The sequence below is a fragment of the Macrotis lagotis genome, chromosome 7 (assembly GCF_037893015.1).
Source record: "Macrotis lagotis isolate mMagLag1 chromosome 7, bilby.v1.9.chrom.fasta, whole genome shotgun sequence".
Taxonomy (NCBI): Eukaryota; Metazoa; Chordata; class Mammalia; order Peramelemorphia; family Peramelidae; genus Macrotis; species Macrotis lagotis.
The window spans coordinates 217,386,792-217,530,970 of record NC_133664.1 but is presented as its reverse complement, the minus strand read 5'-3'; the positions used below and the strand labels follow the sequence as shown (position 1 = coordinate 217,530,970).

Sequence of the window (144,179 nt, the reverse complement as noted above, 5' to 3'; positions counted from 1 at the left end):
GCAGAGGGGGGCGCTTATGGTCATTCACAGACCAGGAGGGAGGACAGAGCCTCACACACTGAGACCCTTGTGGGAGTGTCCCAAAAGCTCAAGAAACACCCCAAATCAGGCCCAGGCTGGGAAAATGAGCAAGCAGAGAAACAAAAAGAAGACTATTGAGAAATATTTTGCAAATGAGCCCAAGAAGGACCAAAATACTCAGTCTGAAGATGAGGAAGCACAAGCTCCTGCATCTAAAGACTCCAAGAAAAAACAGAAATTGGGCTCAGGCTATGACAGAGCTCAAAAAAGGCTTTGAAAATCAAATGAGGGAGTTGGAAGAAAAACTGGGAAAAGAAAGGAGAGAGATGCAGGAAAAACATGAAAATGAAGTCAGCAGCTTAGTCAAGGAAATCCAAAAAATGCTGAAGAAAATAGCATGCTAAAAACCAGCTTAGGTCAAATGGATAAAACAGTTCAAAAAGTTATTGAAGAGAAGAATGCTTTAAAAAGCAAAATTGGCCAGATGGAAAAAGAGATAAGAAAACTCTCTGAGGAGAACAAATCCTTCAGACAAAGAATAGAATTCAGGGAGATTGATGAATTTAACAGAAATCAGGAATCAATACTTCAAAACAAAAAAAATGAAAAATTAGAAGAAAATGTGAAATATCTCATTGAAAAAACAACTGATATGGAAAACAGACTTAGGAAAGATAATTTAAAAATTATTGAAATACCTGAAAGTCATGATCAGGAAAAGAGCTTTGACATCATTTTCAAAGAATTACTACAGGAAAATTGCCCTGATATTCTAGAAGCAGAGGGCAAAATAGAAATGGAGAGAATCCACCGATCCCCCAGAGAAAGAGATCCCAAAAAACCAACCCCTAGGAATATTATAGCCAAGTTCCAGAACTCCCAAATCAAAGAGAAAATATTACAAGCAGCCAGAAGGACACAGTTCAAATATCGTGGAGCTGCAGTCAGGATCACACAGGACTTAGCAGCAGCTACATTGGAAGCTCGTAGGGCTTGGAATACAATATACTGGAAGGCAAGAGAGCTTAGAATGCAGCCAAGAATGAACTACCCAGCAAGGATGAATGTCCTCTTCCAGAGAAAAAGATGGATTTTCAATGAACCAGGGGAATTTCAAATGTTCCTTTTGGAATGGCCAGAGCTGAACAGAAGGCTTGATCTTCAGATACAGGACTCAGGTGAAGCATGGAGATTGGAGGAGAGGGGGGAAATATGAGGGACTTAATGAGGATGAACTGCATGTATCCCTGCATAGAAAAATGACACTGATAATACTCATATGAACCTTCTCAGTTAATAGAGCAGGTAGAGAGAGCTTTTATAGTTGAAGCACAGGAGAAAGCTGAATTCGAAGATAAAATATGGTGTAAAAATGGAGTCAATAGAAAAAAAGGGAAATGGAATGGGAGAAAGAAAAAGGAGAGGGGGAATAGTCCAAGATATTTCACATAAGATTTTTTTTTATTACAATGAGCTATTGCAATGATATGGAAGGGGGGAGGCAAGGGGGAATGAGGGAAACTTTGCTCTCATCAGAGATGGCTAGGAGAGGAAACAGCAAATATACTCAAATGGGGTATAGACATCTGGAGTAAGAAGGAGGGGGGAGCAGGGGAAGGGGTGGGGATGTGAATAAAGGAGGAGAGGATGGACCATGGGGGGAGAGTGGTCAGATATAGCACATTTTCTTTCTTACTTCTTGCAAGGGGCTGGGAATGGAAGGCCTGCCCAGGACCACAGGGCTGGGTGGATTCTGGGCCTAAGGGGTGGTATGGGGGCTCAGGGCTTCTTGGCCCCAGGACCAGGGATCTGTCTGCTGTGCCACTCAGCGACCCTACAGCAGAGTCAGAGTGAAAGGAGAGAGAAAATATAAGACATGGTAGTGGAGAAATAAGAAAGGAGGGAGTTGCGATCAGCAATGGCAAAGGTGGAAAAATATGGAAATAACTTTTGTGATGGACTTATCATAAAGAATGAGATCCACCCATGACAGAGTTGTTGGTGTTGGAACAAAGACTCAAGCACATTTTTTGTTATTATTATTTGGGGGAGGGTGCAGGGCAAGTGGGGCTGGATGACCTGCCTGGGGCCACATAGCGGGGTGATCTTTGGGTGTCTGGGGCCGGCTTTGGACCCAGGTGCTCCTGGATCAAGGGCCAATGCTCTGTCTGCCACCCAGCCACCCCTACTATTATTACTATTTTATTTTATTTTGGGTCTTTTCTTTCTTTCTTTCTTTTTTGGTTTTTGCAGGGCAGTGGGGATTGGGTGGCTTGCATGTCACACGGCTGGGTGATTGTTGGGTTCACGAGGCTGGATATGGACTCGGGTGCTCATGGCTCCAGGGCTGGTGCTTTGTCACTTGCGCCTCCTGGCCATACCTACAATTATTACTATTATTATTTTTTTTATTTTAATTTTTTCTCTCCCGTTTACTTTTTTCACCCAAACAAGTCTATCTATATTCATGGGGGAGGAGGGGTATTTTGTTTACTTGTAAACAAGAATATTTTATTAATGTAAAAAAACATTTGTACAAAATGAGAATAAAAAATAAATTTAAAAAAAAAAGGAGTATGTAGCTGTTCTTAATTCAAGACACCTGGCCTAAAAGAACTACATGCTTAGATTCTGAAAGAAATGGAAGATATGATTGATGAGGTAGTCAGTGATATTAAAAAAAACAGGAAAAGAGAGAAGTAAATTGTAAAAACTTGGAGGAACAAGGCAGAAAATTACTGTTCTCCCAAATACCCCCATTAAATAAATTAATGCTTCAAAGTAAATTTTAGAGTGGTAGAAATAATTAAAAGTTGAGGTAAATGTTTAGGTCCAGTCTAAATGAACTTGAAGGAAGATCTGAAGGATCTTGAAGGAAAGATCTGAACTCCTGAGGTAGTGTTCTGGCCTGACTGAATGCAGATGTGAATATTGCTGAGTCAGTCAATGGCAGCCCCTGGGGGCAGCACATGGCATTGCCTTACCTTCAGGAGTTTTCTTCCCATAAATAATGTAGGGGTTGGGCAACTGATCAAAAAAAGATTATGGAGACCCTCCACCGGTGTGGACTTGGTGACCAGGTTCACAGAGCAAATGGGTCCCAGGCTATGGTTGTAAGCAAGGAATACGCATATGCCTTGTGGTTACTCCCAGGAAGGTAAAGTTCTTGGTTTTTATTCCAGGACAGAGCAGCAAGCTGATCCTTACAATCATCTGAGGGAAAGTAAGATGAATTATTATTATTATCGGTATGTATTAGTAGCTATGCAGAGTCCCTGATCACAGTTTAGGGATTTAGAAGGGTACCTGAGGTCACTTAGACTGGGGCATGAGCTGAAAGAGCATAGATCATTGGAAGAACCAAGAGATCAAAGGCTCCCAGGTAGAGTTCACAACAGCAGGAAACCCTGTAGCCTGAGATATTATCCCCCATACCGCAGGAGAAGGGTTCAACTTTAAATAGAAAATTAACACTTTTAAAAAGAATGAGTAAAAAACTGAGAAAGAATTCAACTACTAAAAAGCTATTATGGTGATAGAGAAGATTAGAGTTTAAATTCAGAAAAGGACAAAACAACTTCAAAATAAAATCTTCAAAGAAAAATGTAAAATTGTCACAAGCCCAAAAAGAGTTACTGAAGAGTTTAAAAGGGATTTTAAAAATAAAAAAAAGCAAGATTGAGGAAAATTTGGAAAAAGAAATTATGAAAAGAAAGTCAATCAACTAGGAAAAGTGATTCAAAAACTTTCTAAAGAAAATAATTCTTTTTTTTAGGGGTTTGTTGTTTTGGGGTTTTTTTTTTTGCAAGGTAATGGGGTTAAGTGGTTTGCCCAAGGCCATGCAGCTAGGTAATTATTAAGTGTCTGAGGTCTGATTTGAACTCAGGTATGCCTGACTCCAGGGCTGGTGCTCTATCCAATGTACCACCTAGCTGCCCCGAAAATAATTCTTAAAAATAAAATTTAGGGGAAAGGGAAGCTAATGACTTTATAAGACATCACTAAGTAATTAAAAACAATGAAAATATTGAAAAACTAGAAGAGAATGTGAAACATCTCGTTAGAAAAACAGCCGATCTAGAGAACTGACTGAGGAGAGATGATATAAAAATTGTTAGATTACTTGAAAGTTATGATAAAAAAAAAAAGTCTAGAACTTCAAGAAATGATTGAGGGGGCAGCTAGATTGTGCAGTGGATAAGAGCACTGGCTCTGGAGACAGGAGGACCTGAATTCAAATTTGGTTTCAGAAACTTTATACTTACTAGTGTGATCTTAGGCAAACTACTTAGCCCCAATGCATGTGCGCACCCACACACACATGCAGAAAAAGACACAAAATCATTAAGAAGAAATGCCCTGGAGTTCTAGAAGCAGGCAGTTAAATAGAAATTGAAAATAATCTACTGACCATTACCTGAAAGAGAACCAAAATGAAAACTCACAAAAACATTATAGCTAAGTTTCTTTTTTTTAAGAAAGATTTTATTTTGAGTTTTACAATTTTTTCCTCTAATCTTGCTTGCCTCCCCCCACCCCCCACAGAAGGCAGTCTGTTAGTCTTTACACATTGTTTTCATGGATCTAAGTTGAATGTGATGAGGGAGAAATCACATCCTTAAGGAAGAAAAATAAAGTATAAGAGATAGCAAAATTATATAATAAGATAACAGTTTATTTTTCTAAGTTAAAGATAATAGTCTTTGGTCTTTGTTCAAACTCCACAATTCTTTCTCTGGATACAGTTGGTATTCTCTGTTGCATATAGTCCAAAATTGTCCCTGATTGTTGCACTGATAGAATGAGCAAGTCCATCAAGGTTGATCATCACCCCCATGCTGCTGTTAGACTGTACAATGTTTTTCTGATTCTGCTCATCTTGCTCAAGCATCAGTTGATGCAAATCCTTCCATACTTCCCTGAATCCACATCCTTCCTGGTTTCTAATAGAACAATAATATTCCATGACATCCATATACCATTTACTTAATTTGCCATTCTTTGCCACCACAAACAGGGCTGCTATGAATATTTTTGTACAAGTGATGTTTTTACCTGTTTTTCATAATCTCTTCAGGGTATAGACCCAGTAGTGGTATTGCTGGATCAAAGGGTATGCACATTTTTTGTTGCCCTTTGGGTACAATTCCAAGCTACTCTCCAGAAAGGTTGAATGAGTACACAGCTCTACCAACAATGTGTCCCAAATTTCCCACATCCCTTCCAACACTGATAATTGTCCTTTCTGTTCATATTGGCCAGTGTGAGAGGTGTGAGGTGGTATCTCAGAAATGCTTTAATTTGCATTTCTCTAATAAGTAATTATTTAGAGCAATTTTTCATATAACCTTGAATCGCTTTGATTTCCTCATCTGTAAATTGCCTTTGCATATCCTTTGACCACTTGTCAATTGGGGAATGGCTTGTTTTCTTTCTAAAATTTCACTCAGTTCTCTGTATATTTTAGTGATGAGTCCCTTGTCAGAAATACTAGATGTCAAAATGGTTTCCCAATTTACTACATTTCTTTTGATCTTGGTTACAGTGCAAAAGTCTGTGCAAAAGCTTTTAAGTATAATGTAATCAAAATTATCTAGTTTGTTTTTAATGTTCTCCATCTCTTCTTTGGTCATAAACTGCTTCCCTTTCCATAGATCTGACAGGTAAATCTTGATCTTCTAGTTTGCTTATAGTATTGGTTTTTTTATGTCTAGATCCTGTATACATTTTGATCTTATCTTGGTATAGGGTATGAGGTATTGGTCCAATCCAAGTTTCTTCCATACTAACTTCCAATTTTCCCAACAGTTTATATTGAAGAGAGAGTTTTTATCTGAATGACTGGAATCTTTGGGTTTATCAAACAGCAGATTACTATAATCATTTCCTGCTATTGCACCTAGTCTATTCCACTGATCCACCACTCTACTTCTTAGCCAATACCAGACAGTTTTGATGACTAATGCTTTATAATATAATTTTAGATCTGGTAGGGCTAAACTACCTTATTTTTGCACTTTTTTCATTGAATCCCTGAAAATTATTGACTTTTTATTTCTCCATATGAATTTACTTACAAATTTTTCTAACTCATTAAAGTAATTTTTTGGAATTTTGATTGGTAGGGCACTAAACAGGTAGTTTAGTTTTGGTAGAATTGTCATTTTTATTATATTAGCTTGATCTATCCATGAGAAAATGATGTTTGCCCTGTTATTTAAATTTGATTTTATTTGTGTGAGAAGTGTTTTATAATTGTTTTCAAAAGGTTTTTGAGTCTGCTTTGGCAGTAAGACTCCCAAGTATTTTATATTGTCTGAGATTACTTTGAATGGGATTTCTCTTTCTAGCTCTTTCTGCTGTACCTTGCTAGTCATATATAGAAATGTTGAGGATTTATGAGGGTTTACTTTATATCCTGTGACTTTACTAAATTTGCTAATAAATTCTAGTAGTTTTTCAGATGATTTTTGGGATTTTCTAGGTATCAGAGTTTTGTCTCTTTCTTCCCAATTCTAATTCCTTCAATTTCTTTTTTTTCCTCTAATTGCTGAAGCTAACATTTCTTATACAATATTGAATAGTAGTGGTGAAAATGGGCATCCTTGTTACACCCCTGATCTTATTGGGAATGCCTCTAGCCTCTCCCCATTGAATATAATGCTTGTTGATAGTTTCAGCTAGATACCACTTATTATTCTAAGGAACCATCCATTTATTCCTACACTCTCTATTGTTTTTAGTAGAAATGGGTGCTGCATTTTGTCAAAAGATTTTTCACCATCTATTGATATAATCATATAATTTCTGATAAGTTTGTTATTGATATAATTAATTATATTAACAGTTTTCCTAATATTGAACCAATTCTGCATTCCTGGGATAAACCCTACTTGGTCATAGTGTATTACCCTAGTGATAACTTGTAATCATTTTGCTAAGATTTAATTTAAGATTTTTACATCTGTATTCATCAGGAAGATAGGCCTATAATTTTCTTTTTCTGTTTTAACTCTTCTTGGTTTAGGTATCAGCACCATATTGGTGTCATAGAAAGAGTTAGGCAGAGTTCTGTCTTCACCTATTTTTCCAAAGAGTTTATATAGAATTGGAACTAATTGTTCCTTAAATTTTTGATAGAATTCACTTGTGAATTCATCTGGCCCTGGAGACTTTTTCTTAGGGAGCTCAATAATGGCTTGTTGAATTTCTTTTTTCTGAGATAGGGTTGTTTAGGTATTTAATCTCCTCTTCATTTAACCTGGGCAACTTATATTTTTTGTAAATATTCATCCATTTTATTTAGATTGTAAAATTTATTGGTATAGAGTTGGGCAAAATAATTCTGAATTATTACTTTAATTTCCTCTTCATTACTGGTGAGTTCACCTTTTTTCATTTATGATACCAGCAATTCGATTTTCTTCTTTCTTTTTTTAAATAAAATTGACCAGTAGTTTATCAATTTTATTTTTTTCATAAAACCAACCTTAGTTTTGTTTATTAATTCAATAATTTTGTTGCTTTTGATTTTATTAATTTCTCCTTTAATTTTTAGAATTTCTAATTTGGTATTTAATTGGGAGTTTTTAATTTGTACTTTCTTTAATTTTTAGGTTTCATATTTAGTTCATTGATTTCCTCTTTCTCTAATTTATTCATGTGCATTTAAAGATATATAATATATCCCCTGACAACTGCCTTGAGCAAATCCTATCAGTTTTGGTATGTTGTTTCATTATTGTTATTATCTAGGATAAAATAATTGATTCTTTCTATAATTTGTTGTTTGATCCACTCATTTTTTAAAATGAGGTTATTTAGTTTCCAATTAGTTTTGGGTCTATATCTTCCTGGCCCAATATATCACATGGTTTTTATTGCATTATGATCTGAGAAAGATATAGTCACTATTTCTGCCTTTCTGCAATTTTTTTTTCCCTAGCACATGGTCAATTTTTGCTGTAAGTGCCATGTACTACAGGGAAAAAAAAGTATATTCCTTTCCATCCCATTCAATTTCCTCCATAAGTCTATCATATCTAGGTTTTTCTAACAATCTATTTACCTCCTTAACTTCCTTCTTGTTTATTTTATGATTAGATTTATCTAAATCTGAGAGTAGGTGGTTGAGGTCTCCCACTAGTAGAGTTTTGCTATATCTTCTTGTAACTCTTTCAACTTCTCCTCTAAGAATTTGTATGCTATACCACTGGGTACATACATATTTACTATTGAAATTACTTTATTGTCTATGGTACCTTTTAGGAAGATATAGTTTCTTTCCTTACTTTTAATGCTATCTATTTTTGCATCTGCTTTGTCTGAGATAAGGATTGCTACCTCTGCTTTTTTCACTTCAGCTGAAGCAAAATATATTTTGCTCTAGCCTTTTACCTTTATTCTATATGTATCTCTCTGCTTCAACTGAGTTTCTTGTAAGCAGCATATTATAGGATTCTAGTTTTTAATCCACTCTGCTATTTGCTTACATTTTAAGGGAGAACTCATCCCATTCACATTCAAAATTATAATTACTAACTCTTTCTTGCTCTCCATGCTGTCTTCCCTCTGTCTTCATTTTTTCCCTTTTTTCATTTTATCCATATCCCCCAGTATTGTGTTTCTGAATACCGCCCCCTTTAATATGCTTACCCTCCTATATCAACCCCAGTCCCCTTTCTTTCCCCTTTCCCTTTTCTTCTTCTTCCTTCCCTTCCTTCTGTTAGTTCTTAGTTTCTTAGTTCTTAATTAGTTAGTTTTCTCCTCCTCCCCATTCCCCCCTTCCCTTTTCCCCTTTTAATACTTGAAAGGTAATATAAGCTTCTTAACTTAACTGAGTGTTTGTGTAAATTAACTTTAAGCCAAGTCTGATGAGAGGAAGATTCAGGTGCTTCTCACCTCCTAAAGCTGTTTCAAAGCTCCCAGGTCAAGAAGAATACACTATAAGCAATTACAAAGAAACAATGTAAATATTATAGATGAAAGATGATATTTAAAAGAGCATGGTTTGCAACCAAGAAATCAGTGTATAATTCTGTAAGTAAAAATGGATATTTAATGAACAGGCACTCTTGAAGAACAGACTAGACCTGAATAAATAATTTAACTTACAAAACTAGAAGAAACATAACAAGGTAAACATGAAGAATTAATTATAAGGTCAAATTGTTTCCTTCTTTTGGAGAGGGGGCAGTTTGCAAGACCATGGGGTTAAGTACCTTGCCCTAGGTCATACAGCCAGGTAATTATTAAGTGTCTAAATCCCAATTTGAACTCAGGTCCTGTGCCATCTAACTGTTCTAGCGGTTTAATTCTTACATGGGAAATATTACCTGTAACTATTTTTTTAGGGTTTTTTTTTGCAAGGCAAATAGGGTTAAGTGGTTTGCCCAAGGCCACACAGCTAGGTAATTATTAAGTGTCTGAGACCGCATTTGAACCCAGGTACTCCTGATTCCAGGGCCAGTGCTTTATCCACTGCGCCACCTAGCCGCCCCTACCTGTAACTTTTAAAAAATTACTTTTATTGAAGTATTATTTAATTTTCCCAATTACATGCAAAGGTAGGTTTCAACGTTCATCCATTTGCAAGTTTATGAGTTTCACATTTTTCTACTACCCTCCCTTCCTGCAAACCTCCCCATGGCAACAAACAAACTGGCAAAAGTTGTACCTGTACAATCATGTTTAACATAATTCCATATTAGTCATCCTGTGAAAGAGTAATTAGAATTAAGGGGGGAAACAATAAAAAGAAAGGAAAAATATAATAGAAAATTTTAAAAAGTGAGCATAGTGTGCTTTGCACTGGATGTGGTAGGCATTTTTCTTCAGTGGTTCTCTCAGAACTATCCTTGATCAGTGAACTGCTGTGGGGAGCTGTATTCCTCATAGTTGATCATTTTACAATATTGTAGTCAATGTGTACAATGTTCTCTTGGTTCTATTCACTCATGAAAGTCTTTCCATGCTTCTCTAAAGTCTGGCCATGCATGATTTCTTACAGAGCAATAATACTTCTTAAAATTCAAATAGTATAACTTGTTCAGCCATTCCTCAATTGATGGGCATCCTCTCAGTTTCCAATTCTTTACCATTACAAAAGGAGCTGCTGTAAATATTTTTTGAACATGTAAGACTTTCTGTTTTTATGATCTCTTTTGGGATCTCTTTGGTATTGCAGGATCAAAGGGTCAAATTACAGTTTTGTTGTCTTTTGGGCAGAGATCCAAATTATATTCCAGGATGGCTGGATTAGTTCATAACTCCACCAACAATACCATTACTGTTCCAATTTTCTCACATCCTCTCCAACATGGATCATTTTCCTTTTTTGTCATCTTAGCCAAGCTGATAAAACCCCAGAGTTCATTTTAATTTTCATTTCTCTTATCAATAATGATTTGGAATAGTTTTTCATATGACTATAAATGGCTTTTGTTTCTTCATCTGAAAAATTGCCTGCTCATATCCTTTGACCTTTTATCAATTGGGGAATGACTTATAATCTTATAAATTTAATTCAATTTTCTATATGCTTTAGAAATGAATTCTTTATTAGAAACATTAACTGTGAAGATTGTTTCCCAGATTTCTGTATTTCTTCTAATCTTGGCTGCATTGGTTTTATTTGTGCAAAACCTTTTTAATTTAATAAAGTCAAAATCATCCATATTGCAATTTATAATGTTCTCTATTTCTTGTTTCGTTGCATAGATCTAACAGATAGAGTATTTCTTGTTCCCTTAACTAGTTTATAGTATCACCCTTTATGTCTAAATCCTGTACCTTATTTTAACCTTATTTTGACATAGGGTGTAAAATATGAGTCTAAGTCTAGTTTTTGCCATACTATTTTTCAATTTTCTCAGTTTTAGTTGAATAGTGAGAAACTAGTGTCTTTGAGGTTATCAAAGTGTAGATTACTATAGTCATTTACTACTATTTCTTTTGTACCTAATTTAATCTATTTACTTTATTTCTTAACCACAACCAGACAGTTTTGATGACTACCATATTATAATACAGTTTTAGATCTGGTACAACTAGGCCACCTTCCTTTGCATTTTTTTTTATCAATTTCCTTAATATTGTTGACATTTTGTTACTATTTTTCTAGTTCTGTAAAATAGATTTTTTTTGGTAGTTTTCATTGGTATGATACTGAATAGGTAACTTAATTGGGGTTAGAATTGTCATTTTATTATATTAGCTCAGTTTACCCATGAATAATTGAATTTTTTCCAATTGTTTAGATCTGACTTTATTTGTGTGAAGAGTGTTTTGTAATTTTGATTATATAGTTTGTGGTTTTTGTCTTGGCAGATAGACTCCCAAGTATTTTATACTGTCTATAGTTACTTTAAATTGAATTTCTATTTCTTACTCTTAGGCTTTAATGGTCATATTTAGAAATACTGATGATTTATGTGGGCTTATTTTATATTCTGCTAATTGCTAAAGTTATTGTTTCAAGGAGTTTTTAGTTGATTTTCTAGGGTTCTTTAAATATACCATCAAAGAGTGAAAGCTTTGTTTCCTCATTGCCTATTCTAGTTCCTTCAATTTCATTTTCTTTTCTGAATGCTAAAGCTAACATTTCTGATACAATACATAGTGGTGATAATGGGCATCCTTGTTTCACCCATGATCTTATTGGAAATGCTCCTAATTCTTGCTGATGGTTTTAGATAGATTCTTCTTACTATTTTAAAGAAAATCCATTTATTTCAATATTCTCTAGTGTTTTTAATAGCAATATTTTATCCAAAGCTTTTTCAGCATCTATTAAGATATTCATAATTTTTGTTAATTCTGTCATTGATACCATTGATTATGGTGATTGCTTTCCTAATATTGAACCATCCCTGATTATCTGGTATAAATCTTACCTGATCGTGGACATTATCATAATAATAACTTGCTATAATCTCTTTACTAAAATTTTTGAATCAATATTCATTAGGGAGATTGGTCTATAATTTTCTTTCTTTCTTTTCTTTTTTCTTTTTTTTATTGGTTTGGTTTTTGCAAGGCAATGGGGTTAAATGACTTGCCCAAGGTCACACAGGTAATTATTAAGTATCTGAGATCAGATTTGAATTCAGTTCCTGCTGACCAGGGCTGGTGCTCCATCTAGCTGTCCCTTATAATTTTCTTTGACTTTTAACTCTTCCTAGATTAGTTATCAGCATCATGTTGATGGCATAGAAGGAATTTGACAAAACTCCTTCTTCTATTTTTAAAAATAGTTGATATAGAATTGTTATTAATTGTTCTGTACAGTTAATTGTTCCTTTACACCTGTAAATCCATCTGACCCTGGAGTTTTTTTTTTTTAGGCAATTTATTGATGGTTTCTTCAATTTCTTTTTCTGAAATGGGTTTAAGTATTTCATTTCCTCTTCTGTTAATCCGGGTTGCTTCTATTTTTGTAAATATTCATTCATTCACTTAGATTGTCAAATTTGTTGGCATATAGTTGGGTAAAATAGCTACAAATTATAACTTTGGTGGTGAGTTCACCCTTTTCCTTTTTGATGCTGGTAATTTGGTTTTCTTTTCTTTTTTTTTAAATCAGATCCACTAAAGGTTCATTTATTTTATTGCTTTTTCCCCCATGAAACCAACTCTTTTCCATAAAACCAATTCAATGATTTTCTTACTTTCAATTTTATAAATGTCTACTTTGATTTTTCAGAATGTCTAATTTGGTATTTAATTGGGAATTTTTAATTTGTTCTTTTTCTAACTTTTTTAGTTGCATGCCCAATTCACTGATTTCCTCTTTTGCTATTTTTATTCATAGAAATATTTAGAGATATAAACTTTCCCTGAAAACTGCTTTGGCTGCATCCCATAATTCTTGGTATGATGTCTTATTGTCATTGTCTTGGATGAAACGGTTGGTTATTTCTACAATTTGTTTCATCCACTCATTCTTCAAAATTAGGTTATTTGGTTTCCAATTAATTTTCAGTTTATCTTTTCATGGTCCTTTATTACATGTAATCATGATTTGAAAAGGGTGCATTAATATTTCTGCCTTTCTGCATTTGATTGTGAGGTTCTGAAGCCCTAGTATATGATCAGTTTTTATGTAAGTACCATGTACTGCAGGGAAAAAGGTATATTCCTTTCTATTTACATTCAGTTTTCTCCAGAGGTCTATCATAGTTAAGTTTTCTAAAATTCTATTTACCTTCCTTCTTGTTTATTTTGTGCTTAGATTTATAAAATTCTGAGAGGGAACTTGATGACTCCAATTATTATTGTTTTTCTGTCTATGTCTCCCTGTAATTCATTTAACTTCTCTAATAATTTGGATGCTATACCACTTGGTGCATATAAGCTTAATAATAATATTATTTCATTGCCTATGGTACCTTTAAAGAAGGTGTAGTTTCCTTCCTTATACCTTTTAATGAGATCTATTTTTGATTTTGCTTTGTCTGAGATCAGGTTTGCTACCCCTACTTTTTTTTTTTAACTTAAGTTGAAGCATAATGTAGTCTGTTTCAGTCTGCTGTTACCCTGTGTGCATATCTCTGCTTCAAATATGTTTCTTGCAAACAACATATTGTAGGATTCTGTTTTTTAATTAACTCTCAATTCACTTCCATTTTATGAGAGAGTTCATTTCATTCACATTTATAGTTATAATTACAAAATCTGTATTTGCCTCCATGCTATCTTTCCCCAATTATATTTTTCTCTTTCCTTCTCCCTTATCTCCCTTCACCAATGTTTTGCTTCTGTCTGTTACTTCCCAATCAGACTTTTTTTCTATCAGCCCTTTACATTTCCTTCTCTCTTTCCCTTTTAACTTTTCTTTTTAATTTTAACTTTACTTTTATGTTCATCCTCCTCTTTATCAATCCCTTCTTTCCTTTTTTTCTCTTCCCCCTCCACTAGGATAGGATAATTTTAGGATAGTTTTAGGATTTAGGATAGTTTTAGTATGTATGTTATTCCCTCTTTGAACCAAATCTGTTGACAGTAAGATTTATTCAGTGCTCACACCCTCCCTTTTTTCCTATGTGGTGTTATATATCCTCTAATACCTCACTTTTTCCTAGTATAATCCTCCTTTTCATGTCTTGATTGTTTTAATCCTGTTATATACCCATAACCCCCCCCCCCATCCAAAATATACTCCTTTTATCGTCTGAATAGAAGTAAAATTTTCAAGGATTGATTGACTGATTTATGAGCAATATTACCTCATAGTCACTTCATATCCACAGCCTCTGTCCGAGTACACTCCCTTCATCTGTCTCATTGGAAATACACTTCTCAAGAGCCATAAATATCAAACTATATTCAATTTATAAAACCCCCTCTTTCCAAGTATCCTCTATAGAAATACAATCCTCATGAGTTAAGGTATCAAGTAAATCAAAATCACTTCTTGTTTTACTTTTACTCTCCCCTCTAATAAACTCTCTATAATTGTACCTAATATATCAAGTAAAACAAAATCATTTTATGATTCATTATACTACTAGCTAAAATATCAAAGCAAGATCATTTCATAGGCTATTTATGTCCACATCCTTTAAATATACTCTCTTCCCTCTGCTCAAATGGAAATATAACCCTCATAAGAAAATCACTTCATGATCCATTTATACTCACAATCTCTAAGTACAATTTCTCCAACTATTATTCAACTCTAATGAGCTAAAGTTTTGTGTAAAGCACATCACTTTCATATTCAATCTAAGTAGGTTCAATCTCTCTAACTATTCTAAAAGAAATAAAAATTTCAAGAGTTACAAGTAACTAGTTTAATGTTATTGACTATTTTTTTTACTCTTTCTGTTTACTTTTTTATGCATCTCTTGAGTTTTGAATTTGAAGAACAAATTTTCTGTTCAGTTTTGGTCTTTTTATCAGAAAATTTTGAAATTACTTTATTTCATTAAAAGTCCATCTTTCCCCCTAAACGAACTGTTAAATTGTGCAGACTAGTTGATTCTTAGTTGTGATCCAAGTTCCTTTTTCCTCTGTAATGTCATATTCAAGGTCCTCCAATCCTTCAAAGTTGAAGCTGATAAATCCTGTGTAATTTAGATTATGGTTCTTTCATATTTAAATTGTTTCTTTCTGTCTGCTTGTAATAGTTTCTCCTTGAGCTGAGAATTCTGGAATTTGACTAAAGTATTACTTGAGTTTTTATTCTGGGCTTTCTTTCTGGAGATGATCAATGGATTCTTTCAAGGATTGTTTGGTCTTGTTCTAGTACAGTGGGGTAATTTTTTTTTTTGGTGGAATCTGCAGCTTTAAGATATGTGTAGAGGTTCCATTTAAAGTTGTTTGGGGAAAAATTCCAGGAGCTTCCTAGCTTCAAGCCACCATCTCAGCTCTGCTCTGGAAGTCATCATAAGCTGTGAGTCTTAAGAATTTTAGTATTACTAGGGTAGTTCAAAAGAGCAAACAGAGATAGAAGACTTGGGACTGAATTGAATATGATGGGATCATCCTAAGAAAATAATATTGTGTAAGGAGAAGTAAAATAGAGCAAATTACCTCATACAAAAGAGATGTGAATGGAAGAATTACCACAGTGGAGGAGGGCAGTTATTAAAGCAGATTTATTCTCATCAGAACTAGGTTAAAAAGGAAAAATATTTACATTTAATAGGGTATAAATTTCTCGGTATTAACTTACAGAGAAATAGAAAGGCAAGGGAATAAGATAAGAGAAGGACTTTTAGAAGGCTGTATAGAATAGGGAGGTAGTGGTCAGAAGTAATTAAGATTTCCCAGGAGAGACAGGCAGAGACAAAGAGAAAAAGAGGGGGAGGACAATGAGAAAAAAAATGTGATAGAGGGAAATATACAATTAGTAATTATAATTTTGAATGTGAATATGATGAATTCACTCATAAATCAGAAATGGATAGCAGAATGAATAAAAAATCAGAACCCAAAAATATGTTGCTTGCAAGAAACACATTTTAAAATGAGAGACTGCAGTAAAATTTATTATGCTTCAGATAATATAAAAAAATCAGGGGGAGCAATGATGTTCTTAAAGAAAGTTAAAGCTAAAATAGCTTTAATTATAAGCGATAAGCAAGGTAACTACATCATGTTAAAAGGTATCATGGATAGTGAAGTAATATCAATACTGAAAATGTGTACCAAATGCTTTAGCAGCATTTGAAGTTTTAAAGAAAAGGGTAAATGAATTATCAGGTGGAAATAGAAAGCATATTATAATAATGGAAGATTTTAACTTTCTCCTCTCAGAAATAGATAAGACTAACCAAAAAATTAATAAGAAAGAAATCAAAGAGATTAATAGAATCTTAATTTAGACATTTGGAGATTACTGAATGAAAATAGAAAGGAATATATCTTTTTTCTCAGTGGTATATAGCACCTTGACAAATTGACCATATGCTAAAAACTCTATGAATACTAGAAAGCAGAAATATCATAGCTATCTTTTTCATATAATAATGAAATAAAAATTATATTATTAAAGGTCCATGCAAAAAACTAAATATAATCTTAAAGAAAGAATGGGTTAGGGGGCGACTAGGTGGTGCAGTGGATAAAGCACCAGGCCTGGAGTCAGGAGTACCTGGGTTCAAATCCTGTCTCAGACACTTAATTACCTGTGTGGCCTTGGGCAAGCCACTTAACCCCATTTGCCTTGCAAAAAAATGGGTTAAAGAATAGGTCATATAAATAATAAATAATTTTATTAAAGATAATGATAATAATGAGACAGCATATCAAAACTTGGGAGATACAGCAAAAGATGTAATCAGAGTAAAATTTATATTTCTAAATGCTTACATCAATAAAACTGAGAAAGAGCAGATCAATAAATTGGTAGGAAATTTTAAAAAAACTAAAAAAAAGACCAAATTAAAAATCTCTAATTAAATACCAAATTTGAAATCATAAAAATTCAAGGTAAAGTTAATAAAATTGAATATAAGAAAATTATTGAATTAATAAATAAAACTAGTAGTTGGTTTTATAAAAAACTGATAAAAATAGATAAAACATGGCTTAATATGATTTTTAAAAAGAGATAAGAAAACCAAATCACTAATGTCAAAAATGGAATGAAAGATGAAATTAAAGGAATAATTAGGAATTAATTTGTCCAATTATATGTTAATCAAATATATAATTTAAATGAAATGGAAGAATATTTACAAATATGAAAATTGCCTAGATTAACTGAAGAAAAATAGAATAAATACACCTATTTTAGAAAAAAGAAAATGAATAGGCTATAAATTAGCTTCCTAATGGGAAAAAAAATCAGTATCAGGTAGATCTATAAGTGAATTCTACCAAACATTTAAAAATCAACTAATTACAATAAAAGGAGTACTACTCAAATCAGCATTTGCAGTGCTGATACCTAAATCAGGAAGACCAAAAGCAGAGAAAAAATTATAAGTCATTTTACTAATGAATATTGATACAAAAATCTCAAAGAAAATGTTAGCAAGGAAAGTACAACTATATTACAAAGAATATACAAATTCTTGTAATTTTTGTATAATATACAAATCTCATATAAATGAGATTTATTTTTTAATTTAAATTTATTTTTATTAAAGATATTATTTTGGGGCGGCTAGGTGGCGTAGTGGATAAAGCACCGGCCTTGGAGTCAGGAGTACCTGGGTTCAAATCCAGTCTCAGACACTTAATAATTACTTAGCTGTGTGGCCTTGGGCAAGCCACTTAACCCCATTTGCCTTGCAAAAAAAAAAAACCCTAAAACAAAAAGATATTATTTGAGTTTTACAATTTTCCCCCATCTTGCATCCCTCCCCCGCACAGAAAGCACTCTGTCAGTCTTTACTTTGTTTCCATGTTGTACCTTGATCCAAATTGGGTGTGATGAGACAGAAATCATATCCTTAAAGAGAAGACAAGTCTAAGAGGTAACAAGATTAGACAATAAGCTATCTGGGTTTTTTTTCCTAAATTAAAGGGAATAGTCCTTGCACTTTGTTCAAATTCCACAGCTCCTTATCTGGATACAGATGGCACTCTCCTTTGCAGACAGCCCAAAACTGATCCCGATTGTTGCATTGATGGAATGAGCAAGTCCTTCAAGGTTGGACATCACTCCCATGTTGCTGTTAGGGTGCACAGTGTTTTTCTGGTTCTGCTCATCTCACTCAGCATCAGTTCATGCAAATCCCTCCAGGTTTCCCTGAAATCCTGTCCCTCCTGGTTTCTAATAGAACAATAGTGTTCCATGGCATACATATATCACAGTTTGCTAAGCCATTCCCCAATTGAAGGACATTTACTGGATTTCCAATTCTTTGCCAACACAAACAGGGCTGCTATAAATACTTTTGTACAAGTAATGTTTTTACCCTTTTTCCTCATCTCTTCAGGGTATAGACCCAGTAGTGGTATTGCTGGGTCAAAGGGTATGCACATTTTTGTTGCCCTTTTGGCATAGTTCCAAATAGCTCTCCAGAAGGGTTGGATGAGTTCACAGCTGCACCAACAGTGTAATAGTGTCCCAGATTTCCCACATCCCATCCAACAATGATCATTATCCTTCCTGGTCATACTGGCCAATCTGAGAGGTGTGAGGTGGTACCTCAGAGAAGCTTTAATTTGCATTTCTCTAATAATTAATGATTTAGAGCATTGTTTCATATGGCTATAGATTACTTTGATCTCCTCATCTGTAAATTGCCTTTGCATATCCTTTGACCATTTGTCAATTGGGGAATGGCTTTTTGTTTTAAAAATATGACTCAGTTCTCTGTATATTTTAGAAATGAGTCCTTTGTTAGAATCATTAGTTGTCAAGATTGTTTCCCAATTTACTACATTTCATTTGATCTTGGTTACATTGGTTTTATCTGTGCAAAAGCTTTTTTAATTTAGTGTAATTGAAATCATCTAATTGGTTTTTGGTGATGTTCTCCAACTCTTCCTTAGTCATAAACTGTTCCCCTTTCCATAGATCTGACAGGTAGACTAGTCCTTGATCTTCTAATTTGCTTATAGTATTGTTTCTTTCCAAGACATAGGTCTTGGAAACATTTGGATCTTATCTTGGTAAAGGGTGTGAGGTGTTGGTCTAATCTAAGTTTCTTCCATACTAACTTCCAATTTTCCCAGCAATTTTTATCAAAGAGGGAGTTTTTATCCCAATGGCCAGACTCTTTGGGTTTATCAAACAGCAGATTACTATAATCATCTCCTGCTTTTACACCTAGTCTATTCCACTGGTCCACCACTCTATTTCTTAGCCAATACCAAACAGTTTTGATGACTGATGCTTTATAATATAATTTTAGATCAGGTAGGGCTGAGCCACCTTCTTTTGCACTTTTTTTTCATTAAGTTCCTGGCAATTCTTGACTTTTTATTTCTCCATAGGAATTTACTTACAATTTTTTTCTAACTTTTAAAGTAATTTTTTGGAATTTTGATTGGTAGGGCACTAAACAGATAGTTTAGTTTTATTATATTAGCTCTAGCTATCCATGAGAAGTTGATATTTGCCCAGTTATTTGAATCTAATTTAATTTGTGTGAGAAGTGTTTTATAATTGTTTTCAAAAAGATTCTGAGTCTATCTTGGCAAATAGACTCCCAAATATTTTATATTGTCTGAGGTTACTTTGAATGGGATTTCTCTTTCTAGCTCTTCCTGCTGTTTCTTGCTAGACATATATGGAAAAGTTGAGGATTTATGAGGGTTTATTTTATGACCTGCAACTTTGTTAAAATTGCTAATTGTTTCCAGTAGCTTTTTAGATGATTTCTTGGGATTCTCTAGGTAGACCATCATGTCATCTGCAAAGAGTGAGAGTTTTGTCTCTTCCTTCCCAATTCTAATTCCTTCAATTTCTTTTTCTTCTCTAATTGGTTATGCTAACATTTCTAATAGGATACTGAATAGTAGTGGTGATAATAGGCATTCTTGTTTCACCCCTGATCTTTTTGGGAATGCCTCTAGACTCTCCCCATTGAATATAATGCTTGTTGATGATTTCAGATAGATACTGCTAATTATTTTAAGGAACAGTCCATTTATTCCTATACTCTCTAGTGTTTTTAATAGGAATGGATGCTGTATTTTGTGAAAAGCTTTTTCAGTGTCTATTAATATCATCATATGATTTCTGATAGGTTTGTTATTGGTATAATTGAGTTTACTAACAGTTTTCCTAATATTGAACCAACCCTGCATTCCTGGAATAAATTCTACTTGATCATAATGTATTATCCTAGTGATGACTTGTTGCAATCATTTTTGCTAAGATTTTATGTAGGATTTTTGCATCTATATTAATCAGGGAAATAGGTCTATAATTTTCTTTCTCTGTTTTAATTTTTCCTGGTTTAGGTAACAGTACCATATTAGTTTCATAGAAAAGGTTAGGCAGAGTTCCATCTTCCCCTATTTTTCCAAAGAGTTTATATAGGATTGGAACCAATTGTTCCTTAAATGTTTGGTAGAATTCACTTGTGAATCCATCAGGCCCTGGAGATTTTTTTTAGGGAGTTCAGTAATGGCTTGTTGAATTTCTTTGTCTGAGATAAGGCTGTTTAGGTATTTAATCTCTTCTTCATTTAACCTGGGCAACTTATATTTTTGCAAATATTCATCCATTTCACTTAGATTATCAAATTTATTGCCATAGAGTTGGGCAAAATAATTTCAAATTATTATTTTAATTTCACCTCATTGGTGATGAGTTCACCTTTTTCATTTACGATACTAGCAATTTGGTTTTCTTCTTTCTTTTTTTTAATGAAATTGACCCGAGGTTTATCAATTTTATTGTTTTTTTTTCATAATACCAACTTTTGGATTTATTTATTAATTCAATAGTTTTTTTTACTTTCAATTTTATTAATTTCTCCTTTAATTTTTAGAATTTCTAATTTGGTATTTAATTGAGGATTTTTGATTTGTTGTTTCTCTAATTTTTTTAGTTGCATGTTTAGTTCATGGATTTCCTCTTTCTCCAATTTATTCATATAAGCATTTAGAGCTATAATATATCCCCTGAGAGTCACTTTGAATGAATCCCATAGGTTTTGGTATGTTGCTTCATTATTATCATTATCTAGGATAAAATGGTTAATTCTTTCTGTAATTTGTTTTTTGGTCCACTCATTTTTTAAAATGAGGATATTCAGTTTCCAATTTATTCTGGGTCTATTATCTCCTTGGCCCAGTATTGCATATGACTTTTATTGCATTGTAATCTGAGAAAGATGTATTCACTATTTCTGCCTTTCTGCAGTTGATCATTAGGTTTTTATGTCCTAGTACATGGTCAGTTTTTGTATAAGTTCCATGTACTGCAGAGAATAAGGTATATTCCTTTCTATCCCCATTTAGTTTCCTCCATAAGTCTACCATATCTAATTTTTCTAACAATCTATTTACCTCCCTAATTTCTTTCTTGTTTGTTTTATGATTCAATTTATCTAGATCTGAAAGCCGGAGGTTGAGATCCAGTAGAGTTTTGCTGTCTATGTCTTCCTGTAGTTCTTTCAGCTTCTCCTCTAAGAATTTGGGTGCTGTCCCACTGGGTGCATATATATATTCAATATTGAAATGACTTTATTGTCTATGGCACCTTTTAGGAGGATAAAGTTTCCTTCCTTATCTCTTTTATCGCTATCTATTTTTGCTGCTGCTTTGTCTGAGATAAGGATTGCTACCCCTACTTTTTTTACTTCAGCTGAAGCAAAATACATTTTGCTCCAACCTTTTACCTTTACTCTATATGTATCTTTCTGCTTCAAATGAGTTTCTTGTAAGCAGCATATTGTAGGATTCTGGTTTTTAATCCACTCTGCTATTTGCTTACGTTTTAAGGGAGAGTTCATCCCATTTACATTCAAGGTTATGATTACTAATTCTTTATTGCCCTCCATGCTATCTTCCCTCAGTTTGTATTTTTCCCCCTTCCCCCCCTTTTATCCATATTCCTCAGTCTTTTGTTTCTGAAAACCACCCCCTTCAGTGTGTTTGCCCTCCTATATCACACCCTCCCCTTTCTTTCCCTTTTCCCTTTTTTCCCTTTTCCCTTCCCTTCCTTTTGTTATTTCCCCTTATTTCCCCCATTCCCCTTCCCTTTCTCTGTCCCCCCTCCCCCTTTCCCCTTTTAATACTTGAAAGGTTAGATGTTTTATAAGTTAACTGAGTATGTGTGGGTTGACTTTAAGTCAAGTCTGATGAGAAGAAGATTCAGGTGTTTCTCCTCTGCTCCCTTCTTCCCCACTTTTACCATAGGTTTTTTGTACCTCTTAGTGTAATGAGATTTACCCCATTCATTCCCCTCCCTCCTCCTGTCTCTTTGCTGTCTCACTTTTTAGGGAGGTAGTGTTTCTTTTTTAGATCATTCTATCTAATTCATAGAAATTTCTGAGTGTCTGTCCCTTCTAGCTCTGTATATTCTATCAAATAGAGTCAAAATTCCTGAGAGTTATTAGAGTCTTTCTCCCAAGTGGGGTTAAAGCCAGTTACATCCTATTAGATAGCAGTCTCATGGATAGGTCATGAATGTCCATCATTTCTGGCTAGGTGTATTCTCTCTGTTAGAGTTACATTTCTCAAAGTTATGAGAATCTTTTTTTTTTTACCCCACATGCTGGGATATAGCCAGTTTCAACTTACTGGATTGCATTTGTTTTCTTTTACTGTGCCCCCCCCCTTTTTTTACCTTTTCATGTCTCTTGAACCTCCTGTTTGATGTCCAAATTTTCTGTTTAGCTCTGGGCTTTTCATCAGAAATTTTTGGAATTCTTCCATTTTGTTAAATGTCCATCTTTTTCCCTGGAAGAGAAGACTCAGCTTTGCAGGAAAGTAGATTCTTGGCTGCATTCCAAGCTCCCATGCTCTTTGAAATATCTTGTTCCAGGACATTCCATCCCTTAAGTTGATGCAGCCAGGTCCTGTGTGATCCTTACTGTGGCTCCTTGATATTTAAATTGTTTCTTTCTGGCTGCTTGCAGGATTTTCTCTTTTATCTGATAGTTCTGGAGTTTGGCCACAACATTCCTTGGTGTTTTCACAATAGGATCTTTTTCTGGTGGGGATCGATGTACTCTTTCAATAACTACTTTGCCCTCTGATTCCATGATATCAGCGCAGTTTTCCACCACTAAATCCTGTAATATTAAGTCCAGGCTTTTTTTTCTCTTCAATGTTTTCAGGAAGTCCTATAATTTTCAGGTTGCCCCTCCTCGATCTATTCTCAAAGTCAGTCATTTTGTTGATGAGGTATTTTACATTTGCTTCTATTTTTTCTATTTTTTTGATTTTGTTTAACTTATTCTTGCTGTCTCCTGGAGTCATTAGTTTCTGTAGACTCCATTATTTTGGGGGGGAGGAGTTTTCTTCATTAACCTTTTGCAATTCCTTTTCCAATTTGTCAATTCTACTTTTGAAAGAGCTTTCCATTTGACTAATCGAGGTTTTGAGAGAATTAATTTCTTTATGCATTTGCTAACTTGAGGATCTGAGAGAATTATTCTCATTTTGTAATTGTCCAATTGATGATCTGAGAGATTTATTCTCCTTTTGTGTTCGTCAAATTGTACTTTCTAAGCTTTTGTTTTCTTGTTGCAAGGTATTAATTGTCTCTCCCAAATTTTTAAGCTCCTTCCTTATTTCTTCAAGGAAGTCTTTCTGTGCTGGAGACCAGATTGTATTCTCCTCAGAGGTTCCAGGTCTCTCTGAATTGGGGTCTTTCCCTTCCAGGAATTTTTCTATGGATCCACCTTTTTGCTGACCCTTCTTCATTATGCTAAGACCTTGAGTTGGGGGGGCGGAGCCTGGTTCACCTGGGCTTGGGATCGCTAAAGGCTTTACTGAGTGCAGTTTCTCTGGCTGGCCAGTAGGAGGTGCTGGTTGTCCTCTCTGGAGTGTCTGTGACCTTGGTTGAGAGGCCTTCTCCCTTTGCCGGAAGGGAGGAGTTGGAACTATTGAATTCTTTTGCCTTCAATCAATGGTGGGCTTTACCCTGGCCTGAGGTCATTCCTCAGCTGGGCTGGTTCTTCTGCTCAGACACCTGGGCCTGAGGCAGAAGTAGTTTACCTTTATTTGGGGAGAGGCCTCTGTGCAATGGAGGCATGCACTCAGAGTTTCTCAGACCCGAGGAGCCCAGGGATGGTGTACGCAGCTCTCCTGCATCAGAACTCTCCCCACAGCCTGGTCCCCAAGCTCCGGGGGGACAGCACCAACACCAGTGTCTCTGCTCCCCCATGGACCCAAGCCCTTGTCCTCCAGCCCCACAGCTGATCCAGCAGGTCCAGCTCTCTGGCCCTCAGACTCCCAGTTCCAATTCAGCTGTTAATCTGGCTGATCTGGGGCTGATCCTCCCTGTGAGCCCAGGCTCACCCATCTGAATTCAGCCAAAGCTGCTGCGGGAGACAAACCCTGAGATAGATGTTCTTTCTCCTGGCTTTTCTTTCTGGGTTTTGTGGGTCAGATTTCTTTTAAGAGGTTTGTTTCATGTGATAGATGGGGAGGAGATCAGGAGACTTTAGAACTATGCCTTTCTTCTCTCCACCATCTTGGCCCTATAAATGAGATTTATACCAGGAATGCAGGACTGACTCAATATAAGGAAAATAATTAACATAACTGATTATGATAATTACAAATTAACAAAAATCACGTGATTTTATCAGTAGATGCAAAACAAGCTTTTTTACAAAATACTACTAAATTACTACTAAATTAAATTAAATACTACAAAATTACTACTAAAAACACTTGAAACATAGGTATGAATTAATTTTTCCTTAAATGATACATTTACCTAAAACCATTAGCAAGTAATATCTATAATGGGCATAAGTTAGAAGCTTTCCTGAAAAGATCAGGAGTGAAATATGGAAGTTCATTATCACCAATACTATTTAATATTGTATTAGATATTCTAGTAATACCAATAACAGAAGAAAAAGAAATTGAAGAAATCAAAATAGGCAATGAGCTATCTCTTATTTCAGAAAATATGATGGCATACTTGGAAATCCTAGCAATTCAATTAAAAACTGGTTAATTTTACCATGGTAGCAGAATATAAAGTATGCCCACATAAATAATTAGCCATATTCTCAATATCACCCTCAAAATCCTGCAAGAAGAGATAATAAATTGCAGATCAAAACTCACTATTTTCAATTTTTAAAAGTAGCCTTATTTACTATGCTTCTTTCTATCTATTGTCTTCTCTACATTTTGATTTGATTCTTCTCCCACAACATAACTAACACAGATCTATGTTTAGCATGATTATAAATGTAGGGCTTATGTTGGATTGTTTTCTGTAGGGGGGAGGGGGGGAGGGAAGAGAAGTAGGGAGAAAAATGTAAAACTCAAATCTTATGGAAAAGTGATTGTTGAAAACCACCATTTCATGGAGTTGAAAAGAAAATGAATAAATATAACTAGTTAATATGCAAAAAAGAAAAAAGAAGAAATAATAACAGATACTTCATTTAAAATATCAATAAAGAACATAAAATATCTGGAAGTATATCTTCCAGGAACTATATGAACATAATTATTATATATATGTATACATATTTTTAGGTCAAGTCAGATTTAAATATTTGGGAAAATATTGCAAACAGGGGGCCAAACTTATGTGTTTGTCTTTTAAAATTTTGATTTCCAAATTCTCCCTTTCCCTCCCTTTCCTCCTCATTGAGAAAGCACAAAAAATTATATATGCTATACATGTGCAAATATGCAAGACATATTAGTCATGTTTAAAATAAAATATTAACCCTCCCCCCTCAAAACCCCAAGAAAAATAGGATAAAAAATACTTTTGTTTTACATGATTGTGCATGTGTAATAAAATCAGATTGCTTCTGTTTTGGGGAGGGAAGATGGTAGAGAAAGAGGGAGAAATTTTTATAAAAATGAATGTTGAAAACTATGTCTATATGCAATTAGAAAAGAATAAAATACTATTAAGGTTAAAAAATGATTTGATCAGCATTAAACTATTCCTTCTTTGAAGCTGGATAGATTTTTTTTTACTACAAGTCCTTTTTAATTGTATTTGGTCATTGTATTGCTTTTAATAGTTATCATTCATGGTAAATTATTTCTTATAATATTGATATTACTGTATTCTCCTGGTTCTGCTCACTTCACTTTGTAGATGGTTTTAGCTGCTAATCATTTTAAGGAAAAATTCATTTATTCACCTTCTCTGTAGTGTTTTTTGGGTTTTTCAGTTTTTTTTTTTGCAAGGCAAACTGGGTTAAGTGGCTTGCCCAAGGCCACACAGCTAGGTAATTATTAAGTGTCTGAGACCGGATTTGAACCCAGGTACTCCTGACTCCAGGGCCGGTGCTTTATCCACTATGCTGCCTAGCTGCCCCTTCTGTAGTGTTTTTAAAAGGATTGGTACTTTATTTTATCAAAAACTTTTTCAGCATCTACTGAGATAATCATGATTTCTTTTAGTTTTATTATTAATGTGGACAATGATACTAATTGCATTCCCAATATTGAACCATTCCTGCATTCCTGGCATAAATTTCACCTGGTCATAGAGTATAATTTGATGATAAGTTGCTGTTATTCCTTTGCTAATATTTTATTCAAATTTTAAAAATTGATATTCATTAGAGAAATTGGTCTGTCATTTTCTTTCTTGGTTTGGCTCTTCCTAGTTTAGGTATCAGCAGTATATTTGTGTCAGAAAAGGAATTTTGTAGGTCTCCTTAGCCTTTTTTTTTCCCAAATAGTTTATATATTTTCTTTAAGTGTAACATGAAATGTTTGACAGAATTCACTTATAAATCCTTCTGGCCTGGAGATTCTTTATCTTAGGGACTCCATCAATGGACTATTCAATTTTTCTGAAGTGGGGCTATTTTTTTTCAAGAATAAAGTAGTTTATTATTCATAGACATAAAAGCATTTCTCTCTTGTTCTCAAATACATGGACACAAAAATGGTAATTCTGTCATAGAGTGAGATGTATACCATTCAGGAGAATTATGGACCAAAAGAACATTGTTATTAAGGAAGTTTTCTAACCTTGAATGCTTGGATTAGAGGAACTTGCTAAAATGATTATCATTAGAGAAACCTTGAATTTTTTTGCATAAATGTGGTTGACTAATCCAGTATTGATTTCATAGAATCTTCTTGCTACATAGATGAATTGGTCAATCAATTGTCAGACATGGTGTTATTTCTTTCAGTTAGTACCTGACTAACCTAATAAAAAATTATAGACTTATCCTTACAGCATTTAAGCTCCACCTATATTAACATTAATCTTCCCACCCTCCCACCAGTGTTCATCAAGAGTCTGACAATAAAAATGGCCAAGTGTTCTATGATGTCAGGAAATATGACATAATCAAATCTTTTTTTGTTTTTTAACACTATCACAATAGTCTTATCATAAAAGTAAATATAATTAACACCCCCAAGGACAAATCTCATAAACAGTTTTTAAAAATATATACTTCAATCTATATTCAGACACCATCAGCTTTGTCTTTGGGATGGATAGTATTCTTTATCTTAAGTCCTTCAGAGTTCTCTTGGGTCACAGCATTGCTGAGAAAAAGTAAATCTTATCATCCTACGACACTGCTGTTACTCTGTATATAGAACATTTCTAGTTGCATCTGCTCATGTAAGATTTTTACTGAGGACATCCTGTTCATCGTTTCTTATAACAGAATAACATTTCATCTTAATCACATGTCACAATATGTTCAGTCATTCCCCATCAATAGGGATCCCCTCAATCTCCAGTTCCCTGACATCAGAAAAGAGTTGCTATAAATATTCTTATACATATATGTCCTTTTCCTTCCTGTTTTCATCTCTTCTGGAATATAGACCTAGTAGTGGCACCACTTATTCAGAATTGCTCTATAGAATTGTTGAATCACTTCACAACTCCTCCAGCAGTGCATTAATGTCTCATTCTCCCTACATTCCTTCCAACTTTTGTCATTTTCTCCCTCTGCCCTATTAGCCAATCCAGTAGGTATAAATTTTTGCATAGGCAAAATTTTTCCAACCCACATTTCCCCTATCAATAGTGAGTTGTCATTTTTTAAAATGATTTAGATAGCATTGAAAACCTTATCTGAAAAACTTTCATATCCTTTTATCATACATCAATTGGGATAAAGTTCCTATTTTAAAATTTTGACTCAGTTCTCTATGTTTGAGAAATGGAGTCTTTGTCAGAGAAATGTGTTTCAGTATTCCCCCCCCACACAGTTATCACTGCTAACTATAGTTCCCTCCATCCTATTCCCCTTCCCTCCTCAAAAGTGTTTTGCATCTCTATCCCCTCCCACAGTCTTCCCTCCCTTCTATCACCCTATCCCTCTTTCTCCCTCCCCGCTCTTCTCTCCTTCTTTCCTCTAGAATAAGATAGATTTCTACACCCTATGAGTGTGTATGTTATTTTCTCTCTGAGTCAAATCTAGTGAGAGCAGGGTTCACTCACTCCACCTTAACACCTGGCTAGCTCTTCCACTCCACTCCAAAAGCTTTATCTTGCCTCTTTTATGTAAAATAACTTACCCTTTCTACCTCCTCCTTTCACTTTCTCCCAGTACATTCCTCTCTCACATCTTATCTCCATCTTTTTAATATATATTCAGACCTCCAGTTGCATTCCACATATCAGGGATCCCTGAGACACTGAAAGAACTGTCCTGAATTGAGGTTATAAACACGAGTTCAAAAAATGCTTAGATGATTTTCTAGGTATGTCATTCTTCAAACAGGGGTATTCCCAATATACTCTCCTTGATAGCTAATCATGCAGAGGCTTGGGAGCATGCTTCCATAAAGGTGTAACAGAGAGGCCTTTTCCTGTACAGTTCAGCACTTGCTTCCCTCATTTCATGGAAATATTTGTATATTTCTTTTCTTAGTAAATGTTTTCTATTTATATTCTATTCTTAGTAAATACTCTTTATCTTATTTTAATTTTTTTTATTTTAAGGCAATGGGGGTTAAGTGACTTGCCCAAGGTCACAGAGCTAGGTACTTATTGTCTGAGGTCAAATTTGAACTCAGGTCCTCCTGATTCCAAGGCTGATGCTCTATCCACTGTGCCACCTAGCTGCCCCTAAATACTCATTTTTAAAAGCTAACTGATATAAATCTGGTTCATTTATATTGATGAGGGATTAAATAATTAAACTGTTATGGGGGGAGTTATGAGCAATATTATTAGAAAGATACCTCTAATTGCATCTACCCCTAGAAACCTGAGGGGTTATGTAAATAAGTGAGGATCAGACCTTCGAGGTCAAGTATTGGGAAAGTGAGCTCAGAAAATGTTCTATACCCTTTTTCAAAAGCAGTAACTAGCAATTCTGGTATCCTGGAACGCTTGCCATAAAACAAGCCCCATGATAAACAGCACACAATTACACACATGTGAACACATACATACACGATTCATATAAATTGTAGTGTTGGAAAGGAGGGGAACATTGGATTTCAAGGTACAAAATCCTATAGAGGAGAACTTTCTTTTGTTTTTGTTTTTAGGCAATGGGGTTAAGTGACTTGCCCAAGGTCACACAACTAGGCAATTTTTAAGTGTCTGAGGTCAGATTTGAACTCAGGTACTCCTGACTCCAGGGCCAGTGCTCTGTTCACTGTGCCACCTAGCTGCCCCTAGAGGAGAACTTTTAAGGATGCTGTCACACTTGGGAGAGATGCTAGGAAGCCACATATATGTGAAGGAACATGGTAGAACCATTCCAATTGCAAAAAGGAATACAAGTGGACCTCCCTGTGTTTCCTGTCGGTCCCATGTGAGTGGGTTCCGTCTTGCACGAAACATCAGTACCAGAGAGCCTTGTGCAGGAAGTCGCTACACCTGTGTCTTTATTGGGGCGAGTTGGGGGGGGGGGTTCCTAGCCGGAGGAGTGTCTAGCCTGCTTTATTAAAGAAACAGTTAACAAACAGGAAAAAAAAAGGAATACAAGTGATGTCAGATTTCAGCCTCTTTGGACAAAGTTTTGGTCATCTTACTCAAATTACAGCTCTGCTATCTTCAAGGAGTTTACTCATGAAATAATAAACAATTTAGTGACTCATCATCCAAAATTTAATAAATGTTTAAGTGAAATGAGGTTAAAACATAATCACTGATACTATATATATATATATATATATATTAATAAAGGGAACCATATGAGCAAAAATAAAAAAAAGAAAGAATGAGCTGGCCATGTGGGAAGAATGATGAAAAAAATTAGGCTTGAGTAGAGGATGCATGATAGTAAGAAATAGTAATTTAGGTTGGACTGGTGGAGAGAAGTCAGATTATTATAGACAGGTGGTCACCAACTGTTTCATGTTCCCAAAGTATCTTAATAAGATGGTTGTTTGAAAATGAGAACTTTTCCTTAAGGAAACAATATCACAAATTGTACCCAAGTTCCTAGTCTAGTTCTAGTCCATGTTTCTATTTTCATAAGTTATAAGAGATATACTCATAACTATACCCACTATCTCTAATTTGGTAAGTATAGTATCTTTGGTAAATGTCTTTTCAATAGCTTTTGTGAAAAGAGGACACGAAGGGCAGCAAAACGTGATGAAAGGAAAACACTTTTTTCAAAGTATCAGACAATATTCTCATAACCATGTTTTGCTAGATTTTTATCTCAACAATAGCTTTTGTTCTTGGCTGAAGGGGTCATACTGTTGCAAAGAAATTATTCAGAATAAGAAAACTACAAGTATCATTATAAGACTACTAGTCACTGAGTAGCAAAGCTGGTTATTTAGTAAATTTGTTTTTAACAATTCTGAATGCTTTCTCTTAACATTTTAATAATATAAAAGAGGAGGGGAGAAAGTTCCTTCACTTGGTGATCTTAGCTGCTCCCATAGTTTTAATTACCATTTAATTATCACCTCTATGCTGATAATTCTCAAATCTACCTATCTTGCTCCAAACTCTCTGCTGAGCTCCTCCCATCTCCAACAACCTCAGAAATCTCAAACTGGATGTCCAGTAGCCATCTAAAAATAATCAGAAAACTTTCCCTAATCCCTCTTAATTTCAGTGTCTTCCTTCTGTTAACCATTTCCAATTTATCCTAATGGTTGCTTTATATATATTTGTTTGCATATTGGTCCCCCTTTAGATTGAGGGATTATCTTTTGCCTCTTTTTGCATCTCCAAGTGCTTTAGCACAGGACCTGGAATATAGTAGACACTTAATGTTTACTCGACTCGATTGATCAAGTTGCAAGGATGGCGGTAGAGGAAGGCCCTTGGAAGTGGCATTGGAGAACTTCAACTCCTCTACCTTGACCACTGAATCAGGGAGAGGGAACTGGCAAAGGGTGAAAATGGACCAGTGCTGGGAAGGAAAGCTAGGGAATCTTCATAGAACCAGAAGATAGCTGGAATACAAAAGGAAAAAATTTAAGATAATGGAGCAGACATTCCAGAAAGTACAGTGGAAGAGGTGAATAGTTTTAGAGTAAGACATTAAAGGGATTGAGGCTGAGGGGAATGAGAATATAATATCATATAGTGAAGGCTGGGGAATTGAGTTTAAATGATAGGGATTCAGAATAACTGGGAAGGATGGTTTGTTAATCATTGGGGAATGAGTTCAGGTAGATTACTAACATCCTTAGGAATTTAGTTTCTTTAGGGTCTTTAGCATCTCAGCTGAGTTGGCCAGTAGTGGTTGGGGAAATAAAGGAATTTTTGATGACCAAAGAATGATGTTTCTCCTAGTTGGTTTCTCTGTATTCCTAATTTCTCTTCTCCAATCCACTCCACAATAACTACCACATTGATATTACTAAAGCACAGAGTCAGGTGTAAGAAGATGGAAAGGTAGGAAGAACCTTGAAAGCCAAATACCATTTTTTATATTTGATCTTGGAGGTAATGAGGAACTACTGGGAGGCTATTACATAGGGAATGACATGGTTGGACATATGTTAGTAAAAATCACTTTAGTAGCTGGAGCAAGGGTTGGAATGAGGAAAGACTTGCAAGCAGGCAGACCCTCCAGGCAGACAATTGCCTATGTGCTTACAGTAGACCGGAAACAGTGTCAGAGGAGAGATGGGAGGCCTTGGTCACAGCTTGGATATGAAGGGGGTGGGGGGTAGCGCTGAACCTGGGAGGACTCCTGGGTTGCTGGGTGGAAGAACTGGGAAGATGGCATTCTCTTCCACAATAATAAGGCACAGAAACTAGTATATATCCAATAAGACAGCTGAACATGTGAGAAATCGGCAGTTTGAGGGAGGAAAAGGAGATTTGAGAATTATCACAGAGAGATGGTAATTGTGTCCTGTATTTACTTATCTGTGAGAATGCTAGCGATGAAAACATGTTTGAAGCATTTGAGGAATTAACTTGCCAACTTTTATTTTTAGGGTTTTTTTTTTTTTGCAAGGCAGTGGGTTTAAGAGGCTTGCCCAAGGCCACACAGCTAGGTCATTATTTAGTGTCTGAGGTCGGATTTGAACTCAGGTACTCCTGACTCCAGGGCCGGTGCTCTATCCACTGAGACCCCCCCCTTCCAATTTTTGTTGCTTAAGAACTCATAATCCTTTATTGAGGAATGCAACTTATGCATTTATATCAATTCCCCACATATCTTGATATCAGTTCTTTATAAAAGAGTTGCTTCAAAGGTTTTCCCCCCGGGTAATAATTTTTACAAATTCAAGAGCATCTATTAACCGATAAGCATTTATTAAAGACTTACACACATCGGTCACTTGACAGACCCCAGCATCCATTTCTTACCACCTACGGTGGAAACATTGTATATGTACCGTTACAAACTCAGTGCATTCAAGTCACACTTGAACCTAGTCCTCTTCTCACTGTGCTCATTTCCACCGCAGCGTCTGCTACAGAGATTAAAGCAAATAAAAGGTGGGCAGCGGAGTGAGAAGAGCCCTCATGCGGGCTTGGCACGAGTTTTTGGGAGGGGAAAAAGCTCTAAGTATTTCGGGTTTGGAGACGGGGAGGGCCTCCTCTGTGGAGCCGGCAGCAGCCTGTGCAAAGGCACGGAAGCGTCGGGGGCGCCGTGCCAGCACTGTGCCCCGAGACCAGGAAGCCCGCTTGCCACACCGCGGGCAACCCGCCCCGTTTCCGAGCTGCCAGCAGCTGTGCACGTGCCGGGCTGCGGGGCCGGGGCCAGCCGGGGCCGGGGCCAGCCGGGGCCAGCCGGGGCCAGCCCGGGCCGCAGTCATCGCGCGCGTCAGCAGCAGCGCCGCGTCCCCAGCGGTAGGAAGCGCCCCCCCCAGCCCCGGCCGCTCCCAGAAGCCTTTGCTCGGCTCCTCTTCCGCTCTCCGGGAGTGACGCGAGCACGTCGGGCCCCGCGCTCCGCTCAGTCGGGGTGGCAGCGCCGCCCCGCGGTCTCCTCGGGCGCCGGAGACCCGCCCGGAGGGGAAGAGAGGCCGCGAGCCCACGCGGGGCGGGAGCGAGGTCCGGCGGCCAGCGCGTGCCGACATGTGGTAGTGGCGGCGCGGAGGCGCGGGAGGGGGCCGAGGAGCGCGGCGCCGGGGAGACGCGGCGGCCCGACCCGCCGTCCCCGCGGGGCTGGAGGCAGCACGGCGGAGCAGCCCGTGTTGGGGAGCTCGGACGGCGCGTGAGCGAGGCCCGCGTGGAGGAGGCCCCGCCGCCGCGGGAGCCCGGCCCCGCCTGCAGCCCGAGGTGAAGGTCGGGCTGGCGCGGCGGGGGGAGGGGAGGCGCGGGGAGGGCCGCGAGGGGCGGCGGCGAGGACCCGGCCCGCGCGCGGCCTCCGGGCGCCTCGGCGCGCCTCCGCTCGCGGGGACAAAAGTTGGACCTTCCCCCGCGGGAAGCTGGGGGCCCGGCACCCCAGCCCCACTTCCCTGGCGTGGCCTACCGGCCTCCCCGGGCTTGCAGCGATCGGAGCGGGGGCCGCCGAGCCAGACCCCCCGAAAGCCGATCCTGAGCCTGCCCGTGCCACACCAAGGCCGCATTTCCAGTTTTCTGGGGAAACCGAACTTGTGGGTGAGGAACTTTGCAGCATCAGCGCGCACCCCGACCCAACCCTCCAAGCTGCCCAGCTTCTTTATTGCCGTGATAACAAAAGGTCCGGATTGCTGAACTTAGGTGGGATCTCCAAACTAGAAGCCTTGAGGGTTTTTTTGGGAAAGAAAAAAAGAATCTCTCTCCCCTTGTTTCTTCCCCCATCTTAAATTTTCTTTAAAATAACCTTTAAACTCAGTTTTCGGAGTTGGATTAATCGCTGAACATATTTATAATGAATATTTTGTTTTTTAATACTCTTATCTTGCATCTAAATAGTATAGATTATTTTTCAAGGATATGACCAAGCCACTACCACCATGATTTTCGCTATGGAGTTGGGTTAGAGAAAAATTTTAAAATATGAGAGTCATTTATTAAAGCCAACAATAATACAAACGAAAAAAGTAAGAAGGGCAAGGTGAAAGTGATCTCTTTCGGAGGTTGTAAACAACCCAAAGATCAGTTACGAATTTCCGGTAATAAGTTTTCTACATGGGGAAAAAAAAACCCGAAAATTTTGAACTCATTTCTGGCCTGTAATTTAATTATTCCTTCGCATGAGTGAGAGTTAATTCCTAAAACCTAGGAATAAAGGTTTTTAAGATGGAAATTCCTTTTGTGAACTTTAAAGTGCTGCTTGTAGTTCTTAGTATTCGAAATTTTTTAATTTCAAAAAAGTTGTATATGCATACTGCTGTATAGTAATACAATTGTTAATAATTTAATATTGGAAGCAAAATAATATCTTAATGATTTCTGATTCTTCATAATTTTGTAAAAACTTTTTAATGCAGTCATTTTGCTATCTTTGAATTTTCCTTCCAATAGCATCAGTAATTTGTTATCATCTTCCATTGGAATATTTTAGATTTTTTCAAATAGTTTCTCTATTTTTACAATGGAATTTGCAGGTTTGACATTTTACATTTGAAAAAAAAATTGATTTGGTTGGTAAGGAAAGAGGGTGATTTATTGATTAAATAAGATGTGAGTCCTGTAACAAGTTTTTTCTTAGGGTTACCTCTTATTGGCTACAGTGAAAGCTAGAGAACCATCATGTAGGTCTCATTTCAGTTAAACTTTGCAAATATTTTAATGCTGGTAATGACTATTCATTTCAGAGAGTGACTTTTTGTGATCATCTCAGTGAATTTAAATGTGGAAAATAGTTCTAAGATTTAAACCTGGATAATGTGTTGGTAGGCTATGAATAGAATTTATCAAAATCACTGAATTCCACCCCTGGAAGGGAAATCAGTGCCCATCTAGTCCAATCTACATATAAAAGGAATCCCCATGGGAAAATCTGAGAAATGATCATCCATTCTCTGCTTTGAAGTGGTATAATGAGGGAGAACCCATTCATCACCTTTCCAGGTAGCTCCTTCCAGTTTTATATAGTTCTGTTAGAAAGTTTTGTGGAGTCTTTTGTAAAGTCTAAATTTAACTTTTCATGACTTCCACCCATTTCTCTCAAGTTCTGACCTGTGGGACCAAAAAGGGAAAAATCCTTTTCTACACCACAACTCTTCAGATGCTTCAAAGAAGTTCTCATGTTACTTACAAAGTATCCTTTTCGACTTTATGCTGCAGACCATAAGCTCGTTAGGATAAATATTTTTCGTACCATTTCTCTTATTTACTCTTCTCTCTTTTCTCCTAAGATACTGTGTTGTTACTATATTCTGAATAGAGTAAATCAGTACTAAGTGATTTCATGATCCTTGATCATGACTAAAATCTAATAACCCCCAAGAATTCAAAACTCCATTGAAAGAATTTAAAAACAAATGTCAACTTCAATTCTTTACTAAATGTCCAAAAGAGAATTAGGTTCAGTGGTATCTGTTCAATTTTCTAAAGCTCTACATTCTTCACCATAATTTGGAGAGATTAATACAAATAACCTGAAAGTGAAAAGTTGGTTGTAAAGTAGAACTGAAATGGGAAAGTATTCATGAGGAAACTTTGTATTTCACCTCTGTACTCAAATAGATTCAGTTCTATAGTAAGCAGGATCAAATTGTATCTTTTTGTGGTTTTGGGTAATGAGGTAAAGGGATATAAAGTTGGAATGTATGTGGGCCTAAGGACATGGCAGGTAAAATCTACTGGCAAAACTTTTATGTGCTATTTTGTGGATCACCATTTTTTAACTCAGCCTAATCCCTTTGCCCTTCGTTTGTTTTTATTCTGTTCCAAAACATGGTCTCCTATACATAAATAATATTCATAAAGAATAAGAAAAAAGTGGGCTCAATATGAAGAGGCATAAACCTAGTTTTTCTACTCTTTATTATCTGAATAACACACTCTTAATATTTAGGATACCTGGGTTTGAATGCCCTCCTCATACTCCCTGTATAAACACAAGCAGATCATTTAAATCTCTCAGTCTTAGCTTTTTCATATTAACTATCTGCTTCATAGGCTTTTTTTTAGGTTTGTTTGTTTGTTTGTTTGTTTGTTTGTTTTGGAAGGCAAATAGGGTTAAAGTGGCTTGCCCAAAGCCACACAGCTAGGTAATTAAGTGTCTGAGACTGGATTTGAACTCAGGTACTCCTGACTACAGGGCCGGTGCTCTATCCACTGCGCCACCTAGCCACCCCTACTTCATGGGCTTTAAAACTGAAACTGTTAACTGAATTATTACTGATTAATGTAATTGAATATTTGATTTCATCATCAAAATCCTAATTTGTAGAGGGACTACCCACATTGATGAAATTTTGTCTTCTCCTAAAAGTACAGAAGTATTTATTAAATTACCTATCTTACATATTAATATCCCAATCTTAAGAAAATACAGAGTAATTATCTTGTGGACAGAAACTTACCTTCTTGACCTTGACCTAGATCAAGAAGAGAAATTGTAGATTATAAAATCTGGCACCTAAAATTACCATGTATTTACAGGTATTACACATCATAGCTCTTGAATAGAATGTCAGTTTCTTGACAAAAGGGACTTTTATTTTTGTGTTTATGGCTTAAGTATTTTCACATAGTAGATACTTAATGGATGTACTGGTATTCAAACATGAGTACAAGAATTTGACTTAGAAGATTTGGATTTATGAGTTAGGTTACTTTGGTTTGACTCCCTGAGGTTACTTTCAGTTTTGAAGTTCAGTCAAAGTTTGAGGGAGATGAGGTTTAGGCAGTGAGTTTCCCAACAATGGAATGAGTCAGTATGTCTCTTATTATACCTACTTTGTGCCAGGGGGAAAACAAAAATTAAAGTGAATAAATATAAATATCTATAAAGTAGCTAAATAATAAGGTAGTTCAAGAAAGATGGCACTATCATTTGAAGGATGTGGAAATTCTACTCATGGGGTGAGAAAAGACTAGTTTAACTGGATCTCTGGGTAGAAGTAGGAAAAATGTCCAGTGAGCTTGACAAGAGAGCTTGGGTTAGTTTGTGTGGGGTTTTAAAAACTAAATGCAGAAGTTTGTGTTTTATCTTAGAGATAATAGTAAACTCCTGGAGATTTGAGTAGGGGAATCATGGATCAGATCTAATGTTAATGCAAAATTATCTTTGCAGTAGTGTGGGAGTGAGAAACTTGCCATCAGAAGACCAATTAGAAGGCTGTTGTAATAATCTAGGTAACAAGTGATGAGGGCTTGATTTGAGCTAAGCTCTATAGTTGTAAAGAAAGGGTTGTATGCAAGAGATATAGATAGAACTCTGACAATTTGGCACCTCTGGAGTGAGCAGATTAAAGAATCCAGGATAATGTTAGGAAATTGGAAGGATAGTGGTGTCTTTGAAATATGAAAGTTAGTGAGCTGCTAGAATTAGTTAGGCGGCAAGCAGGTTTATGATTAATTTGACAAAAGATATCTAAGTATTTTTTGCCTTGGGAAGGAACTTGGACTAAGTGATCCTTGGTTCTGTGTTAATATTGATGGATAATCACAAAAGCTTACTAAATGCTTGGGGGTTAAATGTAAAATTAAAATTGTAGTTTTTTTATGTGCCTATTTCTTTTGCTATGAATCTATATTGATTTGTTTGGTTAATGAAATTTAAAAGGAAAAATAAGCTATGCACAATTCAGTTTTCTTTTTTAATAAAATGATATCATACAGATTTTTAAATTTTTCATGTGGTTACATTTTTCTTGATTTTGGGGAGAACTCTGATTCTTTCTTACACTTCACATTCACAGTAAAATATGTTCTAGTTAGGGGATCATCAGCAACCTTAAGAGGCAGTACTTCAAATAAGAGTTACCAATAATGTGACATTAATATTGACTAATATCTTCATTGTTAAGTATTTTAATTCTCTGATTTCTTCAACCCTTTTTAAGTCTGTCTTTCAGTGGCACTCATGCACTTCTCTCAGCTGCAGCTGCTCTACAGATGGATAGCTTTCTTCCCCATCAATCCTCCTGAAAAAGTTATCAGTCCTCCCTTAAAGTCTCCTTATCCAGATCTATGATATTGGTTCTTATCCTTTCTTTTTGAATCCCCTTTCCTTATCCTTCCTGAATTCACCATTTGTTTTGATTATGCCTGATCCCTTTCTAGATTTACGATCTCTTTTATTCTCCCCTTTCTTCTTTCTATTTCTTCTTGTCCTATGTACTTGAATGTCTTTCTACTTCAAGCACTTTGTTATGTGTATTTGTATATTTAACCCTCCTCTGATGAAATTAAGGTTCAAATGAGAAGCCCTCTTAACTATCCTTATTTATATTTGCATCTCTAATTATCTAAGTTCCCCCACTCCATTCCTCTCCTTTTCACCTCTATTGTTTCCTTTTCCCACCTTCCTTTTCTTTTTAAGATTAACAAAATACAACAAAAATAACTCCTAAACCTCCATTTTGTTTGACTCCTATATGACCTCTTTTGACTTTAGGTTCTTATAGGATAATAGTTTCACCCCCATTTTAGAAGTTTTAACTCAGTTTCACTCTTTTTAATAGGATTATTAGGAAGTCTTCAGTTTCAAAGTCTATTTTTTTTTCCTCTGGTAGGATTATATTTAGTTTGGGGAAATTATTCTTGGTTGTAAGCCAACAAGTAAAGATCTTTTGTGTTTTGGAATATCACATTTCATGCTCCCTGAATTAGCTGTTAAATCTTGTATGATTCTGACTTGTTCCTTGGAGAGACTTGAGGAAGGGTGATCAACCAGCAGGCTACCTTAATCAGTCCAGAAGTAAGGTGAAGGACTGTATAGGGTCATGGCAAGTCTGAAGATAGAAGAGGGCATTGAGTGTTTAGGAGAGATGTTACGACAGAAACAACAATCTGAGCAACTGATTGGATGTCAGGGGATGAGAGAGAGGGTGAGTGTGAGGAGTTGAGCACAACCCCAGGTTTCCTCACAAGGATGACTAGGAGGATTGTGGTAATTCCAACATAGGGGAAGTTTTTGGGGAAAAGATGAGTTGTTTTCATTAGTAGTTTGCTGATCTTTCTCTTTCTCTCCTGAACCCATAACTGTAAAAAACAAACAAAACAAAAACACATTTGCCATCATCAACCTGAAGTTGAAACCCTTTCCTCAGGTTTGAAGTCACAATTTAGGAGACATGCCAGCTCCTTCTTGCTGAAACCAGGTTTCCTGCTTATCTCCATCCACACTGCCAGACTAGTCTAATGTTTTCTTTCTATAGAAAGTTAAGCTACCGAATTTCCTAATTCCCTGCTCCTTTTTTGTGTACAAAATTATGGACTTTCATCCCTCAAGAAAATGCAGCTTTCCAATTACATATGATCATAGAGCTAAGAGAAACCTGCAAAGTTATCATTTCATTTTATGAAATATGTTTCATGTGATAACTCCCCTCTTCCCCCCAATATTATTTTCTCTTCCTCCCCCCCCCCCAATAATCCGTTCTTGAATAGGACTTGGCAATTGTTTGAAAATGGTTAAGAAGAAGAGTTAAAGATCTTAAAGTTTAAAACGTAATGACATTACCCACTATTTAGTTGTTTATAATAACTTTAACAAATAGTGCACTCATTATATAAGAGCTGTACTGCATGCTGAAGAACAGGGAAAAAAAAGAATAAATTGGATATATTCCTGGTTCTTTGTGGAGCTCAAAATTTAATTTTTTGTCCAAATACAGAATAAAATGATAGGAAATCTTAGCATCATAGATCTAAGTCTTTTTTTTTTGGAACCAATGCCTATTTATTTTTTTTAATTTAAATTTATTTTTATTAAAGATATTATTTGAGTTTTACATTTCCCCCTCAATCTTGCTTCCCTCCCCCTCCCCCCCCCCAGAAAGCACTCTGTCAGTCTTTATTTTGTTTCCATGTTGTACCTTGATCCAAATTGGGTGTGATGAGACAGAAATCATATCCCTAAAGAGAAGAGAAATCTAAGAGATAACAAGATCAGACAATAAGCTATCTGTTTTTTTTCTAAATTAAAGGGAATAGTCCTTGCACTTTGTTCAAACTCCACAGCTCCTTATCTGGATACAGATGGTACTCTCCTTTGCAGACAGCCTAAAATTGTTCCCCATTGTTGCACTGATGGAATGAGCAAGTCCTTCAAGGTTGAACATCACTCCCATGTTGCTGTTAGGGTGTACTGTGTTTTTCTGGTTCTGCTCATCTCACTCAGCATCAGTTCATGCAAATCCCTCCAGGTTTCCCTGAAATCCTGTCCCTCCTAGTTTCTAATAGAACAATAGTGTTCCATGACATACATATACCACAGTTTGCTAAGCCATTCCCCAATTAAAGACATTTACTTGATTTCCAATTCTTTGCCACCACAAACAGGGCTGCTATAAATACTTTTGTACAAGTAATGTTTTTACCCTTTTCCCTCATCTCTTCAGGGTATAGACCCAGTAGTGGTATTGCTGGGTCAAAGGGTATGCACATTTTTGTTGCCCTTTTGGCATAGTTCCAAATAGCTCTCCAGAAGGGTTGGATGAGTTCACAGCTGCACCAACAGTGTAATAGTGTCCCAGATTTCCCACATCCCATCCAACAATGATCATTATCCTTCCTGGTCATACTGGCCAATCTGAGAGGTGTGAGGTGGTACCTCAGAGAAGCTTTAATTTGCATTTCTCTAATAATTAATGATTTAGAGCATTGTTTCATATGGCTATAGATTACTTTGATCTCCTCATCTGTAAATTTCCTTTGCATATCCTTTGACCATTTGTCAATTGGGGAATGGCTTTTTGTTTTAAAAATATGACTCAGTTCTCTGTATATTTTAGAAATGAGTCCTTTGTCAGAATCATTAGTTGTCAAGATTGTTTGCCAATTTACTACATTTCATTTGATCTTGGTTACATTGGTTTTATCTGTGCAAAAGCTTTTTAATTTAATGTAATCGAAATCATCTAACTGGTTTTTGGTGATGTTTTCCAACTCTTCCTTAGTCATAAACTGTTCCCCTTTCCATAGATCTGACAGGTAGACTAGTCCTTGATCTTCTAATTTGCTTATAGTATTGTTTCTTTCCAAGACATAGGTCTTGGAAACATTTGGATCTTATCTTGGTAAAGGGTGTGAGGTGTTGGTCTAATCTAAGTTCCTTCCATACTAACTTCCAATTTTCCCAGCAATTTTTGTCAAAGAGGGAGTTTTTATCCCAATGGCCAGACTCTTTGGGTTTATCAAACAGCAGATTACTATAATCATCTCCTGCTTTTACACCTAGTCTATTCCACTGGTCCACCACTCTATTTCTTAGCCAATACCAAACAGTTTTGATGACTGATGCTTTATAATATAATTTTAGATCAGGTAGGGCTGAGCCACCTTCTTTTGCACTTTTTTTTCATTAAGTTCCTGGGAATTCTTGACTTTTTATTTCTCCATAGGAATTTACTTACAATTTTTTCTAACTTTTAAAGTAATTTTTTGGAATTTTGATTGGTAGGGCACTAAACAGATAGTTTAGTTTTGCTAGAATTGTCATTTTTATTATATTAGCTCTAGCTATCCATGAGCAGTTGATATTTGCCCAGTTATTTGAATCTAATTTAATTTGTGTGAGAAGTGTTTTATAATTGTTTTCAAAAAGATTCTGAGTCTATCTTGGCAAATAGACTCCCAAATGTTTTATATTGTCTGAGGTTACTTTGAATGGGATTTCTCTTTCTAGCTCTTCCTGCTGTTTCTTGCTAGACATATATGGAAAAGTTGAGGATTTAGGAGGGTTTATTTTATAACCTGCAACTTTGTTAAAATTGCTAATTGTTTCCAGTAGTTTTTTAGATGATTTCTTGGGATTCTCTAGGTAGACCATCATGTCATCTGCAAAGAGTGAGAGTTTTATCTCTTCCTTCCCAATTCTAATTCCTTCAATTTATTTTTCTTCTCTAATTGGTTATGCTAACATTTCTAATAGGATACTGAATAGTAGTGGTGATAATAGGCATTCTTGTTTCACCCCTGATCTTTTTGGGAATGCCTGTAGCCTCTCCCCATTGAATATAATGCTTGTTGATGGTTTCAGATAGATACTGCTAATTATGTTAAGGAACAGTCCATTTATTCCTACACTCTCTAGTGTTTTTAATAGCAATGGATGCTGTATTTTGTGAAAAGCTTTTTCAGCATTTGTTGATATCATCATATGATTTCTGATAGGTTTGTTGTTGATATAATTGAGTTTACTAACAGTTTTCCTAATATTGAACCAACCCTGAATTCCTGGAATAAATTCTACTTGATCATAATGTATTATCCTAGTGATGACTTGTTGTAATCGTTTTGCTAAGATTTTATTTAGGATTTTTGCATCTATATTAATCAGGGAAATAGGTCTATAATTTTCTTTCTCTGTTTTAACTTTTCCTGGTTTAGGTAACAGTACCATATTAGTTTCATAGAAAGAGTTAGACAGAGTTCCATCTTTCCCTATTTTCCCAAAGAGTTTATATAGGATTGGAACCAATTGTTCCTTAAATGTTTGGTAGAATTCACTTGTGAATCCATCAGGCCCTGGAGATTTTTTTTTAGGGAGTTCAGTAATGGCTTGGTGAATTTCTTTTTCTGAGATAGGGTTGTTTAGGTATTTAATCTCTTCATTTAACCTGGGCAACTTATATTTTTGTAAGTATTCATCCATTTCACTTAGATTATCAAATTTATTGACATAGAATTGGGCAAAATAATTTGTAATTATTACTTTAATTTCCTCCTCATTGGTGGTGAGTTCACCTTTTGTATTTATGATACCAGCAATTTGGTTTTCTTCTTTCTTTTTTTTTAATGAAATTGACCAGAGGTTTATCAATTTTATTGTTTTTTTCATAATACCAACTTTTGGTTTTATTTATTAATTCAATAATTTTTTCTTTCAATTTTATTAATTTCTTCTTTAATTTTTAGAATTTCTAATTTGGTACTTAATTGGGAATTTTTGATTTGTTCTTTCTCTAATTTCCTCTTTCTCCAATTTATTCATATAAGCATTTAGAGCTATAATATATCCCCTGAGAGTTGCTTTGATTGAATCCCATAGGTTTTGGCGTGTTGTTTCATTATTATCATTATCTAGGATAAAATGGTTAATTCTTTCTGTAATTTGTTTTTTGGTCCACTCATTTTTTAAAATGAGGTTATTCAGTTTCCAATTTGTTGTGGGTCTGTATCTCCTTGGCCCAGTATTGCATATGACTTATTGCATTGTAATCTGAGAAAGATGTATTCACTATTTCTGCCTTTCTGCACTTGATCATTAGGTTTTTATGTCCTAGTACATGGTCAATATTTGCATAAGTTCCATGTACTGCAGAGAAAAAGGTATATTCCTTTCTATCCCCATTCAGTTTCCTCCATAAGTCTACCATATCTAATTTTTCTAACAATCTATTTACCTCCCTAATTTCTTTCTTGTTTGTTTTATGATTCGATTTATCTAGATCTGTTAGTGGGAGGTTGAAGTCTCCCACTAGTAGAGTTTTGCTATCTATGTCTTCCTGTAATTCTTTCATCTTCTCCTCTAAGAATTTGGGTGCTGTCCCACTGGGTGCATACATATTCAATATTGAAATGACTTTATTGTCTATGATAACTTTTAGGAGGATATAGTTTCCTTCCTTTTCTCTTTTAATGCTATCTATTTTTGCTGCTGCTTTGTCTGAGATAAGGATTGCTACCCCTGCTTTTTTTACTTCAGTTGAAGCAAAATATATTTTGCTCCATCCTTTTTCCTTTACTCTATATGTATCTCTCTGCTTCAAATGAGTTTCTTGTAAGCAGCGTATTGTAGGATTCTGGTTTTTAATCCACCCTGCTATTTGCTTATGTTTTAAGGGAGAGTTCATCCCATTCACATTTAAGGTTATGATTACTAATTCTTTATTGCCCTCCATGCTATCTTCCCATCTGTTTGTATTTTTCCCCCTTTCCCCCCCTTTTATCCATATTCCTCAGTCTTTTGTTTCTGAAAACCACCCCCTTCAGTGTGTTTGCCCTCCTATATCACACCCTTCCCTTCCTTTTCCCTTTCCCCTTTTCCCTTCCCTTCCTTTTGTTATTTCCTCTTATTTCCCCCACTCCCCTTCCCTTTCTCTGTCCCCCCTCCCCCTTTCCCCTTTTAATATTTGAAAGTTTAGATGTTTTATAAGTTAACTGAGTATGTGTAGGTTGAATTTAAGCCAAGTCTGATGAGAAGAAGATTCAGGTGTTTCTCCTCTGCTCCCTTCTTCCCCACTATTACCATAGGTTTTTTGTACCTCTTAGTAATGAGATTTACCCCATTCAGTCTCCTCTTTCCTCCTGTCTCTTTCCTGTGCCCCTATTTAGGGCGGTAGTGTTTTTTTTTAGATCCTTCTATCTAAGTCATAGAAAATTCTGAGTGTCTCCCTTCTAGTTCTGTATATTCTATCGAATAGAGTCAAAATTCCTGAGAGTTATTAGAGTCTTTCTCCCAAGTGGGGTGAAAGCCAGTTACATCACATTAGATAGTAGTCTCATGGATAGGTCATGAATGTCCATCATTTCTGGCTAGGTGTATTCTCTCTGTTAGATTTACATTTCTCAAGGTTTATGAGAATCTTTTTTTTTTTACCCCCCCCCCCCCATGCTGGGATATAGCCAGTTTCAATTTACTGGATTGTATTCCCCCCCACCCCTTTTTTTTGTACCTTTTCACGTGTCTCTTGAACCTCTTGTTTGATGTCCATATTTTCTGTTTAGCTCTGGTCTTTTCATCAGAAATTTTTGGAATTCTTCCATTTTGTTAAATGTCCATCTTTTTCCCTGGAAGAGAAGGCTCAGCTTTGCAGGAAAGTAGATTCTTGGCTGCATTCCAAGCTCCCTGTGCTCTTCGAAATATCTCATTCCAGGCCCTTCGATCCCTTAAAGTTGATGCAGCCAGGTCCTGCGTGATCCTTACTGTGGCTCCTTGATATTTAAATTGTTTCTTTCTGCCTGCTTGCAGGATTTTCTCTTTTATGTGATAGTTCTGCAGTTGGGCCACAACATTCCTTGGTGTTTTCATTTTAGGATCTTTTTCTGGTGGGGATTCAATAACTACTTTGCCCTCCGATTCCATGATATCAGGGCAGTTTTCCATCACTAGATCCTGTAATATTACATCCAGGCCTTTTTTCTCTTCAATGTTTTCAGGAAGTCCTATAATTTTCAGGTTGCCCCTCCTCGATATATTCTTGAAGTCAGTGGTTTTGTTGATGAGGTATTTTACATTTGCTTCTATTTTTTTCTATTTTTTGATTTTGTTTAGCTGTCTCGTGGAGTCATTAGTTTCTGTGGACTCCATTCTTTTTTGGGGGGAGGAGTTTTCTTCATTAACCTTTTGCAACTCCCTTTTCCAATTGGTCAGTTCTCCTTTTGAAAGAGCTTTCCATTTGACCATTTGAGGTTTTGAGAGAATTAATTTCTTATTGCATTGCTCGTTTGAGCATCTGAGAGAATTATTCTCATTTTGTAATTGTCCAATTGATGATCTGAGAGATTTATTCTCCTTTTGTGTTTGTCCAATTGTGCTTTCTAAGGTTTTGTTTTCTTGTTGCAAGGTATTAATTGTCTCTCCCAAATTTTTAAGCTCCTTCCTTATTTCTTCAAGGAAGTCTTTCTGTGCTGGAGGCCAGATTGTATTCTCCTTAGAGGTTCCAGGTCTCTCTGAGTTGGGGTCTTTCCCTTCCAGGAATTTTTCTATGGATCCACCTTTTTGCTGACTCTTCTTCATTATGCTAAGACCTTGAGTTGGGGGGGGCGGGCTGGTTCACCTGGGCTTGGGATCACTAAAGGCTTTACTGAGTGCAGTTTCTCTGGCTGGCGAGTAGCAGGTGCTGGTTGTCCTCTCTGGAGTGTCTGTGACCTTGGTTGAGAGGCCTTCTCCCTTTGCTGGAAGGGAGGAGTTGGAACTATTGAATTCTTTTGCCTTCAATCAGTGGTGGGCTTTACCCTGGCCTGAGGTCATTCCTCAGCTGGGCTGGTTCTTCTGCTCAGACACCTGGGCCTGAGGCAGAAGTAGTTTACCTTTGTTTGGGGAGAGGCCTCTGTGCAATGGAGGCCTGCACTCAGAGTTTCTCAGACCGGAAGAGCCCAGGGATGGTGTCTGCAGCTCTCCTGCACCAGAACTCTTCCCCCAGCCTGGTCCCCAAGCTCCAGGGGGACAGCACCAACACCAGTGCCTCTACTCCCTATTTGACTCAAGCCCTTTTCGTCTAGCCCCACCTCTGATCCAGCAGGTCTGGCTCTCTGGCCCTCAGACTCCTGGTTCCAATTCAGCTGTTAATCTGACTGATCCAGGGCTGATCCTCCCTCTGAGCCAAGACTCACCTGCCTGAATTCGGCTAAAGCTGCTGCGGGAAACAAATCCTGAGGTAGATGTTCTTCCTCCTGGCTTTTCTTTCTGGGTTTTGTGGGTCGGATTTCTTTTAAGACGTTTGTTTTATATGATAGATGGGATAAGATCAGGAGACTTTAGAACTGTGCCTGTCTTCTCTCTGCCATCTTGGCTGGAAGTCCATAGATCTAACTCTTGAAAGCACCTCAAAATTCTACCCTCTCATTTTACAGATAGGTAACCTTTGACCCTATAAAGTTAATTTTTTTGGTTACACATATTTGAATTTAATATCTCTGACTTGAAAGCTAGCATCCGTCATTTTATCACCTTGATTACTTCGTTATTTTCTCCATTGAAATGAATGGAAATCAAGTTTTGCTTTTTTTTTAAAATAGAAATAACTTTTATTACAAATGAGAGCAGACTTATGGTAAATTACTGCCATATATAGCACTTCAAAAGATTGTAAACAAGTTACTATATTCAATAAATAGGAGTATCCACTGATAAAAGAATATATAAAGTGAATAAGGATTTTTAAAAAGTAAGAAAAACACAAAAACCCACTTTAAATTTGAAAGGCTTAATCAAATACAGTAAGGAATGCAGAAGTCTACAGACTTTTTAATTTATACTTATTTTTTAAGGTTCCATTTTTGTTTCCTTTCAAAAAAATTATGAAGAATCATTTGTCTTTTACAGCTTCAAACTTTACACTGAAATATTTGACTGATCCACACCACTGCCACATTTAAATTTATTCCTCAAAATAAACATGTAGTTAAACCAGAATTTTGAAAAATTCCAAAATACTAAATTATTACTAAGTGAAACTTTCCATTATGTAAAATTCATGCAAAGCTAGTTTTTCAAAAACATCAATAACTTTTCTTATTTAATTAAATAATTGTAAGCAAAAAACAATTTTTTATTAATTTATTAACACTGGGCTTTCCTCAAAGTTTTGTTTGACTACTCAAAACTATAATAATTATATCATTATATATCAGTTGATAAAGTAGAAATTCTAAATAAATGAAAGTTTTTTTTTTTAAGGGTTCTTGTAAGGAAGAGAAAATCAAAAAGTTGGGGAAAACCAGGAGAACTTTAAAAATCCAAGTCCTCAATAGTCACATTTCAATTCTTCAATATTGTCTTTGGTACAGAAATTGTCAGATCTATATCAATTATAAAATGGAGGTGATTTTTTTTTTGTATTCTCCATCTTTGCTAATTACTTATCCATCACATTCTTGATCTTAGTAAGAATGGTGTTTGTTGCTACCTCTTCCACTGTGTAGGTCTTCCTGTATAAGAATCCTATTGTGTGCTTGGACATGTGGTGGTTTGTATGCTCTCTTAGGGTTCCTTCTGCTTTTCAGTTCCATTCCATTTGCCCTTTCTATAGCCTCTTTTGAGACACCTATTCACAATCCTTGGGATTATTCAATTTGTTGAACATATCACAATGACACCATTTAAAGGACCTACACAGAAGCTGAGACTTAACATTCCTAACATGTTTCAAACATGTTTTGGGATTAAGATTAGCTCCATTGTCTCTATGTCTTTGTCTATTAAACATTGGATAGTGACTATGGCTCTTAGATGATATTCTTTTGCATATGACCTATTTTGTGATTTTTCTCCTATGAGAATGACTTCAGGGTTTTTGATCTTGATTGAAAGAAAGATTTGGAATATTTTGACCCCTTTGGTAAACTATGAGATCCTGATCTTTTCATGTATTTTATTTGAGTTAAGACTCTCTGCTAGAAATTTTAACTTAGACTGACACTGTTCTCTTTGAAATTGTTTTCTTCAACCTTAGTCATAGTGACTAGAATTTTCCCACTGGGGCTTTATGAGAGACAAGGCTGGACGAGGTCAGGGTTGGCATAATAGCTAATACATTTTTGCTACTGCTGGCTTCCAGGCTTAGGCAAAATGGCAACTATATCATATAAGGATTTTAATGTTATGGGGTGTGAAATTTTTTAGTTTTCCATTATTTTACATAATGGGAAGTTTCCATTTTTTTATTTTTTAATCTGATACATGATTTTTCTTTTCTATTAGTCTTCCCACACTTTGTTCACTTTGCAATATACTTGAAATTTGAAAATTTTGTTTACAGTTTAGTAAAGTCTTTAAGCAAATGTTTGTCTATGAAGGAGAGATAATGGTATAATTGAAGAAATATTTCCTAGTACCTGTGGACTAAAAAAATTTTCATTTTCAGAATATAGTTTTTCTTATAGTTCTTAACAAATTAATAATTTGAAGAAAGGTGCAGAGCTTCAAAGGCTACTTTATGCCTAAGGGTTTTCCATTTTAATGGCTTAAAAGATAATTATGTTAACTTTGAGGATAGTCTGAAGCATATTTCCACTTCCGGAGTTATTATATGAAGTTAATTTTATTGCAGGGTATGAATGAGTTTAAAAAATTGCTAATTTTCAGTTACTCAGAGTCAAGATGTTGAATTCTTTGTATAGTCAAGAATGATGTTTGGTAAATGAGGCACTCTTTGTTTTGTTCTGGAACTTGATGGAAAAACTGGAAGAGTTGAATGTGAGAACATTCCTAGAAATCACTGGTATTGGTCAGTTATTGAGAGAGACTGTGCAGCAAATACCCAAATTAGTCATTAAAAATAGCATGCAGACCATTGGCCTTGGGGGTGGGGACTAGAAGGGAGTGCGATGGGGCTGGGCTGGGGCCCGAGGAGGTCCCCAACTCGGCCTCAGTAGGGGATGTGTCGCGGACCTGCTGCTGGGGGCCTCCAGGTCCCCCGCCCCTTCCCCGTCTCCGGGGGCCTGGGGGTGACTCCACGCCAACCCCCTCCTCAGGCTTCCCGCCCCCCTGGCCCATCCCTTTGGCCTGGCCTTCTCGCTTTTTCTGGACCCCGTGGCTGGGGACCCTGTGGGTCATCATCCTGGTGGCTGGGGCATTCTTTTGGCTGTTCTCTCTACTTTTGGCCTCTGTGGTCCTGGTTCATCTTGGTCCATGTGACTTATCAGTCAGACACCCGGCTCCAATATGGCCTCCTCATCTTTGGTGCTGCCATTTCTGCCCTGCTTCAGAAGGTTTTCAGATTTGCCTACTATAAGCTACTTAAGAAAGCAGATGAGGGGTTAGCATCACTGAGTGAGGATGGAAGATCTCCCATCTCCAATCTCCATCGGACTAATGGCCTATGTTTCTGGTCTATCTTTCGGCATCATCAGCGGAGTCTTTTCTGTTATCAACATCCTGGCTGATGTACTTGGTCCAGGTGTGGTTGGTATTCATGGAGATCTACCCTATTACTTCTTAACCTCATCATTTTTGACAGTAGCCATCATATCACTTCATACCTTTTGGGGGAATTGTGTTTTTTGATGCTTGTGAGAGGAGAAGATACTGGGCCTTGGGCTTGGTTATTTGTAGTCACACCTATTGACATCAGGATTGACATTTCTGAATCCCTGGTATGAAGCCAGCCTGTTGCCCATCTATGCAGTTACTCTTTCCTTGGGGATCTGGGCATTCATTACAGCTGGAGGCTCCCTCCAAAGTGTCCAGCGCAGCCTCTCGTGTAAGGACTGACCACTTGGACTGATCGCCTGCCTGACTACCACCTGCCTGCTCACTAGCCAAGACTGAGCCCTGCCCCCCCCCACCTTAGTGTCCCTGCTACTCTTCTCTGTATTATCCATCTACATCCCCTTTCCCATCCATAGGGGCTTCACTCTGTCCAATCTTGACCTTTGCTCTTTAGGCCACAGTGGTTGGTGCCAGGGGACAGCCGGTTAGAGGGTTTTGAAACTCCATCTGTCCCTGCCCTTTGAGGACTCCCCTGTTGCCCTGGGTCCTTCCACTTCCCCACCCTCTCCAAGACTCACATCCCTTCCCCTCTGCAGGCAGACAGCAGGAGGACAGTCAAGTGATAGTGTATTTTGCCCTGTGCATCCCACCTGAGGACTGAGGGGACCTGGGGGGAACCCTGAGGGCCAGGGGTTCTTTGTCTCCTGTATTACTCTCCATCACCAACTATGGAAAGATGCTAAGGGAGGTGGCATAGTTAGTCATTGCACAGGAGATAAAATTGGTGTATAGAGGTTACTGAAGTTTGCAGGGATCTGAGCAGGTCCCTGTCATCTATCCCCTCTGCCCACTTCCCTCTCTCTCTCGCCCTACCCCCCAATTGGATATCTTTTTTTCAGGTCTGAGGGAAGTAATTTTCAATTTGACAAAGACTTCAAACTGCCTTTTGGAGGGGAGGGAAGTTTGGAGCTGCTTCCTTCAAAATTTCTGTTTTCCCAGTTCTTCCTCTGTCTACCATTTTTTCCATTTTCTCCCACTGGCCAGAGATCCTAAGGAATAGACTGAGGAGTGTGTTAGGGAGATAGTAATCTCTACTCCTCAATTCATTTCCCCTCCCCTCTCTCTTTTTCTCTGTTCCCAGCAACTGGGATGACTGGAACTTAATAATTTTTATTCTACAGTGAGAGAGCTGAGGGGACTGAGGAACACTATGGGGTCATGGTGCCACTTAGGGTTATGGCCTGTAAGGATTTGTGGAGGGCAGCAGGAATTTTTTTCTAGTTTTTAATGGTGAGGGAAGGGTAATGGGGGAGGGAGAAAAGAGGGAATGACTTTTCTATAAAATGTATTATTTTCTGCTGGGGGTGGAATCCCCAGTAAGTGTGATTTTTTGACTAATGAAAGAATTTCATAACTGTGAAAAAAATAGCATGCAAATAAATGCAATAGAACAACTTTCTGGGTTTAGCAATTATTAAAGATATGGTCACTTTGTTAAATTTGTTGAAGTAACTGAATATCATTTTACTTATTAATTACCAAATAAAGTAAAATCAGTACAAAAAATGAAGTAAACTATATTCCCAACATGACTTAGAATATATACTGAATCAAATCATCCTTATGTTTTTGTAAATATCTTTTACTTTTCATTTCAGTTTACATTTACTTACTTTGGCTTGAGGATTTTCTCCATATCACTTGTATCTCTCTTCTCTTAACTTGACTTTTGCTTTTGTTATTTAACCTGGGTTATCATGGACTTTGAGCTAGCTGTTTTCAGCCTGGGTTGAGATTTTGATGTTGTCTTTATTGCAGATAAGTAAATCTCCACCCTTAATCCCTGTTGTTAACTAGAACCATTCACTGATTAATAGAATCTTGGGACAGTAGATTTTAAAAGGGAAATAGCAAATTGCAAGTAATTTAGTAATTTATCTGAATGAGCTGGTAGTGTGTGTTTATAAATTTTTACTTGGAATTTGTGATTATAGGATATAACTTTATAGGATTCCATTTTTCAAAAAAGGAAAACAGTTGTTTATATAGCTTCTTTGATTCCTAATCTTTTTGGTATTTCAAAACACATTAATAATTCTTTTAGATAGCCAGTGGAAAAATAAAAAAAAGTGAAACTGGGACTAGTTAATTTTGCTGTTAGTTAGAAACCCTTTATGATTTTTTAAAAGCTCTTGGCTATAGGGAAATTTTTGTTTTCCACTTATTGTGATTGAGAATTTTGATGGGGCAATTTTGTGACTGGAGAAAAAAGAATTTTTAGTCACTGATTCTTTTGTTTGTTTGTTTTTTCCCCCCACCAATTGAACAAAGAATTTCTGTTGTGATGTGCCAGAATAATTGCAAAGGAGACAGAGGGCATTAAAAATTACAGTTTTTAGGTCATCAATAAACTTTGACTATTGGTATTCTAAATTTGAACTTCATTTTCAGTGAGCAGTGAGTGGACAAATAAATGGTAAAGGAATTGAAAATATCTAGCTTGACATTCTTGCAATTAGTAAAAGAAGTAAAAAGTTACTTCCAAAGTATGGGTCATGGGTAAATTTACTTTAAGAAAGCATTGTCAGAGTAGTTTTTCTGGTATGTTCAATGGCAACAAAAAACATTTCTTGGAATATTTGTTCATATATTTCAGTAGTGATGGTTTAGAAATGATATTATAGCAGTATTTGCAAAAAGGCTACCTCATTGATCTGTGGCCTATGGATGCTGAAGCAGAAACCAAATTGAAACAATGCATGCTCTTAACTTGATTATTTTAATGCAAAGGTGGAAAAATGTCTAGGATGGGAATATGGGAAAGAATGCTTCAGGAGAAGGGAATTAGGGATACCAAAGTCTCAATTCCCTATGTCATAATCACTTTCTTGGTGAAAAGAATTGGTGGATGCTATTATTTGGTGAGTACTAAATAACATCTTAAGAAATAAAACATATATTAACAGACAGAAAAAGACTTCTTTATTTGAGAGTTAGCCCTGGTTTAGTTGTGGTCAATCAGACTTGTGAGAGCTTAGATTAGAATTCTTTTTTTTAAAGTTATTTATTTTGAATGTTTCAATTTTTCCCCTAATCTCATTCCCTCCACCCCCCCAATAGAATTCTTTTAAAACAAGAAAAATAATGAAATGGTTATGACATACAAATTGAAACATGTAAACTTTGCTCATTTAAGCAAGCTATTGAAATTTAAAATGAAAAATAGATCTCAAAAAATAACATTGATACTGACCAAGATTTATCCAGCTGTTAATTTACTCAGTATAAATAAGTTTAATAATAACAATAGCAGCACTTATACAGCTCCTGCTTAGGCACCTAGTTATAAGAATAATAAATGAAAACTTTTGCTCCCTAGGGACTTAATGAAGCAGACAAGGATCTGTAGAAGTACATATAGAAAATATATGAAGAAAATAAATACAATCACTTAACTACAAAGTAGTTTGAGAAGAAGGGCAGTAACATATTAATAGCTAGCATTTATATAGTGTCTTATATATACCAGGCACTATGATAAGCACTTTACTTGTTAGGAGATTCACAACAACCCTGGGAGGTAGGTGTTATTATTATTCCCATTTTAATCTAGAGGAAACAGGCAAACAGTGTGCTTGCTGCAGGTTAACAGCTAGAAAGTATCTGAAGTTGATTTTTGAATGCAGATCTTGCCTACTCTACTACTTGACTTCCTGGGAAAAAACCCCAAAAAGTGCAGTGGTCAGCAAATATCTGTTATACTAGACAAGCAGAGAGAGATGATGGTTCCAGACCTCATCTAGATTAGATTTGATTAGATTATATTAAAACTAGATTAGAATATAAACTTATTTGTAAAGTCCTGAGTGGACAATTAATGAAAAATATTGTCTTTTAAGGGTAATCTAGTTAAGAAATGGGTTGGCAAAATTAAGCAAAGATTTTCATTCCAAGGACATTCTAGAATAAATAAAACAAATGAAAAAACTAATAAAAATCATTATAACAAATTGTATCCTCTATTAAGGAGACTGGAATCTCCACCTCTGGGGGTGTGCTTGAGGTACCTCCTGAAGACGTGCAAATGGTACTAAAGAGATCAAATAAAAGGAAAGTATCTCATTTGAAGCAGGTGTTTGTGTGTGTGTGTGTGTGTGTGTGTGTATGGAGAGAGAGAGAGATTGATCCTAGGGTTCATTCATTTATGAGTGTGTTGAAGCTGTCTGATGAAGGTGGCAACTAGATGGCGCAGTGGATAGAGCCTTGGAATAAGGAGGATGAGAATTCGAATCCAGCTCTGACACTTATTAGCTATGTGACCTTAGGCAAGTTACTTAAATCTGATTGCCCCACACCCCAGGCCATCCTGATTCATATCTGGCCACTGGACCCAGATGACCTTGGAGGAGAAAGTGAGGCTAGTAACTTGGCACAGCCCCCCCCCCCAATTCATTTCATGTGCTTGCCATGGCATCACCTCCTGTTGTGGTCTTCTTTGAAAATGAAGGACAAAACATTATCTGAAGAAGGGGAAGATGCCAAAACTATAGAAAAACCTTACACCTTATGAATACCAAAAAGGTAACCAAAAGAATTTCAAATACTTCCTGACCTGTATGTTTACTCTTCCATCTATACAAAAGCTTTTAAGTCATCTCTTTAAGGGATAAAGGACATCATCAAAAGTATTAGTAGATTCCTTAGAAGATATGAAAGTAGAAATAATCATCTAACAAATCTCTGATAATACATTATTAGATAAATTATAAAGTAAGGAAATATGTTCTTACCTCATGTTGGAGAATTTGACACAAAGTTGAGGTTGAAGAAGGAATTTCTTTGGGTTGGTGAGATCCTCCATCTAATTTTGTGTGTTTGGATGACATTGTGCTAATGACTTCAAGGTCTAGAAAATTGCAGCACCTTCTATAAGAGATCTATAATAGCTGAAAGAAATTTGACCTGATCATCCAGATAGGAATGACCAATGGTTCAAGTATTTTTTTCCAGATTTTAACATGCTTTTGGATAAATATCTTCTAGTACTTAAATGTCTGAGTCAGATTGTATACATGGATGAGATGGGCTAAAAAATTGAACAGGAGAGTTGAAAGGGAGAGGAGGATTTCCTAAATTGTCTTTGGGAAATTGCACAGCTTATTAACTGATGCCAAAATTTCTATAAAACTAAGGCTTGTATGTTTTATATTAACATTGTACTACTGTTGCTATTGTGGCAGTTAGGCCACAACTGCTTCCTCCTTTCTAGGTCAATAGGCTGTTCCTATTAAACTGAATAATGAATCCCATGAAGTTACATTTGAATTTTCTCTTTTTGATATTAAAATTATATATGTAAAATGTGGTCATTGATTGGCTTGTGGTTCTATCTCTGTAGAGATAAAAAACAATGAAAATCTTAAAAATAAGTGGATTTTTTCTTTTAATGATGTAATATAATCATGAAAGTTAAAAATAATTTTTTTATTCAAATATATTAAAAAAAGATTTTTTACTTTGTTTATTCTCAAAATGCTCATATTCCGAGAGGATACAATCATCAATCATTTCTAGTTCTTTAGTGGTCAAATAAGAAAACATGGGTGACCTGACTCGTTTTTAAGTTATTTTAGCCTAACTTTTGAGAAATATTGCAAGGACAATAATATCATGTTTTTAAAGCATTACTAATTTTTGCTAGTACCACAGTTCATTCAATAATACTTGGTTCACTGTGTGAAAATATAAATCTTCAAATTGCGTTTGCTTTTTGTACCTATCAGCTTATATATGAAAAATGAAAGGATTGTTCAGTCTATAATTCTAAAAAAAAATTTATATGACAATAATGACATTTTCACATATCATCAGCATAGTGCTTAACTTTAGATACAATATTCAGTAATATTTTTAAATTTTGTTTTCTTTGATCACAGAAGTGATTGATGGTCATATTCTCTGAGTAAGGGTTTAAGTCTAGGTTGAGTTTTTACTTTCTTGAAAATGTTAAATTTTGGAAACCATTCTTTCCAGAATAAGCCTATTTAATCCAAATGAAAAAAATTTAGTGTCCCTACCTAACTGAATTATTTTCTTCAAAGTATCAGAACATTTAGATGCTTGACCCTCTTTTGCACTCACCTTTGGTAATTTTAGCATTGAAATAGCATTTAGCATGAAATTGAACTTAATTTTTAAAGCATTTGAACTAACCAAGACTTGCAGTCATTTTTCTCTAATAGCCACTTTTTCCCACTGTCTTAACTACTATAAATTAATTAATTTTGTCGGAATGACTGCTCTAAAAGGAACATATTCTTAGATTTCAGTGTTCTTCCAGAAGCTCCATTTCTATCATTGTAATGCTATTCTTATTTGTAATTATTTGCAAAGATAAAAAGCTGATATAATTTTGTCTTTTTCATTTATTTCATGCATTTTTATAATATTCTGTTTTTAAATGTAACCTAGTATATTTTATAATTTGTACTAAATTGTGTTTTGCATTATTTGAACTCACATCAATCATGATCAAGTTAAATAGAAAGATTTTTTTCCCCTCATTTTTTCTTCCTCATTCATAAAAGAAAGGCAGTCAGTCATACTGATTTATGTCTGGCCCCTGGATACCGAGAGTTCTAGAAGGGAAAGTGAGGCTGGTGACTTAGCATAGCCCTCCTCACTCAAATCCACTCATATGCTTATCATGACTTCACCTCCCCTGATGTCAAGGTCTTTGAGAGCAAAGGACAAACATCATCATCCCTGACCCTTGACACATCTTTCTCCTTATTCCCAATGCAACCTAATTGACTTCAGCTTCTCTGATATAGCTTTTTTCATCTGGGAGCATAAGAGGTCCCAGATATGTGTAATAGATGCTTCTCAGACTAGATGGGTGCCCTAGACCACACATTGCTGTATTCCAGATGGAGAGGAGGGAGGCCGTGGCCAGAGAAGCTAAGTGCCATCATATCTTTATTGCATATCCTTGCTGTATTAGGACAAAATAAACCTCCTCTTTTATTAAATGTTCATTGACTTGGGATGGCTAGGTGGCACCCTGGAATCAGAAGCACCTAAGTTCAAATCTGGCCTCAGACACTTAATAATTACCTAGCTGTGTGGGCCTTGGGCAAGCCACTTAACTCCATTGCCTTAGGAAAACTTAAAAAAAAACCCTAAAAAAAAAGTTCATTGATTTGCCAGGGCCTCATTTTACACCCATATCTAAACCTAAACAGTGTCTAACCAGCTGCCAATGATATCTAAATTATCCATCTCCTTTCATCTCATTATTGGGTATATTCATTTTATGGAAGTCAAAGACTGAAACAAAGGCCCAGTATGTAAAATATTTTTAAAAAGAGCTCTGTGTGATTATAAAAAACTGGAATTAAATAAGTAGATTTGAGAATAACTGAAAAAAATATCCACTATGCCACCTAGCCGCCCCTCTGGTTGTATTTTCTAAGGATTTGTTTTCTTGTTGCAAGGTATTAATGTTCTCTTGGGTTTCTTTTGCCAAATTTTCCAATTGATTTTTAAACTCCTTCCTTAATTCTTCAAGGGAGTCTTTCTGTACTGGAGACTAGATCATATTCTCATCAAAGGTTTTAGGTCTCTCTGTGTTAGGGTCTTTTCCTTCCAAGAATTTTTCTATGGATCCACCTTTCTGCTGACCCTTCTTCATTTTGCTAAGACCTTCAGTTGGAGAGAGGCTGGTTCACAGGGGTTTGGTGTTGAGATTGCTAGAGGCTTTACTCACTGAGTGCAATTTCTCTGTCTGGCCAGTAGGAGGTGTTGGTTGCTTTCTCTGGAGTGTCTGTGACCTTGATTGAGGCCTTCTCCCTTAGCTTGAAGGGAGGGGTTGGAGCTATTGAATTCTTTTGCCTTCAGTCAATGGTGGGCTTTACTCTAGCCTGAGTTCATTCCTCTCCCTACTATCAGCTGGGCTAGTTCTTCTGCTCACACACCTGTGCCTGAGGCAGAAGTAGTCTGCAATTGTTTGTTTCCAGGAAGGGGCCTCAGCTGCAATGGGAGGCATGGACTCTGAATTCTTCAGATCTGAGGAGCCCAGGGATGGTGTGTCCACAGCTCTCCTGCACCAGAACTCTCCCCCCAGCCCTGTCAGCAAGCTCCAGAGGGTCAGCATGCCTCTGCTCCCTAGTTGACTCAAGCCCCCATGGTCTAGCCCCACCACTGATCCAGCAGGTCCAACTCTTGGGCCCTCAGACTCCCTGACTCCAATTTAGCTGCTAATCTGCCCTCTGCGCCCATACTCACCCAAAGCTGCAGAAGACAAATCCTGAGGTAGATGTTCTTTCTCCTGGCTTTTCTTTCTGGGTTTTGTGGGTCGGATTTCTGTTAAGAGGTTTGTTTCATATGATAGATGGGGAAAGATCAGGAGACTTTAGAACTGCCTGTCTTCTCTCTGCCATCTTGTCCAGAAATCCTGTAATGATCTTCTAAAGGACCTTCCACCATTTGAATGACTAGACAGTTCTTCTGTCATAGGGAAGATAAAAGGAAAATGGGGAAATGGCGGGGAGGGAGAACCAAAAGGTGGAATCTAGTCTTTCCCTCCTTTCTTTATAAGAACCAAGCCTTCACTCTTTTATAATACAGGTATCAAAGACATGGCCTCATATGCTGCGTGTTGCCCACAACACTTTCAAGGTGTTTTTTTTCCTTGTTAAATAGTTGTTTATTGGAAAGTTGTTTATTGGAAAAAGAGGGGTCACTAGATTCACCAGAGAGCATCAGTACCACACAAGTTACAAGTGATGGGAAAGGTCAGCAGAAAGCTCCGGGATCTCACCCTCTTCTTGGACCATTAAGGGATGGTGCCTGGAGTGTTAGGGTGTACCCAGGTCAGAAAATGTTGATTTAGTAGGCATGGTTAGAGACAAAGAGTGACTCACTGGCTTCAGCTCATGACTTTCTACTTGGAATATGCTTTCGTTGAGCAGTTTGGCTGTTAGCCATGGCTCCTTTGATGTATTCCTGTTGGGCAGTCTGGACATTTTTCTTTTTTCCAGCACAGGTTTTGAGAGCAGAGACCTGTAGGGCTCAGCCATAAGAAAAGGGAAAAAGGGGGAAAAGTAAGGCCAGGTAGATTGCAAGTGTATTTTAAAAGCATATGCAATAATTTTGCGTAAATGATAAAAATAAAAATGAATCCTACCAATGATGATGTCTTCGAAGAAGACCATGACATTGAGAAGATGGCACAGTAGATAGAGCACTGGTCTTAGAGTCAGGAGGATGTGAGTTCAAATCTAGCTTCAGACACTTGACATTTAGCTGTGTGATCCTGGGCAAGTTACTTAACCCTGATTGCCTCACATCCAGGGCCATCTCTAGTCATCTTGATTCGTTTCTACCACTGGACCCAGATGGCTTCAAGGGAGAGAGTGAGGCTGGTAGTACAGCACCTCCCTCACTCAAATCTAGTTCATATGCTTGTCACAATATCATTTTCCCAATGTCATGGTCTTCTTTGAGAGTGAAGGACAAACAATAAATATATTCTACTAATGATATCTAGGAAATAAATGTGTTTTAAACCAGAGACCCTATTATATTTTGACCAAAAATATTGTCTAAAATATTAACAGACTACAGCAGCATATGAAGATGATTAAAAACTCAGTTGATTAAATATTAGGAAAACTATAAATAAGACAATATTAATAACATCCAAAAATATCAAGATTATTTCAATTGATGAAGAGAAAGCTACTGACAATTTCTGTGGAAAAACACTGATCAAGTAAAGAGAACTGAGTAGTAGGAAATTTACAGAGTAGTAAAAAATATATAGCTCTTTCCACAATTTAAAAAAAAGGGTACCAAACTGAGAAGTGGACATGAAATCTAAGAAAAATTCCCATTGGGTCATTGGTTCAAGCTCAAGTTTCAGAGGAAAGTGACCAGGACAGGAATTGTGATTGATTGGTTGTCTGCTTTTTTAATTTAACTTAATATTTTAAGTTGTGTTTTATGTTCTGAACTGTCTTAGCCACCATTTGACATATGTATATAAAACTGTGCTATGTATACTTATTTTTATTCTTTGTCTAGAGGTGGATAGTATCTTCTTCCATAGATCCTTTGTAGTTCAACTGAGTAATTGTAATCAAAGTAACTCAATCATTCACAGTTATTTTTTTTTTAGTTTTTTGTATTAAGTGTCTGAGGCTGGATTTGAACTCGGGTCCTCCTGATGCCAGGGCCGGTGCTCTATCCACTGTGCCACCTAGCTGTCCCACAGTTATTCTTTGAACAGTATTACTGTTAATGTTTACAGTGTTTTATTGCTTATGATCAATTTACTTTTCATTATTTCATGCAAGTCTCCCCATGTTTTTCTAAAATCAACCAACTTAATGTTTCTATTTCAGTCATATACCAGAACTCAGTATCCATTTCCCAATTGATCCTCAGTTTCCAATTTTTGCCATTGCAAAGAGAGCTGAGATACATACATACATACATACATACATGAATCAACATATAGCTTCTTTTCCTTTTTTCTTGTTCATCTTGAGAAATAGACCTAATAGTGGTATTGCTGGATCAAAACTCTTTGAGCATAATTCCAGATTTTCTCCAAAATAGATAAGTTCATGGTTCCACCTGGTTTTTTCCCATTCTCTCCAATTTTTGTCATTTTCTCCTATCATTTTAGCCAAGCTCTTAATATATATATATATATTATATATATATATATATATATAATATATATATATATATATATTAGCTTTTGCAAGGCAAATGGTTAAGTGACTTGCCCAAGGCCACATAGCTAGGTAATTATTAAGTGTCTGAGACTGGATTTGAATCCAGGTACTCCTGACTCCAGGGCTGGTGCTTTATCCACTGCACCACCTAGCCGCCCCAAGCTCTTAATTATTTTCCATCGTAGCCTCTCTAAAAAGACTTGACTTTATTACCTCATTGCCCAGTCTGATTCCCTCTTTTTCTTTTTTATTGCTCCTGCTAGTATTTCTAGCATAATATTGAATAATATTGACAATAATGGACATCATTATTTCACTCTTGATCTTATTGTGAAGGTTTCTAGTTTATTCTCATGATAAATAATGTTTATTTTAGATAGATACTTTTAAAGGAAAAATCCATTTATACCTAGGCTTTAAAGTGTTTTTTTAAAAATAGGAATGACTTTATATTTTGTAAGAAACTTATTTAAAATCCTTCTCTAGATGAATTTCTAGGTCTGTAAAATGATATTTTGGTAGTTTGATTAGTATGACACTGAATAAGTAACTTAATTTAAATAGAATCGTCATTTTTATTATATCAGCCCAGTCTACCCATGAATGATTGACATTTTTCTGGTTGTTATATCTGACTTTATTTGTATGAAAATGTTTTGTAATTGTGATCATTTTATTTCTGGGTTTGTCTTGGAAGGTAGATTCCCAAGTATTTTATATTACCTATAGTTGCTTTAAATGGAATTTCTCTTTCTGTCTCTTCCTGATGGACTTTGTTGGTAATATATAGGAATGCTGATGAATTATGTGTTTATTTCATCTTTTCTTACTTTGCTAAAGTTAATTGTTGCCAGTTGTTTTTGAGTGGAATATTTCCTCTTAACAGTTAATATTCCTAGTGAAGTCCTCTCAGGATTAAGCATCATTAAAACAAAGACAGAGGGAGAGAGACCTTGCATTCCAAGCCAGGCACCATATCTTTAGGGAGGAAACAGTGGACTATTTCTAGAGACCTTACTTTTTTTTTTTGTTAATCTCACCTATTTGATGATAAAACTATCTTTACTGGGAGAACAGTAGACTGTTCTCAAGGGAGAACCTTGCATTCCAAAGGAGCTCATAAACTTCCTCATGTTAGTGATAAGTGCTAAAATAAGAAGATAGCAACTTTTCTTAGAAGACCTTGCCTACTCAGACATTAATTCCTTTAGATAGACAACAAAGGGTCATTAGAAATCTTCGTCTGATAGCCTCACCATCTGGATGGTGAGGTAGTGGTCTATGAAAACATTTTATTCTTCTCTTTGTTACCTGGTAGATTTCTTCCTGTAAAGATTGTAACTCTGAAAATCTTAACCAATCAGGTTGGAAGGGAAGGGGCTAGGGAAGGGGCAATCGAATTAGGCCATATAATCTTGCTTGACTGTTAATTTGGGGCAGCTCCTTGATCTTCACTACCTTTGTGAGACTTGGAGTGTGCCCTTTTCTTGAGAAAAGCCAAAATAAACTTTTTTTTTTTGCTCAGACAGTTCTCGAAATATTTTTTAAGTGGATTTTTATCCCACACATTTTAAAGTGGATTTTCTATGTTTTTTTTAAATTATATCACCATATCATTTACAAAGAGTGAAAATTTTATTTCTTCATTGCTTGTTCAAATTCCTTCAATTTTTTTCTTCTTTTATTGCTAAAGCTAACATTTGAATAATAGTAGTGATAATGGGCATTCTTATTTCACTCTTGATCTTATTGGAAATTCTTCTAGTTTATTCCCATTAAATATAATACTTGCTGTTGCTTTTATAGCAATACTGTTTACCATTTTAAGGAAAACTACATTTATTCCTATATTGTTCTCTCTTTTTTTAAATAGGATTGGGTGTTTATTTTGTGAAAGGCTTTTTCAATTGTTATTAAGATAATCTTATGTGATTTCTGTTAATTTTTTTTTGTTGATTTGGTTAATTATGTTGATTGTTTACTATTTTTGCCTTCCCTGGTATAAATCCTACCAGATATATTATATATTATCCTATGATAACTTGCTATATTATACTTTGTAAAAATTCTATTTAAAATTTTTGCATTAACATTCATTAAGGAGATTGGTCTTATACTTTTTCTGTTTTGGCTTTTCTTGATTTAGGTATCAACACCATGTTGGTGTCATAATTCTGAGAAATATAATTCTCAAGAGCCATAAAGCACCATTAAAATCATCATCAATTTATACCCATACCCTCTGTTCAAGTATATTCCTGCCAACTGTCCCAATAGAAATAGAAGCCTCATGAGCTAAAGTGTCATCATATTATGATCAATTTGTACCCACACCATCTAAGTATGATCCTTTCAAATGTCTCAAGAGAAATAAAATTCTCAAAGAATTATAAGGATTGTGTTACCATATAGGGATGTAGACACTTTTGTCTTATTGACTGAATTGTATGCATTTACTGATCCTTGTATTTGAAGAGCAAATTTTCTGTTCAGTTCTGTTCTTTTTATCAGGTATGTTTGAAAGTCCATCTTTTTCCCTGAACGAATATTTTGAATTTTTCAGAGTATGTTGATTTCTTGGTTGTAAACCATGCCCCTTTGCCCTCTGGAATATACCCTCTTATCCTTCAGTGTTGAAGCTGATAAGTCCTGTTTAATCCTGACTGTGACTCCCTGGTATTTAAATTGCTTCTTTTTGACTGCTTGCAGTATTTTCCTCTTTAGCTGAGAATTCTGAAATTTGGCTAAAAATTGGGTTCTTTTCCTGGGAGGTGATTGAATTCTTTCCAGGAATATTTTATCTTTTCTAAGATATTAGGGCAGTTTTCATTGATAATGTCCTGGTAGATATTATCTGGGCCCTTTTTGTGATTGGAGCTTTCAGATAGACCAATAATTCATAAATTATCTCTTCTGGATCTATTTTCCAAGTTGGTCATTTTTCCTAAGAGGAAATTTTACTTTTTCTTGTATTTTTTCGGCCTTTTGATGTTGTTTGATGAAATCTTGGTGTTTCATAGAATCATTAGTTTCTATTTGACCAATTCTAATTTTAGAGTTTTATTTTCTCCAATTACCTTTTGTGTTTCCCTTTTTCAGATAATTTTATTTTCTGTTGAGTCATTTTCCTTTTTCACTTGGCCACTTTTACTTTTTGATGAGTCCTTTCCTTTTTCAGTTCAATCTTTCTTTTTTATGGGCACAGAATTCATTTTTAATATGATTTTTTGTTCTCTTTACTTATTTTTTATTTATTTGCTTACACATTACTAAAATATTCTTGTTGTAAGAATAAATATAATCCCCCAATAAAATATAAAGTCTCATGAGAAGTAAAGTGAAAGGAAGGGGAAAAAATGTGCTTCATTGTGTGTTCTGATACCATCAGCTCTGTCTCTGGGGTGGATCGCATTCTTTATCATAAGTCTGTCAGAGAAGTTACTTGCATATTTTTCCACAGTTGCTGTTGCTGATCGTAATTCTCTCCATCCATTCTACCATTTATTATATTTTCTCTCTCCTTTCACTCTGTCCCTTTTCAAAAGTGTGCTGTGGGACAGCTGAGTGGCTCAATAGACAGAGGACTGGCCCTGGGGTCAGGAGTCCCCAAGCTATACCCACCCCAGAGACCTAGCAACCACTTTAGCCCCCATGGTCTGGGACAGGTTACTCGATCCCATCACCTTACAAAAGATAAAAATGAAAATTTGTCATATCTGACTATCCTCTCCCATAATCAGCATTGCCCTCTCCCTCCGTCCCCTTTCTCTCCTTTTTCTTCTAGATTTCTGTACCCTATTATGTATACTGTTTCCTCTCTGAGCCATTTACGAAGAGAATGAAGGCTCACTCATTCCCCCTCACTTTCCCCCGTTCCATACCATTGCAAAAGCTTTTTCTTTACTCTTTTACATGAAATATCTTATCCTAATCTCTCCTTTCTGTTTTTCCCACTACATTTCCCTTTCACCCATTGACTCCATTTTTACAGTATATTATATTTTCAAATTTCATTCTCTCCAGTGCCTTATTTACATATGCTTGTTCTAATTGCTCTAATAAATGAGAAGATTCATATGAGTATTGTCTGTATTATCTTCCCAATGCAAAAATACATGCAGTTCTTTATCATTATGTCCTTCATAATTTACCCTTCTTGTTCATCCTCTCTATGCTTCACCTGAGTCCTATACTTGAAGATCAGACTTTTTGTTCAGCTCTAGCTGTTTGAATAGGAACATTTGAAATTCCTGTTTCATTGAAAGTCCATCTTTTCTCCTGGAAGAGGATGTTCAGTTTTGCTGGGTAGTTGATTCTCAGTTGCATTCCAAGATCTTTTGCCTTCCAGAATATTATATCCAAGCCCTATGAGCCCTTATGTGGATGCTAAGTTCTGTGTGATACTGACTGTAGCTCCATGATATTTGAATTGTGTCCTTCTGGCTGCTTGTAATATTTTCTCCTTGGCTTTATTTTTTTGGATCTCTTTCAGGAGGAGATTGGTAGATTCTCTCAATTTCAACTTTACCCCCTGCTTCTAAGATATCAGAGCAGTTTTCCTGTAGAAATTCTTTAAAAATGAAGTCAAGGCTATTTTCCTGATCATGACTTTCAGGTAGCCCAATAATTTTAAAATTGTGTCTTCTGGACCTGTTTCCAGATCAGTTGTTTTTTTCAATGAGATATTTCATATTTTCTTCTAGTTTTTCATTCTTTTGGTGTTGGAATATTGTGTATTGATTCCTAGCAAAGACATCAGCTTCCTTTATCTCCATTCTACATTTGAAGAACTTGTTTTCCTCAGAGAGCTTTCTTATCTCCTTTTCTGTCTGGTCAGTTCTACTTTTTAAAGTACTCTCCTCAATAACTTTTTGAATTGTTTTATCCATCTGACCTAAACTGGTTTTTAACCTGTTGTTTTCTTCAGCATTCTTTTGGATCTTCGTGACTAAAACTGTTGACTTGGTTTTCACATTTTTCCTGCATCTCTCTCATTTCTCTTCCCAATTTCCCTGTACCTCTTTTACTTGATTTTCAAAATCTTTTTTTGAGCTCTATCAGAGCCTGATCCCAGGCAGAAGCTTGAACTTTTTATCGTCTGAGTGTCTGTTTTGGTCCTGCATGGAACTAAGTAATTGTCTATGGTCAGTTTCTTTCCCCCCCCCTTTTTTACTCATTTCCCCAGCCTGTGCCTGGTTTTGGGGTGCTTCCTGAGCTTCTGAGTATTATTGGGACACTCCCACAGTTATCTCAGTTCCTTCAAGTTCTTATGGGAGGCTCTGACTGCTCCCCTGCCTGTGCTCTGATCTGTGGTTGACCACAAGCTCACACCTCTGCCCCAGGGCTGTGATGAGGGTACCTGCTCTATGACAGTAGGGGGCTTTAGACTGCAACCAGGGTCTGAGTGTGGACAAAGCCCCAGTGCCCTGTCCCAGGGACAGAGGAGAGACCTTGACAGTCTCTCCCCACTCCCTTACCCTCCTGGGCTGAGTGCTCTGGAAGCAGTTGCCAGGTTGGGTGGTGCCTCTGTGCCTGCTTCCATTTCCTGGGATCTGGGCTGGGCTGAGGTCTAGCTATGCTGAGGAGGGCCACGCTGGCCTGGGCTTTGGGCCTTGCTCTGTCTGGCAGAGGTTTCTCAGCTGATCTTTCAAGTTGTGCTTGGTGCTCCCTGGGTTGGCAGGTCAGGAAACTGCTTCTGCTGCCAGGCGCCCTGGGGCTGTTCCTGGAAGTGTTATTTTTAATTTTAAAGGTAGGGTTTTCCTTTTTCTTTTTGCCCTATTTTACTTTTAAAAATATCTTTTTCTTCAGGCAGTTTTTCATAATTCTCTATGACTAATTTTTTCTCATTTTTTCATCTTCCTTTTTTCTTTGGTCTTTAAAATCCTTTTGGAATTCCTATAAGTGGTCTTTTTGGATTTGAGAAGCTTCACATGTAGGTATTTTGTTGTTGCATTCCATTTTTGAAATGGGGTTTTCATCCTCCCTTTCAGCATAGTAGCTTTCTGTGGTTAGTTATCTTTTTATTTTTGTTTTTTGTCATATTGATAACTGAGCTCTACTCCTGGGACACAGGGGTTATAAGTATTTTTTGTGTGCTGGGGACCAGAGGTCTAGTCCCTTGACTTACTGCTCTGGCATCTCAGGTGCTTGGAATTTATCCTCTGATAGGTTAGCCTAATACTGCATTAGCATTCTGGAGCTCAGACTTAGCCTTCAGAGAGCTGAGGTTGAGACCTTCAGTGCTGATCTGCTGTTATCACTAGCCTGCTTTAGCTGGGACCTGAATTGCATTTGTGACAAAGAGCCTTCCACTAGCCTCCCAGTTCTCCTCCCTACACTGGGCTACACTCCTCTTTTACTCACATGCAACAGACCTTTTCTGAAGTTCATGACATCTTGAGTTGAAAATTTGTTTCACTCTGTTTTTTTGGTGAGTTCTGTCATTTTGGGGTCTGTTTAGAGACTTCATTTTAAGTTGTTTTGGAAAAAAGCTCCAGAAACTTCCTAGCGTCACACCACTATGTTTTTGGCAGGTAGTATTTTACTTAGGATTTTTGCATCGATATTCATTAGTGAACTTGGTCTAAAGTTTGGTGTTTAATTAGGGATTTGTACTGTATGTTTTCTATTTTTGTTTTAAATTGCATAACCAATTCATTAATCTTCTCTTTATTTTATTTCATTATTTCATTATTTATTTATTTTGGTTTATTGCGAGGCAGTGGGGTTAAGTCGCTTGCCCAAGGCCACACAGCTAGGTAATTATTAAGTGTCTGAGGCTGGATTTGAACTCGGACTCCTGACTCCAGGGCTGGTGCTCTATCCACTGAACCACCTAGCCACCCCATAAGTTTTGATATGTTGTGTCATTGTAGTTTTCTTTAGTAAAATTGTTTTTTCTATCTACCCCCTCATTCTTTAGAATTAGCTTATTTAGTCTCCAAATAATTTTTAATATGTTTCTATGGTCCCTTATTAAATCTGATTTTAATTATATTATGCTCTAAAAAGGATGCATTTAATATTTCTACATTTAACTATCAAGTTTTTATGACCAGCATGCTCAGTTTTTATAATGTTGCCATTAACACTGAGAAAAACTGTTCCTTTTCTGTTTCCATTTAATTCTTTCCAGAGATCTGTTATATCTAATATATTATCCAAGATTCTATTAATCTCCTTGACTTTATTTTTTATCTTTTGGTTAGATTTATCTAGTTCCAAGAGGGGAAGTTTGAAGTGTCTCTCCCCCACTCCTGCCATTACAATTTTGCTTTCTATTTCCACTTGTAATTCATTTGGCTTTTTTCTTTAAAAATGTGGATGCTTTTGGTGTTTAAAGGTTTCGTATTGATATCACTTCATTATCTACCAAAATAAAACATTGCAATTATTTGTTCCCCTGTTTATCTTTTAATTTAATTCCACCATAACAGTACTTCCATTCATCCCTTCTTTGTATGTGATAATTGTTCCATTTTACTTTTCTCTAAAACCAATTTTATTTTTTAGGATCATACTATCATTCTCAAATCAACCCAAGCCTTTAATTATGGGTGCTCTTTCAGACTATCTTAGCTATGATAATAATATTCCCAGCAGTTAATATTTTGCATTATAAGAAGTAAGCAGTTTGACTTGATTCAATTCCTTGTAATTGGTTTTAAATGTTTATCTTACTGTGTTTCTCCTGATTCATGTAGGTCAGATTTTTCCTTTCAGTTCTGGCCTTTTATTCATGAAGAGTTAAAAGTCCTTTAATTCATTAAATACCCATTTTTTCCCTTGTAGGGTTACACTCACATTTTGCTAGGTAGTTTATTCATGGTTGCAAATCATTTCCTTTGCTGTTTGGAATATCATTGGTTGTTCAGCCTTTTAATTTAGAAGCTACTAAATCTTATATTATTCTGACTGTAGCTCCACAATATTTTTTTAGTTTATTGTAGTATTTTCTTCTTAAACTGAGAGTCTTGAAACTTAATTATAATGTTCCTGTGAGTGTTCATCTTGAGATCTTGTGTAGGTGGTGATAGGTGGTTTATCTAAAATGTCTATTTTACCTTTTATTTCTAAAATTTCAGTGCAATTTTCCTTAATGATTGCTGGAAGTAGAGTGTCTAGACTCTTTTTTTTTATCATAACTTTTAGGTAGTCTGAGAATTCTTATTTTCTCTTCTTAATCTGTTCTTCATGTCAACTGTTTTTCTTTTTTCTTTTTTCCTCATCTTTAACTGAATCATTTCTTTTTCCCTGGCTAAATGTTAAAACAATTTTTAGCATTCTTTTGAACACTTTGAGTTCAAAATTCTCTCTCTTCCTTCCATTATTCCCTCCCTGCCCAATTGAGAAAGCAAGCAGTTCGATTTTAGGGTATAAGTGTGTAGCCATGCAAAACATGGCTAGTCATATTATTAAATAGTCATATTATTAAAAAAAATAGACTCCCTAACAGCCCCTCCAGCCCCCAAAAGACAAAACCTCAAGAAAAATAAAGTAATAGGAGAACAGCTAGGTTAGGAAGCCAATAGATAGAGCAGGGACCATGGAATCAGGAGGACCTGAGTTCAAATGCAGCCTCAGACACAGAATAATTGCCTAACCTTGTGACCTTTGGCAAGTCATTTAACCCCATTGCCTTAAATAAAGTAATAAAAAAATAAAAAACCAAAAATAATATAGCAAAAAAACTGCTTCAGTCTGTGTTCACATACCATCAGCTATTTATCTGGGGGGGGGGGGGTGGTGTTGGATAGCATTGCTTATCATAAGCTGTTCAGAGTTGTCTTGGATCATTGTATTGCTGACAAAGGCTAAGTCATTAAGTTTTTCCAGGTTTTTCTGAGAGTATCCTGCTCATCATTTCTTATAGCAGAATAGCATTCTATTATAATCAGTTCTCTGATTGGTCACTGCCTCAGTTTTCAGTTCCTTGCTACCAGAAAAGAGCTGTTATAAATATCCTTGTACATATAGATCTTTTTCTTTTTGTTTTTCATGGTTTTATAGCCCTTTGTTACAAATTACTCTACAGAAAAGTTGAATTAGTGCATTAATGCACAACAGTGCATTAATTTTTTCCCCTCCATCCCCTCCATCATTTGTCATTTTCCTTTTGCAGCCTGTTAGCAAATCTAATAGGTAGTGCCTCAGAATTGTTTTAATTTGCATTTCTTGAATCTATAATGAGTTAAAGCATTTATTTTAGTATGACTATAAGGTAGCATTGATAACCTCATCTGAAAACTGTTTGTATCTTTTGATCATTGATCAATTGGGAAATGACTCTTATTTTTATAAATTTGATTCTGTTCTCTGTTTGAGAAATGAGGTCTTTATCAAAGAAACTTGCTTAAATTTTTTTTCATAGTTGTAATTCCTAACTGTATTTCCCTTCATCTTATTCCCCCCATTTATTCTATTCTTTCTCCTTTTTGCTCTGTCCCTCCTCAAAAAGTTTTGCTTCTGACTAGGCCTCCCCAAATCTGTCCTCCCTTTCATACTCCCCTCCCCCTTTTCTTATCCCATTCCCCTCCTACTTTCCTGTAAGATAATATAGATTTTTTTCCAAATCTGAACCTTGTTCATTTATTTTCTTTTTTAAATTTATTTTTATTAAAGATATTTTTTGAGCTTTACAATTTTCCCCCATCATACTTCCCTCCCCCACCCCACAGAAAGCAATCTGTCAGTCTTTACTTTGTTTCCATGTTGTACCTTCATCCAAATTGGGTGTGATGAGAGAGAAATCATATCCTTAAAGAAGAGAAGAGAAGTCTAAGAGGTAACAAGATCAGACAATAAGATACCTGTTTATTTCTAAATTAAAGGGAATAGTGCTTGAACTTTGTTCAAACTCTGCAGCTCCTTATCTGGATACAGATGGCACTCTCCTTTGCAGACAGCCCAAAATTGTTCCCGATTGTTGCACTGATGGAATGAGCAAGTACTTCAAGGTTGAACATCACTCCCATGTTGCTATTAGGATGTACAGTATTTTTCTTTTTCGGCTCATGTCACTCAGCATCAGTTCATGCAGATTCCTCCAGGTTTCCCTGAAATCCTGTCCCTCCTGGTTTCTAATAGAACAATAGTGTTCCATGACATCCATAGACCACAGTTTGCTAAGCCATTTCCCCAATTGAAGGACATTTACTTGATTTCCAATTCTTTGCCACCACAAACAGGGCTGCTATAAATATTTTTATACAAATAATGTTGTTACCCTTTTTCATCATCTCTTCAGGATATAGACCCAGTAGTGGTATTGCTGGGTCAAAGGGTATGCACATTTTTGTTGCCCTTTGAGCTTAGTTCCAAATAGCTCTTTAGAAGGTTTGGATGAGTTCACAGCTCCACCAACAGTGTAATAGTGTCCCAGATTTCCCACAACCCTTCCAACAATGATCATTATCCTTTCTGGTCATATTGGCCAATCTGAGAGGTGTGAGGTGGTACCTCAGAGAAGCTTTAATTTGCATTTCTCTAATAATTAATGATTTAGAGCATTGTTTCATATGGATATGGATTGCTTTGATCTCCTCATCTGTAAATTGCCTTTGAATATCCTTTGACCATTTGTCAATTGGGGAATGGCTTTTTGCTTTAAAAATATGACTCAGTTCTCTGTACATTTTAGAAATGAGTCTTTTGTCAGAATCAATTTACTACATTTCTTTTGATCTTGGTTACAGTGCAAAAGCTTTTTGATTAAATGTAATCAAAATCATCTATTTGGTTTTTGGTGATATTCTCCAATTCTTCCTTAGTCATAAACTGCTCCCCTTTCCATAGATCTGACAGGTAAACTAGTCCTTGATCTGCTAATTTGCTTATAGTATTGGTTTTTATGTCTAAGTCCTGTAACCATTTGGATCTTAACTTGGTAAAGGGTGTGAGGTGTTGGTCTAATCTAAGTTTCTTCCATATTAACTTCTAATAATCCCAGCAGTTTTTATCAAAGAGGGAGTTTTTATCTTAATGGCTGGACTCTTTGGGTTTATCAAATAGCAGATTACTGTAATCATCTCCTGCTTTTACACCTAGTCTATTCCACTGGTCCACCACTCTGTTTCTTAGCCAATACCAAACAGTTTTGATGACTGATGCTTTATAATATTATTTTAGATCAGGCAGGGCTTAGCCACTTTTTTTTGCACTTTTTTCCATTAAGCTCCTGGCAATTCTTGACTTTTTATTTCTCCATATGAATGTACTTACAATTTTTTTTAACTCACTAAAGTAATTTTTTGGAATTTTGATTGGTAGGGCACTAAACAGATAGTTTAGTTTTGGTAGAATTGTCATTTTTATTATATTAGCTCTACCTATCCATGAGCAGTTGATATTTACCCAGTTATTTAAATCTGATTTAATTTGTGTGAGAAGTTTTATAATTGTTTTCAAAAAGATTCTGAGTCTGTCTTGACAAATAGACTCCCAAGTATTTTATATTGTCTGAGATTACTTTAAATGGGATCTTGCTAGACATATATGGAAAAGTTGAGGATTTATGAGGGTTTATTTTATAACCTGCAACTTTGCTAAAATTGCTAATTGTTTCCAGTAGTTTTTTGGATGATTTCGTGGGATTCTCTAGTTAGACCATCATGTTATCTGCAAAGAGTGAGAGTTTTGTCTCTCCCTTCCCAATTCTAATTCCTTCAATTTTTTTTTCTTCTCTGATTTCTAATACAATATTGAATAGTTGTGGTGATAATGGGCACCCTTGTTTCACCCTTGATCTTATTGGGAATGCCTCTGGCCTCTCCCAATTGAATATAATGCTTGCTGATGGTTTCAGATAGATATTGCTAATATTTTAAGGAACAGTCCATTTATTCCTACAATCTCTAGTGTTTTTAATAGGAATGGATGCTGTGATTTGTCAAAAGCTTCAGCATCTATTGATGTGATCATATGATTTCTGATAGGTTTGTTGTTGATATAATTGAGTATTCTAATAGTTTTCCTAATAATGAACCAACCCTGCATTCCTGGAATAAATCCTACTTGATCATAATGTATTATCCTAGTGATAACTTGTTTTAATCGTTTTGCTAAGATTTTATTTATGATTTTTGCATCTATATTCATCAGGGAAATAGGTCTATAATTTTCTTTCTCTGTTTTAACTCTTCCTGGTTTAGGTAACAGCACCATATTGGTTTCATAGAAAGAGTTAGGCAGAGTTCCATCTTTCCCTATTTTTCCAAAGAGTTTATATAGAATTGGAACTAATTGTTCCTTAAATGATTGGTAGAATTCACTTGTGAATCCATCAGGCCCTGGATATTTTTTCTTGGGGAGTTCAATGATGGCTTGTTGTATTCCTTTTTCTGAGATAGGGTTGTTTAGGTATTTAATCTATTCTTCATTTAACCTGGGCAATTTTAATTTTTGTAAATATTCATCCATTTCACTTAGATTATCCAATTTATTAGCATAGAGTTGGGCAAAATAATTCTGAATTATTACTTTAATTTCCTCCTCATTGGTGGTGAGTTCACCGATTTCATTTATGATACTAGCAATTTGGTTTTCTTCTTCCTTTTTTAAAATCAAATTGACCAGAGGTTTATCAATTTTATTGTTTTTTTCATAATACAAAACTTTTGGTTTTATTTATTAATTCAGTAGTTTTTTTTCTCCTTTTGATTTTATTAATTTCTCCTTTAAGTTTTAGAATTTCTAATTTGGTATTTAATTGGGGATTTTTGATTTGTTCTTTCTCTAATTTTTTTAGTTGTGTGTTTAGTTCATTGTTTTCTTCTGTCTCCAGTTTATTCATGTAAACATTTAGAGGTATAATATATCCCCTGACAGTTGTTTTGAAGGAATCCCATAGGTTTTGGTATGTTGTTTCATTATCATTATCTAGCATAAAATGGTTAATTCTATAATTTGTTTTTTGGTCCACTGATTTTTTAAAATGAGGTTATTCAGTTTCCAATTTGTTCTGGGTCTATATCTCCTTGGCCCAATATTGCATATGACTTTTATTGCATTGTGATCTGAGAAAGATGTATTCAGTATTTCTGCCTTTCTGTAGTTGATCATTAGGTTTTTATGTCCTAATACATGGTCATGGAACATGTATAAGTTCCATGTACTGCAGAGAAAAAGGTATATTCCTTTCTATCCCTGTTCATTTTCCTCCATAAGTCTACCATATCTAATTTTTCTAACAATCTATTTACTTCCTTAACTTCTTTCTTGTTTGTTTTGTGATTCGATTTATCTAGATCTGAGAGTGGGAGGTTGAGGTCTCCCACTAATAAGAGTTTTGCTGTCTATGTCTTCTCTTTCAGCTTCTCTAAGAATTTGGGTGCTGTCCCATTGGTGCATATATATTCACTATTGAAATAGCTTTATTGTCTATGGTACCTTTTAGGAGGATAAAGTTTCCTTCCCCCCTTTATCCATATTCCCCAGTATTTTGTTTCTGAATACCACCTACTTCAGTGTGTTTGCCCTCCTATATCACCCCATCCCCTTTCCCTTTTTCCCTTTTCCCTTCCCTTCCTTTTGTTATTTCCCCTTTTTCCTGCCACTCCCCTTCCCTTTCTTTGTCCGCCCTCCCCTTTCCCCCTTTTAATACTTGAAAGTTTAGATGTTTTATAAGTTAACTGAGTATGTGTAGGTTGACTTTAAGCCAAGTTTGATGAGTAGATTCAGGTTTTTCTCATCTGTTCCCTTCTTCCCCTCTATTACCATAGGTTTTTTTTTTTTTTACCTCTTAGTGTAATGAGATTTACCCCATTCAATCCCCTCCCTCCTCCCATCTCTTTACTGTTCCCCTTTTTAAGGAGGTAGTGTTTTTTAGATCATTCTATCTAAGTCATAGAAAATTCTGAGTGTCTGTAACTTCTGGTTCAGTATATTCTATCCAATAGAGTCAAAATCGCTGGAAGTTATTAGGGTCTTTCTCCCAAGTGAGGTTAAAGCCAGTCTCTTTAGATAGCAGTCTCATGGATAGATCATGAATGTCCATCATTTCTGGCTAGGTATATTCTCTCTGTTAGAGTTACAATTCTCAAGATTTATGAGAATCTTTTTCCCCATGCTGGGATATCACCAGTTTCAACTTACTGGATAGCAGTTTTTTTCCTTATTACCACCCCTCCCCTTTTTTTTATATATATATATCTTTTCATATGTCTCTTGAACCTCCTGTTTGATGTCCAAGTTTTCTATTTAGCTCTGGTCTTTTCATAAGGAATTTTTGGAATTCTTCCATTTCATTAAATGTCCATCTTTTTCCCTGGAAGAGAAGGCTAAGTTTTACAGGAAAGTAGATTCTGCTCTTCGAAATATCTCCTTCCAGGCCCTTGGATCCCTTAATGTTGATGCAGCCAGGTCCTGAGTGATCCTTACTGTGGCTCCTTGATATTAAAATTGTTTCTTTCTGGCTGCTTGTAGGATTTTCTCTTTTTTTCTGATAGTTCTGGAATTTGGCCACAGCATTCCTTGGTGTTTTCATTTTAGGATCTTTTTCTGGTGGGGATTGATGTACTCTTTCAGTAACTACTTTTCCCTCCAATTCCATGATATCAGGGCAGTTTTCCATCACTAGATCCTGTAATATTAAGTCCAGGCTTTTTTTTCTCTTCAATGTTTTCAGGAAGTCCTATAATTTTCAGGTTGCCCCTCCTCAATCTATTCTCAAGGTTACTGGTCTTGCTGATGAGGTATTTTACATTTTCTTCTATTTTTTCTATTTTTTGATCCTGTTTAACTGACTCTTGTCTCATGGAGTCGTTAGCTTCTGTAGACTCCATTTTTTTTGGGGGGGGGAGGAATTTTCTTCATTAACCTTTTGCAACTCCTTTTCCAGTTGGTCAATTCTACTTTTGAAAGAGCTTTCCATTTGACCAATTGAGGTTTTGAGAGAATTATTTTCTTTTTGCATTTACCGAATTTGAGGATCTGAGAGAATTATTCTCATTTTGTATTTGTCCAATTGATGATGTGAAATATTTATTCTCATTTTGTAATTGTCCAATTGAGCATCTGAGAGATTTATTCTCCTTTTGTATTTGTCCAATTGTGCTTTCTAAGGATTTGTTTTCTTGTTGCAAGGTGTTAATTGTCTCCCCCAAATTTTTAAGTTCCTTCCTTATTTCTGCAAGGAATTCTTTCCAGATCGTATTCTCTTCAGAGGTTCTAGGTGTTTCTGAGTTAGGTTCTTTCCCTTCCAAGAATTTTTCTATGGATCCACCTTTTTGCTGACCCTTCTTCATTTTGCTAAGACCTTCATTTGAGGAGGGGCTGGTTCACAGGGGCTTGGGATCCCTAAAGGCTTTACCCACTGAGTGCAGTTTCTCTTGATGGCTGGTAGGAGGTGTTGGTTGCTTTCTCTGGAGTGCCTGTGACCTTGATTGAAATCTTCTCCCTTTGCTTGAAGGGAGGAGTTGGAGCTATTGAATTCTTTTGCCTTAGATCAGTGGTGGGCTTTACCCTGGCCTGAGGTCATTCCTCAGCTGGGCTGTTTCTTCTGCTCACACACCAGGGCCTGAGGCAGAAGTAGTTTGCAATTGTTTGTTCCAGGAAGAGGTCTGAGCTGTAATGGAGGCATGGACTCTGAGTTCCTCAGACCAGAGGAGCCCAGGGATGGTGTCCACAGCTCTCCTGCACCAGAACTCTCCCCCCCCAGCCCTGTCCACCACTTCCCCAGGGATAGCACCAACACCAGCGCCTCTGCTCCCTAGTTGACTGAAGCCCCTGCCGTCTAGCCCCACTGCTGATCCAGCAGGTCCAGCTCTCAGGCACTCAGACTCCTGGTTCCAATTCAGCTGCTACTGGCTGATCCAGGGCTGATCCCCTCAGAGCTTAGACTCACCAGCCTGAATTCTTCCAGTGCTGCTGGGGGAGACAAATCTTGTGGAAGATGTTCTTTCTCCTGGCTTTTCTTTCTGGGTTTTGTGTGTTGGATTTCTTTTAAGAGTTTTGTTTCATATGGTAGATGGCGAAAGATCAGGAGACTTTAGAACTGTGCCTGTCTTCTCTCTACCATCTTGTCCAGAAGTCTGATAATATAGATTTTTAAAAATATTTTGTTCATTCATTTTTCCAACTATATTTAGGGGTATTTTTCAACAATCTTTTTTTTTTTTGCAAGGTTTTGAGATTTATTTTTTTTCCATCCATCCCTTTCCTTCCCCCTCTACCTGACAGAAACTATGTAGAGCCTTTATTAGGCTCCACATGTGTGTCTTGGCTAAACACATTACCATAAATTAAAAAAAAGATTATTGTACAGCTAATATAAGCAGATGAGCAAAGCACTCAATGTTGCTGTTAATGTGTATACTGTTCTTCTGGTTCTGCTCACTTCACTCAGCTTCTGTTCATGGAACTCTTTCCAGACTTTTGTGAAGGCCCATCTCTCATGATTTCTTTCTTCTTCCTCTTTCCTCCCTCCCTCCCTCCCTCCCTCCCTCCCTCCCTCCCTTCCTTCCTTCCTTCCTTCCTTCCTTCCTCCTTTCTTCTTCTTAGGTTAAGTGACTTTATTTTTTGATTTTTACAAGGCAGTGGGGTTATGTGACTTTTTCAGTCACACAACTAAGCAAATATTAAGTTTCTGAAGTCAAATTTGAACTTAGATCCTCCTGACTCCAGGGCTGGTGCTCTATGCCACTTAACTGTCCGTCTCTACATATATTTTAGAGATGAGTCCTTTATCAGAAAACCTAGTTGTAAAAATTGTTTACCAATTTATTGCATTCCTTTTAATCTTTGGTTGCATTGGTTTTGTTTGTACAACAATTTTTCAATTTAATGTAATCAAAATAATCCGTTTTGTTCTTTTTTATGTTCTCTATCTCTTCTTGGTCATAAAATGCTCACCTTTCCATAGATCTGACATATAAACTCTTCCTTGTTCTCCTAATTGGCTTATGATATCACCTTTTATGTCTAAAACTTGTTCCTATTTGGACCTTATCCTGGAATGGGATGTGTGATGTTGGTCTGTCTAGTTACTATCTTTAAGTTTTCCCAGCATTTTTTATCGAGGAGTGAGTTCTTTTGTCTCAGAAACTGGAACCTTTTGGTATATCAAAGTGCAGATTAATATAGTCACCTACTACTATTTCTTTTGCACCTAAATCTATTATACTGATCCACCAGTCTATTTCTTAGCCAGTACCAAACAGTTTTGATCACTGATGTTTTATAATTTTAGATCTGTTTTATTTAGCCTGCCTTCCTTTCCATTTTTAAAAAATTAATTCCCTTGATATTCTTGACCTTTTGTTCATCCATATGAATTTAGTTACTGTTTTTTCTAGCCCCCAAAAGTAATTTTTTGTAAGTTTTATTGTTATGACACTGAATAAGTAATTTAGTTTAGGTAGAATTGTCATTTTTATTATATTAGCTTGGCCTTCTCATTAAGCAATTGACATTTGCTCAGTGATTTAGATTTTCTCTTTGTGTAAAAATGTTTTATAGTTGTTTTCATATGGGTTTCTGAGTCTATCTTGGCACATAGACTCCTAAGTATTTTATATTATCTATAGTTATTTTAAATGGAATTTTTCTTTCTGTGTCTTGCTGCTGTGTCTTGTTAGTGGGTTTATAGTGATCTATGTGTGTTTATTTTATATACTGTAACCTTGCTAAAGTTGCTAATTGTTTCAAGTAGTTTTTTAGATGACTTTCTAGGCTTCTCTAACTATACCTTTGTATCATCTTCAAAGAGTGATAATTTTGTTTCTTCATTACCCATGCTAATTCCTTCAATTTCTTTTTCTTTTATTGTTAAAGCTAACATTTCTAATGCAATATTTTTTTTTTTGCAAGGCAAATGGGGTTAAGTGGTTTGCCTAAGGCCACACAGCTAGATAATTATTAAGTGTCTGAGGCCAGATTTGAACCCAGGTACTCCTGACTCCCAAGGCTTTATCCACTACGCCACCTAGCGGCCCCTCTAATGCAATATTGAATAATAGTTGTGATAACAGACATTCCTGTTTCACCCTGATCTTATTGGGATTGCTTTTAACTTATCCCTTGTAAGGCTTGTTTATTGTTTTAGTTAGATACTGCTTATTGTTTGAAGGAACACTCCATTTATTCGTATACTTTCTAGCGTTTTTAATAGGAATGGTTGCTGTATTTTGTCAAAAACATTTTCAGCATCTATTGAATAATCATATTATTTCTGTCAGGTTTGTTACTGATATGTTCAATTATGCTGATAATTTTTCTAATATTAAACCAACCTTACCTTCCTGTTATAAATCCTACCTGATCATAATGTATTATTCTAGTGAAATAATACACTGATCAACCTCCTGGAAAAGGTTGTAATTGCTTTTTTAATATTTTATTTAAGTTTTTGCATCCATATTCATTAGGGAAATTGTTCTATAATTTTCTTTCTCTGTTTTGACTCATCCTAGTTTAGGTATCAGCATATCATGTTGGTATCATAGAAGGAATTTGGTAAAACTCCATCTATTTTTTCTCATAGTTTATAGGAAGAATTAGAAGCAATTGTTCCTTGAATGTTTGGTGAAATTAACTTATGAATCCAACTGATCCTGAAGATTTTTCCTTAGGGAGCTCATTGATGGCTTGTTTAGTATCTTTTTCTGGGACGGGGTTTAAGTATTTAGTTTCTTCTTCTTTTAGCCTGGGTAATTTATATTTTTGTAAATTTTAAAACATAAATATACATTCATTTCACTTAGATTTCCAAATTTATTGGCATGCAGTTGAACAAAGTTGCTCTGAATTATTGCTTTAATTTCATCCTTATTGGTGGGAAATTATTAAAAATTTCTATACCAAATTGAATATGTATGTTGTCTCCTCTTTGAGTCAGTTCTAATTGGAGAGGTAGGGTCTCTCAATTCCCCCCTATTCACTCTACTGTAAAAGCTTTTTCTTGCCTCCCTTATGTGAGACAATTTTGCCCATTCCATCTTCTTTCCCCTTTTCTCAATACATTCCTCTTTCACCCCTTATTTTTGTTTTTTTTATTTTAGATATCATCTCTTTACATGCAACTCACATTTGTGCCCCTGTCTATATTCACCCCTTCAAACTGTTCTTGATAATGAGTAAGTTCATATGAATTATCAGAATCATCTTCCCATCCAGTTCATGAATAGTTCAACATCATTGTCCCTTATGCTTTCCCTTTGTCACCTTTTTTATGTTCCACTTGAGTCTTGGATTTGAAGATCAGATTTTCTATTGAGCTCTGATCTTTTCATCAGAAAAACTTGAGAGTCTGCTATTTTGTTAATTGTCCATTCTTTTCCCCTGATAGATATGCTCAGTTTTGCTGGGTAGTTAATTCTTGGTTATAGTCCAAGCTCTTTTGCCTTTTGGAATATCGTAAGGGTTATGATACTTTAATGTAGAGGCTGCTAAATTTTGTATTATCTTGATTGTGACTCCACGATATTAAACTGTTTCTTTTTTGGCTATTTGCAATATTTTCTTGACCTGGAAGGTCTGAATTTGCCTATAATATTCCTGGGAGTTTTCATTTTGGGATTTCTTTTGGGAGGTGATCAGTGTATTATTTCAATTTCTATTTTGCCCTCTGGATTTAGAATATCAGGTCAATTTTCCATAACAATTTCTTGATAGATGATGGCTAGGTTCTTTTTCTGATGACTTTCAGGCAGTCCAGTAATTTTTAAAATATGTCATTGGAAAAGCAATTGACCTGGAAAATGGATTCAGGAGAGACAATGGTTTTGTTTTCGTTTTATTTTTTCTTGAGTTCTCATAAAGTCATTAACTTCCATTGACTCAATTCTAATTTTTAAGTAATTATTTTTCTTCAGTGAACTTTTGATTCTCGTTTTCTATTTGGCCAATTCTATTTTTTAAGGCATTCTTATTGACTTTTTGTACTTCTTTTACCATTTGATTTATTCTTGTTTTTTTGGTTTTTTGGTTTTTTTTTTTAGGTTTTTGCAAGGCAAACGGGGTTAAGTGGCTTGTCCAAGGCCACATAGCTAGGTCATTGTTAAGTGTCTGAGACCGGATTTGAACCCAGGTACTCCTGACTCCAAGGCCAGTGCTTTATCCACTACGCCACCTAGCCGCCCCTCCAGTTGTTTTTCTAATAAGGTATTAGACATTCTCTTTTATTTTTTTCATCCTTTTTATAATATTTTATAATTTCTTGGAACCATTTATAATTTTTAAAAATTTTTTTTCAGTAAGTTTTAAACTCTCTTTCCAATTTGTTGACTTTCTTTTCATTATTTTCTTGTATTACTCTTGTTCCCCCCCCCATTTTTCCTCTTCCTTTTTTTATTTTTGTAGTCTCTTTAAAGCTTTTTTAAGAATTCTTTCTGCACTTGTGACCATTTTACATTTTTTTTTGAAGTAGAAGCAGTCTTTTGACTTACTTCTACAATCTCTTCTGAGATCGAATCCAAAGATTCTTTATTGCCATATTTGTGTTCTGGTTCTTTCTTTTGCTTACTTTTTTTTTTTTTAAGTGGCCTGGCCACTTAAAAAAGAAAGATACTCCTTTCTGTTCCTGAGCTTGTACCAGGGCCTTGAGATGTGCTGTCACCACTAACTCTTCTTCTGTTCCTCCAGTAACTGTAAGCTTCAGATTACCACTCTACCCTGGAATTGAAAACAGACTCCATTCTCCTGCAAGTCACCGCAGCATACAATATCCCTGTTCCTCTGTGATTTCACATACTCACCATCACATACTTGTTCCTTGCAGCCTGGGACTGCAATCTGGTCAGTGCACCTGGTCTGAGTCTGAGGCCAGTGGAGGGCCCTTCCCCTGATTAGCATCTTATTATATATATTCAGTGATTATCTGCCCTGAAGAATCTGCACTTCTATTAGATCTGACTGGAAGTCAGGTCTTTCCTAATATTTTTCTCAGGTTGTTTTAAGTTTGATAGCTGCTTTACTCCAACTTTTAGTTATTTCCATTGCTCTAAAGTCATTTTGAGCCATCATTTTAAATTATTTATGGGGGAATTTGGGAGAGCCAGGTAATTTTCTGCCTTAGTTCACCATCTTCTCAGAATCCTCTCAAACTATCTATGAGTTCTAAAATTATACTTTTCCTTTTGCTTGCTTTTTCATATTTTTCCTCATTTCTTTTGTTGTAATATTTAGGCATATTTATTTGCCATTTTTTTTTCCTGGAACTTCATAGCCTTCTCCATAATCCAGTGAATACTGGAAATTTGGTCTTTAGTTTCCCTGCCTCTTCAAAAAACAGCCTACTCTTCTGGTAGTTCTCAATTCACATGTTGCTGAAGCCTAGCTTGCAGAATCTAATGTAAAACCTTGCAGGTGTGTGAAATGAGTATAATAGTTTGGTAGTTTGGATGTTCTTTGGCCTTGCTCTGCTTTAAGACTGGAATGTAAACTGATCTTTTCCAATTCAGTTGCCACTGTGGAGTTTTCCAAATTTGCTGGCATCTTGCTGGCAATACGGGATTTTAAATAGCTTGCCTGGAATTCCATCACCTCTGCTAGCCTTATTTGCAATGCTTCCTAAGGCCTACTTGACTGTGTTCTCTAGAATGTCTGGCTCTAGATTTCTTATCCAGTTCTTCTGTATAGTCTTCCCTCCTCTTTTTTTTTTTTATAAATTTTTTATTATACAGATATTTTTTTCCCCAATTACATTCAATGGTAGTTTCTGCCAGTCAATTTTTTTGGCTAGATTTTGAGTTTTATAATTTTTTCTCCCTTTCTCCCTTCCTGCACCCATCCTCCTCACCCCCCCAACAGAAGGCAGTGTGATAATAGATTTTACATTTGCATCCATAAGTTGAATTTGTGAAAGAAGAATCAGAACCAAAAGAAAAAAAAAATTAGAGCAAATTTACATAATACACAAGACAACTTTTAACAATTGAAGATAATAAGCTTTGGACTTCATTTAAGCCACCACAGTTCCTTCTTTGGATACAGATGGTATTCTCTATTGTAAATCCCCTAAAATTGTCCCTGGTTATTGCACTAATAGAATGAGCAAGTCCATCATAGTTGATGATCACTCATTATTATTGTTAATGTTCTTCTGGCTCTGTTCATCTCACCCATCATCAATTCCTGCAAGTCTTTCCAGACTTTTCCTGTCCCTTATGATTTCTTAGAGAATAGTAGTGTTCCATCACAAGCATATACCTCAATTTGTTCATCCATTTCCCCAATTGATGGGCATCCTCTCAATTTCCAGTTCTTTGTCACTACAAATAGAGCTACTATGGATATTTTTGTACATGTGAGATTTTTACCCTTTTTCATGTTCTTTTCAGGATACAGACCCATTTTTATTGCCTTTTGGACGTAATTCCAAATTGCTCTCCAAAAAGGTTGAATCGGTTCACATCTGCACCAACAATGCATTAGTGTTCCAAATTTCCCACATTTCCTACAACATTAATCATTATCCTTTCTGATCATATTGGCCAATCTGGGAGGTATGAAGTGGTACCTCAGAGATACTTTAATTTTCATTTCATTAATCAATAATGATTTAGAGCAATTTTTCATATGATTATAGATAGCTTTGATTTCTCTCTGAGACTTGCCTTTGCATATCCTTTGATCATTTGTCAATTTGGGAATGACTTTTTTTTAAAATTTGACTCAGTTCTCTCTATATATTATTTTATTTTTTAATTTTTATTTTATTATTTATTTATTTTTGATTTTATTTAATTATGATTTTGCAATTTTCCCCCTAATCTCTCTTCCCTACCCCACCTCCCACAGAAGGCAGTCTGTTAGTCTTTATGTTGTTTCCATGGTATACATTGATCTAAGTTGAATGTGGTGAGAGAGAAATCATATCCTTCAGGAAAAAAATAAAATATAAGTCAGTTTTCTATATATTTTAGAAATGAGTCCTTGTCAGAAATACTTGTGGTAAAAATTTTTTTTTCCCAATTTACTACATTCCTTTTGATCATGGTTAAAGTAGTTTTGTTTATATAAAACATTTTTAATTTAATCAAAATTATACAGTTAATTTTTTATAATGTTCTCAGTCTCTGCTTTGGTCATAAACTGCTCCCCTTTCCATAGATTGTGATGGGTAACCTAGTCCTTGTTCTCCCAATTTGCTTACAATCTTGTCTTTTATGGCTAAATCCTGCACCCATTTTGACCTTATCTTGGTTTAGAGTGTATGATGTTGGTCAATTCCTAGTTTTTCCCATACTATCTTCCAGTTTTCCCTGCAATTTTTATCGAAGGATAAGTTCTTAACCTAGAAACTGGACTCTGGGCTTATCAAACAGTACCAGACACTTTTGATGACTGATGTTTTATAATATCATTTTAAATCTGCTATGCTTGGCTCCTCTTCTCAATCATGTTTACTTCTGTTAAGTCCCAATAATTTTTTTTCTTTTATCATGCCCATTTTTGCATGAAACCATTCCTTAATATCTCTAATTTTCTTGAAGAGATTGTGTCTTTCCCATTCTATTGTTTTTTTTTTTTCTATTTCTTTGCATTGTTCATTTAGGAAAAAACCTCTCCTTGCTTTTCTTTGGAATTTGTTATTCAGTTAATAACTTTTATAGGGTGACAAATTTTTACTTTGTAACTCCCCCAACCTCCTAGTTCTTCAAACTCTTCAAGTTCTCTGAGTACCACTTTCCTTCCGCTTCAGATGCAACTATAGTCAGTCTTGAACTTAATGTTACCCTTAGTTATTTGTAAAGTCTCAAAAGACAGTCATTTGGCTTTCTTGTTCTTTTTAATTTGAAATGTTTTTAATTGCTGCTTAATACTGTATTATAAACATCTCTCCATAGTTCTTCAGGCAATTCTATCAGATCTAATTCTTTTTAGTTTTTGCAAGACAATGGAGTTAAGTGGCTTGCACAAGGCCACACAGCTAGGTAAATGAAGTGTCTGAAGCTGGATTTGAACTCAGGTACTCCTGACTCCAAGGCCTGTGCTCTATCCACTGTGCCACCTAGCTGCCCCTAATTCTTTTTTTTTTAAGAAAGATTTTATTTGTTTTGAGTTTTACAATTTTTCTCCTATTTTTGCTTCCCTCCACCTACCCCCCACAGAAGGTATTCTTTTAGTCTTTTACATTGTTTCCATGGTATACATTGCAGATCTAATTCTTTAAAACTATTCATCACTTCCATTCCATATTCATATGAGATGTTTTTGATTCACACACACACTTCAATTTAAGTTTGAATTTTGTAATAAAAAGCTTCAGATATTGTACAGACTGTCTAGAGCTGTACCTTGACTGCAAAGTATAATCAATCTGATTTTTATCTTAACAATCTGGTGATGACCATGTGTAGAGTAGCCTTTAAAAGAGTTGAAAAAAAGTATTTGCTATGACCAGTGAGTTATCTTGATAAAACTTTTGTCCTGTTTCATTTTGTACCCCCAAACATCCCCTATGATGAATGTGACATTTTTTAAAGAAGATATGGATCTTCATAGATCATAACTGTGGTGTCTTTGGCATCATGGTTGAAGCGTAGACTTATGCTGTGATATTGAAACATTTGTGTTTCTTTCTTTTTATTAAAGATTTTATTTGAGTTTTACAATTTTTTCCCTAATCTTAACTCCCCCCACCCACCCACAGAAAGCAATTTGTCAGCCTTTACATTGATTCCATGTTGCATGTTGATCCAAATTGAGTGTGACGAGAAATCATATCCTTAAGGAAGAAACATAAAGTATAAGAGATAACAAGATCAGACAATAAGATATCAATCTTTTTTTTCTAAATTAAAGGAAATAGTCCTTGGACTTTGTTCAAACTCCCTGATTCTTTGTCTGGATACAGATGGTATTTTCCATTGCAGACAGCCCCAAATTATCCCTAATAGTTACACTGATGGAATGAGTGAGTCTGTCAAGGTTGATCATCGTCCCCATGTTGCTGTTAGGGTGTACAGGGAACCATTTGTTTTTTAATTGAATGTATATCATTTTGTCATTTTTGAGATTATACCCCAGTACTACTTTACTCATTCTTTATTGATGGAGGACTACTCCTATTTTTTCTAAGAGATTCTTGCCCACAGTAATATATGTAACATTCACCAGAATTAAATTCACCCACTCCTATTTGTTTTGAGTCACTAATTCCAAAAGTGTTGGTTTTTAATCTTTCTAGTTTAGTTTGCCCATATATTCCAGCTTCCTATGGAATGATCTTTATAGCATCATGCTTTGCTTTTTTCATCCGATATATCCACAGCTGAGCTTCATTTCTGCTTTGGCCCATCTGCATTATTAGTTTAGATCTACTCAGTTTAAATTATTCTTCTTAACTGATAATTCCAGCTTACATTTATTTCTCTTTTCTCTAAACTCTTAATGTATTTATTATTGATACCTATAGTTTAAGACTTTATATATTTCCCTGCATCAAAAACTTTTCTCTCATAGACTTTCTTTTTTCCTTATTTATCTATTTATTTATTCTTATTTTGTAGAAATGTTTTTATACATTAATAAAATATTCTTGTTTAAGAGTAAACATAATACCCCATCCCCCCAAAAAATATAGACCTGCATAAGTGATAAAGTAAAGGGGAGAGGAAAAAAATTAAAATAAAAAAAATAATAGTAATAATTGGAGGTATGGCCAGGTGGCACAGTGGACAGAGCACTGGCCCTGGAGCCAGGAGCACCTGAAACCAAATCTGGCCCCATACACCCAACAATCACCTAGCTGTGTGACCCCATGCAAGCCACGCCAACCCCACTGCCCTGCAACCCCCCCCCCCCCAACGACCCAACCCAATAATAATAATAATAATAATGATGATGATGATAATAGTATGGGGCGGCTGTGGACCGAGCACTGAACCTTGAGCCAGGGCACCCAGGTCCAAATCCGGCTTCATACACCCAACAATCACTCAGCTATGCAGCCCCAGGCAAGCCATCCAGCCCCATTTACCCCCCCCCCCCCCATAATAATAATAAAAAATGTGCATCAGTCCGTGTTCCAACACCACCAGCTCTGTTGCAGGTGGATCACATTCTTTAGGATAAGGCCATCACAAATGCTACTTCCGTATTTTTCCACTGTTGCCATTGCTGATCGCATCTCCCTCCATTTGTACTTCTCCACTACCATGAACTATATTTTCTCTCTCCTTTCACTCTGTCTCTGCTGTAGGGTAGCTGAGTGGTGCAGCAGACAGATCCCCTGCCCTGGGGCCAAGAGGCCCCGAGCCCACATACCACCCCTTAGGCCCAGCATCCACCCAGGCCTATGGTCCCTGACAGGCCATCCAATCTCAGCCCCTTGCAAGAAGTAAAAAGGAAAATGTGTTATATCTGACCACTCTCTCCCCATGGTCCATCCTTTCTACCATCACTTACATTCCCCTCTTCCCCCTATCCCCCTTCTCTCCTTCTTACTCTAGATGTCTATACCCCATTGAGTATGTATACTGTTTTCTCTCCTGGCCAGCTCTGATGAGAGCGAAGATTCCCTCATTCCCCCTTGCCTTCCCCCCTTCCATATCATTGTAATACCTCATTGTAATAAAGAAAAATCTTATTATATGAAATATCTTATCCTATTCCTCCTCTCCTTTTTCTTTTTCCTGTTACATTTCCCTTTTATGTTTTGACTCTGTTTTTAAAGCACATTATATCTTCAAATTCAGCTTTCTCCTGTGCTTCATCTATAAAAGCTCCTTCTACAAGGTTCATATGAGTATTATCAGTATTATTTTTCTTTACAGGAATACATGTAGTTCATCATCATTAAGTCCCTCATATTTTCCCATTGTCCTCCACTCTCTATGCTTCACCTGAGTCCTGTATTTGAAGCTCAAACTTTCTTTTCAGCTCTGGTCATCCCAGCAGTAACATTTGAAATTCCCCAGGTTCATTGAAAGTCCATCTTTTTCCCTGGAAGAGGACATTCATTTTTTGCTGGGTAGTTGATTCTCGGTTGCATTCTAAGCTCTTTTGCCTTCTGGATTATTATATTCCAAGCCCTATGAGCTTTTAATGTAGTTGCTGCTAAGTCCTGTGTGATCCTGACTGCAGCTCCATGATATTTGAATTGTGTCCTTCTGGCTTCTTGTAATATTTTCTCTTTGACTTTGGAGTTCTGGAAATTGGCTATAATATACCTTGTTTTTTTGGGATCTTTTTCTCGGGGAGATCGGTAGATTCTCTCCGTTTCTATTTTGCCCTCTGCTTCTAGGATATCAGGGCAATTTTCCTGTAGTAATTCTTTGAAAATGATGTCAAGGCTCTTTTCCTCATCTTGACTTTAAAGTATTCCAATAATTTTTAAATTATCTTTCCTAAATCTGTTTTCCATATCAGTTGTTTTTTCAATGAGATGTTTCACATTTTCTTCTAATTTTTCATTCTTTTTGTTTTAAAGTATTGTGTCCTGATTTCTTTTTTTTAATTTATTTTTTATTCTCATTTTGTACAAATGTTTTTTTACATTAATAAAAGTAAACAAGTAAACAAAATACCCCTCCCCCCATGAATATAGATATACTTGCTTGGGCAAAAAAAGTAAAGGGGGGAGAAAAAAATTAAAATTAAAAAAAATAATACTAATAATTGTAGGTATGGCCAGGTGGCGCAATGGATGAAGCACCAGCCCTGGAGCCACGAGCACTGAGCCCATATCCAGCCTCATAAACCCAACAATCACCCAGCCGTGTGACATGCTAGCCACCCTATCCCCACTGCCCTGCAAAAACCAAAAAGAAGGAGAAAAAAAAGACCCAAAATAAAATAAAATAGTAATAATAGTAGGGGTGGCTGGGTGGCAGACAGAGCATTGGCCCTTGAGCCAGGAACACCTGGGTCCAAATTCGGCCACAGACACCTAAAGATCACCCTGCTATGTGGCCCCAGGCAGGCCACCCAGCCCCACTTGCCCTGCACCTTCCCCCAAATAATAATAACAAAAAATGTGCTTGAGTCTTTGTTCCAACACCAGCAACTCTGTCATGGGTGGATCACATTCTTTATAAGTCCATCACAAAAGTTACTTCCATATTTTTCCACCATTGCCATTGCTGATCGCAACTCCCTCCTTTCTTATTTCTCCACTACCATGTACTATATTTTCTCTCTCCTTTCACTCTGACTCTGCTGTAGGGTCGCTGAGTGGCGCAACAGAAAGATCCCTGGTCCTGGGGCCAAGAAGCCCTGAGCCCCCATACCACCCCTTAGGCCCAGAATCTACCCGGCCCTGTGGTCCTGGGCAGGCCTTCCATTCCCAGCCCCTTGCAAGAAGTAAGAAAGAAAATGTGTTATATCTGACCACTCTCCCCCCATGGTCCATCCTCTCCTCCTTTATTCACATCCCCACCCCTTCCCCTGCTCCCCGCTCCTTCTTACTCCAGATGTCTATACCCCATTGAGTATATATGCTGTTTCCTCTCCTAGCCATCTCTGATGAGAGCAAAAGTTCCCTCATTCCCCCCTTGCCTCCCCCATTCCATATCATTGCAATAGCTCATTGTAATAAAAAAAAATCTTATTATGTGAAATATCTTGGCCTATTCACCCTCTCCTTTTTCTTTCTCCCATTCCATTTCCCTTTTTTTCTATAGACTCCATTTTTACACCACATTTTATCTTTGAATTCAGCTTTCTCCTGTGCTTCAACTATAAAAGCTCCCTCTACCTGCTCTATTAACTGAGAAGGTTCATGTGAATATTATCAGTATCATTTTTCTATACATGCAGTTCATCCTCATTAAGTCCCTCATATTCCCCCCCCCCCCCCCCCCCCCTCCAATCTCCATGCTTCACCTGAGTCCTGTATCTGAAGATCAAACCTATTCAGCTCTGGCCATTCCAAAAGGAACATTTGAAATTCCCCTGGTTCATTGAAAGTCCATCTTTATCCCTGGAAGAGGACATTCAGCCTTGCTGGGTAGTTCATTCTTGGCTGCATTCTAAGCTCTTTTGCCTTCTGGTATATTGTATTCCAAGCCCTAAGAGCTTCCAAAGTAGTTGCTGCTAAGTCCTGTGTGATCCTGACTGCAGCTCCATGATATTTGAACTGTGTCCTTCTGGCTGCTTGTAATATTTTCTCTTTGACTTGGGACTTCTGGAACTTGGCTATAATATTCCTAGGGGTTGGTTTTTTGGGATCTCTTTCTCAGGGGGATCGGTGGATTCTCTCCATTTCTATTTTGTCCTCTGTCTCTAGAATATCAGGGCAATTTTCCTGTAGTAATTCTTTGAAAATGATGTCAAGTCTCTTTTCCTGATCATGACTTTCAGTTATTCCAATAATTTTTAAATTATCTTTCCTAAGTCTGTTTTCCATATAGGTTTTTTAATGAGATATTTCACATTTTCTTCTAATTTTTCATTTTTTTTTGTTTTGAAGTATTGATTCCTGATTTCTGTTAAATTCATTAATCTCCCTGAATTCTGTTCTTTGTCTGAAGGATTTGTTCTCCTCAGAGAGTTTTCTTATCTCTTTTTCCATCTGGCCAGTTTTGCTTTTTAAAGCATTCTTCTCCTCAATAACTTTTTGAACTGTTTTATCCATTTGACCTAAGCTGGTTTTTAGCATGCTATTTTCTTCAGCATTTTTTGGATTTCTTTGACTAAGCTGCTGACTTCATTTTCATGTTTTTCCTGCATCTCTCTCCTTTCTTTTCCCAGTTTTTCTTCCAATTCCCTCATTTGATTTTCAAAATCTTTTTTGAGCTCTGTTATAGCTGAGCCCAATTTCTGTTTTTCTTGGAGTCTTTAGATGCAGGAGCTTGTGCTTCCTCATCTTCAGACTGAATATTTTGATCCTTCTTGGGCTCATTTGCAAAATATTTCTCAATAGTCTTCCTCTTATTTCTCTGTTTGCTCATTTTCCCAGCCTGGTCCTGGTTTTGGGGTGCTTCCTGAGCTTTTGGGACACTCCCACAAGGGTCTCAGTGTGTGAGGCTCTGTCCTTCCTCCTGGTCTGTGAATGATCATATGCGTCCCCCTCTGCCATGGGGCCGAGGTGGGGGGGCCCTGTTGTTCTATGGGGGGGCCTAGACTGTAATCAGGATCTGAATGTAGTCAGAACCCCAGAGTCCTGTCTCTCTCTACTCACCTCCCTAGGCTCAGCGCTCATGTCCTGGGGGCTCCTTCTTACTGGCTTCTGGATCTGGGCTGAGGAGGCCACATGGCTCACTGAGTGCCCTGAAGGGACAGAGCTGGGCAGTCTCTCTTTACTCCCTTCCCTCAGCATAATGGGCTCTGCCTGCTCATGTTTTCTGGACCTGGAATGCAGTGACCATGCTGCTAGCTGTGTACCCTGAGGGCTGGGCTTCACATGCTTGCTCTGGCAGAAGTACCTCCGCTGATCCTCCAAGTTGTGCCCGGTGCTACCTGGGGTATAGGTCTTGAAACTGCCCTGCTGCTGTGAGCCAAGGCTCCCAGCGCCCTGGGGCTGCCTTCCTGAGGCTGAAGTTCCTACGCTCTGGTAGGCTGCCCTTCCAATCCCGTGGAATGGAGCCTTTCTACTCTTTTCCATGTTACCTTGGGCTGGAGAACTGCCTCACTGGATCCCTCTGTGGGTTCTGTCTCTCGAAAATGTTGGGTCCTTAAGTTTTAAGAGAGAGCACCTAAGAGAGGATCCTCTCTTGTCGCCATCTTGGCTCTGCCCTCCTCATATTCTTTCCATATTTTTGTCCTCATAGAGATTTGGTTCCCCCTGTCCCTATATCCTCTGTTTTCCCCTCTCTCACTGGCTATAGTTTTTCTTATGCTACCATCTCAAACCATGTCTCTCCCATTTAATTGGTTATGGAAGGAGAAATGATCCCCATCTTCATTTACAATTTTTTTTCCTTTGCCACCCTTTAACCAGTAGCTATATCTCCTTTTAATTGCAATTAACATTTTAAAATTTTTTAAAAAATGAAATGTTAAAATTTTGCATATAATTAAAATTTTATGATCTTTAAATCATTTTGATTCAATATTTTCTGCATCTTCCAATTCCTCCTAAAATTCCTGGGGAACTTTAATTTTCATATAGTTTTATCTTCCAACTCCCCAACCTCCCATTTCCTCAAACTGTTCCTGTTCTTTTAAGTACTACTTTCATTGTCTTTCAGATGTGGGTATAATTAATTTTTTTTTTTTTTAGGTTTTTGCAGGTAAATGGGGTTAAGTGGCTTGCCCAAGGCCACATAGCTAGGTAATTATTAAATGTCTGAGGCCAGATTTGAGCTCAGGTACTCCTGACTCCAGGGCCGGTGCTCTAGCCACTACGCCACCTAGCAGCCCTGGTATGGTCACTCTTGAACTCACCATTACCCAGAAGTGTTTCCCTTTAAATACATTGCCATTACATTATTTGACCAAAACCTCTTATCCTTTTACCTCTCCTTATAAATTTCTCTTATTCTTGTTCCTCACCCTTAGTGAGACTTTCTTCCTTCCACATCCACCTTTTTACTTGTATATTCTCCTCTGCTCCTAATTCCTTTGCTCCACTTGTTCCGTCTCCCATTTTTCACATATTGTTGAATAAAGCTAGAGAAAATCTTATGCCTCTGCTACCTGTAAATTACAAACTCATGTTATCCAGCTTTAACTGGGTCCTCATTGAAGCAAGGCAGTTTTTTCCCTACATAGAAACTTCCAAATCTTCTCTTCCTGAAGTTTCCTCTCTTTACCCAGCCTTTCTTTTTATTGAAAAAAAAAATGAGGACATCCGACATAGACTCGCTCTTTTCGCAATATACTTTTCATCTCAAAACTCTTTCATACTTTCTCCACTTTCTCTCTTCCTTTTCCCTACTCATTCACTGACAAAGGGATGTCTTCTTTCCAAGGCCAGTTCTTGTACATTTAATCCCATTCTTAGTTGTATTCTCAATAACTTGACTTTTGAATCTGTAACCTTCTATTTGCTTGTTTCTGAACTGCTTCTGTAAAACATGCCAAAATCTAGACCCTGTATAGGAATTCTCTCCCTTCCCCACTTTTCATGCAAACACTGAAAAAATTTTATTTTTACTGGCTGCCCTTCTCCTCACTCCTCAACTCTTTGAAACTAGGCTTCCAGTTCATCACTTAATTGAATCTATTTTCTATTTTTTAATTGTAAATTTTGATGGTCTTAATCCTAAATCCTTTTCAGTCTTAATCTGTTGTGTTTGAAACTGTTGACTACCTTCTCCTTCTGTAAACCATTTAAGTTTTTATGACAGTGTTTTCTTCTGTTTTGCCTCCTACTTCTTTTATCCCTCCTTATTCTCTTTGTCTAGTTCATTACACACATCTTTTCCCCAGATATATCTTTCTCCCCAGGTTCTCTTCAGGGTCCTCCTCTTCTTCTCTATTCCCTCTATTGCCTTTTTTTCTCTGTGCACAAAATACTCTCTAAATTTTTACTGTTGATATCCTATAGTTCAATACTTTATGATATGCTCTACACCCCTTCATCTGGATCTTCTTTCACACAATTTCTAACTATTCACTTTCTTTTTCTACCTCTCCCCGTCTCTTCTTTCAGTAGATGCTTAATAATTATTGATTGATGTCATCTTATATTGTTTAATTTGTGTATGTCTTTTTAACATTAAATTATAATATCTGTGAATACAGGGACTGGTTTTAATACTTGGATAGAAATACATACATATTATTCTTTTCCTACTGGGAATTTCTAATTACTCTCCCAGTGCTGGTAGTAGCAAAAACAAATTGTTGATGTGAAAAAGCAGCCATGAAATTGTCTATCCTATTTTATCCTTTAGGAACTCCTTGCCAAGGAGAGATGAAGAAGAAAAATAACAGTATTTCGAATGTGGGAGATGAGGAGCATGAAGAACTTGAAGGTATATTGTTTTTAATTTTTTATTGCGATTTCTATTTTGTTTCCTACTTAGCAGCTAAACCTCTTACAAAAAATCAAGATAAACTTGCTTATGTGATGCTGCTGTCCACAAAACTGCCTTCTTTTTATATTACTTTTTATTTAGATATGAAATAAATATGTAATTTGAGATCTCATTAGTATTCTTATTATTAGGTGAAGAAAATAGAGTGTGTCCTTATTCTATTGTCATTCCATTTGAAGAAGCTGATAGATGCCCAATATGTCTTTCGTACATGTTTGAGAAAGAAGTTGGTTTTCCTGAAAACTGTAATCATATCTTCTGCATTACCTGCATTCTTAAATGGGCAGAGGTAAGTCTGAGAATAAAGCTAAAATACTGAATGATCTAATAATCATAGTTATAAATTACACAATTATTTTCTTGTTATTGGTTTATTTTAAAAGGTCATTTTATTTTTTTAATACTTTTGATGTAGCTCTGTTTATAAAAATAAACTATGTACTGTAATAAGTTTCTCAGTGTTGGTCAGATATTTTCCTACATTCACAAAAGTGGGGATATTGCCTTTAGAGTTGTATATATTTTTCTTATATTTTTCATTGTTTGAATATAATTTTTGAAATGACAGTATTTACTTATTTCCTCCAAAATTTCTTTTGCTCCCAAAAACTTTTTATGTTTTTTGATTAACTGTGTAAATCTTCAATAAACTTCAGTGGACTGCTGGTGAAAGTACAGTAAAATTATCTTCAGTGTTCTCAACTATCAATGAAGAATCTTTTTTAAAAGCATATAAAGTAGAAAGTTGATTTAAAAATAAAACAAAACAATTTTCAAAATAATTTCCATTTTATTATTTTATTAATTGCAACAGAAAATTTTTAATAGAAATGTTTTTTTAGCTATTTTACAAATGAGAAAACTGAGGTTTAGTTAGTTGAATGTTTTCTAAGTGCACATCATTTAGAAAATAGAATTGTTTCAGGGTCTTTTGCTTTCTATTTTCATTATTCTGCCATCAGAAAAACATTCATGGTGCAGTTAGGTGGTGCAGTGGGTAGAGCACCGGCCCTGGAGTCAGGAGTACCTGAGTTCAAATATGGCCTCAGACACTTAATAATTACCTAGCTGTGTGGCCTTGGGCAAACCACTTAACCCCATTTGCCTTGCAAAAAAAAAAGTAGTTAAAAAATAAAAAAATAATAATAAAAAAAGAAAAGCATTCGTTAAGTACTTAGTATATACTAGCTATAGGCTTTGGGGATACATGCAGATGAAGAAAAATCAATCCCTGTCCTTGGGATACAAGATAAATTCAGAGGAGATGAAAGACAACCTCAATGGAGGGATGCTTTTAGTTAGAGGAATCAGGAAAGGTTATGTAGTTGTGGTATTTGGACTGAATCTTAAGGGAAATACTGGGGTTGAAGTTTGGGAGAGATGATAATACCAGATGTGGTGAATAGCCAGTGCAAATGCAGGTAGATGAGATTGATGTAGAGTCATTTTTGAAGATTCACAAGTGTCCAGAATGTCCAGAAAGATTCCAAGTGGCAAGTAGTAGAATGTAAGAAGATAGGAAAAGTAGCAAGAAGTTAGATTGTAAAGAGCCTAAAGGGCAAACAAAGAGCTTTAGATTCTAGAGGTTCACTAGAGTTTATTGAATGGGGGCAGCATGACCTATGCTTTAGAAAAAATCATTTTGAGTAGAGGATAGATTGGAGTCAAGGATATGAATTAAGACTATTAATAGGGGCGGCTAGGTGGCGTAATGGATAAAGCACAGGCCTTGGAGTCAGGAGTACCTGGGTTCCAATCCGGTCTCAGACACTTAATAATTACCTAGCTGTGTGGCCTTGGGCAAGCCACTTAACCCCATTTGCCTTGCAAAAACCTTAAAAAAAAAGACTATTAATAAATGATTGGTGATGTGAGAATGAGGCTATGTAAGACAAAGAAGGTTATATTTAAGAAATGCTATAGAGAAAAAAATACAAGATTTGCTGTTGATTATATCTATAAGAAAAAATAGGAAACATGAGCTTGGTAATTTGATGTATGATAAGTGTTTTTAATGATAATAAGAAAGTTCAGAAAAGGATTGGGTTTTAGAGAAAAGATAAAAAGAGTTCTGTTTTGACCTTGGTAAATTTGAGGTACCATATAGACTTTCCATCTGGAAATGTTGAAAGGCAGCTGATGCATGATTAGAGCTTAGGAGAGAACCTAGGTTGGACATATAAATCTGGGTTTCATCTGCATGGAAGAGATGAAGAGAGTAAATCAGACCGGGCTAATTTAGAACTTCAAAAGTAGCTTATATAAGAAAAGCATGGATAAATTATGGATTGTATTGAACAAGCCAAGCTAACATTGGAGTGATTTGAAGTAGGGTAACAGTGGTATGCGTTTTCAAATATTTATTTTTATTTTGAAATATGTTTTTAATTTACATGAGCAGATGCAATGGGATATATACTATATATAAAGTAACAGGAATGTTGTAGGATGATCAGCTGTGAATGACTTACCTTTTCTCAGCAATACTGTGGCCCAAGAAAACTCTGAAGGATTTATGATAAAGAATACTCTGCATCCCAAAGAGCTGATGGTGTCTGAACACAGATAGAAGCATACTTCTGTTGCCCCCCCCCCCCCAACCTTACTTTATTGTTCTTGAGGTTTCTCTTTTTGGGCATGGGTTAGGGTTATGTTTACTTTAACAATTATTGTTGTACTGTTTTTCAGGATTACACATTTTTAACCTATATCAAATAACTTTCTTTCTCAGTGAGAGGGAATGGAGTGAGAGGAAGGAGGAGAATTCAGAACTTAGGATTTTAAAAGTAAATATTGAAACTTGTTTTTGCATGTAACTGGGAGAAAAATAAAATACAGCCAACACAAAAAAAAGAAATACTTTTTTTTTTTGTACTTTTTCCTTTCAGGAGTAAAGGTTCTAAACTATTAAGACTATCTGAATACAGACCTTGTCTTTTCCCCAAATTTGGATTCTCTAAAATCCTCTAAACCTGGGCTGTCTATATTGGTGTTAATTTTCAGTATTAAAACTACATACTTTTTCTTTTCAAAGAGCTCATTTTGGCATATGCTTGATGTTTAAAAGTGGCACATATTTTTATCTGTATAGTATGTAACATTTAATGAAAAAGATTTGTGTGATAAAATCTAAATTACCTGTAGTGATTGATTTGTCTTTTTTTTATATGGACTTTGTGTCTGTATCAGAAAAAAAAGGTGATTATTGAGTTATTTTTTACCAAAGCTAGTTAAAATAGTAATACTTATGAAGGTATTGAGATGTGAACTATCTTCATAGTGAAAATAATAAAGATCACCATTAAAAATAGGCTTAAAATTGACTTATGAAACTAAAGCAATAAACTTGAGTGATAGTCATTTTCTACCAGTAATCAACATGTGTTAATTTTTACCAAAAGTATTTTTAAAATTCTGACTAATTTAATTTTAAATTGAAATTAAAATGTATACTGAAAAGGCAAAAAACCTTTTAAAATAGTTATTTTCTGTAGATATTCTCCATAGGAAAAAAAATGAGCTTAAAAGAACTTTTTGATAGATATCTATCTAGGTGATGCAATGGAAAGAACATTAGGCCTCAAGTTGTGAAGACTTGTTTTCAAATTTAGTCTCAGACAGTTAATAGCTGGGTCACCATGGGCAAGTCACTTAGCCTCTCTTCACCTCTTTTTACTCAAGTCTAAATTGGGATTAATAACACCTTGAAGAGTTATAAGGATTGAATGGGAAAAAGTAAAGTGCTTATTACCTCCTTCTCTCTCTTGCTAGTGGGATCTTCCACATTCTTAATAGTACTGTCAACCTATTGCTTAGAGTGATTTTCTTCAATTTGGCTAAATAATTTATAGAGGAGTTTCTGTAAATAATATAACTTTATTCCAGTCCATGGATATGTTTCTATGTTTTGGGTTTTTTTATCTATTTGTAAATTTTTCTAGGAAGACTATTTGGCTGATATTTAAAAAAAAAATTCTGTTAGATGTTTGAATGATTCCTTTGAAAAATTTTTTTTATTACCCCTTAAACAGTTATAGGGAACCCCCTATCTATGAGTTGTATTGGTTTTGGCATTGCCAAGGCAAACACAGGTGGGACTTGAAAGTCCAGGAACTTTTTAGGGATGAACTTCTTAATTAAAAGTTTGACCAAATACAGTTCGTGAATGATGTTATACATATCCAAATGACCCTTGGCAGAAAAACAGTTCCCCACCTCTGCCTTAAAAGTATATGTGTAAGTTTTTCTAAAATTACAGTTCTTTTATTTTTAAAAATCTGATCTTTATTCACCTTGTAAAAATAACATTATGCCATCAAGACCCAGATCAGGAATTGTAGAAATATTTTGCTTCCTTGAACAAGATCCCTGCATTTGCCTTGGGCTTCAACTTTATATTTCAAATCCTAGATTGCAGCAGCTTCTTTGTTTACCTTAACTTTCTGATTATTACCTAGAATGGGGTGTAATGGAGTCTTGTTAACTACCTTTTTGTTTTCCTTGGGAGACTTCTTTTGATATCTTGGTTGGATATGGAAAGAGAAGCTCAAACTTTCCCTTCCAATGCTTTTTAATAATTTTGTAAAGAAGTTATCTCTACAGAGTAGTTGTCAATATGAGATTTAGTGTGGAAAAGAAGTAATATTAATGTAAATAATTTCAGTATTTGTATAAAATTTTAACATTTTTTTTGAATGAGATGGTTTTACTTGGCACTATCTCATAGGAAAACATTGCAGAATGAATAGGTTAATCAAACTTTTTAACTTGACATGAATACTCTTTTGCTTATGAAAAAATATTTTGTAAGTGTTCACAAATCAAATAAGAATTCCAGCTTTTGATGTATTATGAAAATTATAAATATCTACAAAATTATAATTTTTTATACTTTATGATATTCTTTATTTCTTAAATATTTTACTTAACAGAAATACAAAATAGACAACACTATGGACAACTAATACTCATGTCTTTTATTTTTTTTCAATTTACATGTAAACATGGTTTTCAACATTCATTTTTGTAAGGAGTTACACATTTTTCTCCTTTCCCCCTCCCCAAGACAACAAACAGTCCAATATAGTTTATGCATGTACAATCATATTAAACATTTCCATATTAGTCATATTGTGAAAGAAGAATCAGAACAAATGGGGGGGGAACACAAAAAAGGAAAAAACCTAATTTTTAAAAAGTGAAATTAGTATGGTCTGTATTCAGATACCATAATTTTTTTTCTGGATGTGGACAGCATTTTCCATCTCTTATCTTTTGAAATTTTATTTGATCACTGTATTGCTGAGAAGAGTTAAATCAGTAATAGTTGATCATCACACATTGTTGCTGTTAATGTCCTCCTGGTTCTTCTCACTTCACTCAGCATCATTCAAGTCTGTCTAGGTTTTTCTGAAATCCTCCTGCTCATGGTTTCTTTTAGAGCAGTAGTATTTCATTATATTAATGTACCACAACTTTATATGTTATAGACAAACCTATATCACACTCATCCAACAATGCATTCAGTGTCTGTAGTGAAGAGTAGACACATCCTTTGAAATTCCTGCTAAGGAAACATGAGAGGAAAATCCATGTTCTTAGGCTTACTGGTTGTAATGTCATTATAGTCTGTCTGTAAATCAGAGGAAATATTTTCTCTGAACACTGGTTGGTTCTTACCACTGTTCTATTCTTCACTGAAACGTAGCTTTTTACAAGTATTTTCTATTTACAATCACCTTAAAAGGCATTTAGAAAATTTTGTCTCTTAATGAGGATACAAATGCCAAAGCTCAACAAACTATCTCTGACTATAGAGACCAGACCAGACATTTATTCTGTCAACTAAATATAATGTTGTCTAATCAGAATAGAATTTAGAAGAATACAGCTTAATTTAAGAATTTTTTAAAAAAGGTTTTAAGGAATATTTTTAAATGTCTTTTGTCTTATGTATCCTCATAATTTTTCCTGGTATCTTTCTCCCTCCCTTTTCTCAGAGAGTTATCCCTTAAAACTGATTGTAAAAATTAACACAACTGATGAATACATTGAAAAATATCCAAAAATATGCAGTCTATATGGTTATTTTCAAAGCATTTAAACATTTACCTCTTCCTTTGGTGAGATACGTTCCTACCAAAAATAGAAATTAATTTTCTTTCCTAAAATCTTTGTAGAATTACTAGTAAATGGGAATATTACATTTTAAATGTTCTTTCTGTGTCAATGTGATAGTGATATGCTTGTAATAGTTCTATAGTTCTGTTGTTGATTCTCTAGTATTCCTTAAGTCAACAATCATATAATCTGCAAAAAAGGTAAGAGTTCTGTTTTTCTCTAATAGATGGTGGTTCTTGGTTTTTAGGAAGGTATAATCTGTTGATATAGTGACATGAATTTTTGTTGTTTTTCTTATTAATATTGTCAGTTATAGTTTTCCTAATATTGAACTATGTCTGTATGTCTGTTATAAATCCAGCCTGATCATAGTGTTTGATCTTTGTAATATATTGCTGTAATTTTCTTGCTAGTGATATTTTACTTATATTTCTTTCTGCAATATTATTAGGGAAATCATTCTATACTTTTTGTTTTGACTTTACATGGTTTTGTTTCATGGAAAAGCATCCATTTTTACTTATATTTTCAAAGAGCAATGGAAATAATTTTTATTTAAATATTCGGCTGAATTCTCTTGTAAATCCATTTGATCCTTTTCTGCCTCCCACCATCCATTTTAGTGTTCCCTTATGATTTTTTCAGTTTGTTTTTTTTATGTATCTTTTTTTAGCACAGAGGCTTTTTTCAGTTTCAAATAATGTGCCTCCAAGTGCCTCTTTCCCCACTCAGTATGAGAAGGCAAGAAAAAGAAAAATCTATTAAAAATATGTATAGTTATATGAAATCATTAGCTTTTCATCTTTTCCCTCCAGAAAAGAAAAATAAAGTTAAAAAATATGCTTCAGCTTGCAATCTGAGTAGAAGTAGGTAGCATGTTTCATCACAAATCCTTTAGAATTGTAGCAGCTCTTTGTGTTTGTTGATTGAAGTTTCACTGACTTTCAAAGCTGATTGCCTTATTGTTGTTATATATGAATTATTCTTCTGTTTTCTCTTATTCCACTTATATTATTTAATATAAGTTTTACTAAGTTTTTCTGTAACCACTCCCTGTATCACTTTGTATAATCATATCAGATTTGTAAACTACAACTTACTCAGCCATTCAGTTCACTGTGAAAAAAGGGTGCTTATAAATGATTTTGTAATTTTGTGTTCAATCTGATGGATGTGAGATGGTACCTAAAGAGAGGTTTTAATTTGTATTTCTTTGATATGACTCTTGATAGCTTAGATGTTTTCCTATGAACTCCTTCTGTTTATATTCTTCAATCATTTCATCATCTGGAGAATGGCCTTGATTCTTAATAATTTGGAAATTTTTCATATATTTTTGAAATGATAACTTTATCAGAGAAATTAGTCTCAAGAATTCTCCTTCCCGGGGCAGCTAGGCTGTGCAGTGGATAGAGCACTGGCCCTGGAGTCAGGAGTACCTGAGTTCAAATCCGGCCTCAGACACTTTATAATTACCTAGCTTTGTGGCCTTGGGCAAGCCACTTAACCCCATTTACCTTGCAAAAAACCAAAAACAAAAAAGAATTCTCCTTCCCTCCCTCATCTCTTTCCCACTCTGTTTCTGTCTTTTCTTCTGATTTTAGCTGCATTTAGTTTTGTTTGCGTAGAATCTTTGACTTTTTATAAACCAAATTATCTATTTTACCTTCCTTTTATTACTGTCTTGTTTTTACATGAACTCTTGCCTTTTCTGTGGATCTGACAGGTAAATTTTTCCCTACTTCAGAAATTTGTTTATAGGAGGAATTTGGTAGAACTTGAGGAATTTGGTAGAATTTTTTCTTTACCTATTTACTTCAAATGGTTAATGTATTATTGCAGTTAATTATTTTTAAAATTTTGATAGAATTTGCTTGTAAACTCATCTAGGCTTGGTGATTTTTTTTTCTCATAGGGTGGTTGTGTGTTCAATTTCTTTTTCTAAGATAAGATTATTTAAGTATTATATTTTCTTGTCTGTTAATCTAGTCAGTTTGTCTTTTTGTTAATATCCATTTCATTTAGATCATCAGTTTTATTGGAATATATTTGGGTAATATAGCTCCTAAAATTTTCTTTAATTTTATCTTTTTTGGTGGTCCATTTACCCTTTCCATTTTTGATATTCATAATTTTATTATTTTAATCAAATTAGACAATAGTTTATTTATGTTTTACTCATACCTACATTCAAGTTTTATCAATTTTTTTTAACTTTCAATTTTATGACTCTTCCTTTTGATTTGCAGGATTTCTATTTTGTTATTTAATTGGAGATTTTTAATTTTTCTAGCTTTTTTCTTAATTGCCCAAGTTATCTGCTCTTAATCTTTTATTTATGTAAGCATTTAGAGATGTAAATTTTCCTTTATGTTAAAATTTTGGCATATTATTTTATTGTTGTCATTATCTTTAATGAAATTTTTCATTTTTTTATGATTTATTCTTTTACCTACTTGTTTTTAGGATTAGTTCATTTAATTTCAATTAATTTTTAATCTTTGTTCAAAGGTCCTTCATTAAAGAATTTTTATCTAATTTTTATTTCATGCTTGGGAATAAATATATTTACTATTTTTCCTTTTCTTTATATTTCTCTCCATTCTTATTTCTCTTGCTTTTCCTTTTTTTAGTCTTCTCAGAAGTCTGTTATCCTTCTGAATACTGTCTCCTTTGATGTATCCCACTTCTTATTTTTCCTCTCTTTGTTTTTGCTTTTAACTCCTTTCCCCACTATTTCCCTAGTGGGTCAGATAATTTCTATACTTGATTGTGTTGATGTATTTATTCTTCCCTCTTTTAAAAAAAAAATATGTGAGTCTAATTCAGGTATGTTTCATGTAAATAGCTTCTTATTGGATTTCTCATTCATTTTCTGTCCTCTTCAATTTTATATCTAAATCAGTTATCCCTCTCTTTTTCCCCTAACTCTTCCCAAGTTTGTTTTCTTTCTTTCTCCCAATCTAACCTTCCTCTGATTACTTCTTTTACCTGAATTCCTTTTCTTCTTATTCCCTGTTGATAAGATTCAATTTTCTACTCTACTCTCTCTCTGTATGTGTGTGTGTGTGTGTGTGTATATATATATATATTTACTACTCCTTTCATTTTCCAGTTCTGCTGAGTGAAATTCAAATGTCACCTTCTCCCTTCCCCCCATCCTTATTGTATAGATTTCTGTCTGTACTTCTCATTCACATGAAATAATTTTTCATATTTTCATCTTTGTTTATCCATTTTCCTTCCTCTCTTTCCAATCCTTCCTAATTTTTTTTTGAGATCATCAAAACAACTATCACTCTCAGGCCATAACTAGACACCCTCTCTGACCCTGATGATGATCGCATTCTGTGGAGTTTCATGTATTCTCTCCCCATACAGGAATGTACATAGTTTAAACTTGTTTAGTTCCTTATGATTGCTCATTCATATTTACTGTTTTTTTCCTTCTTTTGTTTTTGTATTTACTTGTCAAATTTTCTATTCCTCTCTGATCTTTTCATCAGGAAATCTTGGAAATCCTGTATTTTGTTAAAGAGACATCCCTGAAGGAACTTTTACTTATACTTCTAAGTCTAGATCTTTTGCTTCTACAACAGAGATTTCAAACTAGTGTCCAGAGGCCAAGTTAACCCCAAACTCCAAAGTGTGTCCCCAACCAGGTAAAACTGTATTCCTCAACATGTGCCCCTTAGCAATTTTTTTTTGAACTTTTTGTCACTGTTTTCAAATATAACTGGTTCTTAATGTAAGTGGGTTATTCTGCATACCTCCCCCTCCCCTTGTGGGATTCTGCCTCTTCCATTACTATGCAGCTGGCATGGTTTCAGTACTTGGGTCTCCTGCAGCCAAAGTGTCTTCAATTCCTATAGCAGAGGAACCTTGGTGAGGGACTGCACTGGCTCTTCTTCTGTTGCCATCTGCCAGGAACCAGAGTCCGAGCCCATGCATGGTCCTGCCACCTATCTGTCCAGGAGCTGCTAAATCTTGTGTGATCTCTACTGTGACTTTTTTACCTTTGAATTCTTTCTTTTTAGTTTCTTTTAATTTTTTTCTTTGACTTAGGGACTCTAGATTTTGGCTATAATTCTGGGAGTTTTCATTTTGGCGTTTCTTTCAAGAGGTCACTGGTAGATTCTTTCAATTTCTACTTTGCTTTCTGATTCTAAGATTTTTGGAGTTTTCTCTTTGATTTCTTCAAATATCTCTCAAACTTTTTTTGGACATTTGTTTTATTTGTATTTATTCATTTAGTTTATTCTTCACTTCCTGGTTCCTTCAATGTCTCATTAAGACATTAGCTTCCATTTGGCCAGTTCTACTTTTCAAGGAATTATTTTCTTGAGTAAAGATTTATAACTTTTTTAAGCTCTTAAATGACTTTTCATATATTCCTTCCCTGTGTCCCCCTTCTTTTCCTACTTTTTCCTTTACTATCTCATCTGATTTTTATTCTTTTTTTAACCTTTTTTTACTCCTTTTTTTTAACTCTTCTATAAATTCTTGTTGGACTTGTGTATAAGTTTGCATTTATTTTCTTCTTGTTTGTGTTTTGAACTTTCCTTTACCACAGTATAATTATTCCTTCCACATTGTGGGGGATTGGGGAGTGATGCCTCCATGATCTGGAAAATCTCTTTATATCAGAGAAGTCTGAATTTTTTCTTTTTCTATTAAGGGTGTTTACAGTGCCTTAATTTTGAAATTTTAGTTAAATATTTGATCCTAGGCTATCTTTAATAGGTCAGTGTTAAGCAGACTTCTGCAAAACTCCAAAATTTTCCATTTCCACTAATTTCTTTTTTGTTGACCTGATTTATCCTATTCATGATGAGGAAAGTTGTATTGTAGAGGAATATATGTAGCTTTTTATGATGGGATTTGTTTTTATTTGCTAATTCTTCCAGGTTAATTCTTAACTTTAGATGTACCCTGTTGACATCTGCTAGGATAGCTAACTTGAGTTTCTTTCCTCTTTTGTTTTGCTGCCCTTTCACAACTCAGTCTAGGGGCCTTCAAGCTTTCAGTGCTCCCAAAGTCATGTCATACATGGTGAAATGTTTTCCCCGTCCTCCTGGGATGAACTCTGTAATTTCCTGATCCATATTTGGGTCTATGGACTTGTACTTTTTATTAATTTTCAATAGGTCGCTGCTGGAATTCTCCAGGGTTATCCTACTGAGAGAGTATATAATTCAGAGTTACTGATTTCAGACTTCCCTTTCACCTGTGAAAGTTAAATAACTGCTCATTGCTTCAGGTTACTTTAAGACTTTCTAAAGTACACTTGGTTGCTAGTTTCCATTGATGGAGAGAGTTTTTAGACTAGAATTTTGCTATATCTATGATTTTATAGGTCTCAACCAAAAGGGTTGGATTTTTAAAAAAATAAAAAAGATATCAGCAAATTAAGTAGGAGAAATATATACATATATGCATATGTATATGTGTATGTGTGAGAATTTGTTTTTTATGTTTTATCTTAGTAGAGTTTTAGAGCCTGGAATGTACATTCTTAGCCTAGCATCATTTTACCAATGAGGAAACTAAGACCCTAAAAGTGATTTGCCCAAAGTCATAGTTGTGATACTTAAGTTCATTGATCCATGATTCCAGTTCACAGTGTGGAAACTTAACTTTAGCTGTTATTTAAAAAATAATGGGTGGTGTCAAACTTGTGGTATTATAAGTTATAGTAGGTTCTCTGTGGAGGAAACTCCCTTAGGTTACTTTATTGTAATTTAAAATCTTAAAAGAGTTGCTTGGGACACTGTGTTAATGGATTTGTATGTATCAAAAGTGACTATAAAGTGTGCCACATGTTACCACATCATTTGCAGAAAATGAACTGCTGTTTCATTTCCAATTTTTGTGGAAAACTTACTATATAAAAGATGTAAAAAAATGTAAAAATTTTAATCTGCTCACAATTCTGTTTCAGACGTTGCCTTCATGTCCAATTGATCGAAAACCTTTTCAGGCAGTATATAAATTCAGTGCATTGGAAGGTTATGTTAAGGTAAGTCTGAGAATATGTGTGTGTGTGTGTGTGTGTGTGTGTGTGTGTGTGTGTGTGTGTGTGTGAGAGAGAGAGAGAGAGAGAGAGAGAGAGAGAGAGAGATTTTGCAAACAGAATTTTCTTCTTATCATTTATATGGTACCTAGGCTCAGTGAATAGAGAGCACTGGGCTTGGAGTCAGGAGGCCTGGAGTTCGAATCCAGCCTCAGACACTTGACTCTTACCAGTCACTTAACCCTGCTTACCTTGCATCCAGAGCCATCTCCAGTCACCCCAATTCATACCTGACTGCTGGACCCAGATGGCTTCGGAGGAGAAAGTACAGCTAGTGATTTAGCACAGCTTCCCCTCACTGAAATCCTATTCATGTATCTGTCATGGCATCACCTTCCTGATGTTGTGATCTTCTTCGGGAAAGGTGGACAAATATGATTATGATTATGATAATTATTATCACCCTCAAGAGCAGTAGATATTGTTACTATTCTCATTTTACAGATGATGAAACTAATTTGAGACAGCAAGAAGTTTTATTTATGAGGCTTCAATTCAAGATTTCCTGACTTCAGATCCAGCATTATATTCTTTTCTTTCACCTAGTTTTCTCATAAGGAGATTCATTTTATTTTTAAGAGTTTAATACATTTAATTAACATAGTGTTACTTTAGTAAACTTTAGCTAGAGTGAATACAGTAGAAGCAGGCTAGAAGATATTATTGTCATTTTTCCCCCTCTGCTGCTAAGAGTGGCTATGACGCAGTAACTGGGCCTGCATTTCTCCCTAGTAACAATGTCATAAATAGTATTTTGATTTCTTGGCTATTCACAAAACAACAACAACAACAACAACAACAAAAACAATGTAAATTGTTATCACATTTCATTCAGTACATTATAACATTAAGGTTCTCCAATATTCCAGGCATTTTGGTAGTAGGAAGGGATAACTTATAAAATTTAAGTAACAGTCAGTAAACATTTCATCATATACTGTGTGCCAAACTCTGAGCTTCTGTTCTCTTGGATTATGATGATGTTTGTCCTTCATTCTTGAAGAAGACCATGACATCAGGGAGGTAATACCATGACAAGCAGATGAATTGGATTTGAGTGAGGGGTTGCTGTGTTAAGTCACCAGCCTCACTTTCTCCTCTAGAACCATCTGAGTCCAGTGATCAGATCTTAATCAAGACAATTGGAGATAACCCTATATACAAAGCAATCGGGGTTAAGTGACTTGCCCAAGGTCACACAGCTAGTAAATGTCAGGCTGGATTTGAAGTCCCATCTGCCTGATTCCAAGGCAAGTGCTCTATCCCTGTGCCACCTTGTTGCCCCTCTTGTATTATAGAATTAGACTGAAATAACCATAATATATAATAAGAAATAATCATAATAATAATGATAATAATAGTATTTATAATAGTATCCATTTTGTGCCAGGTACTGTGCTAGATGGCAATATTCAATAAATGAACCTTTTCATGTTTAGACCAGTTCTTAACTAGACCATATTATGCAAATTTCTATTTGACAGTTCTTTCTCTAAAGCTGGGTAACATCTTACTTCGTGGACTCAAGCCTTTGTAGGTTTTTCTAAATCAATCAGCTTATCATTTCTTATCTCACAATAGTATTCCATTAAAATTTTATTCCAAAGTTTGCTTTGTCATTTCCCAATTGAAGAGTATCATTTTAGCCAATCTGAAGGTATAAGATAATACTTCAAAGTTGTTTCATTTGCATTTTTCTAATTAATAATGATATAGAACATTTTCCATTTAATTATATATATATATATATATACATATATATGTGTATATATGTATATATATTTTTGATTTCTTCATCGAAACATTCCCTATTCATATCCCTTAACCATTCAGTTGGAGTAGTCTTATAATTTTGATATTCTTAGAAATTTGATAAAGTTCTTCAGAAATAAGATATTTATTTGAGAGATTATCTATTTAAGTTTTTTCACCTAATTTTCTGCTCTTGGCTACTTAGTATTTATACATACATACATATATATATATATATATATATATAATTTTTAAATTTAAAATAATTGAAATTATCCATTTTGTACTTCAGCAATGCTTTCTCTTGTTTCTTCATATATTATTTTTCTTTATATTTAGATTCTATATCTATTTTGATCTTATCTTGGTATATAGTTTTAATTTATTAGTGTATGTCCAATTCTTGACAGTTTTCCAGGTTTCCCACCAAGTTTTTTTCCAAGCAATGAATTCTTACCTCCAAAACTTAAAAACTTTATATTTCTCATTTACTATTCATTACATTTACTATTGTGTAATGTATGTCTACTCCATTTCATTAATCTGCCTTTCTGTTTCTTAATCTAGTACCAGATTGTCTTGATATTTACTTATAATTTAATTAAAATTCTAGTATTGCTGAATTTCTTTCCTTTACATTCCCCTTAGTTTCATTAAAATTCTCAACCTTTTGTTCTTCCAAATGAATTTTGTTATTATTTCTTCTAATGCAGTAAGATAACTTTTTATTAAATGTTAGATTTTTTTATTATGTTGGCTTTGCTTAGCCATGAACATTATTTAACTATGACTTTATTTGTATAAAGAATGTTTTTTGTTATATTCATGAAATTCCTGTGTTTTGGTAGGTATCCTCTCAGATATTTTATGTGTCTAGACATTTTAAATGGTCTGAAACAATATTGGTGAAATAATTGAATAATATTTATGAAACACAGTATAATTTTTCCCTGTTTTTTTTTTCTTTTAATGAAATCTATTTTGGCTTTAACTTTGTGTGGGATCCTGGTTACTACCATAGCTTTTTTTACATGAATAAATTTTGCTCCTTTATTATTCCTTCATGTATCTCTCATTTGTTTCCTGAAAGCAATATATTGTTGAATTCAAATTTTTAATCCATTCTACTGTCAATTTCCATTTTATGGCTAAATTCCTCCCATTCCCATTCACAACTATAATTATTTATTATGTATTTCCTTCCAATCTACTTTTTCCTCACTTACTCTTCTATCCCTATTATTCTACCTCTCATCACTGGTCTAATTTACTTCTACCTGCTCTCTTGTTTTCCCACCTCTCTAAGAATCTTTCTACCCTCCTTAACCTGTCTGTTTGCTCTCTTATTCTTTGTAAATTTAGAAAACTTTTATATACTTCTAGATATATATGTTGTTTCTTCTTTAAAACATTTTTGTTGAGAGGATTCCAGCACTACCCATACTCTCCCTCCTACCCCCCATTTTTTCTGAACTAGTTCCTTTCATGCCTTATTTGTATGAGATAATTGCTCCTTTTTATCTCTTATGCAGTTTTATTTTTTTAGAGTCACCCCATCATATACCCAAACCTTTCTTTCTGAACTGCCCAAGTGATGATGGTTTAAGAGTACTAATAGCATTTTCACATCTAAGATGTAATAGTTTGATCTTATTGAATCTCTTATACTTGGAATTTAATGTTTACCTTATATTCCTGGGTCTTATTTTTCAAATTTCATTAAGTTCTTCTCTTTGTAATAATATTTATGTACTTTTTCATATTTTTTCTAAATATGTTTTTCTCAAGTTTTTCCTCAATATATCTTAATTGATTTTTAAAGTTCTTTTTTCAAGTTCTTTCAAAAACTCTTTTGGGCTTGTGACCATTTGACATTTCTCATTGTAAAGGAGTGACTTTTTTAAACTTATGTACTTTCCTGTAAATATGAACCCAGATCTTCTCAATTTCCCATAATGAGTTCTTTCTCCTTTGCTTACTCATTTTTATTTTTTGTTTTGTTTTATTATTATAATTATATTTTAGTCCTGAACTAGGGGTAATGATGCCTGGCCTCAGGTCCTTCTTGCTGTTATTTTTTTGCACTCTGTCTTGGGGCTTAATCCTGAGCACTCCTCTCCATCCCTAAACCAGGGCAAAGACCCCCCACACCACAGTGTCCCTTATATGCTCTTAATCTCCATGGTCCCTCAGATAGCTCTAAACTTCAGCTGTTCTTGGCCCTGGAACTGAAACCAGTGACTCTGCTTGCCTTTTAAGTGCCCACAGTTCAACAGGGTCCTTGCTCCTCTACTGCCATACTCACCAGGCATGTGCTAGCTCCATCTCCTTCATAGCAGCAGGCTTGGGATTCTCTGGTCAGCACAGTTGTGCTTGGCATTCTTTGACAGTGAAAAATCCTTCATACTTCTCCTACTCAGCTGTCAAGACTCCCACACTGCCCTTGAGGTGAAAGTTCCTTAGACTTTAGCTACCTCCCAAGCCAATTGTCCCCCAGAACTCTGTTGATTCTACAGTCAATCTGTAGGTATTATTGTTTCACTCAGGCCAAACTTCCACCCATGGTGGTCTAGCTTTCTTGGGGTCTTCTCTGGTTATTTTAGGAGGATAACTACCCAGATGTATTCTGTTTTTTTCTGCTCTATGTTCACTTGAGAAAATGTTCTTTTTTTTGTGAAGGAAATTTGGAGAGCCTGAAGTTTTCTTATCTGCTCTGTCTTTCTATTTCTCTTGATCTGGGCTGGAAAAATGTCTCTTTGATTTTTTTTTTTCCCATGGATTTTTCTAATCTGTTATATCTTCTAAATTTTTTTAGAATAATTGTGAGGGTCAGGGGATGGAGAGGACCTAGTTGTACTTTGCCATCTATCTGCTACAGCCAAATATTGTTACAAAGAAATAACCATTGTGGATATCTCCAAATGAAGAATTGGATATAAGGTTATAGAATACTTCTGTACTTATGTCCCTTCTTTAGTAATCCTTTCCTATTCCATTTTCCCTTCTCTTTACTAAGACTACAATCTTTAGTTCTTAGACTTTATTTTTCTTCTTAATATCTCTACTTCTTTTTTGATCTATCCTGTGAAGTTGAAGTTTGTTTTCCTTAAAACATTATCTTTGGGGGTGGCTAGGTGGCACAATGGATAAAGCACTGGCCCTGGAGTCAGGAGTACCTGGGTTCAAATCCGGTCTCAGACACTTAATAATAACCTAGCTGTGTGGCCTTGGGCAAGCCACTTAACCCCATTTGCCTTGCAAAAAAAAAAAAACCAACCTAAAAAAACCCCATTATCTTTGTCTATCCTATTGACTATAACTTTCCCAGTCTACATTTCCTTTCTTTTGTCCTTAATAATAAAGATGTCTAACAGTAGACCTGGCTTTCTAAGAGGTGGTGTGTGCTCCCTTTTACATCTTTAGTTTTGAATCTTTGACAACTTGTCAGCTTTATTGAAGTGAGGATTTCTTTTGTGTATGGGTTGGACAAGATGGCCACTGAGGTCTCTTCCTTTTCTCTTTATACTTCTAAAACATCCTCTGTAGGTACTTGTAAAAGCCAATATAGAACTGAGGAAAGGTAAATAAGAGCTGGAAATATGATTTTGGAAATAGCTGCAAAAAATTGTTAGTTGAAATTATGTGAATGATTGAGATTTCTCAAGGAAATTGGTCAAACATTTATTAAATGTTCTCTGTGAGACAGAATGCTAAGTACTGGTAATAACTCTTCAAAAAAGAAAGTTTTTGTCCTTAAGTAGCTTAGTATTCAATGGGGTTGAAGTATTATGATAAAGAGATGTATCTTAAAGATAATAAATGGAAGGCAGTCTTGGAGGGGAAAGCTCTAGAAACTGGCAGGGGAGGGGGGGGGGTGGAATAGACCTAATGCAGGTCTTGTGAATCTTGAGGGTAGTCAGATTCTAAGAGATAAGGAGAGAGAAAATATCAGTTACATCTACTGAGGGTAGAACTTTAGGGAAGACTCAGATTGATGGATCAAGTTATAAGTAAAAAAGTAAGCAGAAGAGACAGAAACAATTAGCATGTATTTTTTAAATAGAAAAAAAGAAGCATCTGTTTTTAGTGTATTTTGAATTAATTCTCTTTAAAATTAAAAGAATAATTTCATTATATTTGAAAAAGTAATGATAGCGTATCATCTGACTACTAGAAACTTTAATATGCTTTACTAAAGAATTATATTAATTTTGATAACTAGTTATGTTTAGTTTTCTTTGTAATCAAGTGCATGTGTGAATGTGTGTGAGTGAGTTAAAAAATTATTCAGAGCAAAGGTTCATAGGTTTCAGCAGACTGCCAAAGGGTTTCATGACATAGTTTAAAAACCTCTGTAGTAGAAGGACAATTTACAGTGTTTTTTGTTGCAGATGTTTTAGGGACAGGGAAAACTATTGTCCTCTTGTTTATATGTGGTTCTCATAATTTGAGTATGTAATTTGAGAAATATGTCTTGACAAAGGGGAGTTGAAAAAATAAAACTTCAATTGCCAGCGTAGAGTCAAGTTAATGATCTTATCGAGTTAAATGGAAAAATATTAATATTTTTCTTCTTATACTTCTTAAACTGTTTAACAGGTCATTCATACATATTGATTTAATCCTGAGAAATAAAAGTTGAAATGTGATTAGTTTGATAGGGGTTTTATATTCCTTTAGCTTACATGATATTGATAAAGGTGTCTTAGTATGAACAATCAGTCTTTCAAGGATATTTTTCTAAGTACCTAAAGCCATATGTTTCCAATTTTAGATTGATAACTCATGTTCCAGAAGTCTACTACATATATAAGGGAAAATATTTGAATCCTTTAAAACCTATTTTTATCTCCTAACTACTGATGTAGAGATCATATAATTAAAAGTCAATAGTTGGGAAAGTTTTTTCAATGAAAACATTAGTTCTCATGTCTTTTATCATTTTGGGATGGTCAAACTTAACACTTTTTTAATCTTATTGAATTCTAATGCTATGAATTTGGTTTTCTTTGTAGGTTGAAATAGAGAGACAATTAAGAGAAACAGATGATAAGAAAAATGAATGCTTCTTTAAGAAACAGGATTCCTGTTCTGTATATATTAAAACCTGTATGAGGTCAGTGATAAACTCTAAAAATATAAATTAAGTTGGCATGGTTCCCTAAGTAAGTTTGTTTAGAAAAGTTTGGTTTAGGTATTATCTAGGCTTTTAAATAAGCAAAACAAAATGTTTTTAAGCACTTGATATTTTTAAATAAGCATTACTTATAAGCTTAACCGGTAGGTAGAAACATCTTCTATCCCTTTGGCAATAAAAGAAAATGATAATCAAAGGTAAAACTGAGAGTATTCCACAAAAACTGAGAGTATTCCACAGAGATTTGTGTCAAAATTTAGGAAATACTCTTATATTTTCTTTCTTTTCAATACCATTAGGTTAGATACCACTTAGATTAATCAGTCACAAATTGTATTTAAGTAACAGTTTTCTTTTTTATACTAGGGTCTCCAGTGTGAACTGCTCTATTCCTTGTCTCCTTTAGTATATAATTTTCTTCTTATGTGCAATGCATATTTTTCTTGTGCTTAAGTTGAAATGATAGTGCATTCCTCAACAGGCTCAACAAAATAATATTATGTAAACCCTAAAGTGTGCTATATATAATCTTGTGGTTTTTAACTGTTGTTATATTAGTAGACTAACACACTGAATAAAATAATTTGAAACATTTAAATAAAAACCTATTCTTTCAGCAGAGAGATTTACTGATCCTAAATTATTTAAAATTCTAAAGTTTTATATGGAAAATGAATAAAACTGAATGCAGAGAGTTTTTCAAACATGGCTATCCTGTCATAGAAACTTAATTTTTATGGAAAAAGCAAACTATTAGTTTTTCATAGTTTTCATCTCTTTCTTGATATTCACAGAAAAAGAGTACATGTTAAAAAAGAAGTGTTAAGTGCAAAGTTTCATAAAGATTTGAAGAAAATGCAGAGTAAGTAACTTTTCTATGATCTGTTTCTGCTTTATCATTTCTACTGTGTTTTGTCGCCCTATTACACATTTTGTTATGATTTTTCTTTTTAGTTCCTGCCTCATGTTACTCACTCATGAATATTGCCAAAACTTTATTTTCATCTTGTCTAATCATTTTTTCCATGTCATTCGCTTGCCTTAAACCTTTAGTGACTTCCCACTAACTCCTCATAAATTCCTCAATCATATGAACCTTTTTTGTTATCTTACCTTACACTGATGGTCTCCATTTAAAAATGACATCTTTTCTTCCCCTCAATATTGCACACATCTTCAAGGCTTGCTTACTTACTTTGTGAATCCATATCTTACCATCCTACCCTAAAGTGATTCCTTTCTCAAATTCTTCTAATCTTGTTTTTTTTTTCCATATCTATATCTAACCTTTTCACCTAGATTCTAGTTTCCTTCAGGGGACGTCATTTTTGTCATTGACTTTATCTTGTATGTATTAGGTACTCGGAAAATAATTGTGAATTATTTGTGATCATCAAACTAAGTGAAGCTAACTGGCACAAACAAGTTTTAAACTTGTGTTCTATGTTTGATTTGTATATATCATGAAAATCATAGGGCTCTTATTCTAGCTCCATCTAACACTTGACAAATTTGGGTTCTGAAGGTACTGTTGCAATTGGAATTTAATAACAAGAGAACATTTATTAGCAGGGGCATCCTACCTGTCAATATTTGGTGTTAAATTAATGACTTGTCTTCATTTATGGCAGAGACCACAATCAAGAAGACAGTTCCCCTTAAGTAAGTGTTGGGAAGTACAGAACAGGATGGATGACATCATGAAATTGAGAGCAACAAAATTCATTATAGAGTTGAGGCATGAGATACAACATGATAGGTTTGAAAATTTAGTATTGGGAGCTAGCACAATCATCCCCCCCCTCCCCTTCTATTCTCATGAGACTAAGAAATGCTCATTATTTGAATCCAAATTTGAGAACAACTCAGAATTTTGGATAATAAACTTGAAGGATACCTTGCTGGAGTAAAAGTATCAGACTAATTCCCGTTTCTTTTACATGCATTTTCCAAGGTCAGTTAAATTCCTTGAGGCAAGAACACTAGATTTTTAAAGTTAACCCCCATAGTCTAGCTGAACTCATAAGTTGAGATAAAGGACCATGTTTTACCAGTTACAGTTACAAAATCAATTAGTTATCATATTTCCCCATGTATAGGATGCACCATTTTCCAAAAAATTTGGAGTCTAAAAATTGGGAGTGTCTTATACAGTAGTTGTAGATTTTTTTTTACTTGCATTTACCACTGTTTTGCTCTTTGTTTTTGCACTCATTGTTATAGATTTTTTTAACTTGCATTTCCTACTTTTTCATGCTTGTCTTCTTTGCACTCATTGTTTTGCATTTGTGGTACCAGTATGTTAGTTTACATTTAGCCACATTGTGCCTAGAAATGGCTCAGAAAAGATTTTCATACAGTGCTGAATGCAAGTTAAAGTGATTCATTTTGCAAAAGTGAATGGAAATCATGCTGTTTAATGTAAGTTTGATCCTCCTCCAACTGAGAACACAATTCAAGAAGAAACCCTACTGAAAATGTCACAGCAGAAATATGCCATCAGAGACAAGTCAGCAAAATGGCCTGATTTAGAGAGGGAATTGAAGAGTTTGATTGAAGAGCAAAGGGCAATTGGAATTCCTGTGTTCACAAAGATGGTTCAGCATGAGGCAAGAAGAGTTGCTGATTTCAAAGGACGCAATTGATGTTTCTTCAGGTTCATGAAACAGGACTAAGCATGTGTACACACATGAGCAGAATTTCATGATGACTAAAACTTGAGTTCAATAATTTTATGTAATACTTTTTTTTTTCAAATTTTGGGCCCTAAAATTAAGGTGCATCTTATACATGGGAACATCTTATATACAGGGAAATATGGTAATCACAAATAGGATCCAAAGATCCATAGGATCTGTTTCAGGATTTGTCTTAAATTTCCCAATAGCTACTCCTGAGGGGTTGTTGCTATCTTCCTAGTAATATTAGTTCCTCATTCTATTCTGTCACCCAGCTAACATCTCCAGAATATTAATTAACTTGTTAAGATCATTTAGTTTTATAAAGATATTTATTGTAAAATTGTATCAAGAACCAAACTACAAAACTCCCCTCCGTCCCCCCCGCCCCAAACTGGAGCAACTTTCTGTTTTTATCTTTAGGGAGATGAGCTCAGACTTAAAATGTAAAGGTAGTTAGGAATATTCTTTCATCAAGTTCATTTCTGGGTGTGATGCTGCTAAGAACATTGGTTTACAAGACATAGGTTTTGATCACCAGACCAGTTCATAACTGGGCTAGGTTAAACAAATCATTTCTCAGGAATGTTCCCATTCTGGAGGTGGATTTTTTGAGATCCCACTTGATCCTTTATAGTAGGAAAGAAGAATAAAGAGAAGGCAGCTCTGTCTCAAATTCAGATTTGCTTGGGAAGCTATGTACTCCTGGCTCAGCCTCTGGGTGGAAGGGTACTCATTCCCCTACCCCAGAAGCTTTTTGGAGCTCAGAAGGTAGTGCTTGTATCTAGTGGCCAATAGGAAAGTGAAATTTGACTTTGAATATCCATTTAGTTCTGACCAAAAATTACTATTTTGTCATCATACAATAATATGAAATGGCAGGCAGGCTCCATTTTACTATTTTAGAGGTAGATCCCTCCAAGCGTCAGTATGGGCTACTACCAGTAGTAAAGACTATATGTGTTTGAAGACTTGGACTCTGCCATTCTACTGTTATATTCTAAGATAGAGACAACTTATCATCTAAATGAATATGCTAGTAATTTTTGTCTGTCTTAATTTTCCTTGATTTATTTTCATCTGCAGTCTTTGAAACTTAAGGTACCATTCACTTTTTCTGATTGTTTTGAAGATACTTTTGTTCTTAAGATAATTCTTAATTTAAATGTTTTGTCATTAAATTGTCTTTTTAGAAAAGGACTTGTGTTATACACTAATTATCTCTAGCAATGTTTGCTCAGTGCTTACTACACAGATAAGCTACAGTTGCTTTTCAAAAAATAAAAAATAATATTTGGAAAATACCTTGTTGAACTGGTCTCTTTTTCCACAGTGAACTTATGTGGAATATATCATTTATCAAGTTAAAACTATAAAATTTTTGACTGAGTAAAACCTTTTTTATTGATAATTTTTTTAACAGTCTAACTTTTACCCTCACCTAAATTTATTCCTTTTTCCAGTTCTAAAGAGGTAGAATTTTTAACATTTAAGTTTTAACTTTTTACCCTACACATGATGATAATTGCCTCATTAATAGATCAGGAGTTCCTATATAGGTTAATTGGAATTGTTTCCCCAGGTGAGTATAATTATGAATTTGAAAATCTAGGAAGAAGTACAACTTGAAAGTAAAAAAGCCACTTAAGTTGGGCATAGCAGGTTGAAAGGGATCAGTAAAGATTGCTCCCTAGTAGGTTTTATTTATTTCACTTTATAATCCAATTCACTTTTCCTTTTTAAATGCTATACTATTTGGTTTTCATATATATATATATAATATATATATATATATGTATGTATATAATATGTATGTATGTGTATACATATACACACACATATAAACATTATGCCATTATGTGTAAGAGAAAGATAAAGCAAGGATGTTCATCTCTTTTTTAATCTTTTTAAAACTATTATTTGATCTGAGATCTTGGTTGCTTTTTCTGCATTTTTGGTTTTTGCATTTTTTAAAAATTAATTTCTTAATTTTGTTAAATATTTCCCAGTTACATGTAAAAAAAATGTAGTCATTTAAAAAAATTTGAATTTCAAATCTTCCTCCTCCCTTCCTTTCCCCCCACCCATTTAGAAGACAAGCAATATATCAATTAATTATACATGTGAAGTCATAGAAAACATTTGCATTTGAGCCATTTTTGTAAAAGAAAATACATATATACAAAAACAGGAAAAACAAAATTGAAAAAGCATACTGCAATCTGCACTCAGTTAATCAGTTCCCTTAGTTAAATAGCATTTTCATGGGTCGTTTGGAATTATCTTGGAATATAGTCTTGATCATAGTAGTTAAATTTTTCACAGTTTCATCATTGTTACAGTATTGCTGTTATTGTATGCAGTGGTCTTCTGGTTCTACTCACTTTGTTTAAATTCATATAACTTTTCAAGTTTTTCTGAAACTATTCTGCTTGTTCCATTATTACAGCACAATTGTATTGTATCACAATCATATGTGACTTGTTCAGCCATTCCTCCATTGATGGACTTCCACCGAAATTTCAATTCTTTGCTACCACAAAAAGAGATGATATAAATATTTTTGTACAAATAGGTCCTTTTCCTTGATCTTTTGTAATACAGATCTAGTACTGGTGTTGTAGAATCAAAGAGTATACAGTTTTGTTTTGTTTTTTGTCATGGCACCTCCTAACTTAGCCCCTGATTTGTTTCTTTCTGTTTGCTTGCAGTATTTTCTCCTTGATCTGGGAGCTTTGGAATTTAGCTATAATACTCCTTGGAGTTTTCATTTTGGGATCTCTTTCATTTTGTTGATCAGTAGTCTTTCAATTTCTATTTTTACCACATAGTTGTATTAGGGCAGTTTTCCTTGATAATTTCTTGAAGCCTGATGTGTAGACTCTTTTTTTAATCATATCTTAGAGGTAATCCAGTAATTTTAAAATTATCTCTCTTGGGTCTATTTTCCAGGTCTGTTGTTTTTCCAATGAGAAATTGTACAGGTTTCTAGTTTTTTTTTTATTCTTTTGATTTTGTTTTGATGTCTCATGTAGTAATTAGCTTCCATTTGCCCAATTCTAATTTGCTTTTGTACCTCCAATTACATTTAACCAATTGTACTTTTTAAGGAGTTCTTTTCTCTAGTGAACTTTTGTATCTTTTTTACCATTTGGCCTGTTTTCTTTTTCAAGGCACTTTTCTCTGTTGGATTTTTGTGCCTAGTTTGGCCTATTCTGATTTAAAAAATTTTTTTTTTTCAGCAAATTTTTTTTATGCCTCCCTTACCAAGCTTTTGGCTGTTTTTTATGATTTTCTTTGCATCTCATTTCTCTTCCAAATTTATTTCTAACCCTCTGACTTGTTTTTTAAAATTGAGCTCTTCCATGATCTAAAGCCAATTTGTAAGCTTCTTTGAGGTTATAGATTTAGCAGTTTTGACTGTGTGGTCTTCTTCTGAGTTTGTGTTTTAATCTTCCCTGTCACCATAGTAGCTTTCTATTGGCAGATCTTTTTTTATGTTGTTTGCTCATTTTTCCAGTCCCCCCCCTTTTTTTTTTCTTTTTTACTGTGATAAAGTGGAGCTTCAGTTTCATAATAGAGTCGGAATTGTTCCGAACTTAAGATTTTTTTGTGCAGCAGTTTTCAGATATACATCTGGGGATCTGTAAGTTTTTAGTATTTCCAAGGTAGTATGATCCAGGAAGAGGTGTGTTTATTATTGTCTTTGCATGTTCTCTGGTCTATGAGTAAACTGAAACACCATTTAAAAGCTGGGGACAGTGGCCAGTATCCCAGCTCCACTGCAGCCATAAACTCTGCTGCTCTAGGATGGAGACCTAGATCCTAATATGGGCAATGCAACAGAGTCCTGCCCTCATTGAAAGATTTGGGACCCCTGTAACTTCCTTCTGACCAAGTTGTCTGACCCCCTTACCCACATGGGCTGAGAGATCCAGAAATCACCAGTGCTGGTATTGAATGTTATCCCTAACTCCTACTTTTGGTTTGTGTGCAACCTTACTGCACACTACTCTCCTCCTGGTGCAACAGTTAAAGCCTGCCAATCTTTTAAGTTTCCTTGGGGTGGAAAAAGTTTTCATCCCAGTCTTTTATGGGTTCTGCTTCTTTAGAATTTATTTGGGGGAGAAATCAGCATAATCCCTGCCTTTTCTCTGCCATCTTGGCTCCACCCCTACATTTTAAGAAAATTTTGAGTTTAAAATTTCCCTCCCTCCTTTCTCTCCCCCCCGTCCTTTTTTTTGTATGACCCACTTTATCACAGAGTTAAAAGTAAAAAAAAAATAGATTGGAAAAATGAGCAAACAACATAAAAAAGATCCTGACTTTAGAAAGCTACTATGGTGACAGGGAAAATCAAAACGCAAACTCAGAAGAAGGAAACAAAGTCAAAACTGCTAAATCTATAGCCTCAAAGTAATTTATGAATTGGTCTCAGATCATGGAAGATCTCAATTTTAAAAATCAAGTTAGAGTGGTAGAAATAAAATTTGGAAGAGAAATGAGATGCAAAAAAAAAAATCATGAGAATAGAGCCAAAAACTTGGTAGGGGAGACATAAAATTTTTTTACTGAAAACACTTTAAAAATAGGGTTAAGTGACTTGCCCAAGGTCACACAGTTAAGGAATTCTTAAGTGTTCTGAGGACAGACCTGAACTCAGGCTCACCTGACTCCAGGGCCACTGCTCTATTCACTACATCACCTAGTTGCCCCAGTAATTTTTTTTTTAAGTTCTTATTTAGCAGTGTCTGGTACATTACATTGTTGGTGCATAGTTCCTATCTCCCTTGCCTTTATTTCTCCTTTTTCCCCTAGTATTGTTCTTTTCTATTTTGTTTCTTATGATCATTAAAATAAAGCAAAATCTCTTCCAGTTCCCTCAATTCTTTATTTTTCAAGGACTGGGACTTTTAAGCAGACAGTTATTTAATCTAACTCTCATTGTGTAACACCTTATATGTGCTCAATTATGTTTACCTTTCTTATTTTCTCTTGGCTATTACATTTACATTTTAGTGCTTTTACTCCTTAACTTTAGCTTCTTAAGCTAAAGTAATTTGTTCCAGAATGCTTGGAAATGTTCTGTTCTATTAAAGGTTTCTTTTCTTCCTTCCTTCCTGCCCTCACTCCATTAAAATTCTATTCAATTTTATAGGATTAGCTAGCCTTTGTCTTTTATTCATTTAGAATACCAATTGTAAGAAAATTTTTTCCTTTTTTATAGTTCCTAGTATTTGAAATAATATTTTTTTTTTTATCAGGAGAGAGTATTTCTTTGATCTCAAATATCTAGGTTTTTGACTATTTGCAATAAAATGTTATGTTATATTCTTGGGAATTTTCATTTTGATATTCTCTCTTTTCATTTTTGCCCTAATAGAATTGGGCATTTCTGATTTCTTGAATAATGAAAGGTTGGTTGGGGTTATTTTTGTTTTCTAGTCATCAGGCAGTCAAATGAGTTTTACCTAATCTCTCTTTGAAGTAAAAAGCTGATTGATGATATCTTCTAGTTTTTGCTTTATATTTTCTTTTTTTTTCATGGAGACTAGTTTGATCCACTATAATTTTCATGCAATCTATTTCTTTTTTTATTGGTAATTCCAAAAGTCTTTGGCAATTTATTAAGATACATAAAGCAATATGGTTAAAATAATCAGAATCCAATTGGAGTCAAAAAATAGTTTTTTGGACTTTATATATTCCAGTGTTAATAGCAGGCACTCACTCTTAAGCATTGAACCTATTGAGAATGAATACTGCTGATTTTTATAGTGTCATATTCATATTTTTTTTTTACTTGTAGCAACTTTAGAACATGTCACACCACCTAAAAATCAAATTGAGATGCCTTATGATGCAATGACTTTTCCTGACACTGGAAAGGTTCATGCTTTGGGGGAATATCATTGAAAAAATTGTGTTTGAAGAAGGGATTGAATTGGAAGATATCCAAGAATTCAATTTGAGTATTTATTATTTTGTGTCCATTTCTATGTTTTGCCATTTTTTCAGTCAAATTATTGAATTTCCCCTGTAGAAACATAAACATAAAACAATTCATATTCTCAAGAATACCCTTTTATTCTCATACTCACGTGGATTTTATTTCTTTTTTTTTGAAAGATTTTTATTTATTTCGAATTTTACAATTTTTCCCTAAACCTTGCTTCCCTCCCCCCACCCCACAGAATTTTTACATTGTTACCATAGTCTTTACATTGTTTCCATGGTATGCATTGATTTAAGTTGAATGTAATGAGAATGAATTAATATCCTTAAGGAAGAAACATAAAGTATGAGATATAGCAGAATTACATAGTAAGATAGCATTTTTTTTTTAATTAAAGGTAATAGTCTTTGGTCTTCAAGCTCCACAATTCTTTCTCAGGATACAGATATCATTCTCTGTTACAGATACCCCAAAATTGTGCCTGATTGTTGCCCTGTTGGTATGAGCAAGTCCATTGATGTTGCTCATCACTCCCATGCTGTTAGGGTGTACAGTCTTTTGGCTCTGCTCACCTCATTCATCATCAGTTCATGCAAAATGGATTTTATTTCTAACAAATTTTTTTTCAATTAACAAAGCATTCTACTTATTCATTCATTCATCTATTCACCCATTTATTTATTTGTTTGTTTGTTTGTTTGTTTGCTTATTTGTTTATTTACTTATTTGTTTTCTTTCCTCAACCCCTACTGTTCTTCTTTATGTCCTGCAGCATATTTTGGGTCCTGGAAGGTTTTTAGATGTTAATTTTTCTTGTGGTATCTCTCGGAATTTTACATGATTTTGTTGGAAAAGAGCTTTTTAAGGTGGCATTTTGCCCCCTATCAAATCAAATACTTCTTCTTATTATCATCTGAATAATATTCATGGAATCTTGTCTTCTTTATATCTTTAAGTAAGTTCTGTTATGGTATGGTTGTGATCTACTGTGGAACATGACTTGTAAAATCTTGTTTATTCCCTACAAGAATTATTGAAAGTGCCCTTGCTTTTTTGTGAAAATAATTCCCATATATAGTTTATGTAGATTTGAAAGTAGGAGTATGGGTTGGCACTTGTCACAGAATCACAGAATTTGAGAATTGGAACTTATTTAGCAGCCATCTGTTAAAACGCATACACAAAAAGAATCTACAGTGCTTCAAACTTGATATGAGGTTATCTAACTAACCTCTTCCTGAACACCCCCAAGGAAGAGGAATCCACCATCTTTTAAAACCCATTCTCTCTTTGAATGGCTCTAATTGTTAAGAGGTTTTTTGCTGACATGAGACCTAACTTTGGAAAAATAGAATCTTCTTCCACCTGGAGCAGTTTTGTCCTCTATATTGATAGTTACTGAAGGAGCTAATAACCAAAACATTTTTAAACCACCTATAAATTTTAACTTGATCCATTATTGATGGCAGCTTATCTTGGATGGATACCTCAGTGACAAACTGGAACTTAATTGTGCTAATTCAATTTTGATATTTCCATAAAGAACCAAAGTCTTAAGGGACTCCCTAGAAGACTGATCTTGAGAAAATCACCTAGTATATTACTGTATGCCAGTGACTTTCTAGCAGTATGGAGGAATCACTTTTGGAAAGGGTTTTAGACCAAGTTATAGATTAAATTTAGTATAGTATAGATTAAATTTAGTACCTAATAAACCCTATGTCTTATTCCAGCCTTTTTTGGATAGTAAATTATTTGTTTTCATCCAGAATAGAATCTTAAAATTTGAAACAATATTATGTTAAATAGATAGCACCATAATTGGTATTATAGAATGATAAATAGTGGTCATTATCATAGGACAATTAAACCAGGCATCTACAATTGATTTTTTTTAATATCAAATTTTTCTTCTTATCAACTTGGCAATCATAAAAAAATGAACTTTTACTAATAGAATGAAGAACAACAAAGAAAGAATTGTATGTGGTATTGTATCTCAGCTTGGTTACCCTCCCCCCCCACCTCCCCTACTTAAAATTTAACATGGTAGGTCCACCACTGTCTTGTTTGTCTTTGTCCCCTTCTGAACTTCTCTCTGTTCCCTCTATTTAATTTTTAAAACGATTAGTTGGTGCTCTTCTCTTTTTTAAATAGTAACTATCACTTACCCCCCCCCCAATTCTTTTCTTTCTCCTCCCAAAAAATGCCCTCCCTTGTTGCACGAGACAAATCACTTTTTTGCCAAGAGGTGAGAACCATGGTTCAGCATTATCCTTCTGGAATTAGGATTGCTCATAGCATAGCTCAGAATTCGAAAGTCTTTTAGAGATCTTTCCCTGTTCAATATTTTAGATATTTTTTTCATTGTTTTCTGGTTCCTCTCATTTCATTCTGTATCAGTTCAGATCTGTTCACCTGGAAATCCTCATGGATTTTTTGCAATTTTTCTTTCTCAGCATTTCTCACCCTAACAGTGACAATCCATTTAATTTATATTATAACGTAACTGTTAACCCTGGGATTCCCCAGTTGAAAGACATTTATTTTATTTCTAGTTATTTACTGCAATAAAAAGAATTATTATTTCAATTTTTTTATGTAGGTCCGTTTTCTCTTTAGCTTTTAAATGCATGAAATAGAATTGCAAAGTATAGTTGTGATACAAAATATTTTTTTAACAATTTCAGACCCTTCAGGTTAAAAATTCCTATGTTCAAAAGCTAAATTTTGTTAGACTGCTTTTCAACTTTTCCAGTTTTCCATATTGTCAAATAATAAATTTTTACATCTTACCAGATAGATTTAGAATGTATAGTGTTTAGAAATTTGATTGATCACAGATGTTAATATTAATTGTTTCACAAGTTTTATCAATAGTAGTTGAAATCTTTATTTAACAAAGGGCAAAAAAGTATAACAGCTGAAACTCAAGAACTCAGGCATTTAATGTTTCTGCAAAGGATATAGTTTTATCTGTATGCTATTTCTGTGTAGAATGGGTACTAGAAAGTAATGTAGCTGCTATGTGATCAGTTTAAAGACATAAAATTAGTGCTTCAGAGTAGTTATAGCTTTATTATTCACCAGTCATACAGAAGAAACACTTTTCTATTATATGAAGTCCTGACAATAAGATGATTTAAGTATATCAATAAGGTCCATTTTGAGCAGCACTGACCTTGTGTGTGGGAGGATAGTGGTGACATTGATTTTTCTCCCTATTTTTTCCTTTACTTTTAATTTTATTACTTTTAATAGTAATGTAATAAAACTGGTTTGGAGGTTACAAAAATCTGAGAACATTATGTATAGTGATATTTCTAAAAGTATCAGATGAAAACTAGGCCCTTGCCTTTTTTGGGAAAAATAGTTCTTTAGGGAATTATCCTACTTGGGAGGAATAGTTTTTTAAAAGGGAGAGTAATTTTACTAATACTAGCCAAAAAACTAATACATCAATAATACAGCTCTGTTCTATTAAATTTTTTATTTTACACTTAAAAAATCATTTATTATTGTATACTTGACTAACTTTAACTTGGATGTTGACAATGAGGAATAGAAAAAGAGTCTTGAATACTACAAAGGAACTTTTATATAGACTTTTTAAAAGCATATATTTTGTGATGGCTAGGAAGTGGAAATTAGAAATACTCCCAACAGTTGGAGAATGACTAAGCAAATTACTATACGATTGTAATGGAATAGTATTGTGCTGTAGGGAAGAGCAAGCAGGATGATTTCAGAAAAACCTGGAATCTGAATTGATATATAGATATAGTTTACTTTAGTAAACAGAACCAAGAAAACATAGTAAACAATAACAGTAATATTATTCAATGAGGATCTATGAATAACTTAGCTATTCTTAGCAATATAGTAATCTAAGACAATTTCAAAGAATAAAGCAAATCATCTATCTCCAGAGAAAAAACTTTTATTGTTTGAATATATATATATATATATATATATATATATATATATACTGAAGCATGCTATTTTTCCACTCTTATTTTTTTTTGAGTCTTCTTGCCCAGAATGCCTTATAAGGAAATGTTTACCTAATTGCACATGTATAACATATATCTGATTGTTTACCATCTTGGGGGGGGGTAGTAAGGGAGGAGTGGAATAGGGAAGTTAAAACTTTAAATAAAAATGCCAGAAATAATTTTTTTTTTGTTTTTTGCAAGGGCAGTTCTGAACTGAGGTTCTCCTGACTCCAGGGCTTGTGCTCTATCCACTGTGCCATCTAGCTGCCCACCAAAATAATTTTTTAAGAATGTATTAAAATCCAGTTGTTAACTGTATCTGAAACAATGTATGTTTCCTTATGTGTCTTATTTAATATTAATAACCAGTAAATTAGAAATTGAAATCCAATACAGATGAGAAGGTCTTACATTGAATTGTAATTTTGGGCTAATTATATTTTTCATCTTTATAACTAGTTTAGTTTTAAGTACCACACTGTTGTCCTAAAATAAAAATTTAGAAAATGTTATCAAACCCTATTGTGTTTTTTTTTCTGTAGGAAATGCTTCAAACAATGAAATAATGAAAAGGAGAGCTGCTTCTATTAAGATAAATAAGGTCTGTTGAATTACATGAAACATTTTTCTTGTTAATACATGAAACATTTTTTTTGAGCAGGTATAGCATATAGATATAGAATATTGAGCATATAGAATAATTTTAATATAAATCTTTTATTTGACTCTGCTCTAATATTAACCTTTTACTTTTCTAGCCTCAAAGGCAGACCTGCCCAAATCACTGCTTCCGAAATTATTTTTCCAGTATATTTTCTTCTGATAATCACACTGGAGAATCTTCTTGTGCTTTTAGAGGTTACTGGTTAGTATTTTTCCAGTTATTATAACCTGTGACATTTTAGTTATGGTAAACAATTTTTTTAAAAAGTACATATCTTCCCTCTTTGCAATTTGTTGTTTTCAAATGAAATTGATTTTTAAGCCACTTTCATTTGTGAGATATGCAGCTATAAAAGGTAGATATGTAGAGTGCATAATTTTTTTTAATTCAAGATGACAAAAATAGGTTATTGCTGCTTATCTAATTTTTCCATGTTATATGAAAGCTGGATTATAATACTTAATTCTAGAGACTAATTCATAAAAGAATAAAATCAATAAGGTTTTTTTAGAGATCACATGTATGAGTGACTTTAAAATGTTTGTACTATATCAATTACAATAAATAATAGACTGCCTTCTTTTGCTTTATATTTAGTTTCAACTGGGGAATGATTCTAGAAAATATTACTGATGTTTGAACTTTTATTTTGTGAATTTGGGGAAAAGAGGTAGTTGAGTAATCTTTCTCTTAAAATAAATTATCTTAATGGTTTACATATCTTTTCAGTTTTACTTCTCTGAGGGATTGTCTCCATCAGAACTTCTTGCTATCTGTGTCTTGTGGAGGATGGGCATATGTATTCTGTTTATTGCATTATTTGTGTTAAGTATCAAAAACTTATTGTTTTGATAAATGTTATGTTAATATGCAATATTTAAATTTTTTGCATAATGAATTATACTTTAAAGCTTTCTTTACATTTTGACAATGTTTTGGGGAAAGAAATCTTTTTTTCCAACTCTATATTGTTAGGCAAGATTAATTTTATTTTTCATAATGATAATGTCTAAAATTTGTCTTTTAGTACAGGATTTACAGAAGTTAATGAAATTAATTCAGTGATTAGGCAAAAGAGACAAGAATTACAGTTGTCATGGTTCCATGATACATTACCTGGAATTGCAAGGTAAAATAAAAAACAAATTTTGCTGTAGTTATTACTGTAGTAATTTGCTGTAGTAATTGAAAGTGAATCAAGGAATTTAAGACTTGTCTATTTTTATTTAAAATTCAAATTTATTTATTTGTTATTCCATGCAAAGAGTTTTCAACATTCACCTTTTTGTAAATTTTGAGTTCTACATTTTTCTATCTCCCTAACTCTTGCCTCCCCTTGATGGTAAGCAATATAATATAGATTATACATGGATAAGTATGGTAAACATATTTCCTTACTAGTAATGTTGTGAAAAATGAATCATAACAAAGTAAACAAAAACAATGAGAAAGGGGGAAAAACAAAAGCATAGAACAAATTTTTTAAACTGAAAAATTGTATTCTCTGGTCTGCATGCAGAGTCCTTAATTCTTTCTCTGGATGCAAATAGTATTTTCCATTTTCCATTAGAATTGTCTTTTATTATACTGCTGAACATCTCACAGTGTTGCTGTTAATATGTACAGTGTTCCTCTGGCTCTACTCACTTAACTCAGCATCAGTTCATGCAAATCTTTTCCAGCTTTTCTGAAATCCACCTATTTATAATTTCTTACAGTACTCCCTTACATTAATATGCCACAATTTGTTCAGTCATTCCCTAATTAATGGGCTTCCCCTCAATTTTCAATTCTTTGCCACTGCAAAGAGACGTGCTGTGATATTTTCAAACGTGTGGGTCCTTTTCCCCATAGCTCTAGTAGTGGTATTTCTGGATCAAAGGGTATACACAGTTTTATTGCCCTTTTGGCATAATATAACTATATTCTTAAAAAGTATTAAGTCAAATAATTTTAAATATAGGAGAGATAGTTGCTATTCAAGATAACTGCAGTGATTAGTTTTCTTACTTCAAAAGCTCTTTGATAATATTACCAACTGTTAATCATCTAAATAATTGATTTCAGAAGACTTTTGCATAGACAATGGAAAAATGTTGTTTTGTATCTTTCTAATAACCATAATACTTAATTTTCAAAAGTGTTGCATTGAATTAAAAGCCAAGGCAAATGAAATTAATGGGTCTCAAGTCAGTTATTTTCTTATTATGTGTCTGAAATGTGCTCAAGAACTAATTTTACTTGCCAGTTTTCTTATACTACGTAGAACCATTACATTCTTGTAAGAAGTCTTGGCATATTTAGGGAAGGTGTGAATTAAATTTAAGTAGAGAAGCTAAAACATTCTTTGCAGGAAATTCTGTTCTATATATCATTTTGTAGTTTTGTACATACATAATGTTACATAAAATTTGGTTTTTGAGTCTTTATCCTTTCCAATATCAGATCCACATGTTCTGAAAGAAACATAGTTTTTAAATCAGGAGACCAGAACTAGCTATCATAATTTAGCAGAAAAGAGTGATGGCAAAAATGGATTGTTTGGAATCAACACTTGCCAATTATTTGGTTGGTCCAAAAAAGATGCAAAGAATATTAAAGGATCTAGTCAGCCTATGAATGAACAATTTGGATGTGTAGGCTAAACAAAACTTTTGTAGTGCAGTGCAGATTAAAGTGAAATAAAGAAATTAAGTAATGTACATTGTAATACAACTTTTTGTATCTCTGGAAAGTTTAATATACAATATATTCCTTTGTTCTTGTCATTTATTTTATATGAGTTGGCCTTGAGTTTGCTAAATTTTGAGTATGCTTTAATTCTTCATTAATGAAACTACACTTGTGGAATATTCAGTACATCTTGTACAAGCAGTCCATTTTTCCATTTCTAACTTTGATTATAACCCATGAGTTTTCAATGGGAATTAAGCCAAGCAAGTTTCTAAGTCATCAAACGTCTTTACTTACATCTCTTAGCTTAGATAAATGTCTTAATGTTTTGTGATATGTGACATGGTACAAGATAATGTTGAAATATATTATCTCCATTTGAGAATTTCTGTAATTCTTAAACAGTTCTCAGCAAAAATAGTCTTATCAGAATTTATAATTCCCTCATTGGGAACAAGACTTTGAGGTATATTGGAAGTAAAAAAAAAATCCAACCAACATTGCATGAATTTTTGTAGTCTGACTAAAGACTAAAAACCCATAAACAGAAAAAACAAAACAGGACTTTTCTTCCAATTTCAAGATGTCTGTGCTGCAGTGTATAGAGTAATCAGTAAAAATCATTCTGAAGGTTTTTTTCCTTATTTACTGAGAATTTTGAGGCTATTTAAAAATAATAGTTTGTTAGTTCTTGGAATTATTTTTTTGTTTTGTTTTGTTTTTGACCAGTTTCCCTTTACCCAGTTTCATTATGGGCTTTGAACTGTCTTTGGGCCATATAATTTCTTCATGCCAAATTGAATTGTGCTCCTTAAGAATCACCCTCTTTATTTTTGACATAATATCTGTTCTTTAAAACCAAAAAAGACAAATCAAAATACCCTCAAGAAGAGAGCTCAGTAAATGTGTTTGTATGGCATGAAATCAAGTCTCAGCTGATAGAGAACCAAAAAAAAAGATGAGGAAATGAGTTTTATCTAGTTCCATGCAGTCAACCACTCCTTGTCTGTTCAGTATCAGTAGCAAAACATTTGCATAGCCATTATTTTCACAGAATGAAGCCATATCAGATTTATTGCTTGATACCATGTAATTTGTACACCACTATAGGAAATGTGTACTATTGATTATAACTTAAATGCTTTTAAAAACAGAAACTGCTGTAACTATTAATCACTCTCAGTCTCTTTTTGATATACTGAATACCAAAATGAAAGGTTTCAAAGTTATTTATTTGTAGCCTATTGACAAATAATTTAAAAAATCTGAAGATCTTATTGATCATTTATCATTGGACATATGTTTGCATTTTAACCTCTAATGTAGCAATAATTATTTATGTCATCCTGATTTGAATAAATTTTAACTTTAAAACATTTTGGTTTTATTTTGAAATGTTAATTTGTTTATATTTCAATTTTTTCAGAATTGGTTTCATTCCCTGGATGGCTGGAGCTGAAATCCTTCCTCTTGTTTCTTCTATGTTGCCAGGAACAATTTTTCCAATGAATACTATTTCTTTGGAAGATTTTGGTAAAATGTTAAAATAATTTTTATTTTTTTTTTAAAAAGCTTTTCCCTTTCAGTTGCATGGAAAAATAGATAAATTATGAAAACATAGCCCGGTATGGTGGCACATGACTGTGATCCCTGCTACAGGGGAGGCTGAAGCTGGTGAATCACTTGAGCTTGAAGTTTTTGAGCTCTAGTAGGGCTAAAGTCAATCAGGTGCGTCTGCACTGAATTCCAGCACCAATATGAGGAACCCTCAGGAGTGGGGACCCACCGGGCTGCCTAAGGAGAGGCAAATGAACTCGGGTTGGAAAAGTTCAAAGCTTCTGTGCTGATCAGTAGTGGAATCTGACTTGTGAGTTGTCACTGCACTTTCAGTCTGGGCAAGATAAGGAAAGAAAAAAAGAACGAAAGAAAAAGAAAAAACAAATTAAAAAAGAAAGAGGAAAAGAGAGACATTACAAAATATTTACATTGAATCTCAAACACCATTTACTGAATTTTTTAATGGTGAATTTTGTTTCTGAAAAAAATTTAAGGATTAATTTTAGACATTTTCTGATTGAATGTTTCTTCATTTAAAACTAAAACAATGTGAGTTGGAATTCAAAATTTTAAGCCCACCTCTATTACAGTTTTATTGTCAAAGAATATTATTTTCAGTTTCACTGATCTTTCAGCAGGAATTATGGTGACCTCTATAACTAATTTCTTTTAATTGCATTTGAATAAATTACTTTTTCTTTGTGTCGTCCCATGATCTCTTATCAGTGATCCATATTAAATGTTTGTTTTCCCATATATAGCTATGCACTTTGTCAGTTCCGTATCAGTAGAAATGCATGTATGTGACCATTGCTGTCACAGAATGAAGCCATTCTTTTAATATATGTAGTGATATGAGTGCTATTACTAGATAAATTCTAGAATATATTTCTAAATTTTAATTTGGATTACTAGTTAAGTCTTTCACTTATAGAGTACTGGCCCTAGACTCAGAAGGACTTGTTCAGATCTGGCCTCAGACACTTGATACTTACTAGCTGTGTGACCTTGGAAAAGTTACTTGCCTCACACACACAAAATATTGCTATGGAATATTTATGTATCTATTATGTAAGTCATGTTAGGTATATCTGTTTCAGGCATCTGTTGTTCAATAAATACTATTTATGTGTTTGTGTGCATGTGTATATAAATACACACACACACACACACACATATATATATATGTATACATACATATGCATGTTTATTTTTAAATTTTGTTGCTAGGGTCACCTTTCAAGGAACACATGCTAGCACATACACAAGGGGGAGAGGAGAAGAGGCAAACTGCTGGAACATCGAATAGTAGAGGAACAAGAAGAAAACCTGCAGAAACAACTCCTAGAAGAAGATCTACACGTAATATGAAAACTGAAACTGTCAGTCAACCCCAGAATTCACCAATTTCAAATAACTCAGGATGTGATGCCCCGGATAGCAATAAATCATCTATAAATCTTTCCACTTCAGCAGATTCAAAGAAGCAGATTAGACCAGGTCCAAAACGCAAACCTAAGAGAAGAGCTAGAAAGACACCTGTAGTTAAAAAGAAGCTTCGAAGTTCATCATCACTCCCTGAAAAGTCATCTTCTAGTGATTCAGCAGATGAAGTTGTAGAGTCTGACACACTCCCTGTGTTGGATAAAGGATACTCAAATACAGAAATGTGCAACTCCTGTATTATGCAAACAGACATAGAACAAGAATCTGCTAATGACTTGGGAAGTTTTATTGAACATGCAAACAGGGAGGAACTTAAAGAAAATTGTGGAAAAGAACAAGATACTGTAAAGAAATTATATTCTGATTCCAATAGCCAAGAACTTTCTGTGCTAGTTAAAGAAGAAGAAATTAAGGAAATTGTGAACAAGGGTACTGAGACTGAAATTTTGCATTTAGAAAATGAGCTTTCTAAGAATAATACTGAAAAAGTAGATGAACCAATAGAAACTTCAGTTAAAACACCTGAGCATTTAGATTTTGAGGTAAAGGCAAGTGTACCTCTAGAAAATCCTCAAAATGAATTACATGTACTTGCAAAATCTGAGGATGTTGTACACCACATTAATCCTAGTTTAAGAGATGAGTTATTTAAGAGTGCAAAATCAAAGGTAAATGAAGATCAAAATAGAGAGAGTCTCAAAGTGAATACTCTTGACCATATTGATTCTAAGATAAAAATAGTATGTGTAGAGAGTTCTGAGACTGAGGCCTTTGAGTATGAAGAACCATTACCAGTAGATCATACTGCTGAGAGCCCAAAGGTGGAATTACTTGATCCTATAGAATCTATTGGACTGGATTGCTCTGGAAATGAAGAAAGTACAATAGTTTGTTCAAATAATGAAAATTTTAAAAGTATTCAAGATGATGAAAATTTATTAAAAGATAATTTTCCATCAGAGAGTGATAAATCAGACAAGTCTTTAGAAGAGAAGTCTGAATTTCTTACTGAAGAGAACAGGAATACAGAATTGTCTAACTTAGATACAGAGCAGTTCCCAAAACATTTTAATGAAGACAATAATGAATCAATACCTATGGAATGTGATTCATTTTGCAGTGACCAAAATGAATCTGAAAGTGAACTGATTGTCAGTGCTGAAACCAAACTGGAGGAAAATTCTCAAGATAAAATACAAGATTCTGATCTTGTAAGTGAAAAGAGTGCAGAACTTACTTTCAGTCTTGAGACTGAAAATTCAGCATTTTCAATAGATAAGGCTAAAAAGCCTCGAACTAGGAGGTCTAGATTTCATTCTCCATCTACAACATGGTTGCCTAATAAAGACATTGTAAGGGAAAGAAAACGATCTCAATCTCCATCTCCTAAAAAAGACATTAGAAAAGAAAGCAGAAAATCTCATTCACAATCTCCCAAATTGGAAATTACCAGAGGAAGGAGACGATCTCGGTCTCAGTCTCGGTCTCCAAAGAGGGATGTTGCAAGAGAGAGGAAAGGATCTCAGTCTTGGTCTCCAAAAAGAGAGGAAGGGAGTAAGTCTAAGTCCCTCTCCCCTAGGAAGGACACTTTAAGAGAGAATAGACGATCTCGATCAAGAACAAAAGATTCCCCTTCCAGAGAGAAATCTAGGTCTCGCAGCAGAGAAAGAGAAAATGATAGAGATGGGCAAAGGAGAGATCATCTTAGGGAAAGGAGGGCCAGAAGGTGGTCTAGGTCTAGATCTCGTTCTAGATCATGCTCAAGATCTAGAACAAAAAGCAATAAAGCCTCCTTCAGTAGAAATGACAGAGACAGTTACTCTCCTCGGTGGAAGGATAGATGGACAAATGATAACTGGAGGTTTCCCAGGGGAAATGATAGGTATAGAAAGAATGAACAAGATAAACAGAATGAAAATTTGAAAAAAGAAAAAAATGAGGTTAATCCAGATATTGATGAACAGTGTTCTTCTGCTGACAAGCATAGAAATGACTGTCCAGATTGGATAATGGAAAGAATAAATTCAGGTCCTGACCCAAGGACTAGGAATACAGACAAATTTAAAGATTCTCATTGGGAAGAAAATAGACATGATAATTCAGGGAAATCTTGGAATAAAAGCTTTGGTTCTAGTTGGATGTCAAACCGGGGCAGAGGCAACCGTGGCAGAGGCACCTTCAGGGCGAGTTTTGGACATGCTGAACAGAATGAAAATAGATGGCAAAACAGAAAACCCCTCTCAGGAAATTCAAATAGTTCAGGGAATGATTCCTCAAAGTTTGCTGAACAGCAACCATATAGGCGTAAAAGTGATCAAGAATTTTCATTTGATACCCCTGCTGATAGATCAGGGTGGACTTCTGCATCTAGTTGGGCTATAAGAAAGACTTTGCCTGCTGATGTACAGAATTACTATTCAAGAAGAGGGAGGAATTCCTCAGGCCCACAGTCTGGATGGATGAGGCAGGAGGAGGAAATAGCTGATCATGGTAAGTATATTTTACTTTTTTTGTTTATTTTTTTATTTGTTAGGGTTTTTTTTTTTAGGGTTTTTGCAAGGCAAATTGGGTTAAGTGGCTTTCCCAAGGCCACACAGCTACGTAATTATTAAGTGTCTGAGGCTGGGTTTGAACTCAGGTATTCCTAACTCCAGGGCTGGTGCACTTTACATTGCACCACCTAGCCGCCCCTATCTGTTAGTTTTTAAAAGAAGTTGATGATTAAAAATTTGATTTACTACCATTCCTTTTCCCCTTACACAGTTATTAATGATTTGTGAACTAAAGTGAAATATTTATAGAGTAGGGAAAAATACTTCAATTAAGTATTCTATTTTTTAAAATTTCTGGTTAGCAGATTTCCCAGGCTTTCTCCAAAATCTACTTAATTCAGATTAGTTCAATATAATTTGATACCCAATTCTATTTCCTATAAAATTTGTCATTCACAGCCACAGGAATTGTAGCTATTTGTGGAATTGATTGAACAGTGTATCTTATCATATGGGTTTACTAAAAATATTTCTGATTATAGTTTATATTCAAATTGACACTTATTGAAAATATTTTCTTTGTTCATAAGTCCTTCATTCAACAAGCATTTATTAAAATGCCAGGCAAATGTGAAATCAAATCATCTCTCTCTTGAAGAAGTTTATGATAAAACTTTCATTTTTGTGTTTTGAGAAATCTGAGAAAACCATTTGCCTAAAATAAAAATTGACCATTTTGAATTCAAACCTAAAACAATTTTATATTTCTATTCACTAATATAAAATTTTGGATTCTTAGCTGGCATTCATGAATCTGTTTCTTAAAATTATTTTTGTTTGTTTGACTTTTATTGTTTATTAACATCAGAAAATCATCCTGTACCAGAAATTACATTAAAAAAAAGTAAATATTTATAGGAATATTGTTGTTGGTTGGTTACGGTATTGACCAAACTTAGTTAGATTGCTGATTATTTTTTTAAATGAGGTTTCAATGTAGTATTTAGTGCTTTTTAACTGCCTAAATTACTGTAAAGAAAGTTGTAATTTTGAGTTGTATCAGGAGATTTTATTGTTACTATTTTTCAGGGAGTATACTTGGTTAAGGTTGGGGGAACTATATGTGTGTTGGGATACATCTTTGGAACAAATGTTATCTATGACATTTTTAAAGGGAATTTTTTTTTTTGGTAGATCAAAATCTCAAAGACCAAACCAACCAACAAGGTGATGGTACTCAGCTTCCTATAACTATGATGCCACAACAAATGAATGTAATGCAACATCAAATGAATGCACAACACCAAACTATGAATATCTTCCCATATCCAGTGGGTGTTCATGCCCCCTTGATGAACATCCAACGTAATCCATTTAACATTCATCCTCAGCTACCTATGCATCTCCATGCAGGAGTGCCTCTCATGCAGGTAGCTGCTCCTTCCAATGTGTCTCAGGGATTACCACCACCACCACCCCCTCCCCCACCATCCCAACAAGTCAACTGCATTGCTTCACAGCCAGATGGAAAGCAATCACAGGTATGTTTTTTTAAAAACTAAGATTTAATCAGCAAAGTCAGATGTCAAAAGAAAAACTTCTTGACATACCAAAAAACAAAAATGTTTTGACTCATCCCAACCATTCTCTTCTTGCTATATTTGATATAAAAATGAATTGATAAACTCTGAAATTTAAATCTGTTATCCCAAATATATATGTTTATATACATATACATATATACACACACATATATATATATATACATACATAAAATTTCTTTCAACAGTCACACAGATTTCTTATAATTACATTTTAAAATAATAATTGTTTTGATAAAAAATTGTAATCAACTTGAAGTCTAAATTCCTTATATTTTATCCTAATGTCTTCACATTATGGGGAAACATTTGGTGGTGAAATAATGTGAGGAAGCTTATGTTGTCTTGTTCAGACAAACTAGGCAAATATGTTCATTATCCATTAATGTCTGTCTTTCATGGTGACCTGAAAACAAGGGAGTAGGTTAAAAGAAATTTGCAATTAGTGTCCTTTGTAAAGGTTTGCATGAATAGTAGTAAGTACTCTTTTGTTATTCTCATGCAGCACCTTCTGTAGAAGTCTACAGAATGAAGTAGTTCATACTATATTATAATATAAAAACTCAATTTTATGTCTGCATTCTAAAAATTTTAGAATCTGGGCAATAATTCAGCATAGTTTAGTGGAAAGGACAGAGGACTTCGTTTCAAAATATATTGGATTTTTTTTTTAATCTTCATTACTACCGAATTCATTTGACCTTGTTGCCTCATTTCCATCATCATTGAAAAAAGGCATTTTCACTCAGAGATGGGATGAGTTAATTTTCTTAAAAGGTCTTTGCATAAAAGATATTTTTCTTTATACTCATCAAGGTGTCTTAGTATTTATCACAATATAATAATGAAAATGTATCTTTAAAATAATTTTGGATATTTTAAACTTAAATGGTTATTGTGAACTAGTTTCAGAAGGTTACCCTACTCAGATGAGGTTCCAAAATTAAATGTATATTACACTGTGTATATATGTATAACTTAAGAAATTGTAAAGTGTTAAATACCTGAAAAATAATTCATTATCTGCTGTTAACTCCTTAAACAGGGTATTCCTAGTGCTTCTCATGTAGGTAATAACATGAGTACACCAGTTCTGCCTACTTCAACAGCAACTCCTGGAAATATGGGGCCATTTCAGGGACCAAGTTCTGGTAATGCTTCATCATCAAGTCACAGCAAAGCTCCTAATGCTGCTGTAAAATTGGCAGAAAGCAAAGTAAGTGTTACAGTGGAAGCCAGCGCAGATAGCTCGAAGACAGACAAGGCAAGTTCAAAGTTGAGAATAATACGTACTTAAAAAAAGTTAAACAATGTCAACTGCCTATTCTGAACCTCCAAAGTTATTTTGTACATGGTAGTTATTTTAGTGTTTAATAAAAATGAGCAAGTATTAATGCTTTTAGATCCTTTAGAAACACTGTATTTGTTAAAACTAACTTTAAATATTGCAAGTTTGCAATGTTTTGAGACATTTTAAAAATTGTGATTTTTGGTAGAATATAATTGAACTAGTAATTGTTCTTCTCTTATTAGAAATTGCAGATTCAAGAAAAAGCAGCACAGGAGGTAAAATTGGCTATTAAACCATTTTACCAAAATAAAGATATTACTAAGGAAGAATATAAAGAGATTGTGCGGAAGGCAGTAGATAAAGTAAGTTATACCATTGTTGTAGTTCTGTGTGATAAAAGATTGAACCATGTTTAGTTTAATAAATATATTTAAGCAAGTATTAAAATCTACCTAATCCTTTTTGTAGCTAAAGTATAGGGCATTATTATTAAATCAAGTGTAATATTTTAGAGGCATTTGTTTTTCATGAAATCTTTCATTTTTCATTCAGTAAGCTTAGTTGGCTCTAGGTATTCAGGTCAAAGGGGAGAGTGTTATTGCCTTTTACAAATAAAAATTTTTTTCCCCTCCTCATTCCTGTTGTAGGTTTGTCATAGTAAGAGTGGAGAAGTGAATTCTGCTAAAGTGGCAAACCTGGTTAAAGCCTATGTAGACAAATACAAACATTCGCGGAAGGGGAGCCAAAAGAAAAACCCAGAAGAACCTGCTTCAACTGAAAAAAAAATAGGGTGAAATAGGAAGCATTAAGAACACTATCAAGATTATCTGCAAAGTGCAATTTCAACATGTACCATTAACTGAAAATTATACACAACTGTGATTGAAATTTGGTTTTGATAAAAAAAAAAGTTTTTTCAATGCAGGACATAATGATTCTAAATGAATAGAGCTCTGCACCACAACTTCTTTATCTCTTTTTTTAAAATCAAATTGAAAGGAAGGTGAAAGGTTTGAAGGTGAATGTTCTTATAATTAGGAAGGTACTATAATGTGGATACTGGAAGATGTACAGCATTTTGACTTGAAGACTGGAGTGCATAAATTAGAAACAAATACATTGGTTTTAGAAGAGATATGTACATGTAGAGTAGAAGCCTAAATATATTAAGGTAGGATTTTCTTCCTTATGTCTATTCCCCTTTAATTGTGATAAAAATTAAAATAATGTATTGCCATTGATAATATTTCTAATATTAATGAGACAGACTGGTTGCTGGATTCATTGTATGTTTGTTTATATGTGTGTAGGCACACATATACATATATACAAATATTTTAAAAGCACATGACTGTCAAAACGGAGAAAATGTTTAAGTAGAAAAATCATAGACAACAATACTATTCAACTCCACAACTTTTGGGATACGATTCAACACCAAATAAAGATTTTACTCCTTGTTTTTATTTTGTACTCTTCCCCTATACCCATCAGTTTTGGGTTACCAGTATGAAATAAGCATAACTATTTTGTGATGGCTACAATTTTAGCAGGCCATAGTCTCTGGCTAATCTTGGAAGAACAGTCCAGAGAACACTTCAGAAGCTATTTATATCCTTTATTGGCCAGAGGCAGCAGATTGTGCCACCTGAGACCTATAGTTTTGTGTAGGACTTTTCATTGACCTTTACTTGGAAATTGGATATATTGTAAATTTACTTTTTGATATCTTGGCTTAATAGGTCAAGAAATGGTTATTGTGGAATTTCAGATTGTTTCATAATGAGTGAATTCCTAGGCATGAAAATTTGTTTTGTGATAAGAGGAAATTAATGCAGTTTTAATTTAGAGTTTTGGGAGCCTTGGGTCTTAGAAAATGCTAGAAAATTGATTAGAAAGGATGATACTGGTATGGTGCAAAATCTCCCTCCACTTCTAGCCATGAACAGCTTTGGCTAGAAATGAAATGATACAAATGGTTAGACAAATAAGTCTAATGAGTCAAATAAGACCCTTTTGCTAAATTCTTCAGTTTGAGTAATACTGTTTATTACTATGCTGTCTTAGAGTAGCTTTTCCATTTCTTCAATTTCAAATGCACATTAGAGCCTGGTCCTGGTTTTTAGACAGAGGTATCTGAAATGTAGGACCTCATTAGTGCTGTCACCCTTATCAGATTTTAATAGGAAAATCCTGAGGCATTGAAAAATAATGATCTTTGCTTTTTTTTTTTTTTGGATAACCGTCATTCTTATTTTTTTTTTGTTGTTGTTGTTTAAAAGTTCATTACAGCTGAAGTGTAATTGGATGTGGAATTCCATATTGATTTTTTTTCTTCCTAAAGCACACTCAGCCATGTCTTAAGATTCCCATTGTGCCCTCTTTCTTCCCCAATTCAGTTTTTCACTTGTGGCAGCAGTTGTGTGAACTTTCAATCTATTTTGAACTAAAACTGGTTAGCACTTTGAAAAAAATTGTAGCAAATTGCTATGCCTATGCTGATTAATCACACGCTGTGCGTATTTTCCTGCATTTTCCTTCAAGGAGTTTTTGGAGTTGTTTAATATAACATTTTATCTCTCTCTTGCTTTATATTTTTGAATCTCATTGCCAGATGACTTAAGACAAACTTGTAAAAGGACTTAACAGAAGGGCAGGTATGATAAAGATATAAAATCTTAGGTTTAGGGTAGAAGAAGGTTTTGGTTTGTTTGATTATTTGTTTTGGGTACCCTACTGGAAGTAATAAGGGTAGCTGCCATCTCTAGTTGGGACATTGGCACTCTGCTGTATCTGTAATTCCTAATTAAGAATGTCTTCTAGATTAGAAAGCATCGAGTAAGCTTTTTCTTGTTTTCTTGGAAATATTTAAGAATTTATCAGAAAATGCATGATGTATATTTTTAACAAAATATATTGCCTTATATGCTCTTTATTTTCCCAGAAATTTAAATTTACTTTGTATATTCCTCATTTGCATTCCCCATCACCATCACTAGTTCCTGATTACTTTTGGTATTAAGACTCTAATTTTATAATTTTGAGTCTAAATACCATAAAGTGTAATAGTGTTTATAAGCAAGTGTTCTGGGCCAAAAAGTTCCCAAGATTTTGAAGAAAATTATTTTTAGAAACTAAAGCTATGGTGACCATTAATTTTTGGAATTATAAAGATTTTGTGTACCTTTCTGCTAATTACTAAGTTGCCCCCTTACACTGTTTGAAATGATCACTGTGCCTGCTGCTTGAATGTCTTGTTAGGAGCACAGTGCCTATCCCAGGTTCTGTGTTAAGCTGTTTGTAGCGTAAGGCTGGAGTGCTGTCTACTAAAACAGTACTATCTTAAACAAATTATGTAGTATATAATATTTTCTAATAAATTCTTTTGACTAAAATAAATGTCGTCTTTATTATTTTGTTATATCTTAGTTTTAGTAAACTCTATCTTTTTCATAGTTTTTCCAAATACCTGAAATAATGTATTTAATGCATTGGGACTGCAATTAAGGTCAAGTTGTACATATAACACCCAGGGTAAAAAAACAAGATTATCATTCTGAGTACATGTGTTTTTCAACTATGGCTTTGATTCTTACTCCTTTACAATTTGGCATAATATACTGGTTGCTTAATTTATAATTATTTAAAATAATGGATGATAGTTTATGGTAATAGTCTTTGGTACACTCTAGAATGTGTCTTTCTAAAATGTTGCACTCAGAACTGAATATAATAATGCCAGTATGTTTGAGAGAGAGTCCTCATTAGAAACACTTGATTGGGGCACATTAGTATCTCAGTGGAGAACATTAGCTTTTTTTGGTTGCAGTTCATGTCTTCATTTCATACTCTCAGCTCATTGAGCTGTCAATCCACAAAAACCTCCAGCTTTTGTTAACTATTATTTAGCTTTACTCTTTTCATCTTAGATTTTCATAGCTGATTTTTGTGAACACAAGACTATAACTTTCTATTTCTCCCTATTTAAATATAGTTCATTATTGTCCTGTCATGATTTTTTTTTTAATCTATCCATTTTTTTTGTGTATTAACTATCCCTTCCAGCACATCTGACAAATTTTACCTTAAACAGGTTTAATCACTTCATTGTTTAAAATGTTGAACTGAATAGAACCAGGTATGGAATCTTAGGATATTCCATTAGTGAATTCAAGTTCACATCTACCAGTTCTGAATCTATATAATTCACATCTTTATAAGGCAATCAAGAAGCATTCATTCAGTGCTTATGTACTAGCAATATGCCATTCTAAAAATTGAGATAGAAAAGAGACAAACCCTCAAGAAACTTAGATGGATTGTACTAGGAGTGCTCATCACATTCACAAAATGAGTAAAACATAATTTTAGGGGGGTAGGGGAAGTAATAACTTGATAAAAACTGAATAAACTGTGAAGGGAGCTAAGATTTCTAAGAGACAGATGGACATTTTAATTCAATGGATGAGGGACTGCTGTACAGAGGCATGGGAATAAAAGGTAGCATGTTGTACATGGAGAACAAAAAGACCAGTTTGGCTGGAATCTTTAGTATGTAAAAGGGAAGTGATGTACATAACAGATGGTAGAAAGCTTTAAATTCCTAACAAAGAAGAATGTGCTTTAATTTTTTACTACAATGGGGAGCCATTCAAGTTTCTTGATCACAAGAGTAATATTTGTGCTTTAGGGTTTGGCAACTGCAGAGAATGGATTGGAGAGGTGAGACCAGTTAGAAGACTTTTGTAGTAGTCCATTCAGGAGATAAATGAGTATCAAATGTTCAAGGCTCAGGAAAAAAAATTCTGGGTTCACCATGTGTGCTTCTCTTGCTCTTTGGGTGATTCAGCTCTTTAATTTTTCAGAGGTTCATGTGCTGCTACCTTCAGACATTCCTTTACAAAAAACAAGATTAGTCTGATAATGTCTATTTTTACTGAAGTCACATTGTTAAGAACTTCATTCTGTTGTGTTTTTTTCTTGAAATACTCCTTCCATTTCTTCTCCGAGTGTTTCAGTCTTAGTCATTTTTCATTCCTGTCCAATTCTTTGTGACTCCTTTTGGTGTTTTCTTAGGAAAAATACTGGAGGGGCTTGCCATTTTTTTTTTCCTACTGATTTTATAGATGAACAAACTGAGACTTGCCCAGGGTCACACAGCCAGTAAATATATGAGGGTGAATTTGAACTCACATCTTTTTGACTTCATGCCCAGCAATGTCCATGGTGCCATTTAGCCACCCTATTTAAACATAGAAAATCATAAAGGTGTTGTGTGATATTGATGCAAATGCATAGATTTCTGTAAGACTTTCCTTGCTCTTCATCCTTTTTATAATTGAGATTCTTAATTCTTTGTGTACTGTTTAATAGTTTTCATGGCCCTCATTGTAAAAAAGTCTTATTTCCTAGACCAGTAACTAAGGCTTCTTGTCTTTTCTCAAAATAACATCAGATCAGATGCTTTTAAAGATTCATTCATTCTATATGCTAATCTAATCTTATCCAATAAGCATCCTACCAGGGCTCTAGTGGACTTCCTTCAAGGAATTCATATTTTACATGGGACATACAGGATACTGAGGAATATATATCTGTCATCAGATAAGTAGATACTTGATAATTTGAGGGGAGAGAATTATCATCTAGGACATTCAAAAAAAGACTTTGTAGGAAAGGACACATAAGCTAGAGCTTGAGGGAAAAAAAAATTCTAAGAGATGAGAGATAAGGAAGCTTTAGGGCACTGTGTAGGTTATAGCCAGTTAGAATGTAGGATTTTTGAAGGGGAACAGTTTGCAGTAAACCTGGAAAGGTATTTGAAGTCAGATTATAAAAGATTGTAAATGCCCAAGTGAGAACTTGAAGGAATTTACTGACATGAAGTACAACTATTGACAGCTTCTTTATTCTCCATCCCTCACTTATTTCATCTATCTGTCTTAGCTACTTGTCTTCTAGCATCTTTTGTGACTAGACTCCTTGAGAAGAGCACACAAGCTACATCTATTTTCTTTATTCCTATTCCCTTCTTTACTCTTAGCAATCTGTACCATAATCTGCATAAGTTTAATTTAAGTCAAACTGCCCTTTCTCTCCAGTTTACCAGAATAAATCTACTAGTCTTTCTCAGTTCTCATCTTTAATGACCTCTTCTGACATTCTCATTCATTCTGTTCTTGATGATCTTTATTTCCCTAGGTTTTTCTACTATCTTTTTAAAAAATTATTTAAGGCAATGGGGTTAAATGACTTGCCCAAGGTCACACAACTAGACAATTATTATTAAGTGTCTGAAGCCAGATTTGAACTTTTTCTACTATCTCTTGAGACTGTTTCTCAGCTTCCTTTACTGGATGGACTTCATTCAAGTCATGTTCCCAATCATGGGTATCCAAAGCCATGGGTTTTGTCTGATGTTCTCTTTCTTTCTATATTATTTCACTTGATCTCATTAGCTCCCTAGGATTCAATGATTATCTCTGTGCAGATGATTCTCATATCTACTTATCTAGTTCTAGTTGTCTCCAAATGGCTTGTTGGACATTTTGAAATGAATGAAATGGGCATTTTAAATATCCAACACTGAGCTCATCTTTCTTCCTAAATTCTTGCTTTCTACCTTCTCTATTACTGTTGAAGACATCACCATTCTCTCACTTATCCAAGCTCATAACCTTTCTCTCTCACCTCTCTATCTAATCAGTTGCCATTTCCTTGGTTAAGATCATCATTATTTTAAACCTGGACAATTGAAATCATCTTTTGATTGGTCTCCATGACTCTTTCCTTCCAGTCTATCCTCCATTCAGCTGCCAAGTTGTTATTCCTAAATCAACCATGGCCCTCTTCATAGATAGTCCAGTGATTCTCATTACCTTCAAGTTCAAATATAAAATTCTTTATTTAACTTTAAAGATCCTTTTAACTTGACCCTTTTCTACATTTCTCTTCTTCTTATGCCTTATTTCTTTCCATG

The 144,179-nt window shown here is 35.0% G+C and overlaps 1 protein-coding gene and 1 pseudogene across 5 annotated transcripts; both read left to right on the top strand.

The window, feature by feature from the left end:
* Nucleotides 1-33,628: 33,628 nt before the first annotated feature.
* On the top strand, nt 33,629-140,599 carry SCAF11 (SR-related CTD associated factor 11). 5 transcript variants are annotated; one of them, XM_074194884.1, is made up of 15 exons: nt 33,629-33,733; nt 93,622-93,702; nt 93,897-94,054; nt 105,827-105,904; nt 112,726-112,826; nt 113,642-113,709; nt 126,019-126,077; nt 126,235-126,341; nt 127,168-127,269; nt 130,240-130,346; nt 131,601-134,306; nt 135,503-135,849; nt 136,955-137,173; nt 137,443-137,562; nt 137,848-140,599. In XM_074194884.1, the coding sequence occupies exons 2-15, from the start codon at nt 93,642-93,644 to the stop codon at nt 137,992-137,994; spliced, it is 4,380 nt and encodes a 1,459-aa protein (XP_074050985.1). In that variant the 5' UTR covers nt 33,629-33,733; nt 93,622-93,641; the 3' UTR covers nt 137,995-140,599. The 5 variants fall into 5 exon arrangements, with proteins under 5 accessions (XP_074050985.1, XP_074050989.1, XP_074050988.1 ...); XM_074194888.1 differs by lacking the exon at nt 33,629-33,733 and adding an exon at nt 33,941-34,136; XM_074194887.1 differs by lacking the exon at nt 33,629-33,733 and adding an exon at nt 33,941-34,156.
* LOC141494279 (gamma-secretase subunit APH-1A pseudogene) lies at nt 49,680-77,315 on the top strand (annotated as a pseudogene).
* Nucleotides 140,600-144,179: the final 3,580 nt, after the last annotated feature.

What these genes read in the sequence shown, in the direction of transcription:
- SCAF11 (XM_074194884.1), top strand. Translation starts at nt 93,642, where the DNA reads ATGAAGAAGAAAAATAACAGTATTTCGAATGTGGGAGATGAGGAGCAT. An exon ending in GCATTCTTAAATGGGCAGAG is followed by an intron (nt 94,055 to 105,826) that starts GTAAGTCTGAGA and finishes ATTCTGTTTCAG; the next exon opens with ACGTTGCCTTCATGTCCAAT. An exon ending in ACATTACCTGGAATTGCAAG is followed by an intron (nt 127,270 to 130,239) that starts GTAAAATAAAAA and finishes CAATTTTTTCAG; the next exon opens with AATTGGTTTCATTCCCTGGA.